The sequence below is a fragment of the Leptodactylus fuscus genome, chromosome 2, assembly GCF_031893055.1.
Source record: "Leptodactylus fuscus isolate aLepFus1 chromosome 2, aLepFus1.hap2, whole genome shotgun sequence".
NCBI classification, from domain to species: domain Eukaryota; kingdom Metazoa; phylum Chordata; class Amphibia; order Anura; family Leptodactylidae; genus Leptodactylus; species Leptodactylus fuscus.
The window spans coordinates 50722628-50866806 of NC_134266.1; the positions used below are offsets into that span (position 1 = coordinate 50722628).

At 44.2% G+C, this 144179-nt stretch overlaps 2 protein-coding genes across 2 annotated transcripts; one reads left to right on the top strand and one right to left on the bottom strand.

Annotated features, from left to right (window-relative positions):
* Window positions 1-3136: 3136 nt before the first annotated feature.
* ABHD15 (abhydrolase domain containing 15) lies at window positions 3137-6694 on the top strand. Its single transcript, XM_075262630.1, has 2 exons — window positions 3137-3990; window positions 6169-6694. Exons 1-2 carry the CDS (start codon window positions 3137-3139, stop codon window positions 6692-6694), a joined length of 1380 nt encoding a protein of 459 aa, XP_075118731.1.
* Window positions 6695-12503: 5809 nt separating this feature from the next.
* Window positions 12504-87491, bottom strand: TAOK1 (TAO kinase 1). The gene is made up of 21 exons (XM_075263753.1): window positions 87294-87491; window positions 57010-57101; window positions 50456-50683; window positions 45795-45866; window positions 43681-43782; window positions 42868-42913; window positions 41240-41336; window positions 38691-38804; window positions 37967-38058; window positions 37622-37715; window positions 34858-34939; window positions 33947-34114; window positions 32777-32980; window positions 31910-32044; window positions 30633-30869; window positions 29245-29373; window positions 28445-28648; window positions 27755-27994; window positions 26063-26275; window positions 24748-24930; window positions 12504-22681 (listed from the first exon to the last, which is right to left on the bottom strand). The coding sequence occupies exons 3-21, from the start codon at window positions 50585-50587 to the stop codon at window positions 22220-22222; spliced, it is 3006 nt and encodes a 1001-aa protein (XP_075119854.1). The 5' UTR covers window positions 50588-50683; window positions 57010-57101; window positions 87294-87491; the 3' UTR covers window positions 12504-22219.
* Between the last annotated feature and the right edge of the window lie 56688 nt (window positions 87492-144179).

The following is a 144179-nucleotide window of genomic DNA, read 5'->3' on the forward strand; positions in this document are numbered from 1 at the left end:
GAACGTGTTTTATGTTCAGAATCAGCTCAGCGTATACTTAGTGTGAATGCACCCTTAGGCTGCATTCACACGGAGTAATGCGCCGCTCATTCTGACACACAAACTAAACACGTGTCACAGTGAGCGCTGTAAAACAGAATCCCATTGACTTCAATAGGTGTCGTATTACGCGCGCTACACATTGAAATCAATGGGTTAAAAAGCCTCCCATTGATCAATGTGATCAATGTGATTCAATGTGTAGCGCGCGTAAGACGGCACCCATTGAAGTCAATGGGATTCTGTTTTACAGCGCTCACTGTGACACGTGTTTACATGTCAGAATGAGCGGTGCTCCGTGTGAATGCAGCCTAATTCTGCAGTGACATTGCCTGCCATTTCTCCCCTAATTCTTACTAACATACAATTACTTGGGCAGCAAGAAGTAGGAGACTGACTACCCTGAATTTGTTGTCTGTTGCCATGGAAACAGATTAACCATTTAGGAACTGTAGCAACAAAATGATTATTATTTTTTATAATTTGCCTCATTTTACATCCAATAGAACAATTAAAAAAAAAATAGCTTCAGCAAGTAGACGCAGCCTCCGAGATGAGTTTTCACATCACGTTTTGTTCTATAGTGATTTATAGCATTAGTTTTAATTGTGATGTGTAAATTCATCTACTGCCCACTAGAGGGCACTCCAGACTCAGTAAAACAAATGTACATTAATGTGGCCTGCAGAAGTGAGAGAGAATAAGCGAATGTGAAATATGCAGAGAGTAAGGGCTCGTTCACACGGGGGTTGTGACCATGTATTTTGATACGGATTTTGACACAGGAAGCCGCGTCAGAATAGGACCAAAATGTGCCTGGCCGCTCGGATCCCGACCCGCGGGGGATTAAAAGTGACCAGTATCCAGGTGACTGTGGTGTGCTGAAGTAGTGTCAGTCTGAGGGGGGATCAGAGCCCAGAAGCGTCCGATACTCTCCAGATTGCTGAAAGGCGAACCAGTAAAACCAGGTTTTGGTATGCGCTTCAGTTGTGCCATGCAGGAAGGAGGTGAGGTTCTCCATGCGCATTATCTCGTTAACCTTTGAAATCCAAAGGGAGAGAGGGGGAGGTTCAACTCGGTTCCAGAAAAGCGGGATACATGCCCGGGCAAGGGCTAGTTCACACGGGGGTTGTGACCGCGTATTTTGGTCCTGATTTTGACGCAGGAAGCCGCGTCAGAATAGGACCAAAATGCGCCTGCTGCGACTGTCGCGGCTTCCTGCTCCGGAGTAGTCCAAAATGAATGGGCCTAGTTCGGAGGGTGCTGTCACGAGGCAGATGCTGTGGCTGAATCAGCCGCGGAATCCGCCTGAGGAAAGGACAGCTTGCTTCTTTTTTTCCGTGACTGGGAACAAACCGCTCATGGAAAAAAGGACGCTAGCGGTCTACACGGACCTCTATTGTGAGGGGATGGATTTTGAGGTGGATTCAACATCAAAATCCGCCCCCTCTTGCCCCATGTTAACGAGCCCTTACACAAACTCCATCTTTAATAGTAAGAAGTAGAATATTCACTGCACTATAGAAGTTGTTTTCTGTGGCATCAAGTCTTTACTTCCATTTTGGCGGATTATTATGGGTTGTCAAGTTTCCGCAGGGAATGGCTGGGAAGAAAATGGGTACAAGCATGAGTGTGTTACCTGAGGCTAGGCTAGATGTTCATGACTAGTCTCACATATTGGACTTTGAAAAGCAAAACACACAGCATACAGATAGTGTCCATGTGCCATGACTGTGTATCCGATGTATGTGGGGCCAAGTTTGCAGCAGAATGCACATCTGAGGGGATAGTATTTACAGTAAGACAACTCCTTTAAAGAAGTATTCCTAGCTTCAACCTTTATGACATATCCACAGAATGACCCCCACAATTGCCTTCATGGGCCTTCATAGGTCCAACTTGTTTTTTATTTTGAACACATCCCACAGATCCTCGATCAGATTAAGATCTGGGGAATTTGGAGTCAACACCTTGTTGTGTTCATCAAACCACTCCTGGCAGGATAGCTTATCCTCTGATAGACACCACTGCCATCAGGGAATCCTTTGCCATGAAGGGGTGTAAATGGTCTGGAAAGGTTTTTAGCAGGGGCATAGCTATAGTAGGTGCAGTGGTAGCAGTTGCAACTGGGCCCTAAACTCTAAGGGGACACCAAAGGTTCCTCAGCCACATAAAATATACCACTATTCTAAATGGCATAACGTAAGTAGGGGCCCCATACCAGATTATGCCTTTGGCTACCTGCCAAAGTAACATCCACTTGAATGCCAGGATTTAAGGTTTTCTAGCAGGACATTGCCTAGCTCACGCTGTATTTCACTGGCTTGTCTTCTTCCCATAATGGATCCTGGTGCTAGATCTTCCTCAGGTAGGCAATGTACACGTATCTGGTCATCTATATGATGTAAGGGATTATGCGATTTATCAGACTAGGCCTCCTTCTTCCATTGTTCCATGGTCCAGTTTGAAGGTGCTTTCAGTAGTGGACAGGGATCCGCATGGACACCCTGACCAGTCTGCAGCTACTCAGCAGTCTTCTGACATCTATCAGACAGCATTAACTTTTTTATTTTTTTTTAAGCAGTTTGGGGGATTGGCGCAGATGGGCTAGACTTCACTCCCCGTAAACATCAGTGAACCTTGGACTCAGAAGAAAGTGTGTTTGCTAAATCTCATACAAAAAGTCAACTAGAACATTGTCCAGCTGAAACAAATATCTGAATCAAGCAGTGAGGAAAACTGAGCACCCAAGTCATACGACCCGAGAGATAAGTGGACTGAATACAGAATTTTCAGCATAACCACAATCTTATTATACTTCTCCATGTGAACACTACCAGTCCTGGGAGGTCACAGCCCAGCATGAAGGATCATACACTAGCTACAGGCGTCACAAACACAAACATGAACTGCTGTTCAAACACTTTGGCACAAGAACAGCTCAACCTTTACTAAACCTCAAAGCCAATGGAGTGCTGAGGACTTAAATAAATAAAACATTTGCAAAGAGATAGAAACATGTTTGTATTGATGTAAGGTTCAAGGACAACAAATCACAAAGAGACAGCTCAGAAGTCTCTCCAGAAGTGGCATCGACATGTCCTCAATACAAATCTTGTGGATAATCTGGTCCCGGACCTGTGCTGTTATAGGCTTTATTTCCAAGGCGAAGTCTTGGTGTACAAAACAGAAACAAGACTGTACTCGGGAAACTGAAGAGGAAGATTGCTTAGGAGATGATTTTGGAGACTCCTGGGAATCTCTTCCACAAGGATACCAGTTGATATGCAAACCATCAGCTCTTGCCCACTGGTTGCTTAAAGATATTCAACGCTTAGTCCTTGACCCAACACGTTGGTGGTGGAGCCATTGGCCCAACCTTCAGACTCTTATTCAACACTTCCTTCCACCTGATAATCCATTGGAGTTATCCAGGGAAAATCTACAGCTCACAGATGGTGGCATTGTTGCTTTGGATTGGGTGGTGGGACCAAGACAAAGTCCAAAAACAAGAAGGGGGACGAATGTCACAGACAACCCACCATTACTATTGGTTATTCCCAACCCTTTTGGAAAGGTGACCAGAAACCTTCAGCATCTTTGCCTGCTTGCATTAGGAAAAGGTTACTATCCGGTCATTTTTAACAGACGTGGCCAAAATGATTGTCCACTAAGTACACTTAGACTACAGGATTTTGGAGAACCTGGAGATCTAAAAGAAGCTGTGAATTATATTCTCTATAGGCATCCAAGTTCCATGCTATTTGCTGTAAGTGAAGGACTCGGGTCTGGACTGTTGCTTTCTTATCTTGGAGAATGTGGCTCATCCAGTTACATGACGGCTGTGTCCTGCATTTCACCCGTCTTCCGCTGCCAGGACTGGTTTGAAACCAGACTTCCATGGTTTTACAAGTGGCCTCTGCTGCTTTATCAAAAAGTCATTCTTAGCAGGTAATGCAAAACTCAGAAATGTTATAAGAATGAAATGGATTTATAATGTAAGTGGGATGTCTCATGAAGACAGCCAATGCCCATGAGCCTTGTTAGGACATACGGATGTCAACAGGGGGGAGGTCTCCTACCAGGGACTCCACTCTATCAGCTGTTTGCTTATGGTATTGTGAGATGATGAGTCAACCCCCTAAGGTCTAGTTCACACGTGGGGCGTCCGCGCGGATTTTGACAGAGAGAGAGACGCGGCGAGCCGTGTCTCTCTCTGGTCAACACCCACGTGCCGCGACCATCGCGGCTTTCCCCTCCTATGTCGGCTCAAATGAATGAGCCGACACAGGAGGGTGCTGCCGCTAGGCGGAAGCCGCGGTCCAGCGCGCCGCGGCTTCCGCCTGAAGAAAGGACATGTCGCTTCTTTTCTCCGCTAGCAGCAGCCCGCCGCTAGTGGAAAAAAGAAGCCCGGCGGTCTGCATAGACCACCATTTTAAAGGGGTGGATTTTGAAGCGAAATCCGCTGTCAAAATCCGCCCCTTTGTTCACGTGTGAACGAGCGGTATGTGCACACAGTGTAATTTGTACAAGCTGAAAAATTCAGCCTCAGGAATTTGAAGCTGAATTTTTTTCTGCTTGACCAAGTTCTGCCATGGGATTTGCAAATTTGGCACCAGCCAGGCAGAATATTTTGGCTCCCATTCACTTCAATGGTAGTTATCAGGTAGAATATGCCTAAAAGCGAGCATGACGCTTATTTTTTCTGCTATACCATTCATTTCAACAAGGGGCAGAATCCGCATCAAATTCAGCTGTGTGAACATACCCTTAAGATGAAACTAGAAGAGAAATTGTCCTCAAAAGTGTTTTGATGCGCATCTTCCTCATGGACTCTAGATGAAGCTACTCTTAAGAGTCCTTGTTCACACTTTGCAGTTGATATTTTGAAACAATCCTCTTTATGGCTAGAAGAAAAAAAAATACATAATATAATTTTCACCTTTATAGATTTTCATCAGTATTTTTTTTTATATTGTCATTCACATGCAAGTAAAACTTGTGTGCTGTAGAATTTTTGGTAGTGATATAGTTATACAACACAATTTTTCTTTGTTTCATTGCGTTGCAAGCGAGGGCATACTGGATAACAATACAAAATATTCATGACTGGCAAAGAAACATGCAATTATTAAAATACTGTTTTAGGATTGGACTACATGGTGACATTGGATGTGATTCCCATCGCGTGACCAAAGATTGCCAGGTCGCCCAGAGATTCTTTCACAAACTTTAGAGAATGGATTCGCAATCCCCTTCTTATTGCAGAAAGATTGAACGCAGTTCGATTTTTGTGTCATGGTCGCAGTACACTATGTGATTCTGTTCACTAACATTAGTGAAGGTATCGCAGGGCAACCCCATGATCTTTGGTGGCGGCCAAAGCCCTTGGGTAGCCATAGCCTTATTGTTTACATAAATCACTATTGTGTGCAAATGTAATAAATTTTGCACAGTAAGGGCCCGTTCAGACGGAGTAAACGTGCGTGTATTTTGACAAAATACACATTGAAAAAAAAAAAAAAAAACAAGTGTAAAAATAAGACTCCCATTGACTTCAATGACATTTTACACGTGTATTTTGACGTATTTTTTTACACATGTAAAAAAAATGTCATTGAAGTCAATGGGAGTCTTATTTTTACAGGTGTATTTTGCCAAAATACACACGCGTTTACTCAGTGTGAACGAGCCCTAAAAGAAGTTTTCCCTTTTACACTTAAAGGGGTTGTTCCTAATGTATCCCAGTGCGGTCTGGTCCTACTGCTTCGATGTTTTCTTCCACTGGAAGTCTCCGCTGAGGTCGATCAGTGGCCTAAGGAAAGGACATGGGATGTCACTACCGGGCTTTGCCTGAGGCTGCTCAATGGCGCAGTGGTTATGTACGGCAAAGACTTCCATTGGGGGAAAAAAACGGAACAATAGGATCGGACCGCACTGGGTTACACTGGAGAATGGTGGACAGATATGTTTTGTGCTTTTTTTCTTCCCCAGCCTCATATTAAAAAAAAAAAAAAAGTTATCCTGGGGAACCCCTTTAACATTTCAGGAACTCTGAAAAGCTATGGCCATTTTCATATACACCTACCTTTTAACAAATACCGACATCTCTCTTGTTCTACGTTGCAGATACTTCACGGCTCTAGGAGAAGTTGTATCCACTGAGAAACTATTTGGAAGTAATTCTCTGCAAGAACTTCATGAAACCTTACATTGTCAGTGTGAGAATAGGACGGTAACCTGGGACAGTTATTGGGAACGCAATGAGCCCCTACGTGATGTGGATGAGGTTGCAGTCCCTGTGCTATGTATCTGTAGCATGGATGACCCTATCCGAGGGTCACCACAAACTACACTCCCCATTGAACTTTTCAGAACCAATCCTTACTTTTTACTTCTGTTAACACATTATGGGGGTCACTGCGGCTTCCTTACAGAATCACCTGTAGCGTGGAGTCATGAAGTTACGTTAGACTATTTTAGATCCATAACCGAATTCTTCCGTACAGAAGAGAAGAAAAAGTGGTTCACAAGACGAAGGAGTTCAAACCTGCTAACCCGACGGAGAAGGCCGACACTACAAAGGCAAGAAACTGCTATTTATAAAGATCTTGAGGAAGAAATTTTCAACTGGAAACGGTCATACACCCGATAAAAGAGCCATACAGGACATAATGTGAAAGGTGTAGTATGGAATTCAGACAGTATAGGAGATAAGTTGCTCCAAGAAATGAAACTGCTAACTATATTATTTACTAACATCACTTTAAGACGTTAAAAGGGAGTCTGTCACCAGATCCCAGAATGTCATCCCAGCCCTGCAGATAGATAGGTTAGAGCAGGGATAGGGAACCTTCGGCTCGACAGCTGCTGTGAAACTACAACTCCCATCATGCTCCATTCACTTTCATTGGAGTTCCAAGAACAGCAGAGCAAGTATGCATGCTGGGAGTTGTAGTTTTGCAACAGCTGGAGAGCCGTACGTTCCCTACCCCTGGGTTAGAGCCTCCCGACTCAAAGTGTGTTCTCCCCTTGTGGATTGCTGCCTTTGTTGCCAAAAAACACCATTTGATGTTCAGGTGACCTTAACCTATCTATCTGCAGGCCCGGGGATAATATGCTGGTGACAGATTCCCTTTAACCTCTAAGGCACATCATCCGCACACACACTGAAGGGTTTGAGCCTTGCACCACGTTTCTTAAGCATTTTATACACTTTTTAACAATATGCTTGACAAGAGGTGGAGCTTTGACAGAGTGGCGGGTTTAATAGGCACCAAAAATTTCACAATTTTGGCAAATTTCAAACTAAACAAACAGATAGATAAATAGATAGATCTGTCCAATCATATTGATTTACATTGGTATGTGTAAATGGCCATGTAAAGTGGCAGATATCAGTCTCATCTGCCAGAAAACTGATCTGTCCTACGTAAAAACAATTCTGCACATCACAATTGTTGCATATAACCAGCTTCTGAAAGAAATCTGCTTAGAATGTTTTGAGGAAGAGGAGAATTGGATCAATTTTAACAAAATATTTTTGTACAGAACAACTCAGATTTCTATATTTGTAAGATCATTTGGAAATCTGTGTGAAAATCCAGATTAAGGTTTCTTTATAATGTGTTAAACTTTTTCAATTTAAATACAGAAAAAACCAACCAAAATATTCGAGTAACATATGGGCAGGATTGGTCGCAGTTTGTGCCAAATATAACCCTCGCTTTTACTAAGCACAGTCCCAAAATCAACAGAATAAGGTTGGATTCACATCTGTGCTCATTCCGCACTTGGGGTTTCCGTCCATCATCCCACCTAAAAAAAATGTGGAAACATGGCGGTCCCCATAATAGTCTATGGGGTCTGTGGGTAAGCTCTTTTGTAAAGAGGATTAGGTTTCTGCTCATAGGGTCTCCAAGCGGACCCCACAAACGGAAACCTGAACAAAAGTGTGAACGTTGCATCACAAAATCCAAGGCTCACAAAATAAAATAGCAATCACACTCCCAATGTGGTTGTGGAGAAAGTAATCCTTCAGTCTGCATCTCCTCAAATATTGAAGCCAGATTATGTCTAGGGTCCAGAATCATCAATAAAAGATCATCTGCACGAGGTGGCCACACGCAATTCCCATGCAATCGATGTTCCTCTGAATGTGGGCAAAGATGTGATCTAATACCAGAGGGAATTCAGGGACAAATTTAATTATATAGGGGAATGGAGGAACCTGGTTTTGTGTCTTGGAAGAGATCAATGGTCAGGGTGCGGTCACCATTAACCAACAGAGGAATAGCAACCTGCATCTGCATAAAGTGGAAGGTGGCCAGGAAGACGGATCCATAGTTGGCCCCACGCAGAGTTACTGAAAGAAGGGGCCAGTAGACCTTATCGAAGGCCTTTGCGGCATCTAAGCTTATCAGCACGGATGAAAGTCAGGCCCCATCACTACCACTGCAGATCGGATGGTTTTAGTCAAATATCTGTTGGCTACAAAGCCTAAATGAAAGGGGTGGGTAATAGAGGGGAAGGTCTCTAACTCGTATTTGTCAAAATCTTTGACAGAAATGTGTAATCTTGGTTAAGCAAAGAGATCGGCCTATAGGATTAGGGGATACATGAAGTCTCCACTAGGTTTGGGAAGCAGAATTATTCTTGAGCCATAGAAGGAATCTACAATAAGGTTAGGAAGATAAATGACATTAAGAAGACAGGTGAGGTAAGAAAGTATCTCTTGAGACAAGAGGTTATGATATTCATTGAGAAATCCGTCTAGGCCAGGTGATTTGTAGTTCGGAGAACAGGAGAGCTGGATCTTCTGATTCTAATGCAGTCATATCTGTGGGGTCCACTGTAAGATTTTCTTAATACTCAATGATGGTTATTTATCAAATGCGCCTCTTTTGGCGCAGATGCGCCTTTTGTGTGCCCTTTCAATTTCTGGCATGATTCGCTCATTGGGCGCAAGAAGTTGATAAATTCCATTCACATGTCCTCACCACGTGTCTTACACCTACATAATATATAAGGCGCAGACACAGATCAGATTGTATTTTAAGAGGGCAGCACGGTGGCTCAGTGGTTAGTCTTGCAGCACTGGAGTCCTGGGTTTGAATCCTGTCAAGGACAACATCTGCAAGGAGCTTGTATGTTCTCCCTGTGTTTGCGTGGGTTTCCTTCCACACTCCAAAGACATACTGATAGGGGGAAAAAAAAATTTATTTTAAGAAACAGAAACAAAAGGACTTCCATTGGTCTGCAAAGAATGAAGAGAGCTCCTCTGATTTTTCTTTCTTTGAGGAAACTTTGGCCACCAAATCCAAAATGAAAAAGAATTTCGGAAAAGAAGAGTGTGGCCTGGTCTAGCGTCCCCTCTAGCTACACCTCTGCATTCTTGATGCAACCTGCAGCCATGCACTTGAGTTACGCTGGGTTCACACCTGCGTCTGGGGTCTCCGTTCTGTGGTTTCCGTCTTCTGCATGCCAGAAGACGGAAACCACAGACCGGGTCCGGCCGTGCGCGGCGGTGAGCGTTTTGCACTCTCCGCCGCGAAACCGGATTTTTTTATCCGGACACAGAGTAGTGCATGTCCGACTCTGTGTCCGGATTATAAAACCCGGTTTCGCGGCGGAGAGCGCAAAACGCTCACTGCCGCGCACGGCCGGACAGCTTTCTCACCCATTCAAATGAATGGGTGAGAAAGTCTCCTGCAGGCTTCCGTCTCCTGCATCTGTTTTACGCAGGAAACGGAAACCTGCAATAAGGACCGACGACGCAGATGTGAACGAGCCCTTAGCAATGCATTTTAGGATTTGACACTAATTATTTAATTTATAAAATTGATGTAAATGTTAAGTTTCCTCTCTGCATAGTTTTTTTTAAAATGTAGATTGTGAGCCCTATATAGGGATCACAATGTACATTTTTCCCCCCTATCTTTGAAGTGTGAGAGAAATCCACGCAAACATGGAGAGAACAAACTCCTTGCAGATGTTGTTCCTGGCGGGATTCGAACCCAGGACTCCAGCGCAGCAAGGGTGCAGTGCTAACCACTGAGCCACCGCATTGCCCGCTTCTACCTAGTTTTCTATGTGTCTTATACTTTTGCAATTGTGTCCTGTAGACTGCACTGTTCTGTACATGTCTCCCAGAGTGGAATGATTTTGTGCCTAAAAAGGTGCAAATAATAAATCCGGCAAATCACAAAGTGGCAGATAGGGAATTCTCACAAAAGAAAAAAAAAAGGTGCAAATGCTTTGTAAATCAAGCATAATGGCGAAAAATGCGCAGATCACAGCAAAATCAGGCGCATACATATTGATAAATGTGCCCAATGAATACGGCTTCTATCCGTTGTAGGCAACACATGCATGATTTGTAAGTAGGTCCATCTCCAAGAGTATTGGTGCAGGACTATGGAGGAAGTGGGCAAGCCGGTAAGGATCCCACCCTCTACACCCAGCAGTAGAACTTATTCTGTGAGGCACTTATTTGCCAGATGGCCTGACCCTGTAGAAAAGTATTCAGCAAAGCCTGAGCCTCCTGGAATTTGTCTCTAGAGTCTGTTGGTGGGGTCCAAGTGTGGCCCGCTTGAGCCCTCAGAAGCTCCAGGAATTGATCTCTCAGCCGCCTACGCTTCATATTCACGTAACTGATTATGTGACCCCCTCATGACCACCGTGGGGGCAGAGCTATGTAAGGGCTGTATCATCCAATTGCTTTAGATGATCACAACAAAAATTGGCCCAGTGGATTTTCAGATAGTCTTGAAAGTTAGACTCATACAAATAAGACAGAAGCTGCCAGAGTCTATAGCAAGGAGTCTAAATGGCATCCCCTCTAAAGTCAATGATATCAGGGCACGATCCAATACAGTTAGCGGTAGGATCTCTGCACCTACTACTTTGCAAAACATCTGTGATGTCCCTTTGAAGCTTTAAAAAGGGGTTTCCATTAACATAATCAAATTTGTAGACAATCACAGAAACATGTTTGCAAATATAAAGAGTTAAAAAGACTTTCTCCAACCATCTTAGAGGTGACAGTCTTATGTCTTGATCACTTGCCAATGGTTATGACTAGAGATGAGCGAGTACTGTTCGGATCAGCCGATCCGAACAGCACGCTCCATAGAAATGAATGGATGCACCTGGTACTTCCGCTTTGACGGCGGCCGGCCGCTTAACCCCCCGCGTGCCGGCTATGTCCATTCATTTCTATGCGAGCGTGCTGTTCGGATCGGCTGATCCGAACAGTACTCGCTCATCTCTAGTTATGACCCTGAATGCAGGAACTTCCTAAGGTCAGAAACCCAGCCATGATTTCCTTATTGTGGTCAGGTCATCAGGGACACTACATGTATGAGAAGATAACCCGGACACAATAACGGAGTTTCTCTCCCATAGACTACAATGAAGTTGTATTATAAAAATTAGAGGTTCATGTCCCCTAAAGGGGATCCAACCATAAGTCATACTCCCCTCACCATGGCATTCAGTGCGGGGTCCTCATCCTCCAGAACAAGAGTCCTGAGAGGACTAATAAGACCCATGAGAGGAATTTCACGAGGTTCACCCAACACTACGAAGTATTCCTTCCAGCGGCTGAACAATTACATGACAAGTGTTAGATCTACTGTTCTATATTAGGCCGTATTCACACAGCAGTATTCTGCCCAGTATATTGAATTAGGATTTAAAAGCCAAAACCAGAAACGGATCCAAAACAAAGAAAAGGTGCAAGTCTTTCCATTATACTTTCTCTATAGATTCCATTTCGAGCAGAATATTGCTGTGTGAACTTACCCTTAGAAACCAAACTAATTCTTGGCATGGTTTGTAGCAGCAAACTAAAGCCAAGGCACGCTGCTTTACCCTGCAAAGGTCTGAATGCAGGCTAGGCTCTATTCACATTACGTTTTTAACATACATTGAGAACATCCGTTTAGCAGATACAAAAACGCAGACGGAAACTGCTGCTCATCTGCTTACATAGACATCAAAGCTAAAACATAGAAATGCAATATACCATACTGTTATTTCTGTTCAAGAAAACAGGTAGACACTTATCAGTTATCTTGTAACATTGACACAGATGACCAGCAGTTTACATCCATTAAAGGGATGTATAAAAAAACAAAAAAACAAACAAACCTATGATAGAGTCTTAAAGGGTTACAAGCTTAAAGCTTTATAACTTACCCGTACATTCCCTGCACTGGTTACTAAAATCCAACCCATTCAGCTGGAGCCCCAAAGTTACCTGAACAGGGGGCAGAAATCTGGTCCCTTTGCTGACGCTCCAACTCTCAGTCACATGACCGACTCCTCACTACCGATCGATGATGTCAGAGCGGGTGTGAGAAAGAAGCGGAACGACATTTGGTGTCGAATGAGATAAACAGGATATAATAAACCAAAACTGCAACGACGTAGCAAAGAGCCAGACTCCATGTGTACTAAAATTACTTTATTACAGTTGATTTTTAAACATTTCCTTTGCTATGATACAAAGGATAATTACAAACAAAATATTACATAGGATTTAATTTTCTTTCCTTTTCTGACAACTTGGTAACAGCTTTAAATGCACAATCTATACAATTAATACAGGTTATATAATATATTGTGAAACCAGAGGAATACCAGAATACTGACATTACACTGTACAAGAGACCTCACTGTACAAGACCCCAAGAGGCAGTGGTGTGGGAACACGACACTGCAGAGAAAATGCACACCCGCAGGAACGGAGACCAGTAGAAAATGGAAATGTGTGTGGGATTTGTGCTGATCTCTTACAGGAAGTTCCAGCTAGTGCTAAACAAACATAAAGCTGCGGAAAACAATATTCTCAATCATGGAGGGGGACGGGGGGTGTAGATGCGCGTAACTCCGATCTATTCATACTGGTAGAATGACAAATGTATAAAATGAGGAGTTAAAGGAGTGCTAAAATATGAGCATTGTTCAGCAGGGGTGTCTCTGCTATCACATAAAAGGAACCCCGAACGCTAAAGTGCTACCCACATGCAACAACCTTAGCGGTGCCAATGGCTTGGCTTACACCATTCTGGTAAATATAAAAATAAAACTGTATTTATACCCTGAAGGGAGACTCTTGTGACATGTCTGGTGGTTACAATCGTGGCCTTGAAAGAACTTTTTGCTATGCAGAGAGGCAATAAGGCACGGCATTGGGGGATTCTGATTATCAACGTGAATCATGCAGTGAGCAAGCTCAATTTGTGAGGTTAGTGGGATACGACCCAGGCTGGATATAGTATACAATATACCCTCAATTCTACACAGCATCTACCATTCAGGACCTAGGCAGCATGCAATAGTGACTGCTGCTCATTTCTATATACAGGCACCAGCATCTTCCATTACTAACTGGCTTCCCTACAGGAGGATGTGCAATGCCAACTACTGATGAGGCTTTGTATACATGCCACCTGTGCCCACCCTAGGCAACGGCTGTGTGGGCTGAATAAATATGCATGCAAATACATCAACTCACTCCGTGCCCTCGTCCCCACAGTGGCTGTGACATGGCAAAAGAAGCCGCTTGTTCTAGTGTTTTACAGCAGATACAATATAGACTGAAATGTAGTTATGACTGCAGCGGTCATAAGCACTGGCATATGTAGGACTACAATCGGTATCACCAGCACGCCACAGCGACAGCACATAACAATCTCGTGAATTCAGCACTTTAGTGAAAGTCAGTTTTACAAATGCCCGTAAGGCATCTCTTGGCAGCATCTTGCCCGGGTATCTGCGGGTGTGCATTCATATTCTCCCTAATAAAAGACATTCTCAGCCATGTTCTGTCTTCACTAAAATAGGGGGCGGAGGGGAGGGAAGAACATTTTTTTGCCTTTTTTTCTTTGTCCAGATGTTGCAAACAGTGGGAGTGTACAGAGTAAAGTGAATAAAGATTTCAACTTAAATATATATTCTTGTAACTACAAATAAATGTGCAAATAAAAAAAAAAAAAAATTCAGAAACATGCCAGGAGCGGGAAATGCAACAAGAATATATCATTATCATGACCAACAGAACGCAGCTGAATGGTTTATTGTCTTCAGTGGCTGCTGACAGACGTATCGGGCATACATTGCAATGTGGTACCAGAGCAGAACAAATGGGACACAGCACTATATAACCACCATTAGGTCTACCTTTGGGATTGGGCACCCCAAACACCAGATATGAATGAATCCAGTTATTAAAAGGGACTGTTACATATTAAAGGCAACCTGTCATGTTGAGCATACAGTCTGATATATATTTTACAGGAAGAACTAAGCAGCTTGATATATGGAGCGGTCTAACTTTTAGGCTAAGGCCCCACATTGCTGAAAAGCAGCTTTTTGGGTTGCAGATTTTGCTGCAGTTTTTTCTGCCGAAGCCAGGATTGGATTTAGCAAAAGGGATAACTATATATTTCTTATTCCTTTGAAAGCTACTCTTGGTTTCGTCTCAAAACCAACGCAAAATCTGCAACAAAAAAAAAAACAACAACATCTTTTCCACAATGCGAAGCCTTAGCCATGTAAAGTACAAGACCGTATTAGAGTAGACAGTCAAACCTCACCAGATTTCCCAAACTGTTTAATGCTGTGTGTTTTCAGACGCTCTACTCTAAAATGACATGACTTATTAGGTGGCTTATCTTTCCAAAACATTTTGGTGCACTGTACAGAATTTTGGCGCTTTTTTGGGTGCACTGTTTGGCACATTAAGCCCCGCCCACCTGATGGACAAGGTGCAGAAACTGTTAAACATAAAAAACGAAGTGTAAACCAAGTACACCATAACTTTGAGCAAATTTTTTTGGAGCATTTTTATTAGTTTATGTGCCCCATAGAGTAGTGGAAAGAGATTCAATAGAACTTATTGACCTAAATCCCTGCAATGCTTATGAGTCCAGCGGGAGGACTCTTAAGACTGTCAGCCTTTCCTATTTGACCATGTACACAGAGATAGCCGTTAGTCACTGACCAGGAACACCCACTGGACTCCTAAAACCACAATGAGCAGGGATCACTTCTAAGAAAACTACACACCATTCTGCTCTAAAACACACTTGCCTGCAGATCGGACATCATGATCAACATGGAAAGGTTCACCTTTAAAAAGCCCCATCCATAAAATACAATATTTTCTTAAATTTGTCAAAAGTGCATCTCAATCTGGAACCTGATGAATTGGTAAACCCAATGTATCTCATGGCTGGGGAGGTTATCCCATCATTAAAAATAATAATGCAAACACTAAATTAATACAAAGGGTTAAGTGGTTGGAAAAAAAACCTGTTAAAAACTTTTTGGCTCATGACAAAATAAAGTGATCCATATGGCGGATTCATGTGGCCAATGGTCAACTTAAACTCCACACTCTGGACCAGCAAAATGAATGGAAATCCCATTGGGATATATAAAAGTAGTCAAGGGGATTTATCTTCAGCACGTGGAATAAGGATGACATGGTCCCAATGCTTTACTGCCCCATAAAATCCTGCAATGCATGCCCCAGGCATCGGTCAGCAGTCTGGATTTCTATACCCCCGATCACATGAAGGATATAAGAAGGTACGGGAGGGAAGGTTTCATTCAGTAGAGTGTTACATTATGTGTTAATAGAATTGTTAGACAACCCAAAGTCCTTCGTCCTCTCAGCCAACCTTTTTCGTTGCCCTACACAATACAAGCAAGCGATTAGAAAATGTACAATATACACAAACCTACCCCTTCCCCACCTCAGCTTCTAATAAGAAAGTCTCCATAAGCTTGGTAACACACAGCACGGACTTAACAAGTCCAAGAAGTTTTTTTGTCTTTTCTCTTAGTTACTCGGCTGGCTGAAATGGGCGCTGGGATCTCATAAATAGAACTTTTTTTTTTTTTGTTTAGCAACCTAAGTGTTAATAAAAATGCTCTAGCATTTACAATTTATTAAGTCAATATATCTTTGTGTAATATGCACTAAATATTTTTTAATGTAGATTATTTACACCAGTGTCTTTTCTGCCCTATCACCTTCCTCATATCCAACAGGAAGAACCAGTCCCTGCTGCGAAACTGGTGATAGACAAGGGGAAAAAAAATAAAAAAAAAAGTGTGGTACTAAAAACAACACAAAAAAAGGACTTTCAAATACAATCCAAGTCTCCTAAAATCCTCATTTCTGAATCACTCTCTTCATCACCAAAGCACATAGTCATACTTTGTGGTCCTCACTAGATATAGGACAGCTACTATTCTCCGAATGGGGGCGTTCAAGAGGAGCTGTCGCTTGTACTTGGATTCCTTAAAGCTGTCGCACGGTTTATAATTTCTGCATTGCACCGTTACTCTGTTATTCCTCCTGGAATATTGTCACCCGAGTGTTACCACTTCCCTACATACACCGACACACTCTGTAGTGACAAGTCTTGATCGACAAGGGGAATAGTAACACCCAGGTGTATAGTTATATGTACATTTCCAGGAGGAATAACAGAAGAACGGCACAATTCAAGAGCATCTTTCTTATTTCCTGGCACGTCAGAACGGAGGACAGATCCTCTTAAACAGTATTCTATGGCCACTAGATGGTAGGGAAGAACTAGAAGATGGAAGGGAGGCGAATGGACAATTATCCAAAAATATACTAAGTCAACTGATTACTTAAGACTGTCTGGCAATAAACCGGACTGCCCGTATGAGGTTGGCAAGTGTAGAATGGCATCCAGAGAATAGGAATGTTTCTCATTTTGTTTCACGAACATTCGCAGGTGTACAATGCTTTCAACGCGTACAAACCGGTTTGTAACCAAATGAAAACTAGATGTCTGTACCGTCATACATGGCTTGGATAGAAGCATTAAATGTAAGTGAAATACCACCTCTTATCAAATGATTATAGCAGTAAAAAGTGCATCATCATCATGTCACGCAAGACCTGCATGCAACTTGTTCTCCCTCCAACCCCGAGCACATCCGCAAGCACAGGCTGGATCTAAATTGGCACGTCATCTATCATAGGTAGCATGATATGGGGCAATGCCGTCTGTTGGTGGGACGGATTTTGGACTATTGGCACATGATTGGTTTCCACCCCCTGCAGTAACATTAAGAAGATATGGTTTCCAATGAGAAAAGGTGCTAAAGACTCCACAGCTTACAATTCACAATCCATTCTCCTCATCTGCGCCTGTAAATGCTGCCATACAAGCCAAAAGGAAGCAGAGGTAAAGAAAGCCGTAAGAATTGAGAATGTGATAGGACATTGGACAAAAAGGTCCTCAATATAAAAGGGAAGAGCCAAAACTCATCGCTACATGTGGTGCAGACAGCAGGGGCCATCAAGGCTCAGTATCCTTAATAGGCTCATAAGCGGGAAGTGGTAAAACCGATACAAGTATATTGTAACATGATATATAATCACTTAAAGGTGGGGATCAGATTCTGAAGTGTGGTGTACCTTCTCAAAGAAAGTGTAGGCCACATGCTCAAAGGAGCTGAAGAGGCACAGGGCTGAGCTAAGCACCCCTGCCCCTTCATTTTAGTGATCTGCAGGGGTCTTAAGCCTGACCCCCACAGCCAAACTTTCCGACATATCATTTTGACGTGTCAGAAGTTTATGAAACAATAGGTACAAGTCAGTGACCTATAGAGGAGCCGTTCTGTTATCCACTGACGGCATCGACTGCAGCCACACAGCCTATAAAAAGCAGCAAATGGTAACAGAAGCAAAATAAAAATATAAAATACTAGAAATAAACTAAAGATCTTGAGAAATCTTGTATTTTTTAACACTCTAATACCGTTTGGTATTAAAAATTTATGGGGAACTTGTCATGTTATACATATAGTCCTATGTATAGAAGCTGAACAGACTGATGCATAATCTGGTGAGAAAATATTCAGTATCATTTTATTTGATTCATATAAAACCATTTTAGGTGTCCAGTAGGCAGCCCTGCTTCTATTCAAGTGAATGAGAGCAGAGCTGCAGTTCCAGGCTCCACCACTAGAGTGTATGGAGCTACAGCTCCCGATCCATACAGTGTAGTGGTGGCACCTGGAACTGCAGCCTTGCTCCTACTGAAGTGAATAGGGACAGGGCTCCTTCCTTCCGTGTACCTAGTATATGGCTTCTGGAGGCCTAAATACCTGATCAGGACGGGGTTCTGGTGTTGGTCGGCGTCCAATTTGATTTACTGTGGACAGATCATCACTGTCAGTTTTAGGTCCTGGACAACCCCTTTAAGGTAATAAAATACAATAAAATTTTCCCACAAAACTATACTTCAGCCTGCTCAGCTCTGCATGAACGGGGTCCCTTAAAAACCAAAATAAATTGGCAGCACATTGTGATTTCTTATTGTTGGTAACAGGAGTAAGATTGGTAACTGTAACAGGAGTAAGAAAGTAAGAAGAGGAGAGCCCGTCTTATTCGGCATAAGGAGAAGTATCTGGTTATCGGGTAATGTGGACATAAACTTGGGCACTTAAGTAATTTTACTAGTATGGAACGTAAGTTTCCATAGGGATTGCTACGCCAAAATAATTGTAAAGTTATGGAAGTGAAATAAAAACAAATGTAACAATCTAATATATGTTCCATGTATACAAGCTGTTCGGTTCACTCCCATTAAGTTTCTAGAGGTCGTCAGACTGGAGAAATATGATAAAGTAATAGTCTGGCAACTTCCCGGGTATCAAACATAAACCTCTTCCATAGGCTGAATAGGACACCGCTCGATAAAAAGGGGATATTCAATTTATGTTACTTTTGTCCCTTACTCTTCTGCAGTTTTAAAGCAAGGCTGTCACCAGAACCAAGCCCTCAGATAGACAGGTAAGGGTCACCTAAATCCAAAGGTACAATACAATGCCCTTGTAATTCGATGACTGTTGCAGGGGGGGGAAGGGGGGAATCACCTTCGTGACCTATGTCACTATGCAAATGAGCTGTTTGGAGCAACAAGGAACCAGTCACTTAGCTATTTGGAGCAATGACAATACCCTCAATGCTTCAAAGAACATTTGCATATTGACAAAAACAGTGATTCTGATTCAGGTGATGGTCTGGCTTCTAACTATCCACATGCACAGCCCTGTCCCTTCCATCAGCCTGTCCAATGATTATTCGGATATTTTCTTTGACTCCCCACGACTCAGGATGGCGGAGCCGATAATGAATAACTAACAACAATCCTTTATAAGATCAAAGAGAGGATGGAGAGGAAACCAAGTCTCTACGGTGATGACATTTATAATGCGGATCAACCATAGGTTTGCAGGCTTGGACTGCAAGGACAACCTCTCTACCCTATAGAGAATCCCTGTGAGGTCAGTAATTCATCTATACCCTTGTATAAGGGTCAGGCACCTACATAGAACATTAACTAGGTTACCGCTGACCTTACAATTTTGGAGTAAATATTGACTTTTCAAACGTTAAGGGTAAAGTACAGCGATGTACAGCGTGGGGGGAAAACTGTTCCGATAAGGGAATTTTCCCTAAGAGTATCATGCGCGCTAAAGATAAAATCTTTACTTATTAATGATCAATTGACTAGTAGAGAATCTTATAAAAGCAAATACTAAAAGATGATACTGGCTTGTATGACAAGACAAACCATTGGCTATATAGAGGGGAAAGCAGCGATCACGTATATCCCACTACAGGTAAACCTCCATCCTATGAGTAAAGAGCACCCATCGCTCTCCTGACACGTCTCTTAGTAAATACCTGCTATATATAACAATGGTAAGTGTTCAGTTCTTAATTTATTCCTACATTTCCATGAGTAATAACAGAGGAACAGCATATTGCAGCGTTCTCAGAAATGAAACGTCAGCGCGGTGACTGCAGAAAGCCGACTGGTCCTCTTTAAACATACATAAAGGGTGAAATATTTGACTTGTCATTCTCCCAATATTACAAATGGTCTCCCAAATAGCAAGGACATAAATGCTATGGTTTATGTAGTGAGGATTAGAAAAACAAACAAATAAAATATATCGACATACCAAAAGTAAGTAGAACGATACGTTCCGAACCTTGATGTCGCCAATATTCCACCAAGAAGCAGGAATACCGAGAAGATGAAATACTTGATGTAAATGCTGTGTTTATATTGAGGAGTTGTACAAGAGGTGCCGCAGCAGCAGGTACAAGGCTCAACACACACTGCCTACACACCAGGAGCCAAGACTGGGGCTTGTTCACACCGCAGAATATCAAGTCAGTCATTGTTTTTGGAGGAGGATTTGCTTTGTAATTACCAGAATTGGATCTTAACAGATGAGCTATTACATAATGAAAAGGGCCTGAAATATAAGTGGGTGAACAAGCCCAAAGTTATAGGGGGCTCATCTCTGCCCTCACAGCCCAACAAACATACCCTATCTACACACCAAACCTCTTTTCACTTTCTGTGCTGTCCATACACATTACATCGGTCACCCTAATTTCTCCCGATGACCCCATACACATCTGGAGTCGGCTAAGTGTGCATGTGTTCTATATGGGGAGAAGGCTGCTGCCAGGTAGCTCTGGTTAGAGCTCCTCTCCCCAAGTACAAAGGAAACATGCCAGACCTGTCACTCTCCAGATATCTGCCATTGAGGTTGAATCGGGAGGCCTCCCCATACACATTAGATGAATGGCCAGTCCACCGAAATTGGCGGGTTCAACTGTTATACATGTAACGTGTATGGCCAGCCACTATATACCCTCCAAAGATCAGCAGGACTTAATTCCATACCACTGCTACCAATGATAGCACCTGGATAGACAAAATGGAACAGGGTTCACATTGATTTTTTTTTACTTAAAAAAACAAAAATCCATTTGGCTGACATACAGCAGTGCGGGAGACATGTGCTCAGCTACTATTGTGGTAGCCCAGAGTTTGCTAATCAGCGTATGCCTGATATAGCTATGGCATAATGGCACAACTAAAAGTACTGTGACTAGAGCAGGATATGCATACAGAAAGAATATAGCCTACTGCTACACTGGACGCCATGTTTCCTATGATGATGCTTTCACAGCTACTCCTAGACCACTGCCCCAAAATGAATATTGCTGAGATGTATCGTACTAATTAGCTATTATGTTCCAACCACAAACAGCACATACTAACCAGGCATCTCCATGCTTAACGGCGACCTGTCACACATGGAGGCCTACCTATAGTGTGCATGGTGCTATACAGTAGGAGGAGCTTAGCAGACTGGTACATAGTATTGCAGGAAAAATTCTGTATTTAAGTGAATAAAACACAGGTTATACAGATTTTTTCCCACATAACTATATACGGATATGTTTGCCTCCTCCTACTTTATAACATACAGGCGCCATTGTTCCAAGTGACAGGTTCCCTTTAAGTGCCATTTCATAGCAGACTGGTCTGCCTGAACCCTATGATATACATCACAGACGTGCCTTAGACCAGTGTAGTGTAACAGGTGAGGATAAGGGCACTCTGCAAAAGAATGGATATGCTGTGAATAAGCTAGTGCTGTAAGAATCTGTGATTCAAGAATATTCTAGAAGCAGCGACAATCCCTAAATAACCTGATTAAACTTTTTTTTGGCCAAGATAAAGCGAATTCGTTTGACACGTTGGCAGAAACATAAAAGAAATGTTTAGGAAGCCTCAAAGTAGTAACTGCTATGCTCCTTGTAATCCTCCCACCAGATAGGATCACTCCCTCAGATAAGAGCGAGGACTGACAATGCCCTACTGGAGTGTAGTGATGAATATGGAGAGCCAGGGAATGTTCCGAGTGCTCAAAGTGCCCATCGAGTTTGCAAAAGTGAATCTGTGTAGTCTGTGAAAGCGTCTCACTTCTGTTCGGTAAGGTAGCCATATTAGATCTAGGTCCACTTTCAGCACAACCCAACATGCTTTACTTTACTTTTCCTTCAGACAATTCCCTGAATAAAAATAAAAAAAAATAAAATAAAAAAAACAAAACCCAGCAGCCAATGCAATCATACTGTAGATTACACACATACAAGTAACCCTGTACAAACGGATTAAAATACAGCATGTGTAGGAAGCCTTATTGTGGCAGCTGCTCAGTACCATTGAGAAAGCTGCTGTGAGGACATCTTTAGGCAGTTTGTGTTGAATGATCAAAAGGAATGGCCGTTAAGTTTTTCTTGCAGTTATGTATAAGACATGTGTGAACCATTGGATATCTGTGAAGTAACACTTGTGCTCCTGCTCATTCCCTGCTCTGTCCGTCCCCCAGAAGCTGTCCGCCTCAGAGCCTGGGGGCTGTTGCGGACCCCCATTGTACTACCACGTGAGACACCTTGGACCGACCCTGAAGGATGACCCCATGGTTGAGGCCCACCTTGCATTGGGTGTCCCCAAGCTTGAGGTGGGCCTCCCATGGGATGTCCCCAATGAGGTCCAGGGCCTCCAGTGGGATTGTGGGACCAGCCAGAAGCTCCCGGGTAGCTGTGGCTGAACGCCTCGGGGGAGAGATTAGAAAGAATCATGTTACTAAAGCCTAGCCTCATGCTTTCAGAGTCAAAAGCCTCAATCTCTCGAGCTTGGCGTTCCAACAGACTCCGTATTCGCTCTGTTCTTTCATTCTGAAGGGCCAGCATTTCCTCTTCAATCTAAAATAAAAGAATAAAATGTTAGTTTGGGCATAGACCGATAACACACTACAAGGTTGTGCATATCAGCGGTGACACTTGTATGCAATATGTCACTGCACAAGCCAATCAATCACATGCCATATACTAACTGAGGCAAGGAATTGGCAGCATAGTGTGTATATGGGCCTGTCGCTACTGCGGCCTAGAAGATGACACTGCTGCTAAACTGGAGAGGAAGGGGAGAAAACTAGGATCCTATTTACTAGTACTGGGCCATTCTTTGACTTCAGAAAAGGGCCACAACACTTGCAGCTGTCTGGATGCAAATCAGGCCCCAGCCCTAATTTACATATTCATATAAAGACGATTTCATCGGTTTGTGGATTCAGCTCCAGTTAAAGGCCTTTACCCTGCATTATTATTGGTTTGGGGGCATTGTGGACTCCCATCAGTTCCCATCCCACCTGTTAATAAATGTTGTAATATAAAATTCTGGCTCCTTTCTGAGAGATCCTGCACTGAAATCCACTTTGTCCCTTATTTATTCATTCTCCTGTTTCTCTGTTGCTATATGAAATCTGTACATGAGTGGGCCTACTGTATAATACAGGGGAGTCGAGTGGTTCTGCTGTCATATAAGATTCTCATAGAGCCGTATGGGGGGGGGGGGCGCCTAAATTTTGTGGCCCAAGTTGGACTTAATAGCAATATCATTTTAATATTCAGCACAATGCACTGAGAAGCTGGACAATATTCAAGAATGGGGTGGAATTGGAGAAAAGGTGGGTTTGCGATACTTTGTTATGGGATTTGTTTTTATGGCATTCACTGTGTAGCCAAAATGACACATCGCCTGTATTGTATGGGTCAGTACGATTGTAAGAATACCAAATTTCTATAAGTTTTATTTACATTTAAAACCATTTTCTTGGCGTTTTTTTTTTTTTTTTAACTTCTTTTTGTACTGTAGTTTTTAGACCCCTGATGGGGTCTGCTCACTAATACAAAGCATTCCAAATACCAGGACTTCTATTACAGGTGGCATATAATAGTCGCTGCTCAGCACCAACCATGTTTAAATACCAGGCATTCTCAGTACTATTACGGCAGATATAACACATATAGAAATATGAGATTCTCATGTTTCATATGAAACCAGAACCACTATTCTAGGCTGTGCCTGAGATGCATCTGTGTGAAGTGACCTCCTCTAGCCTAAGCTTCTATGTATTATACAAGAGCCCGACCACATGTACTTGTAGTGAAACGCATAGATTTCTGCTGGCAATACAGAAACTCGGGAAGGATAAATAAGCATCAGAAAGGGAATTTCAGTGCAGGATTTCATGGAAAGAAGCCAAAATTAGTTAATAAAATATATTACAAAATGTAATGTCACTATTGTGAGAAACTCAAAAGTTGTTTAAATGTATAGGTACGGCTTTACCTGTACCTATGTACTGAAAAAAGCACAATGTGGTGAAAAGGTATGTAGTGATGCCAATAGAAGATACTGATTGGATGGACAAAGAAACTAATATAAGACTGCAACCACAACATAATGTGAAATAGCATACAGCTTTCTGGTAATATATTATGGCATATACACTGCAATCTGCAATGCTATTACTACTGCTAAATATTCTTGCTATTCCCAATGGACCGCATTAATGTCAAGGAAGCCGGCCGGGATCCATTGTAAATGGAAACAATAATAGTGTGAACACAATCTAAACAGTACAAAGGCAGATACAAGTCACATGGCAAAAAACAAAAAATATAATGAGGCAAGTTTATTAAGACTGACTTTCAATATGTCAGTCTTAATAAAGGCTTGGAAAGGTGCATAGCACGGCTGATGCAGATTTCCATGAGAACTCCGGCCCAAACACTGGTGCGAGCTATAATGAATGTTGGGTTGAGGCGTCCCTGCACAACATGGCAAGCGAGGAACAGAACGGACATTATGGTGCACATTTGGAAAGGACCTTAAGCCAAAATGTGCGCCACAATTTCAACTGCCGCAGATAGATCAATAAATTCAGCCCATTGTATACAACTTAATGTATTAGTAAATCACGTACCTTCTGTTCAAGAAGGGCTCTACGGAGGGAAACCCTTTGTTCCAGTTCACGTAATTCACGCTCATGTTGGGCCTCCGCTTGCATCTTAATTTTACTCTGATAGGCATTAAGAAGCTCCAGTTCTTGCTGCAGCTGCATCTTCAAAACCTGGCACTCTGCTTCTTGTGCCTCATCCAGGCGCAGCTACAAGAAAAAGTGAATTAGTTACCTCTATTCTGTTCTATGGGTAAAGGAACACCATGGCCACTGTACTTTCAGTATCTGCCCCTAGCCGGTTAAGATTTACTAGTTTGACAACAATACAGAATCCGCTGATGCCAATATATATAAGACAATGCAGTACAGGCAAGCGACTAAAGACAAAGTGGAGAAAGTAACTTTTCTTTTTACTGGCCATATCAAGCGAAAATCAACTCTTTTTATGTTGCCTAGGGTAGTAGACCCTGACATACCCTCAGACTAAAGTCATGTCTTCCAAGCGGCAACTAAACACAAGGTGAAGAAACATTCTGTTCCATGTTCGCTAATAAACTAGATTTCCTCTCCACACAAGTTAATCCGTCATCCACTTATTAAACAGACCTCAAAACCGCATGTCCACTTGTAGCTCTAGGACATTAGAAATGTTGCGTTTTGCTGCAAAGACTTGGATATAAGCTAAGGATACACAGCAAGTAGTGGCTTTAAAAGGGTTTCTGGGACTTACATGTTAATGGCCTAACCTTTGGATAGATCATGACTATTTGATCAATCCAAGTCTGACACCCGGGAACCCTATAGTTCCCTGTGCCAACAGGCATTGCATTCATCAGTCCCACGGTACAGCAGAAGTGACTCAGTATTGCACCTGAATGAGACTAAGAACAACCCCTATGCAACGTACTGCACTGTGCTTGCTATGCAATGAAAGGCAACTGTGCTCACTATATTTTAGCATAAGTAAAGACCTGTCAAGCAAGAGCCGCCCAGTTGACACTTGCTACCATGACCGGCACTTCTTAAAAAAGACTCTCTGATTCGTAGCAGTGTGTCAGATGACCTAGATTTTTGTAACCTGCGAGAATGCTTGGATATCAAGCTGCACACGGTCAGGGCAGTATGAATCTACTGACAGGTTTCCTTAAAAACTATACAAAGCTGTACTTCCTTACTTCTGAAAAATGGACATACAGCACTTCAAGGGGACAACTCTAAGCCAGGGTGCTAAGCATTCCTAAAGCAGAAGATGCCACTAGTTCAGTTCTTTAGCCTTTCAGAGAAGCTGCCATCTGATCCTAGAAGACACCTCTGCCTCCTACAGACTGTATGCACTTACTGCTTGTGTAGATAACATCTCATTAATGCTATGGTCATACTGCTCGGCTAATATTGCCAGTTTACGGGTTTGCTCTTCTTTCAGCCGCTTGAGAACAGCTTTGTGTTCATTCTTTGGTGTGGTCTCCAAAAGGTGATTTCGCAAAGCTTTATACTGCCGCGTCTGAATCTTGCACGTATCCTGGAACTGCTTCTTGATCTGGAGCTCTTTAGACTGAGCAAAAAGTGGCACAAAAGAAAAAACAAACATTGAAACAAAAATGGCAGTGACTTCACATATAATGATGACATACTAAGTCATATCAACTACTACATGCCCACTGCAGCCTCTTCAAATAGCCGATTGGTCGGGGGTATGGGTCTTGGAAAACCCTTTTAATGTGTAAAGCCAAGTTTTGGGATTATTTTAAAACAAAGAACTGCACTCCTTAACCAGCTAATGGAAAAGCTAGTTTCTAGTTTTGCAGTCTAGCCTTGCAGAGACGGGGTTTCGAACCAGCCAAGGACAACATCTGCAAGAAGTTTGTATGTTCTCCCTGTGTTTGTGTGGGTTTCCTCCAGATACTCCATTTTCCTCCTACACTCCAAAGACGTTACTGATAGGGAATTTAGATTGTGAGCCCTATATGGTACAGCGAGAACAATGTGTAAAACGCTGCAGAATATGATGGTTCTGTATACGTTAAATAAATACAATATAGAGGCTGTCTCCTGAATTCAGTAATGAATCCAAAACTGCAGAATTTAATGCGATTCTCCAGCATTGGCTCCACTACTGGATACAGGAACTTGGATGCTCAGTCTACAAATATAAGAAGTCTGCAGCATTGTCTACGCTGAGATTTAGAAGCAGAATCTGCAAGTTAACCTATTCTTGTTCTTTCCTACAAAACTTTAAAAGGGTTGTCCTATCTCAATGATCCTATTTATACTGCTAGCTTATATGGATTTAAGACTCTTCCTAAATACATTGCTTTGTTTGGTCGCTATCTGAGATTATTCACTTCATTGTTTACACCGTGTTTCCATAACCACAGACCTGGGGATGGTCTTATCTCTCCACCCAGGACAAGTGGCGTAGCTACCTGCTCTCAGGAGGGAGGGGGAGCCAAGTGCTCGGGAGCAACTTTTATTTCTGAGCTGTTTATCTCTGGCTCTTCCAGTTATCAGGTCGGCTAATTGAATTTTGCTGATAAGGGCTGAGACTATTAGACTATAGAGGGAGTCTATTACCTCTGTATGTAAACACAGATCTAAAACGGAGTTTATTGCAAGCTGACTCTTGGTCCTGTAGCATGTAAATTTGGGATTCTCATCACCTATCAAATTCAGCTCTGCTACATCAGCTTCAGATTGTGCATCTTCCAGTGATACTGTTCTAATTTATTTACAACGATCCATCATTACTGACTGCAAACATGTACAGCTATGAAGAGAGCTAAGCAGAGCTGGCTTTGTCTGGGAGACAGCAAGTGAAACCCCGCCCACCAATTTACTGAGAAAACCAGGAAGTGAACAGACCATACAGCCTGCAAGTTGGTGAACAGGAGAGTTGGGAATACCCCTTTAAAAATTTGCAAATACTACAAGCAGACGATGAGAGGATACGTTTTGGGTCTCTTCATTTTGTCTGTGAGACTGTCTTTCTTTACAAAAGTTCAATGTAAGTAGATTAAAAAGTGACAGTCAGTACCTTGAGGCTCTTGGGTTGCTGTCGGACCTCCATGACATGTTTACGTCTTAACTCTCGTTCTCTTCGCTTATTGTACTCGAGCTGGTTTGTGAGTTCAGTCTGGTGTTGTAGCTTTATAAGCTCACATCTCATCCGCTGTATAGTATTGAGATGGCGAAACTCTAATTCTTGCATTGACTCATGCTGCCTAAGGAGCATGGCATGTTCCAGATCTTTTTGTGTCTGTCTCTTATTTAGCTCCTAGCAAAGAAAAGGATTTGTATGAGTAAATTAAATGCAATATGTGCATTACATAGGAAAACCTTCTATTAACATCACAAGTTTAAGTAACAATTAATTCTGATTAAAAAAATCTTTAGTTGTACCAAAAGTTGCTGCGACATGTCTGTTCCGTGAAGCTCAAAATGGCCTGGCCATAAAGAAGCTGAGGACGAATGTATAATGTTTTTTAGTAGTATCTCATAGGTCAGCAAAAGAAACAGGACAAGATATAACAGCACATGTACCAACAAAATATGGATTGCGTTATTGTGGGAATTATGAAGATTCCATTCACACCATGTCTGAGGCACACAGGTGAAACGTATGGCATATTACTGTTAAGGTCCTGAATGGTTTGGGGTAAATTGACTTGTGTACTACTAGATTCTTTGTAGTGTATTAAGCCACACAATGTGGCAGACAACATACCTCTCTGACCAAATCTTGCTCAAGGTTATGTCTACTGAGTAGCATTCGCCTCTTGAAACGGCGGCACTCCAGCTCTAGGTATTGCCTTTGTCGGCGCAGGAGATTGGCTTCTTCTTCAGCCTGGTAATGCTGGAAATTCTCCTTTTGCTTTGACAACCACTCTTGTTTCTCTTTCTTTGGAGTACTCTGGTTTTCATTTAATTCCTAAGGTGGAACAAAAGAGACATGTCACTTCTTATGATTAGTGGAAACCAAGAACTTCTACAGCAAATATGAAATCGTATATTGCAGGTTGTTGGTCACCATTTCAGCATAGGCTTGAGGACATCATTCTTTAGGAAAAAATGGCTGCATGTTACACTATTTTTCTTCCATTCAAGTGTAAGGAAAGAGGCAAAAGTACCCTGAACTGACGCTACAAAGTAGATGGTGTGCACAATGAACATCGGCTTAACACCACAGCCTTGTCTAGTTGGACTCCCCCTAATCTGATACTGATGAACTATCTAAATGACAGGCCGTCAAATTTCTAATCCTAAAAATTCCCTTTATGGCCCCATGTTGCAAAAAACAGCTTTTTTGTTGCAGATTTTACTGCGGCTTTTTTGAGCCAAAGTCAGGAATGGATTGAGCAGAAAAGAGATGTATAAAAGATTCCTGGATATTTGGATATTTCCCACTTCCTCTGTAACTACTACTAGGTTTGGCTAAGAAAAAAAAAACCCAAGAAAAATATGGATAAAAAAAAGCAACTTTTCCGCAATGTGGAGCTTAGCCTAAGTAAAACACACGTATTGTACCTCTTTTAACTGCTCCTTTCGTAACTTGTATTCCCTCTTCTGTGACTCCAAAAAGCTATTCAGTTCCTTCTTTTGCTGCGCCTGGATGTGTTGCTGAAATTTCTTCTCTTCATTAGCCATCAGTTTCAGCTGTTGGACAAAAACACAAAGTTTACAAAAATTATATTTAACTCTTTCCATGGCCAATAGCATTTTATATATCCAACCAAAGAAAAAGATTATTTCTACAATTGGCTTTGCTTAGCTTTCTCATTTACAAATGTAAAGGCATTCCCTTAAAGGGGCTCTATCACTGGGAAAAAGTTATTTTTAACTAATCACATCCTTGCATAGTCTTTAGAAAGTCTATTCCACACCTACCTTTAGTATGTAGATTGCCTCAGTGGTTTCTGAATAAGTCCATTTTTATTCATATGCTAATTAGACTGGTGCACGATGCATCGTGCACTCCTCTCCTGTTATTTCCTATGAGCACAGCACAGGCTGCTGCTGATGACTCAGCTTCCTGTTTGCACACACATAGGATATAATAGGAGAGAAGAGTGCTGCTGTGAACTTCCTGTGCTTCCTGGAAGCTCATTAGCATATGAATAAAAATGGACTTATTCAAAAACCACTGAGACAATTTACATACTAAAGGTAGGTGTGGAATAGCCTTTCTAAAGGCTGTGCAAGGATGTGATTAGTTAAAAATTACTTTTCCCAGTGATAGAGCCCCTTTAAAGCAATAGCGATGTACACTATTAAAGGGTGATGAGCTCATTTAGGTAATCCCTTATCTGCATTAAAGGGGTTCTTCTGAAATTTCCTACTGATTCTTAGGATAGATCATTTATATATTTTATATTAAATATATATTTATGGCATCAGCAATAGATCAGTAGGGGAGTAAATCTCAGCACCCCGACCATTCAGCTGATTTCAAGGTAGGCTGCACACTAGAACCAGGCACAGCGCAGAACACAGAGCACTGGCAGGGAGCACACCGCCATACACCGCATAGAGGCAATGTTTGGTTACTGCAGTTCTTTCCGATTCACTTTAGCCCATTGCAAATTTTCAGAAAACTCAATTTTTATCATAATACAGTTTACATTTTTTCTATATTCTACATCGAAAATAATCTGCTGTGCATTCCTCAGGACATGGGGGGGCAGTAATTTTGTCATTTTTTTTCTGCTTTTTATATTTCACCCCATTGACTGTACAGTATAAACATGTGTAAATTTTACTCTGGCAGCGTGGCACAGAGTAGCCACTGTCTTATCACAGTCAATAGTGGCATACTGCAGAATTTACAACCAATGTGATCCCTTGGATTGGCAGCAGAAGTGGGAACATGTCACTGTCACTTTGTTATAGTAAGGTAGTTCAGGTAGCCCCCTCACCTCTTTATCCATGGCTGCTTGGTGCTTCTTTATAAGTTTTTCCATTTCTGCGGCAAAGTTGTTGCGCTGAGTCTCAAGATCTTTGTCTAGTCGAAGTCGATGCTCATCCATCTCTGCCTTTAACTTGTTCTCTAGTGCCATCAGTTGTTTTTGATGTTGCCGCCTCATGCGCTTATAGCCAGACATCTGCTCCCGCAGCTCGGAGTCTTGCTCATGTTCCTGGATTTGCCTCGTCACCTGTAAAGATTGATTGATTTATTGGCTGACTTCTATTCAGAGTGCAGCTTAAAAGGGATTACAGTAACAGATAACTTATTTACTGTATAATTGATAACTATGACATCAGTGAAGGTATAGTTGCTGGTTTGCCCACCGAGCTCCAAAACCGGAACAGTCCACCAGTTTCTACTGGCCGCAAGTTTAGGGCAAGAGTCAAACGAAGAAACAGCTGAACATGCGCACTGCTGATGCATTGCATCTCTATGAGACTGACAGAGGTAGCTGACTCTTAAGTCAATGCCCAAGACTTGACTGGCAGTGTACATGCTCAACAAATGCTCCATTAAACACCTCCTGGACACGGCCTTGCAGCCGATAGGAGAGACAGACCCTCCATTCAGGTGAGCATCCAAGGAGTAGGGCCCCACTAACCCAGCAGTTATCACATTCCCAGTGGAAAAATCCTAACTTATGGGATACTCCAGTAATAACATGGTAACAGCTACTCCTGAAACCCAGACAGGAAACTGATAAGGGCTCGTTCATTTCTGCGCCCGGTCTCCGTTCTGCAGGTTTCCGTTTCCTGCACAAAACAGAGGCAAGAGACGGAAACCTGCAGGACTCTCTTTCTCACCCATTCATTTGAATGGGTGAGAAAGCTGTCCGGCCGTGAGCGGCGGTGAGCGTTTTAAGCTCTCCACCGTGAAACCGGGTTTTTTAATCCGGACACAGAGTCGGACATGCAGTACTCTGTGTCCGTATTTTAAAAAAAAAAAAACGGTTTCGTGGCGGAGAGCATAAAACACTCACCGCCGCTTACAGCCGGACCCGGTCTGTGGTTTCCGTCTTCTGCATGCAGAAGACGGAAACCACAGAAAGGAGACCAGAACACAGGTGTGAACCTAGTGTAAGACTGACAGCACTTATAATCCCAAAAACTATTGCAAGGCTTTTTAGTGAAATAGCAATATAAATTGCACAAATCACAATACTAATGCTTTTTATCAGGTAAGTTGGACTATTCCTCTACTACCAATAAGAAAAAAAAAGAAAATTACCAGCGAGGCAGTGCGTATAGTGGCAAAGTGCTCTCGGTTTCGATAGTGGGATTTGTGGCGGGAAACCTGGGGTGGCGACTGTGGTTCTGATGGCCGCGTTCTAGATTCAGATTCCTCTGGGAAATTTTCTTCCTCCTGTTGATTTAAAAAGAAAGAAAGAAAAATTACAGAAAACGTAAGACAACCAAAAAACATTACAGCTCAAGTGTAAAGCCTACATGCTGTATTGGGAGTCATATTATGAAGGCATCCTCATTTAATGTCACTACCTCCGGAGCAGAATCTAAAATATAGCGCTGGCACCATATGGCGGCAAGCAGTAAAGCTCAGGGTTGCCGTTCTGTAATGTCTATGGTTATGTACACATGTGCAAGGTATCTAAAATGTTTACAATGTAGAAAAAAAAAAAATCCCTGAAAAACAGAGACATTAAATAGCAACGAATGAGATATTCAAGAAGTCTCAATTCATAACGTGCGGATAAGAACTACAGTCTGTGGGTTTTAGGATATGCTGACATATATTTTTATTTAATTGAATAAACCGCATTAAAAAAAAAAAAAAACTGCAAATAAATGTATTCCAGGAACATTTCCTAGAATTCACGCTCCATGCAGAAGAAATGAGGTCAGCTTAATACACTCGGCTCATAAGAGACAGAACAGGCTCAGACAAATATAACCTGAAATCTGGGTATTCAGAATTGGGTAAAAAAAAAAAAAAAAAAAAAAAAAAGTAACCAGATGGCAAAGTTTACAAACCTGTATCTTGGAGAATAACAACAAAGTTCAATACTATTACCAGCTCTCTACGGACACGTTCATGAAAAAAATCTGAATGATGAACTGAACATAAAAAACAACGTACCGGTTTTAAATGAATGACAGAGCTGTTTGACATTACGGTGTGATCTCCTTCCATCATGTCCAATTCACTCTTGTCATCTGAGGCATCTGGAAGACTATTCACACTACTACTTTGGCTACTGGCACTAATAGACATGCTTGGGATAGACTGGTTACTACCGATGCTGTTTACAGTTCCTGTTCTGCCAACTCCATGCTCTTGCTCCTAAAAGGAAGAAAGGGAGAGAACCTTGCGTTAAGAATCATTTATAGTTCCTTGAAACTGACGAAAGTGAGTGTAACAGCAGCAAATCACTAAGGATGTCGCTTCTATTAGTCTACCTAAAAAGCAGAACAGGAAATAGCAGGGGATACAGCGCTACATTCGTGTATCAATCTCATCATCATCTCATAGTAAGCTATGGCATATCCTTGCAATGTGTCATCCGTTTTTAAAAATATATCATAAAAGATAGTGAAGGGGGCTACCGAATGACCAGGTACCAATAGACTAAATGGCAGATGGTGTTGGATTCAATAGAATATATGGATGACCACCTTTAGTTAGTGTGACTGGTACCTGGTCATTCATTCAAACAAACATTATGGACCCCAGGGTATAATAATCGGAGACGGCGAGTGGATACCAACATAAAAAACACTGTTACTTACCTATCCCTGGCTCCGCTGCACTCCTTGGTGGTGTTGGCCAACTTCAAAGACGTCCAGGACGTCACATGAACCGGGATGCAGGCCGCGGTCATGTGATGTCAGGGACGTCACAAACCTAGGCCCGAAGCCTGCCTGGAGCCCAAAGAGGTAAGTAACAGTGTTTTTTTTAAGTTCCCTTACCTCTCCTGGGCCTGCGATTATACTCGCGGGTGCGAAAAGACCCCCCCTCCAGTATGATAATAGTGTTTGTGGAGTCTGCGGTGTCACTTACCGATCCCAGCCCCTGCTAGGATCGGTAAGTAAATAGGGTCCGTTACAAGCCTATTAAGAAAAATACCAAAAAAAAAAATGCAGTGGTAGCGACTGTCGCCGGGCCCCTAATGTCCCAGGCCCTGTGGCAGCGGCTACCCCGGTAGTTACGTCCCTGCATCACGGTATCCATTGCCTGTATTATGAAAGTGTATTGTCCTTTATTATGCAATACTAGTATGACAATGTATACACCATTGAAGGACCATACCTCCTCCTCTTCCTGGGTTTCCACAGCGGGACCATTATGGGCCTCCTGGAAAAGCAGCTTCTTCATTTTACGGTACTGTAGGTTGTCCAGCTCTCTGACTGCGTCCTTTGTCCTCTGGATCAGGTCAATTAACACTGTTTCTGGTCGCTCACGCAAGACAAACATGTGCTGCAATGTTATAAGCATATTAAGTCACTCAAGTAATGACCGAGACAAAGAACATTTACGTAACAATAAACCAAAGGTAAACGCTAATAAACCCGCTGCTGACCCTTTTACACTAGGGAATAATAACCCAACTAAACTGATTTCATAGCATCAATCTGTCTCGGGTCATGGCAAATACTACAAGCAACAAGGAAAGATCAGCTTATCTCTGACATTCTTCAGGATTTAAAGGGGTTGTCCAGGAATTCTTATTTATGTTATATTCTTAGGATAGGCTATGAATATCTGACCAGAGGGCGACAGACTGACCATCCCTGGCATGTATCAGCTGCTCACTTCCGCCACCCACACTATACAGTGCACAGAGCCGGAAGCAATTGGCTTCATCTCTGAGCTGTGCAACTTGCAGTTTTGAGAAATGTCGAAGTAGATGAAATATTGAAAAAAACAAAAACAGGGATAGGGCCATGTTGAGATTTACTAGTGTACTGCAGTATATTGTAAAATCCCTGCTCTAGTGTACGATTACGACAGATGCCAGAAAGGAGTTAAAGGGTAAATGAGGGAAACTATGAGTTAACCCAATGGATCCCACTGGGCTCCAGTGCTAGCTGGTACACAATGGATCAGGCAGAGTATTGCAGCTTGGGTTATAAACAGAAGCCAAAATGCTAGTGTGAGTTCAGCAATAAAGAACATTTGGACAGTATCTGCTGATTTCTGGGACACCTCTTTGTACAGACCTTAAGCAGCTCATCAGATGTAGGTCGATCTTGAGGGATTTTCTGGAGACATGAATCTACAAAGTTTCGAAAGTAGTCAGACCTGTGGTAGGAATAAGAAAACAGACGGTCACAGATGCCTTTGTATTTTCACAGAATTAAAATCCTGATCCTTGGCATGAATTGGATTCTCAAAATTCAGCTTAGAGGGATTTTTCCATGAAACAAGTTCCATATTGAATAGGATAGGGGTAACTTGCAGATGACAGAGAATCTGTCCACTCATTATCCCCAATGATCAGGAGAACGGGGACTTTGTCCTGTACGTCATCTATCTCTAACAATCCTATTGAAACAAATACAGCAGTGCACGTACTGCCCGACCAGCGTTCCAGTCAGAACAGGGTACACCATACTGCAGAACAGTGGGGGTCTAGGCGGTCACACCCCCAAACTGATCTGCAAGTTATTCCCTATCCTATAGATAGGAGAGAACTTATTTTATATGACGTCACATATATGTAGACCTCTATAGACCAGCACCTATGCACTCCAAACGCGCGTAATTTTGCACACGCAATTTTGCGGCTGCAAATTTACACGCGTTATACGCCAGTAACGACCCATTGAAATGAATGGGATCTGTTTTGAGGGCTCACATTCTGACACGTGTATACATGCCAGAATGCGAGCGCGTTAACGCCGTGTGAACTGGCCCTTATTGTTCCTGTCAAAATTACTGACATCATAGCAGAACCAAGCGGACTGCATTATAAATCAATGGTGTCCATTGGACAGCACTGGTGTCTGTAAAATGATGATGGATTTTATATGCCTTTATTTTAGTTTTTTTGGCTCCTACGAAAAGAAAATCCAATCAAAATTGTGAAGAGAGGCGAGATGCTCAGAAAGTAGTTCTGGTAAAAGTCAGATTGTAAACATAGATTCCTTTAAAAGGGGATATGCAGGGAACTAAGAAGCTGGTCAGTGCATTCATTGCATTGTATGAGCTTATTCACTAATATATATGCAGGTCCTGCCTCACCATTATTCTTAGTTAGCAGAAAGCAATGGGGTGCCAGATGTCTCTGTACTCGGCCTCTTCTGCTGGCACCCTGGTTCCCTCTTTTGTCACTGATGCTATACTCGTGCTGCTTGTACATAGCATAGAGTAGGATTGGTCCAGGGGATCAGCAGAGGAACAAGACTTCTGCCCCCCATTGCGCTCTGCATAACCTAGCAGGGAATGCATTGGTAAGCTTTAGTTTTCCCTGCATAACCCCTTTAATATGCAATATTCAATAGCATTCAGCACCGCTGACTTCCAGGCTTGGACAAAAACCTATATAATTGTAATAGCATGTGATAAAAACTAAAGCTAATCCTTCCTTGCAGCAATGTCTAATATCAATGCTTAGCGAATGCAGAATAGTGTATATATATATATATATATATATATATATATATATATATTATATATATAATATATATATACACACACATATACATACATACACACACACACTTTACTTGTACTATGAGATGCAGTATCTGGTTGCACTGGGGTCAGCAGGCATTTAGTATATACACAAGTCACAATTCTGAGATGACATCCTCCTGACAATATGAGGATTGTGACACTTCCAGGAAAAGGCTTGGTTTGCTGGCGGCTCCCACCTCACATTACTGAGCATTAGTTACTGGGTGGTAGTCACTGTTAGGACCAAGATAAATAACATGCCATGCATGTCCTCTGCCTGAGGTTGTATACAAGGTATCATATGCTCAGCCTAAATTTGGATCCTGACAGATTCCAAAAATGATCTGTGCAGTTTGTAGCTAGGACTAGACCAGAGACTGGGATGTACTCCGGATTATTTGCAGAGCCCCAGTAAAACATTTACAGAGGGTTTCCACTAAAATAGTTTTAGGACACGTCAAGGAAACCAGTCAGAGACCACACCACTAGGTGGTCTCACAGCCATAAATTCTCCTAAAGCAGACGCCCGGTCCATCATGCTAATGCCAGCGAGCACGTTACACTGACGGATGCCCACATGCAATTTCTTATCTAACCATTATATTTTGCAGAAGAGTGTCATACTGTCATGGCTGTACTGTGTTCTGATGCCTTGCATATCTCTAGCGGCATCTATGGGACTCATTGCCTTATATCTGCTTTGTTTGCTCAGCCTGAGGGGAGAATTTTGGGGGTATTTTGTCTAGAATGTTATAAAAATACAAAAAGATTGAACTTCAGATATAGATCATAAATGCGGAGAGTTACAATGTCACATTATATGACCGGATTCACATTTTACTAGCACTTAAAAGGGCGTCTGTGAACAGATCTTATTCCACAAAACTGCTGACACTTCAGATGGGGAGAGAAGCTGTAACTGCAAGTGCCCAGGCTATGGCCTCCCTGATCTGTGACAACTATTGCAGTACCCAGACTGGATGCTAAAATGTCCCTTACAGCAGATAGAAGGCGCTGTGGAGCATTCAGTGCAGACAGCTCTGCCTAGGCCTGTACAATAGTGGCATCAGGTGCATAAAATGTGACTCTTGGTTATACCACCTACAACACCATCACCCGCCAGGTATCTACACACCGTTGTCCTTATCCTCTAGCAAAATTAGCCTTTTGAGAAGAGTGGAACTGCAGACTCTAACACATAAAATATTCCAAGAAACTATAGCTTAGAAAGAGACCTTTAGATAAAAGCCATTGAGATCATTTGTAAGGTATACAATGCCATTGATGGTCATGTGTAATACTCACCATTCACTAGACTGAAGTGTGGGAGAGTCATTCTGCGCTATGTGGTATAAGGCACTCATTGCATTCATGTTAAACAAAGGAGGTTTCCTTTCAGCTGTGAAGAACAAACACGGACTGATAAATCCTGACAACCCCATTACCCGTCTTCCTACAATTATAATCATTGCCTTTATTTAATTCCTTTTACCACCAAGTGAGGAAAAGGTCAGACGCATGGTGTCATGGCATGTGATCGCTCTCATGTGAATGACAATTGCTTTATACAATAAGTAACTTTAAGGAGAGTAACAAGGTCAATTCCAAACAATAATCAACATTCTTAGCCGGTCTCAATGTGGATTTTACCTAATTCAATACAAGTGATCCCAAGAGACCAAACATCCACTTTCCCATCATACTGTCCTTCATCCATGGCTAAGATTACTTCCGGGGCCATCCTATAAAAGAAAAGGGACACCACTACTTTAGTATATGATATTGCAGCAAATACATAAAAGCAACTCGAGCTCCAGTTAATATCCTATTATGCACGGCTCATTGATGCTACTGATACCTGAACACTAAAAGAAGGCACAAGTCAATGATACATTGAGAAAAATCACTGAGGAATCTTTTATAACCCATTTCCCACATTGCAGAACAAATATAGAGCAGGTTACTTGGACCACCAGCAGCCACATTACGCCACTTTCCACATTGCATTGATATATGGGCCAAATTACGGTATGTGGAAATAGGTTATATGTAATAGTGCTAATAGAGGAGACTTTGGCGTTTCATGAAATGCATCTGACATGACGCCGTAATCAAACAATGAGAATTTACTGTCACATAAACAGGATAAAACGTATAACGTGCAGAGAATAGCATCGCTATACAAATAAAGATTATTGTACAAAAATAACTAGTAAGATTCCCCTAGGATCGTCACTGGTCCAGTGAAAAGGAATCGTACAATAGTGAGCAATAGCCCGAAATATCAGACAATTAGGATTCTAACATTACTGTTTCTATGACAACACAAAGTCCTAAGGACAGAGCTATTATATCAGTGTCATCAATGTCTTACCAATATGGTGTCCCCACAAATGAATTGGCAGGAGAGGCTATAGATGCAGACCCGAAGTCAGCAAGTTTCACCTGGCCTGGCTCCGTGAGAAGGATGTTGCCTGCCTTTATATCTCTATGGAAAGCAAATAGATACATGGGTGAGAAGACGGTCACGTGTCACGGATAATAAAAATAATTCACGTTTCTCCAGCAGGTATTTCCCAGAATTATTCATGGAATTATTGCAATCCACAGGAATAACACTATGGAAAGCCTGAGGAAGGATTATACAGCAAGTACTAAAAGCTACAACACTACATGGTTCTCAATGGATAGGAGACAGAGTAACAAGACATATCGTGACTGCAGACAGTCCTGAGAGCGGTTCCTACTTCTTAGTTCATGTCATAATGCTTGTTTGTAAATCATAAGGTGGTCCTTATGATAGGTGATCAATATCGGATCAATTGGAGTCACTTGGTGAATGGCTGCAGTACCAAATACAGCTGATCCTAAATGTATGACACTGTGACTGAATAAAGGAGGCTGTAGCTAATCTGTTTGGATGAGAGGTATCGGACCCCACTGACTCAAAAATAATGACCTACCCTAAAGGTAGGCAATCAATATTACAGGCTGGAAAACCTTTGTAAAGGGGTTGTCTGGCCCTAATTCAAGTACCACAAGATAGGTCATCAGTATGTGATCTGTGTGGGGTTTGGGTACCGGACCCCACAGATCAGCCATTATGGCAGTGTCTGGGTGCCGGACCCCATAGATCAGCTGTACCGACAGTGTCTGGGTGTCGGACCCCATAGATCAGCTGTACCGACAGTGTTTGGGTGTCGGACCCCCATAGATCAGCTGTACCGACAGTGTCTGGGTGTCGGACCCCCATAGATCAGCTGTACCGACAGTGTTTGGGTGTCGGACCCCCATAAATCAGCCGTTCTGACAGTGTCTGGGTGCCGGAAGCTATGACACTGGCAAAGCACATTTCTTTAAAGGTGGTTCTACTTCCTATTTTGGAAGAACCTTTGTTTCCCAGGCTGGTTCCAACCTTGGGTCATGAGATCGGAGAACCACCCCCTGGCACCTGAAGCACCTCACCCCTCCTCCTCTCCTGGATTATCTGCTGGTTACCTGTAGTATTGTGCTGGCAGACTAAACCATTAGAATAGTAAAGCCAGCCTCATAGTACAGGTAACTTACCTATATGCAGTGGATTAGAGAATAGGTGACACAATACATGACCCAGGGTCAGAACCAGTCCGGAAACAGAGGTTGGTCTCCCATAGGACCATGCACTAAGTGGTTAAACATTCCCTGGAGAACCCCTTTAATAAAGATAGGTTACAAAGTTCTTATACTGACTTATATAATTCATTACTGAAAAGTTCTTTTGTGACTGACGGTAATCCTCGACAACTGCACAAATATCCGAAAAAGGAATGCGGTCCTAAGGGTGTCTCAGCAGCGCAGCCTCAACCTTAAGACCTGTAACCAATACTCTTAGTTCTAAAACATTCTCTAACAATTATCACTTTATGACCACTTGACATTTATTAAATGTAGTTCTCTGTTCTAGAGTAATATGAATAATACATCACTAAGTGTATACATTAATTCTGGGGAAGAACATTGTTAAAAAGCAGGAAAATTTGGTATCAAACTAAAGACAGTACTTTGTAGGACGGCTTCTACACTTTCCAAATATGTCTTTCTTATTTGGCATTGCAGCTCCATTTTCGTAAAAGTCTGCGTTTTATTCTTATACAAATTAGCTGAAAAGACTTTATGGGCATTTTCCTGCTGGGCTTTACTCTCTGCTCTGGATAATCGCCAATAACTGCAGATTAAGGCTCGGTTCACAACTGTGCCGGTCTCCATAAAGGCAACCCGTTCGCCTCTCCAAATTTTTGGCCCTTTTCAGGCAGAAGCCACGCGGACCCCATTATAGTCTATGGCAGAGGTAGGGAACCTTCGGCTCTCCAGCTGCTGTGAAACTACATCATACTCCATTCACTTCCATGGGAGTTCCAAGAACAGCAGAGACAGTATGCATGCTGGGAGTTGTATTTTTCCAACAGCAGGAGAGCCGTACGTTCCCTACCCCTGGTCTATGGGGTCCGCGGGTTTCCTAAAGTAATTGCTTTTTTATGCAGATTAGGTTTCCATACAGGAAGTCCCCAAGCGGACCCCCGAAGGGAAACCCGTGCGCAGATGTGAACCAAGCCTAAGTGTGACAAATTGAGAGATGTCATTAAAGCAATGGGGGGCAGATCTGGGTGGTTATCTAGAACACAGAGTAAAGCTCCAGCAGAAGAAGGAACACCCTGAAAACCCTATTCAACTCAGTTGTATTAAAATAAAATCCTGATTTTCATGAAAATGGAGCTGCAAAGCAGAATAAGAAAGGCATCTGGATAATGTAGAGGCCGCCCTACAAGCTCTTGTCATTAGTCCGATACTGATTTTTCTCCAGAGACCCCATTTAACAAACGTAAACTGGAATTGAGGAAGACTTCTAGGAACATTACTATAAAATAGAGTCAATTATGTACTTACCTATGGATTAAATTATGAGAATGCAAATAAGCTAATCCCTGCAGTGCCCCATGTGTGATTGCCGCAATTTCATTTTCTTGCAATGGCTTTTTGTGTACTAGAATACAAAAAAACCACAAAATATATAAATGTGTGATTCTGTCACCTCTCTATACAGAAAGTGAAGCAGCAATACTGGATGGATGATGCCAGACACATGTCATCTTGGAGTAGGTTCACCCATTGCATTTTGAGGCGGGATCAGCCACGCAAAATCCGTCATGGAAGTCTAGCTGCTATCAGCAGAAAGATCTGTACTCCTATTAACTTCATATTTGGCAGTAATTGTTTGGTTTTTTTCTGTCCCAAAATCAGTGACAGATTCTGCCCGATTGAATGTAATGTGAGTCAGAGATCACAGCAGGAAAAAAAAAAAAAAAAAAAAGTCTAATAATTGATCTTGCCACTCGTGACTTCCAGACCCATTTAATTGGGCATAACCTGTGGAGAAAAGCGAATGTTCCACATTTGGCATTTTACCTTGATTGCCATTAATGACAATTATTTAGATGGTGCCCCTTTTACTCTAAGAGTATGTGCTGGGAGAAACTCACAAGATTTGTCTTGCGAGATTCACCCGGCAGTTTTGTTTGGACCAAACATGACTGAACCAAAAACCTCTATTACACAGTGGGGTCCAGGGAAGGTGAGCAAACATAAATAGTGTTACTCACCTCGCCTGGGCTACAGCGTCACTCTCTGCTGTCTTCAGAGCTTCTGACGAATGTCAGGGACTGCTGAGACCTGTGATTGGACCTCAGAGATCCATAGTGATGCGTCCATGCATCACTATGCCATGTGACCAGCTGAAACCCAATTGCAGTCCTCAGTGATCCCTAACATCTGTCAAAAGCACAGAAGACAACAGGAAGCCAAGCTGGAGAACAGAAGAGGTGAGTAATACTGTATTTTTAGGTTTTCTCACCTCCCCTGAAGAGATCCCATAGTATCCTAATAGCAGTTCTGTTTCTGACATGTTTGGTCTAAAAGAAACTGCAGGTAAAAACTCACGAATAATGTAATAACTGAAAAAAAATGGATTGATGTTTGATTTTGGCTATTTTTCAATTAATCGTCCAGCCCTATTATGTAGTACTAGTTACTGGACATAAAGCGCTCGCTCAGCTACTGCACCAATACAAACTCTGCAGCTGATGTGGAAACCAAGATCAGGCCATGGGCCCACATTGCTAATAGTAGCTGGATGAACAGTCTGAAAATGCCCCAGATATAACACAACGGCTGATGCTGGATAATGCATCTGGTGCAGCTTTAGTCTATAGTTTATGATAATAAATACACATACAAGTACAGTATTATATACACTATATTATATAGTGTTTAAAATTTTGATGCAACCTGTCACATTTAACCCACTTGCCAAGCAGGTCTAAAACTGTGATTTCAAGCTAGATAAGTCGCAATGTACCACTTTTTGGCATATTTTATGTCAAGGTGTAGTCATGATATTAATCTACCCATTGTGTATAGTTAAAACTGCACCTGATACCAACTACCTACCAAAGAGCAGCATATCTAGGAAAGTGCAGTACCCCTCTATATCCATCTATACAAGGAACAAGAATTACCTTCTAATAAGTCTGATGCAGATCCTAAACAATATTCCATGACCAGCTGGAGAGAGAGAGAACAAAACATTATTACACACATCAACGGCATAGAAATATTATATGAACGGTTACTAAGGCTCCGCAACGACATCAACTTGGGTTATTATAGGTTTTGGAACATCTTTTGGGCGTGACTGCGATTATTAGACATTTTTATTTTTTTTTTAAATAAGCCAAGATACCATAAGTCTATGGTCGTGAAGGCTGAACGGTTATCTCCTCTGTGTGACAGGAGTATATCTAGTTATCTGCAGTAACATGTAGCAGTCTATGCCCCTTCAATAAGCCAACGTGTCCATAGAATTTCACCATACAGGAAATTCTGATGGCTAAGTAAGTGACCCAAAGATCTCCAAAGGCTGTAGCAGAGTCTAACTTGTACTGTTACTATGCAATGGCCCTTGTGTGATATGGACACATGACATATGGAAAGCCTTACCATAGGAAACTTGTACTAATTCATTGTGAATGTAAGTGTATGCCCGACATGTCAGAAGAGCCGACCAGTCCTCTTTAATGCATATAATAATAATTAAAATTTTTATTGCTTCTTACACAACTTATCCATTTTCTTTCCCTGTTTTAAGGATTTTTTTAATACACAAAATAAACATCCCAAAGACAGCAGGAGTGTATTGTACATTATTACTAACAGCTTCCACAACAGTATGGGCAGAGTTACATTGTCTAATAGAAAAGACTGAACGTATTGCCGAGCAAGAAACTGGAGAATGTGCACTAAAAGCAGCATTTGGATGAAAGACGTCTTACCCATGCCGTGTGCTCCCTCAGATAGCAGCCTTTATATTCTATACTGTTCGGATGTTTTATCCTTTGAAGGAATTTCACTTCTTTGATGATATCCTGCCATTTCTGTTGAAGGGGGTATAAAAAAAATGTTCTATATGATTTGGTATAATGAATAAGCAATAAAAGACCTAAGGATATAATGGAAAATATAAAGAAATGGTCTGTGGGCTTTCTCCAACTACTAAAGCTGACCTCTGTGATAATCCAGACACAAAGGACATCTAGAATAGTCAGGGATGCATTCAGTCCTTACAGGCTCCACAATATAGGACAGGGGGCATTTATTTTATCAGAGCTTATTAAGACGGAAAAAGGCTGTCCACCTAATAACGCAAGGAGTAAAAACGTAAGGCCATTCTCCCCATCTGCAAGGAGTTTGTATGTTCTCCCCGTGTTTGCATGGATTTCCATCCCATATTCCAAAAAAAGACATACTGATAGGGAAAAATGTACATTGTGAGCTCTATGTGGGGCTCACAATCTACATTTAAAAAAAAAAAAAACGTAAGGCCATATCTGGCTAGAACCAAAGAGAACATGGAGCCAGCGCATCACTGACATGAAAGCTGACCAATGGACCCCACCAAGAATGCGGTGTGTTGGGTTTCCAGACAAAGTAACAGTAGGCTGTGCTATTTTATCTGGGCCTAAGAAAGGAGATCCTAACAGAGCTCTACAATGTAGATATGACGAGTCTTACTCTGTAAACCTAGTTACTAGTCTCATTATACTGATCACAGGATCAAAGGCAACACTTCTGCTGGGGATACCCTAAAACTTGAAAGCATTAACCATCTTCTGCGCTAGGTTCACACTAGCGCCGACTCTGTTCTTTCTCTTGTTTCTGTATTGAAAGCTGTTTCTCCCTCTCACTGATGTTACTGTATATGGAGTACGAGCCTGGACTACGGAGCTGTGTAAAATGTAGAGAAAATAAGGGGGGGGGGGGGGGTCACTTCAAACAGTTCCATCTCAGACACTGTAAAATGTACAAACTTTTGGTGTCATAAGAAAGAGGAGATTCTATTCTTTCATATGACCCTACGGTTGCAGAGATTTCTATATTAATTCAGGCGATATCACTGGTTGAAGACACAGCCAGGATTGGGATTTTTCTATTAAATATATATTATACAGCTGCATATAAATAACCCAATCCCGACTTTGTTATCAACCAGTGATATCTCTGGAAGTAACATAGATGGCACAGACTTAGTGTCATATGAAAGAAGAGAATCTCCTCTTTTATAGGACACCAAAAGGAAGTTTGTACATTTAATAATGTCGGAGATATGACTGTTTACAGTGAACCCCCCTCCCCTTATTCTCTACCTCTTATACAGCCCTGTACTCCATACACAGTAACATTCAGTGAACGTCAGGAACCGCTCTCAATACAGAAACAAGGGGAAGAATAAAGAGATGCATGGCTTCACAGAAAGGAGACAAAATCTGTGAATGAAATACATGAGAAAATGGTTTAATGACACAAACACTGCCATAAAACCAAAAGATGTCTGAACATTTAGTTACGCTTTAAGCTAGGGGACAAACAGCAAGTTAGCCATAGTGAAATTGCTGGCAGCTAAGTGGATTTAAACAATTCCCATAAACACCCTGCAGGTAATAATGTCTTGTGCTGTGGGTTTTGGACCTGCAGCATTTCACTTATGTCTACAGGTTCAGCCACAGTTTTCAACACACGTAATGCAAACCAGGCCAGCCAGAAGGAGATTGCACCTGAAAATCAGATAGTATCAGACTATTTTTTTTGCTGTGGCCTCCACTGGAGAGTGTCCTCAATCGACACCCTGCAGGACACACACTCTATGAGTCCCTATTCTTAGTATGTTTTTTGAGTGCTTGTCTCATAGATTTGAATGGGACAACCTCTGCAGTAGTCACAATTATCAGTGAACGCCACATCTCACGGCACCACAGAAAACACCAGATCTGTGGTGGTCCTGGCAGTCAGACCCCACCTGACCTAAAACTGATGTCCTTTCCTGGGTAACACCTTTAGGAGCTGCTAAAGGAGAATGAATACAGGATTTGCTGACTGTATAAGAACTTACCTCATTGGACTGCTTTCCACTATAGGACATTTTCTTGATGGCCACCACTTCATTGGTGCGCACATCATGTGCCTAGGGTAAGACATAAAATAAAATGTAAAACAGGCCTACTGTGAAAACAAAACATAAAACAGTATACTAACAGTACAATACACATCCACACCATACCCTCCAACGTGAAAATGGTTGAATATATAAAAGAGAATAGGAAAAATATGAAAATCTGTTTTCCAAAATGTAAATAGGAAATTGTGATAGGAACAGTGCCTCTGCTTCTTGTTGAAGAAGTCGGGCATGGTGTTTAAGGGGGCTGCCCCTAGAGGGCAGCAAGCAGAGGCACTGTTTTCCTATTTACAACTTGGAAAACAGATTTGCATATTTTTCCCATAATCCCCCACTGCAGAAAAAAAGGCTTTTGTAAGACTCCATACGACTGGGAAGGTGATCGATATTATCCCCATAACCATATAAAAGAGCAAAATATAGCAATATAACCAGTGGCCAATGGCCTAAACTCTGCACAGTATACAAGCATATCCATCGTTATACACTGAGCTATACTTCTGAGCAAAGTATACAAAACTGTAAATAGAGTCTGCGCCATATTGTTTTCTAGGAGAGACCAATCATAGCCATCATAGAAGTAACAGAAAGGAGGTCGTGGTGCAAAGGCACATTCAGCAGAAACGTATTATTGCCATATGAGTAAGTACAGGCCGATGCGCACTATGGATGCAGTATGTAATGATTTTCTGCTGAAAAATTATTATGAGAAGAGACAAGTCTTTCTGCATACTAGAAAGAACCTCTGTGTGTTCATATAAACATGGTGAAGAATGTATCTGCTTCTTAATCTGGCTGTTATTCTAGGGTTATGTTCACACGTCCTGGACTTGTTTACTATAGGATCCTTACAGAAATAGAGGCTGACACTCCGATATCTTACACGGCTGAATAGATGGATGTGCCGCAAGTCCAAACAAGGGTCATCCTCATCCAAGGGAGTTACTCTGTCTGCCATTCTGAGCAGACTAAAGCCTTATTCACACACATACATATTTTGTGGACATGTGATGCCTGTAATAATCACAGATATCACTTCACCCTGCTCATATTCGGATCACGTGCTGTCCTTGGTTGATCAGTTTTTTCAGATACGGATGACATCCATGCGCTGTCTGACAGACCCATAGACTTTAATGGAGCTTGTGACCCACAAAATGGACCAATATGTAGGAGGTCTCCCTTTATTTTGTCAGTGGAAAAGAATGGACATGTACATGCGCCCATTAAAATAAGCAGCTCACATAAGGTCCATGATTTGTATGGCCATCACAGATCTGTAAAATGCAGACATGTGAATAACGTCCAAGTAGCCCGCTGCGATACAGAACGGGATTATTGCTACAAGATATTTCGGCCGGTGTTCTCAAATCTCTAAACTAATGCTAAAGGATCTGCAGCCAGCACAAGTTATGCAACCGAAATCTTACTAAAAGCAGCTGTCAAGTGTTTCAGTCCTGACTATTAAAAGCACCAATTATCCTCCTCGGATTCTTCCAGAATCTCATCACATAAACCATCTAACCGAGATGAAGAAAGTGACTCCCTGCTAAAAGATACAGGTTTAGGTTTAGACACAAAATGTATCTTGTTACAAAGAACACCATAATTGTATGATCTGGCAGTAAATGAATACAATACGGCCACTAGGGGGGGCCATACAGTTAGCCTTTCAGTCACCGGCACCTAAAGCTGAATTCAGACATATGTCATTTATCACTTGTTTGTTTTTTCCCCTTTTTAATGTGGTGTTTTACAAGGTCATAAAGGTGGTGGCAGAGACAGGCGGGAGGGGGTGATCACTGAACAGCCTCAAAAAGTACAGGCAGAAAACACTAGAACTAGACGATATCTGGGGTAAAAGTTTAGACAAGCAAATTAAGGGGACACCTTACGAGACTGATGGCTATCCTTAGGAGAATGGAGATGCAATATCTGGCACTCCCACTAATCACTGAGCTGTAGTAACCAGGCATGGCCACTAAATAATGGATGGCGCTGTCTACTTCTGTGTCGTTCTGGAAGCTGCTTTCAGTCGGGTGTCAGAACCTAATTGATCCAATATTATCAATCAAGATCCCCCTTTACCACAGAACACTACTGGTCATAAAGACACTGAACAAAAACTTTTTAGCGAGTAGGATAATTTTTTTATGAAGGGGTAATTTCATTATACTGATGGTTGGAGGGGTGCTGGGATGTGGCCGCTTCAACGCTCGACACTAATAAGCTATTAGAAGGGGCCGAGCATTGCGTCTCTCCATTTTTCTCTCACTGATCCACCTACTTAGTTGCAGCAGAGCACGGTACTACAACACTGACCCAGTCACTTGAATGGGACTGAGCTACACAGTGAAGGTAGTTGTGCTAGTTTTGGTGCATTATATAGAAGGTGCTGCACAATGGATCCTTACTTATGTGATATCGATGATGTATCTTAAAGGAAAGTCCATCAGTACTGAAACTTTGGAGCACTCCTTTAAGAGGCCACACATTAAAGAGGACCTTTCATGGTTTGGGGCACAGGCAGTTCTATATACTGCTGGAAAGCCGACAGTGCACTGAATTAAGTCCCGGTACCGTAGCTCTTCACAGTCAGAAGGGCGTTTCTGACAGTCTGTCAGGACTGTCCTTCTGTACAAGCAGCGCCAATATCGCTGTGCTCGGAGACTGGGGAGGAACACCCCCTCCCCTCCTGATAATACTCGTCTATGAACGAGCACTGTGAGCAGAGGGAGGGGGCGTTCCTCTCCGCTCACACTGTACAGGCTATTGGCGCTGTTTGTACAGAAGGACGATCCTGACTGACTGTCAGGAACGCCCTTCTGACTGTAAAAGGCTACGGTACCGGGACCGCTAGCTCTTCACCCGGGGCACAGATCGGGAAAGCTGACAGTGCACTGAATTCAGCGCACTGTCGGCTTTCCAGTGGTATATAGAACTCCCTGTGCCCCAAACCATGAAAGGTCCTCTTTAAGGAAAAGCTGTGTTATTCCGATGCAGATTTTGCTGAGGTTTTTCAAGGTAAAGTCAAAAATAGTTTCAAAAGGGAAGTGCTTGTTTACTTCTCCCTTCTGCTAAATCTATTCCTGACTTTGGCTCAAAAAGCCACAGCAAGATCTACAACAATGAAAGCTGCTTTTTCCGCAACGTGTGGCCTCGGTCTTAAGGTTTCTGAGCTTCACCACATTACAACCTGAGCACTTAATACATCTAGAAACATTATCAGGGATACATTTTCATCTAGAGGATTTTTTGGGTAAAGTTAGGGGAGATATTTTACTAGTGAAGCTCCTAATCTTCCTACATGGTGGGTTTAGGATGAATTCTCTCCGCTGAATAACAGCCACTCCCACCCATGTCATGTTGGACAATTATTCACCCTGAACAAAGCAACAGAGAATGAGTCACTGCCTGTCCAGGCTCTACTAGTCAGCGGCCAAAATCTTTCTTATATGACAAACATTCCATTGGTTTGCAGAACAAGTGCTCTCTGGACGCCCCGATCCTACATCTTACTTTGGCTTGCTGCGTTTTCCATTTAGAGAGGATCTGTCATCTCTCTCGACAGGTCTGTTTTACTAAAAACTTGTATTCCCCAGAAAACAGCGATTCGGGATCATCCTCTTCTTAATACTGTATTGTGCTGCTACTCTGCTGTTATTTCTCCTGAATCTTTCTAATAAAAATCCGACAACTGGGCGTTACTATTAACTTTGTCCTACGGGTTGTACTGTCCAATCTGGGTTGCCAATATCAGACAACACCCCATTGACAAGGAGCATGGTAACACCCAGTTGTCAGTTATTTTCATAAATAGGCAGGAGTAGTAACAGAGGAACAGCACATCAAGTGCTAAAGAAAAAAGAAGGAATGGAACGGAAGTATTTACTAAAACAGACATGGCAGGAGAGGTGACAGGTTTAGACCGATGGCAAAGACATCCAATTATATAGTCAAAAGGTCTAAAGTTTGGTCCCATAGAACCTGAAAACACCAAGTGTTAGTCAGACTAGATTTCCCAAACCAATGTAGGTACCCCTTAGTCAGATGACTTTGGCAGCCTTTTACCATTACTGGGTCTGACTTGGGATGGCCGCTACGGTCAGCCCGCTGCAAAATCCCCAGCATGTGGCCATTACCTTAGGCTGGTTACATACACAGCAGGTGTTCACGACTGGCATATCATACGCTGGTCTTTATGGCCCCTGTGCCAGCAGAGAGTGCACATAAGTCACGATCATGAGAATAAGGCTCAGCCTCCTGGTGTCTAAGCACAAATCTACTGGAGCTAGTTGCCTGCGTAAATTTTGCTGTCATGTACGCCTCTTGTTGTATAAATGATGATAAATGAGCACTGGTGATGATCCCGCCCACTTTCAGAAAAGTGTCAAGGTGGGCACAAAAAAAAAAAAAACTAGCCACCTATGACCATTTTAATTCCAAGTAGTGTTAACTACTTGAAAACCAAAATGTTGACTATTTTAACCAAAAACGGTGTCCGAATAATTAATTTATGTAATAAAAACAAAAAAAAAAACCTACGCCTTTTATTTTTCACTCCACTAGTCTTGAAAAAACAAAAAGAAAATACTTACAAAATAGACAGCTCCGAAACTCCCATGACCAATCTCTCGGAGGTCGGTGAAAAGCTTCTCCGGGTCATCTCTAAAGAAGAGCTCCGCAATCTCTGGGTCTTTCAGGCTTCCAGCTCGACTTGTTGACGGCATCCTGCTTGAGCAGTCTGCCGTCTGACTATCTAGGATGACACTGCTGCCACTGCTCTTGGCTCATCTGTGTGAACGTGGCCTCTTTAGCATGGGGAACTAGAAGAGAAAACGTGGACAACATACTATTACTATACACAAGAATATGTACTGCGTGCACAAAGTGGTCAGAGGGCGCTTGAAGCATCACCAAAGGCAAACAATGACTATAGAGTCAGCAAACATAAACTATTGCTTACATGGCTTGACTGCTTATCTGCTCAGAACAACCCCCCGTCTATATGCTCTCACTTTATAAATAGGTGGGGTGGGTTAGTGCCATTTCCCCTGGTTAGCAGCACTCCATGCAAAGTGGCTGGACAGAGAATTGCATTTGCTGTCGCTCTCTGCACACCAGGTGGCTGGGGATCCAGTGTTCAGTGAAGGGGACGCAACACAATCCGCGCTATGCCCTGTTCATTCTCAGGATCAGTCAGAGCCCTGTCAATCAAAGTGATGCCAAATCAATATATCAAGACCCATATACAAGTACACGAGCTAGCGGCTTTCCGTCGTGCTGTCAGCTAATCTCTCCAGAAATTTCAGTCATTGAGACAGCTGTCCTCTCAAATAATCTCCATACCTTCTGATTAACACAAAAATACCCCAAGATAGCAGAGACACTTATGGGTTAATGAGAATGGCCGCAGGGGACGTAAAAAAGTGTTAAAGGGGTTGTCTCATTATAAATAACCCATTTAGAGCTGCTGTGGCAAAAAGCTGATGGCTGTGGGTCTGGCAGCTGCATGGAAACTGAATTAAGGTCTGTTCACATCTCAATTATTACTACGTTGTGAGGACGCCCCAATATATACCGCCAACAGAACCGTCTGACGTGCCTTTATATAGGCATGCTGCAGCACGTTTCAGCCATAGGCTCCCACAGTTTAAAAAAAAAATTAAAAAAAATTAAAAAAAAAAAAAAAAACACATTGTGTCCCTTTGCATAGGAGAAGGCAGCAGGTGATATATGGGGATCTATGGACATACAGACACATCAAAGGCAATCTCCTGACAGGGTCAGCAAGGAGATGTGAACAGAGCCTTACAGAACCAAACTCTATCTACTCTCCCTCTTTGCAATCTGTCTATTCTGACTTTACAACACTTATTAGTTAACTTAGTTTATTAAAAAAAAAAAATTGGCACAATGGCTGTAATTTTGGATCAACTTCCAAAATGTTGATGCAATTTCTGGCCACACCCCTTTTCAACAAGCCCCGCCCGAATATTGTATGAAGTGCACAAACGGTTAGAAAGTGTCTAAAATGTATTAGTTTCTCTGCCCCGATCTCTGTAAAACGCTGTGTGATATCTTGATGCCATATAAATATTATATCTATGCTTTACTATTTTATTTTACACCGTTCTCATCCAGTTCTGCATTTTAGTGGCTGGATAATCCCTCTAAATAAATAAAGTCTGAAAAATAAAAGATTTGACAACATCGGCTTGTTGACACCTCTTAGGGAGCTGAACACGGAAATGTAGGTAAAGAAGTAGTGCTATGCAACTCCCCATTTCTAAAAACGGGGATTCGGATTTTGACCAGAATCATAAAATGGATGTTCGCCCCGCTGCAGGGTCTGATATCTTCCATGCAGGCTTAGGGCTAGTTCACACGGGGCTAGGGACCACGTATTTTGGTCCTGATTTTGATGCGGGAAGCCACGTTAGAATAAGAGCCAAATGCGCCTGCCACAGCTTCGAATAGTTGCGGCTTTCCGCTCTGGAGTAGGCCCAAACGAATGGGCCTAGTCCGGAGGGTGCTATCGCGAGGCGGACACTGGGGCTGAATCAGCCGCGGAAACCGCCTGAAGAAAAGGCAGCTCGCTTCTTTTTTCTGTGAGCGGTAACTTACCGTTCACAGAAAAAAGTAAGTTAGCGATTTACATAGACCTCTATTGTGAGGGGGCGGATTTTGAAGTGGATTCGGCTTCAAAATCCGCCCTCTCTTACCCCCTGTGAACGAGTCCTTATTTCTCCAGCGGCAAGCTATGAAACAGGTTCTGTAGTCAGCGATTGGGTAGTAGGGCAAAGAAGCCCCCTGAATCAGATAGATTTGAACCCTCCTTCCCTACCTCTTGTGTCACCCCCCCTACCTCATAGATTGTAAGCTCTTGCGAGCAGGGCCCTCAGTACCATTGTGTGAAATGCCTTTCTTTGTAATGCATCTTTCTGTCTGTACTTGAACCCTACAAATTGTACAGCGCTGCGGAATATGTTGGCGCTATATAAATAAAATGTATTATTATTATCTCTCCCTTTGCCAGATCACTGAACTTTTTTTGTTACATTAAGTAAAAATATGAAAATCTAGATTACAATTAAGAATCAACTTTAAGCATGGGGGGAAAAAAAAAAAGAAAAAAGAAAAAGTAAAAAATTAGATTTTTTTTTCTTTAGGCAAAACAGGCCCAGCCCTATAACTAAGATATGAAGAGACGGCAGATTTTACAACTCGCAGCTGGGAATACACTTTCATAGCATCGAGAAACAAGCCGTATAAAAAAGACAGTAACTAGTACAAAAGAAAACAATACAATTCTAAGGACAAAGATTAGCTAACAGGCAAGCAAGAAAGGAGCCGAGGGGAACTCGCCATGCTACTGAAGGAATGTTTCTTGGATGGCCTGTGACGGTGATGTCATGCTGTTCCATCTTTTGAGGAGCATCGGAGTCTTACAAAAAGAACATTGTTGGAAATCAACTGTTCGATCCCACAATGCATCACACCCTACATCTGCTGATGAGATGGTGGCGGAGGCTTCGTCCCCCTAATGAGGCACATATTCATATCATGCTCCGGCACAGGGGGTATTCATCTGGACACTGGCGGCACGCATCTACTACTGTATATATGGAAAACGCTGTATAGACACTGGCTAGTGAACAGAAACCTCTAGGTGACCTCGTACAAGCAGGAAAAGAAGAGCATGAGAACGAGGCAGAAGAAAAGGGGGAAGAAATTCTACAGATCTCTAGCAAAGAACCTTGTTCACACAAGGAATATTTGGAGCTATGGGAGTGGAAAGAGGGAAGAAGAAGAAAAAAACAAAAAAAACAAACAGGATTTCCATTTCAAGTTTTTCCTATTTCAACCGAACATCCATTTTTTCATAAGTATTTATGGGTATGTTCACAAGAGCCATAAATCCAACCCATACTGTCAGAATGTACCAAAGCCAACCCCTGGATTTCTGCCATACATGTAAAGTTTGCACGATCCACACAGGGATTAGTCCTATTCAACACGGCTAATCTGGCTGCTTTACAAAGTGAAATGCAGATAAATAAATACTGTGCCATTTATTCTTATAGATTTTCTTTCTTTCTTCAGCATGCGCATGTGAGAAAGGTTTCAAAAATCCATCTAAAATAGACTAAATGCAGATGGCCAGAAGATTGAGGCTAGGCCTCACGTGGTGTCCCGCAGCAAAAGAAACGCTCGGGGCAGCAACACATCGCGGTTCTTCCTGCAGCGCTTTGCTCAGAAAGATCGCAGAAATTTCCTCTGTGGACTTTCTGTTTCAATTATACCTATAGGGAAACCACCAGCGTTTCTGGAGGTATAACTGACATGCTGCCATTTCCAAAAATGCGATGGTTTTGGAAATTGCAGCGTCCCCGCTGCATGTATTTTACCACAAAGTGGGGATGGGAATCGCTAGAATCCCATCCATTTTACTGTGACCATAAAACGCCAGTGTTTTCCACTGCGGGACAGACTTCGGGGATGAATCCAAGCCAAAATTCATGTCAAATGCTGTACATGTCTGCGAACCCTAAGGGTATGTTCACACGGCTGAATTTGGAGCTGAATTTGAGGCAGATTCCACCTGAAAAATCAGCTCCAAATTCTGAATGAAATCTGCTTCTCAGTCAATGTAAATCAGACAATGAATTTTTCATCTAGCAAAAAAAAAAAATAAGCCTCATGCTCGATCTTCAGGTGGCTTCTCATTCCCAATGGTAACTCCCATTGACGTGAATGAGAGGCAGAAAAAGTCTGCTTGGCTGGTGCAGAAATTGCAAATGCCGTGGCGAATTCCACAGCGGAATTTCATCAAAAATTCAATAGAATTTTTGAACTAGGAAATACTCTACTGTGTAAACATACCTTAAGAGTTCAATCACATTGCTTTGTTACAGAATCTTGTTTGCAGCCATAATCTATGGGACCCATACTGTACGCCTCTATGTTCCTTCAAAGGTGTCACTACGGCTCCACAGGTTGTGACTGTCACCATGTTTTGTTTTTTGTGGTGCACAAATACAACTGCACACACAACTGTTATTTCTGTTGATAAATCCCAACTGCTAGTATAGTTTTTAGCAATGAATCCAGGTTAAAGGGATCCTATCAGTCAGACACAATTTTTTGTAGGTACCACGTCAGAATAGCCTTAAGAAAGGCTATTCGTCTCCTACCTTTCGTCATCTTCTCCACGCCGCCATTCGCCTACAATCCAGGTTCTTGTCAGTATTTAAATGAGTTCTTTCACAGCACTGGGGGCGTCCCCAATGCTGCGAGAGAACTCTCTCCTGCGCCGCCTCCTCTTCTTCAGAAGAAGAATCATCTTCAGCCTCTTGTTCCGGCGGTGGCTTGTAACTTCTAAGACCTCGGGCAGAGCAGACTGCGCATGCATACAGGCCACGAGAAATTGGCCGCTTACACAGTATTGTAAGCAGCCATTTTCTCGTGGCCTGTGAGCGTGCGCAGACTGCTCTGCCCAAGGCCTTAGAAGTTACAAACCATGGCTGGAAGAAGAGGCTGAAGATGACGCTGTTGAAGAAGAGGAGGCGGCGCTGGAGAGAGTTCTCTCACAGCATTGGGGACGCCCCCAGTGCTGCGAAAGAACTCATTTACATACCGACAAGAACCGGGATTGTAGGCAAACGGCTGGACGGAGAAGACGACGAAAGGTAGGAGACGAATAGCCTTAAGGGTATTCCGATGTGGTACCTACAAAAAATTGTGTCTGACTGAGAGGATCCCTTTAGGTTTGGGATCTGACAACACCCAAGATTAAGTTTAGAGGTCTCATGCTAAGTGCCATAACCCTACCTTTATTGTGGGGCGACACACTGCCCCAAATGCTGTGTATTCACAAAGGAAGCCATTGCATACAACAGTCAGTCACCCCTAATAGTTATATGAGGGACACCAAAAGCTCAGCAATATGTGCGGGACATCCTGCGGCCACATGTGTTGCCTTTCAAGGCAAGATTACCAGCTGCCATTTTTCAGCAGGATAATGCTCCCCCGCACACAGCAAAGGGTTTCGAAGGAAAGTCTCCACCAGATTGTGACATTTCCTTGGCCTACCAGGTTGCCACTTTTATTTCATATTGAGCATTTATGGGACCAGCTGGGACGCAAGCTTCGGGCAACATGCTTAGGTACAACATGTGTGGCTGGATACCATACAGAACATGCATACCTCCATGCCCAACTATATACCATTCAGACTAGACGTGGCTCAAATAGGACCACCTTTCAATTGTGCAGTACAAGTGTGAGTATATATATATATATATATATATATATATATATATATACACACACACACACATTATATATATATATATATATATATATTATATATATATATATACACATACACATATATATTTATTAGCCCTGCATTTAGATCCCATAGGGAAGAAAAACAAAACGGAGCTATTTTTACCATTTTCAAAACAATTAGATACTCCGAGCTTATACAACCCAGAGGTGTCCCAAGGAGAATTTTCACCTCTAAACAAAAGCATTTCTTAAGTGTGTATTGTATTCCCCAGCAGGGTGTAGAGAAAGGGTTTAATGTGACTCACATTTTCTGTGTATGAGGAAAGGATCAAAAGTGTATAGATTTATTGGTGGTAGATACAATTAGAAAACCATAATGTACATCACAGAATGACGTACATTAGCGTGGTGTATCCATAAAGTTATAGAACACTGCTAGTCTATACTGTCACTTTAGTATTGTGGGAGTCTGACCTCTGGGCCCTCACGGATTCACAGAATAAATCATCATACTGGCCCCTTCAAGTTCACCTACAGTACAGGGATCAAGTCAATGGAGTTGGCTGCCGTTGCCTGCATATTGTTCTCAGCTATAGGATGGTAGAATTGACTTCCGTTCGGAAGTGATTTTGACCTGTCCCCGTAGGTCTTAGCTGGCTAGTGTCTGACCCCACAAAAATCAGGTGTATGCCAGTGGTTTAGGGAGCAGGTCAGGGACATCGGATAATAAGTCTCTGATGGGACAACCTCTTTGGGATGCAGAAAAAAAAACTACTGCTATAACGTATAGCTTGTATAAAGGGACATGAATAAAATTGTCTTGTACAATGTTAGTTAAGATAGTAGTGAAACTCACCGACGAGAGGCATCAGCTTTACTGTAACCAGTCAGACCGAATCAGGAATAATCCAGGTTAGATCTTTCTTGAAGCCACTTCCCGCAGTATAACTGTAGAGAGAAGTAGAAACAATATTAGAAACAAGGTATAGATTTATATCCAAGTCAAACTAAGGTTATGTTCACATGGCTCTGATTTTGAGACACAGAGAATGCTAGGATATGGGAGCTCTGAACTATTTTGCAGCTTGGGATCCAGATGCGTGTGTCCACTATATACACTTTATGGTATGAAGCAGTATAGAATATCAGTATATCAGACGCTAAACATAACTGGTTTTCCAGCTCATCAGGATTCCAACATGTCAAAACTGTCTTACTTTCTGTGACAGGAGGAAACAATTGGGTAGATCTATTAATACTTCGGTAAGGAAAGCTACAGGTCTCTACAAAAACAGCGAGGAATGTAAAAGACATCGGAGACATCTTTAAGGTGGCTCTGCCAGGTCTATACTGCCCTGAGACATCATAAGACAGAGGCCGGGGCTGAGCTCTGGATTACACAGTTTTCTAAGATATTTTTTTGTATTTTTATGTAATAAGCTGTTCCAGACTACAGTCACACGTGGTGGTCTAGTGTGAGATATCCCCCTGCCGGCAGAGGGTACACCTCATTTATAAGGAGGTGCGCCCTCTGCTGGCTCAGAGGTCAGCTGGAGATCTACTTAATTGCAAGGACTTGATCTCTCTGTCCTACTGCAGACAAGACACAGCAGGGAGGCTCCTGCTCTAACCAGTTGTCTTACAGCTAGGCACAGAATAGGGAAGAAAGGAAAGGGGACATGGCTGTTCTTCTGGGATGCACAGATTTCTTTAGAAATGTTTCAGGATTAATTGTAAATGAGACAATAAAACCACTGGAAAGGAGGTGACAGAAGGATCAGCTAGACTTGTGTGTCCATCTTCTGTATTTAGGGCTCTTCCTGCTAGGACTTCCCCTGCCGAAGGTGATTGATAACACCCTCTGCCCCCAGATAAGAGCGTACAGAAGGTGCTATAAAAATTATACATAACCTATAATAATGATAAAGATGTCTCATGTTAACAGCAGCTATAAAACCAACACACGGTCTGACCTGATGTACATGTGCTCACAATCTATAATACAATACATCTTCTCTACTTAGACATTAATAAACATATTGCACAACTGCGAATAAATAAACCATGCCCAGCGTCTCCACTATACGCCCTCTGCCATAGAACACACCTTGTAAAACACATACTGGGAGATGGACAGATGCGCCTTCTCTTCACTAGAGATACCCTGAAATGAGTGATCCAACATGACCACTGACAAAGTGTGCAAGGCAATTTTTTTTTTTTTTGCACTCATCTTACACAAGAATCCTGAATGCCCTGAACCCTGAACCTAGCGTAAGGGTATCTTGAGACAAGCGAAAAGGTAAGGAAGGACATTTCTGTATAAAACCAGTAGCAGCTCCATATAGTAATCCTATCAATGGTGTATCCAGCATTGGAACAATGGGGAATGAAATCCTATTGGTTACAACATCCCAAGTTTTCCTGTGCACCATTTTCTGAGAACCATGAACAGGCTTAGGCCTACAGTACAATTGGTTCTAATGGGGCACATGCAAATGTTAGGGAGTGCTCCCTGCTTGGGATACCCCTCTCTGAGATCTTGCAGACTTAGAATACTTATATAATACATGGACAGTCATTCACATGGAAATGTCAAGCCAGCCTCGGCTCTTTGCCCGGACCTCAAGACGTTAAACCAGAGGCCATCGGCTGTATCTTATGTGGCTTACAAATTAAAATGGTAGTCCGTGATAAGACCTCACTTTTAGGCTATGGCCCCACGTTGCAGAAATGCAGCTTTTTTGTTGCAGATTTTGTTGTGTTTTTTTTTTTTTGAGCCAAAGCTAAGAATGGCTAGAAAAGGAATAGGAAATATATAGGAAGTTCTTATACTTCTACCTTCTGCTCAATCCACTCCTGGCTTTGGATAAAAAAAAAAAAAAAAAAAAAAACTGTGGCAAAATCTTCAACAAAATAAAAAAAGCCGTAACATCGGGCCTCAGCCTTAAAATGGTTGTCCAACCTTTTGAAAACATGTCCAGCTTTGGAGTCCTTTATATAAGAACATGAAACGGAGGCATTTCCTGCATCCTCGCTTGTATTCGTACTCCAATTACTAGTAACTTAATAACTGTATAATAAAAATAATTCATCTTCTTATTTAGAAGCCGGAACTTTTGTTTTGACTCTACCCAAAGCTGCTCTCAACTCCATGACTCCGACTCCACAGCTCTTGTCATGACAGTCACATGCTGAAGTACTGTCACCCCTGGAGGCCTCGCCACACAAAACCAGCAGAGGAGAGGGGGCTGGAAGTTGAAGTAACACCCCATTATTTTATTTATTTTTTATTTACACCATTGTAAGCTTTAGGTAAAAACTTCAAGGGGCCGGTCAACCTCTTTGCCGATAAATCTCATACAAAACTGAGTGTCAACTCCACTAAAAAAAATTACCACATACGAAAATCGAAGGAAAAAAAAAAAAAATCAAACAAGTATTTGTTGCAGCCAAAATGTAGCTAACAATCCTCCTGTGTGAACATACTCTTATGGTGCGGGCCCAAAAGAAAGCAGCGTGAATTTCGGGCCAGGGCGTAAGAATATCACTCAAGTCTTGTGACAGAATTTTGTCATGTGTACAATATACGTCAAACTTTAACCTAAAGTCATAGTTTAACCCCCATTACTGTGAATAGCAGAGGGTTGGTCACAAAGGTCACTTGGAACATTCACGGTCTCTGGTTGTCTGAAATCTAGGTTCTTTGAAATGATCCTACACTTGAGAGATGGTCAGTGTATGCTTATATAGACTCCATGGATTTTATTCTATAGGGTGTAGTGAACAGACTCTGACAGAGGGCTTGGACTGTGGCATATCTCCTATAGGAACAGAGGGGTGGGGAGTGTTGACGTGCGTCATGTGTGATCCTTTGTTTCCTTGATAAATGGTGTTGGGGGATAGTCAGATAATAGGATAAATTGGCGAATGACTGTCTGACTATTGGTCAGTGTAAACTAAACATGATCAAATGAGAAAACGTTGTGATCGCATGTTCTTTTGCGCAGGAATATAAAATGGCCATTATCTGCCTTCGAATGTGCCTGCCTAAATATTTTCTTCTATAAAATTCATGTAAAATATTTAAAAAAAAAAGAAAAAAAAAAAAAATGGCCACTTGTCAACAACACTTTTCCCCACGCCATGTAACCAGGGAATGTGCTGGTGAAAATACTGCAAGGTGTATGAAAGAGGAGAGAGGAACATGAGCAACATAAAAGGGCCCCAAATTCCTTTTGCCTTAGGCCCAGTTCAGTTCTGTTAGAAACAGCCATTGCAGAATCTGTTAAAAATAAAAAAAAATTAAAAAAAAAGTACTGAGTGCAGGACCGTTCTGTCCAGCGAAATACCAGAATGGAAGCCCAATGTACAACCATCATAGTCAATGGGAACTTTTGTGTTGTGTCCCATCATGTAGGGGAAAAAAAAAAAAAAAAAAAAAAACATCTGTCTCTTCGCACGCACGCCGCAGATCTGAACGTCATCTGAAAAATTTAATTGAAAAATCTGGTTTTTCTTTTTTGGTTTTGCCCATTTTTGATTTTCTTTTTGTAAACATTAATCCATTTCTGTTCTCAAAGGATGAGCGAAGGTGGCGGCGTCCAGCAGATGGCAGACTGTTACCGCACCGACTGCCGTGGAAATGATATGCTAATGGTCAACCTGAAATGGTAATGGCAAGATCGAACGTGATCACTACTGGCAAGACAAGTTTTGGATGCCTAGGGCCACAATCTTGTTCTTTGGCATGTAACACAGTAGGGTGAAGAGAAGAAAAAAACTGTAATAATCCTTCGACAATTAGCTGCCATGGACACCATACAATGAGTTGTTAACCCTAAACTGGCTGTATGTGCATCAGCTGAACTCGCCAATTTCAATGGGACCGGTTTACCAACAAATCTATATTACAGTAAAGGGGGCAATCTAGACCTACAGCTAAACAGCATTTTAGGGGTTAAACCACTAGAGTCAGAATACGTTCCAACTCTGGCAACTAGTCCCAGGTGCCCGATGAGACCCGGAAGTCTTTCTGCAGAGCATGAAAGTGCTGCACTATTCTAAGATCCGACTGTCCCCATTTTAGTCCCACTTTTATTGCTTAATCTGTTCTTCTGGTCCTACGATGGAACAGAAATATGGATGAGAAGACGCAGATGTGAATACGCCCCAATTCAGTAATCCATACTGCCATATCATACATGTACACCGCCCTACCACTGATCAAACAAAAACATTTGTTTAAAGGCAGTCTGTCCCAACATTGTGTATACACAGGACTCAATACATATAGAAGATATAGATATATCACATAAATGATCTCCTAATATTAAAAAAAAAAAAAAAAGCTATGCACCCGATATTTACAATTTAGAAACCAAAATAGGAGTACAATACATGATGGGCTAATAAACGAAATCTACACAACCAAAAAAAGTCAAATAATCCGCAGGAGGATGAAGAATAGTAAATGGTCCGGTAATGATAATACTAGGAGCACGGTAGGTGTGATGTATTCTGGATTATTTCTGCATCTGTGATTGCTCGTATGATCAGATTTCCTTCCAAAATGAGTAAGAGTTGTGTCGCAATGGCCGCCACACCCTGTATTAATGAATAACCTTGCATGAAATGCTTCTGCCTTCCAAAATCTATTTTAGTGCAGTGGCTAGTCCTGAAGAAGCAAAGCTTACATATGCTTAGTAGAGAAAGCAGAGGAGGGGAGGGGGCTACAGAGACTTCACTAATACATAGCAAACAAGGTCAGGGAAGTTCAACATCAATCAGAAAGCCACATTGTCAATGTCCAAAGGGTAAGACCCCACATGATGGAGACAACACTAAGAACAAACACTGTACAGGCACGAGCGGGGTATAAGGATTGGACAGTATATAGCTCTCCATCCATAAGGCCTATTAGCAGGCTCTCCAGGACTTGCTCTGGTAGTATGACAGGTCACTGAGTATGGGGGGTGCATTGTGGTCCCCCGCACATCTGTCACTTGGCTGAAAACAGGTAACTGTGCAGACTGCCGAAATCTTCTAATAGACATTAAAGAGGACCTTTCAGCGCACTGTCGGCTTTCCAGCGGTATATAGAACTGCCTGTGCCCCAAACCATGAAAGGTCCTCTTTAAAAACCCATTGCCAATTGATGATTTCGGGTTTATTCAAACAACAATGAAAAACCATGAAAGTCTGGTTCTATTCGGTTTTTTGAAATACAGTTTTCACAGCTTCCAAAAACTGATAAATGACAAACATGGAGCCTTTTATGGACACATGTAGGACCATGTGAATAGACCCGTAGACATTCATGAGTTTTAAAGCAGGTATACGAAAACCAGACATCTCACAACCGTTAAAGGGCATGTCCTGGACATTTAACCCCTCTCCATAGGACAGGGGATAAAATGTCAGATTGCAGGGGGCCTAGTCACTGGGTCGTCCAATGATTAGAAGGATGAGGGACCGAAAGTCCCCATAAGCCTCCATGTGAATCGAGCGGTAGTGCACTTGCATGACCAGCACTCCATCGACTTCTATGGGGCTCCCTGTGATGGGGACTGTGAACTCCAGCAGGGCCTGCAGCCAGCCCCATAGAAGTGAATAGAGTACTGGTTACACAAGTGCACTGGTGCTCCATTAACGAGTAGACCTTACGGGGACTTTCGGCCATTTTTAAGACCCACTAAAACCTTTTGTATTTTTTAATTTCAATACAGTGATGTCCATATACGTGTGACTGTGTGTGATACAACTGCTCAGTCTATTCATGTGATGGGGACTGAGGTGCAGTACCTGTCCTACTGTCAGCAATACCCATCTCATTGGCACTACTACAGGGAAGGGGTTACAAGACTCCAGTGAAGGCTCCCGTCCCCTTTCTGCTTAACAGTAAGTTCCAAAATGTGGGATATTAGCATACTAAAAAGGTGTTCCCGGGTAAATAATATGGCTGACCTCTTTTTTTCCCAGGATATACGGCTATTCTCAGGCGCTGCTAAGTAGATAGCGCTGTTCTCCATATAGTGGCCGTGCTGAGATACTGCAGCTCAGGTCCTATACAAGGGAACGACAGCCAAGCTGCAGTAACAGAGCACGGCCACAACACAGAGAACAGTGCTATCTGCTTCCAGTTCCGTTCTCCATATAGTGGCTTCTAAGACTAGCTGAATGACAAGCGTCCCAGGTGTTGCCCCCCCTCCCCCCTGACCAGATGTCATCAAAAGAATTTGCCCAGAAAACCCCTTTAAGTGAATATCCTAAATACAGGCTATCAATGTAAGATCTCAGGAAACCAATTTAACCCCATTTTTCACCTGTATGTGCAGCACAGTCAAAATAATGACTAATACATAACAGTAAGATCAGACTATACACTGGGTTTGCTTTTTAACAAGAAACCAAATCCGCGAGCGCCTATTTGAAGATGTATAACTGTGTGGGTGGCAGAGAGCGCGCCATCTCCTGTAATGAGCGAATGGTTAAAAACAATAATACTCCGTCACCGCACTACAACACAAGCAATGATCCCACTTTCTAATACAAGGGTTACCATCTGCAAATTGGAATACGTATAGCTACCTGCTAAGGATTCCCACCGAGTGCAGTCCATCCTACACGTAAGCTGCGTTCAGACAATTTTTTATAGTCCGCCTTTGTGCCTCTGGGAAGCACAGAGTATAAAAAAATTAAATAAAAATAAAAATAATGCATTGTGTATAGTCTGAGGAAACCTAAAAGTAAAATCCTGCAATTTTCACTCTGGTCAGAGCCCAGTACTGTACAATTTTTCTTTGCAGTAGTCATCTCATTTACATTACAGACTGGATTACAATAGAAGATAACACCCATCATCACATTCACTATTGTCAACAGATGATGTCACAAATTATCTATTTCCCCTCCCTGCACAAAGCAGGTCCAGAAAACCCTCCCATAGGCCTCAAAGAGTTGGCGCCAGTCTATTGCTGCCAATGGCCATGGCCAAAATAACATATCAGGCACCAGAAATAACAGCACTGATTTCTCAGGAAAGGTGGGGGCCAGAGAAAAAATTCCAACTATACTGGGATCAGCGACTATTAAAGGATGCAAAAATCTGCAGTACAAGGTGGAAGTGAAAGAATGGTGTTGGGCCACAGATACCAATCTAATGCACACGGAGCAGGTACCACATTGCTGCTAGGACTCTCGGACAAGCCCTTTAAAGGCTATTGCCATTTGTGTATTTTCTTACAACAGCACTGACTTAAAGCCAACACTTAGCAGACGTCAGCATCTTATTATAAGAGGGAAAAAAAATTAAAAAAAAAGCGGGATTGTTCTTCCAGGGAGAAGCATGACCATTTCATCAGATTCTCAGATTAGCATCCACATAATACATACTCTGAACCCTTATCATTCCAGAGAAGCTTATACAAATGCCACCGCTAAGAGCGCTGCTCCGGAGAGCCAATAACACGCAACGTCACAGAGTCTGATTAGTCTGGAAAGGAATGGAAATACAAACAGGAAAGTCTATCGAGTCAATGAGACCTGACAGACACTGTGAGACAGAAGCCATTGTACAATATAGAGTTGGAAACTTTAAAATAGTTGATAGAGCTACACGAGGAGGACGGTATACAGTATATGAAGATGGCACTTAGTTTGCTGTAAACCACCTGAGTGTTTTAAGATACACGGGAGGAATTTGTCATTCATTTTACACGGTGTGGCTACATTCTGATAGTGGGGGCCTTACTGGGCAGTAATGCAGCAGCCTAGCCCATTTATTAAAGGGGTTGTCCACTTCCTGACCAATAATGAGAGACCAATATTATTGTTTGCATAAAAAGTTCTACAATTTTCCAGTACACTTTCTGTATCAAATCTTCAGTTTTCCAGATCTCTGCTTGCTGTCATTCATTGTGTTTACTTCCAGTGGATAAAAATCAATCCATGGTCATGTGAGGTACAGGCCATGGTCATGTGAGGTACAGGCCATGGTCATGTGAGGTACAGGCCATGGTCATGTGAGGTACAGGCCATGGTCATGTGAGGTACAGGCCATGGTCATGTGAGGTACAGGCCATGGTCATGTGATGGATACACAGGTGCACAGCTCATTACCAGGCAGATGTCTGATTACTGTGCAGTGACTATATGAGCCGTGTACCTGTGTGTGTATATCACATGACCATGGACCGTATATCACAAGACCACGGATAACTGAACATGTGAAATCAATGTAGCATAGAAGGCAGTCAGACGACACTCACATATCATTTCAGGGTATCTGCTGTTAAAACATGGGAAACCAGGGGGCAACAAGGTGGCTCAGTGGTTAGCACAGTAGCCTTGCAGCGCTGGGGTCCTGGGTTCGAATCCTGCCAGGAAAAACATTGGCAAGGAGTTTGAATGTTCTCCCCGTGTTTGCGTGGATTTCCTCCCTTTCTACAAAGACATACTTAAATGGAAAAGAAGAAGAAACATGTACATTGTGATCCCTATATGGGGCTCACAATCTACATAAAAAAACATGGGAACCCCCACAGCACAGGGTTGCATGTATGAGGCCTATGTCCTATCCTTTCCTTAGGGTAGGTCAATCATTTGAGATTGCTTGGGGCCAAACTTCGGAGCCCTGCAGCCAACAACTACACTTCATCTATAAATTTCATGGGAGGCAGGGACTGGAGGAGGGATGCTGAAGAAATGAGTTTCCTTCTCGATCTTGCTGCGGACTCCATGGCAGATGAAGCCAATCCACTGATCAGGTTCATTCACGAGAGCCAAGGGGCAGAAACAGAAGAGGAATTTGAGACAGAAGTCTGCCTCAAATGCCTCTTTAATTTTACTACAGTCTACATGTACAACCATGACACCAGTTTATTGGGGCAGAAGACCCCTGCTTGTTCTTGTTGGGGTCCTCGGCGATCAGTCACTTCACCTATCCTGTGGTAAGTTGCTATTATGGGGCAACCCCTTTAGCTAGGCAGAACACCCAACACTTCCAGTCTCGCCCAACTCAATAAAACTTTTACATGCACATGTGTTGTATAAAATGGGCGAGGTTTTAATGAAAAATAAACGTCAGTAAGAGACATGTGAGGGATGGAAGTGGAGCACGTTTGCCGTCCCTGTACCTAGGAGGCTATACACCTGAAAATTGTTTAACCAGGATGTGCAAAATACTTAATAACAGTAATGTAGATGGGGAAGTAGATAAAGAAGACCATCTATATGGTAGTCATAAAATTCACGCACGTCTTTAGTGTCGGGCTGAGTCATAGTGATGGGCTCCTATGTAATTATCCGCTCGGAGATCTGCAGACAATTCATCCCTTCCCACTGCTTATAGGTTGGTAAAAATAACCATCTCTGGTAATGTCCTTCCTACACATCTGCAATCCAGCTAATGCACAGAACTTTTCACTGCATGCTGTGTAACAATATACAATACAAGCAACAAGCACTGCCTCCATGGGGTGCGGTATGTTGATGCTCATTTCCGAAAAGTACAGTCTGTGTATCGGCAACACTTACTGGCGCAATTCTGACTTAGCCGAACCAAAGTCAGCAAGTTAAATAAGCCCAGCAATGGTAAATGTAGCCAAAAGGCATACTGTGGCCTTAGAGGCATTCTGGATACAGAGTAGGCCCAGTTCACATCTGCGTTTGGGCCATTCCGTTCCCCTATCCGCATGCGGAGAGAAAAGTCCTGCAAGCAGCGCTTTTTTCTCCACATTTTTCGTGCGGAACGTACATAGACCCCATTATAGTCTATGGGGTCCAGGGGTTTCCTTAGGTAACCGCTTTTTTATGTGGCTAGGTTTCCATTCGGAGGGTACCCAAGCGGACTCCTCGAATGCAGATGTGAACGGGGCCTAAGGTGTTGCATCACTTTGTTTCCTCATTTATGGCCATGTAAAGAAACACAGCTGTATGTAGGAGACTTCCCAAAGCCGCGTCACAACACTTCTGCAATAGTAAGGGCTGAGGACAACTTTTACATATGTTATTGGTTACTCAGAGTCAACAAGTTGCGCTAAGTTTCAGCTGCAAGCTTCATTTCTCCCAGTAATACAAGCGGTGCGTTGCGAGTGTCCAGGATGTTTCTGCCTTCAATAGCTGTCATGTAAGTAACCTTGACAGTCCATGAGAATGCTCTTTCCAGCCCCAAATCGAATTTTCATACTGATAGGTTATCGGTATGTGATCTTTTGGGGTCTGACACCCGGACCACACAGATTTTCTGTTCTAGCAGTTGCTAGTAGACAAGTAGCACAGGGGGTTGTTCAGGAGAATCCAGGGGAGGTTTAAAGGAGAAAAACCTACTAAGCGTAATCCTCTATCTCTGTCGCTCTGTTGTCTGGTCCCGGTCCCCTTTCCTATATACCAGGGTTTGCAGTGGTCTCTGGTAAGGGACTATATCATATGTTAGTGGTGTCACCAGTCCCTCTCCAGCAACTGCTGAGGCTGCGGACTGACCTCAGTGGTCAGACAAGTCTTGCCACTTCTGGTGCGACAAGTTGCAGCACGTGAGGGAAAATGTCACCGGGAATAGGTGACTTTTTTTTTTCTACCCTGGTCGCCCCTGAGGTTGCCTTAAATCCTGGACAACCCTGTTAAGCCTATAACGAAACTACAGGCGGTTTTGTTCCCACCTTCAGACATTTATTCTGCAGGGGGCGCTAGTGAGCACTTCTGGCAAGTAAATGACATATGCTGTGCTTTGTAAATCTCTGTGCAATGAGAAAAATAGGAAAGTTTCATAATATTGCCTCTTGTGAGAGGATCAGAACATTAAAGATGACATATAGACAAATACAGATAGAACGCATTGTACATGTCATGCCTGTTATAGTGAAGGGTAAAATTTGTAACGAAATTCATGTGGACAAAGCCCCTGCAGCGCACAAGTGATCACTGGGCTTGGTAATTACAGCAAGACGACATCTATCTGTCCATTTTTTTTTAAACAATTCCAGGAAGAACAACAGAGGGACAGAATACAGTTCTAAGAAAAGGTGCCCCAGTATTGTTATTATATAGAGAGTTACAGGTATTTACTAAAACAGACGTGTCATGAAAGCAGACGAGTCAACATTAAGGGCAGGACGGGGGCTCAGTGGTTAGCGCTGTTGCCTTGCCGAGATGGAGTCCTGGGTTCGGATCCAGGACAACATCTGCAAGGAAATTGTATGTTCTCCCAGTGTTGGTGTTGTTTCCCTACAGTTTCCTCCCATACTCCAAAAACATATTGGTAAAGAATTTAGTTAATGCAGCCTACTGGGGACAATGATTGACAACATCTATATAACGCGCTGTAGTATAGGATGGCGCTAGAATAGTAAATAATATTGGTCTAACAAAGGCTAAAGAAATTGACAATGTTTGATAAAGTTTGATCCCAGCGCCCAACTAGGAAAGATTTTAAAGAGTTTTACGGAACATAAAGAGTGATAACCGAATTATATATAATATATATACTTACATATATGTGTGATTGGTGATGATCTGACACTTGGAGCCTCCACTCGAGGAGGCCGCACCTTTAGGGTGAACGCTGCAACCTTTTCACTCAATACCAAGCACAGCGATGTACATATTGTAGGGGCTGTGCTTGGTATTGCAGCTCAGTCCCATTCTTGCACCTGTACGGCTGACTAGTGGGGATCTAATCACATAATGATGACCAATCCTAAGGATAGACTAACAATATGCCTGTCCCAGAAACCCCTTTAATGTCAGGTAAAGTCCAGTAGGTCAATGTGTGGGTCTAATCGGCTTCTATAGTAACTTGCTCAACCATCCTGATCCAATGAAACAATCATGGCAGATCATTACATACATGTAGCAGCAGAATCTGGTGGCAAGTTTTCTTCACAAGCTTACAAGACATCCAAAAACAAATAAAAGACTACTTGTGACTACTCGAGCACAGCAGATCCAACAAGGAACATAGCATTTTCCTTGTTAAATCACTCAGTATTAAGTTACTGGGGAATGACAGCTTCAGCCTGACAGGGAATCTGATAAAACACTAGGAGAATGACTAATGGGTTCAGCTAAGGTTATATCGCTGCCCTTAACCAGTTCCACAGGCTACAGCGATACAGGGCCCTGCCAAGGAGCAAACTTTATAAGTCTGCAGAGAACTTCATGCACTATATAGAAAACAGGAAATTAAAGGGGTTTTATGGTTTAAAAATACTGATGAGCAATCCTAAAGGTCAGTCACTAATATCCGATCTGTAAGGGTCCGATACCCACAGCGCTGATCTCTGTGTAGTGGCAGAACTGAGTCATAGCATCTTAGATCCCATATAAAAGAATTGGAGCTGATCTGCAGTACCTAACCTGGCCACTACACTGCGAACAGCACCACCTGCTTCCTGCACTGTTCTTTCTGTATCAGCTGCTGAGAACAGCTGATCGATGGGGAGGGAGTCACAGATGTCAGACCCCACCAATTTTTGGCCCAGAAACCCCCCCTTCAAAGATGTTTCTCCAAGATAACTTATTACCTAGCCACTGGACCACAAGAACAGTTCACATGGAGAGGTGGTCGAGTATGCACCATGACAATCAGGCACGTATCTAGTTTAAGGATAAGTTGCTATCTTTAATGGGGTATAGCCGATTCCAGGATAATATTTAAAGATGTGGCTTAAAGGGGTTGGCCACTTTCAGACCAATATTGAGAGTCAAATATTATTGTTTGTATAATAAAAAGTTGTACAATTTTCCAATATACTTTCTGTATCAGTTCCCCTAGATCTCTACTTGTTGTCATTCATTCTGCTTACCTCTAGTGGATGAAATTCTGAGCATGGTCATGTGATGTACAGTCCATGGTCATGTGATGTACAGTCCATGGTCATGTGATGAGCACACGTGCACTGCTCGTTACCAGGTAGATGCCTGATTAATGTGCTGTGACTAACGAGCTGTGCATCTGTGTGTCCATCACATGACCATGGATTGTACATCACATGACCACAGTCAGAATTTCATCCACTAGAGAGAATGAATGACAGCAAGCAGAGATCTAGAAAACTGAGGAATAGATATGGAAAGTATATGGGAAAATTGTATATATGTTTTTTTTTTTTATTATTATACAAACAATAACATTTGTCTCAATATTGGTCTGAAAGTGGCCACTCCTTTAAGCTTTATCTTTCTCTGTTTGTTAGATACAGCTGAACAAGTCTCCTCATTGTTTATAGTTCGTTACCTAGGTTACAGACCACCTCTATTATCTAGCCGAAGTGGCTGGGTTGGTGAGCTGTAAATCTGTTCCTAGCTACCGCTCACTTTTCACTGCGACAAAAAGCTGAGACAGCCTTTTGTCAGCTCTGGAAAGTGCACTTAGCTGCTGAGCCCTGATAAGTGTAAAAACTAATTTGTGAAATCGTGTAAATCCAGAGATAACACTCTGCCGCAAGCCAGTCCACTAACTTCACATAAATGAAACCAGAAAGTGGAGGAAACAGAGGAGAAGCAGTAAAACCCTTAGATGGGAGAACATCTTTAGACTGAGGCCCCACGTTGCGGAAATGCAGCTTTTTTTTTGTTGCAGATTTTGTTGCTTTTTTGAGCCATAGCCAGGAGTGGATTGAGCAGACGGTAAACGTATAAGAACTTTCTAATATCTCCCATTACTCTTGTAGCCATTCTTGGCTTTGGCTCAAAAAAAACACAACAAAATCTGCAACAAAAAAAAGCTGCATTTCCGTAACGTGGGGCCTCAGCCAGAAAGCGGTTATCCAGGAACTGGGCAAATCCCGGAGAAAGCCAGAGAAAATGTAATTAAAAAAAAAAAACAAAACATATGCACCTGTCCCCGGGGTTCATGTACAGATCTCCTCTAGGATTTATCCAGTTCCTAGACAACCCCTTTAACTTCCATTACAGTTACCTAATCACAAAAATCCACCTCAGCCAGTCATAAATGTCTTGAGAGAGTAGGACGAAGAAATCAGCGAGGAACCATGTAACCCATGGATAGACAACCCACAGGAGACCAGAGAACAAAGCCCCTAGACACCTGCAACTGGCATCCAACTTTTTGGGTTGTTTTCTAGGTAGGATTAGATTTATTGATGACCGATACAAAGATCTAACTGACTGCTAAAGGCTACAGGCATTTATCCGCCCTCCATTCAATACCTTGCATTTATCAATGGAATGGCCCATTGTTAGACAAAGAACAGGCTAGACCTGTCATGGCCCCTCCACATAGAAGAAACGGTTTGATAGCAATACAATGAGAGCAACAACTAAAGTGACAGTGTGAAATATTAACCCAATACCGATACCCTCACGCCCTCAACTACTAAGTCACAAGCCAAACCACAGTCTCAAACCCCTCCATTTTTCCACAGCCCAGCTCGAACTCCGTCATAAATGGCTGACAGTCAGGGTCAGACAGAAGCAGTAAAGATAATCTAATACACACCAAAAAAAAAAAAAAAATCTAGTGACTGACCTCCTATGTAACAAACCATACATCTAATTAGAATACAATATTAATCATGGTAAAATATAATTAAAAATAATCATTTTATTTTGAAGCCGGAGTCGGTAACTTTTTTTCCACCCTGACTCCACCCAAAGCAGGTCCTGACTCCGACTCCACAGCCCTGGGGCACCTAATAATCAACTAGTCATATAATGTTCCAAGCTATAAGAAGCTTACTTACACGGATCAGCCATAACAATATCTTGTGAGCCCCTGTACACCATCAAAACTGGCGACAATGGGCACATGAGCATTAGACCAGGACCATGGAGCAATATAAGAAGGAGGTCTCTTCTACACCCTGTACAAGGCCGGGTGCAGGCGCATCACTTACCCAAAGATCCATACACGTGAGAGTAGTTGTGGCCAGTGTGCAACCCATTACTACACATCTGTAATAATAGATAGCATACATACACATTTATTTCTATGGCCCCTACACACCCACAGTTGTTATGGATCCATGTGGGGGTCACAGGACAAAGTTGCAAAATATGGAGCAGGTGCTATTCCTGTCTGTTTTTGCGCCTCAGTCTGTATATTCTAATAATAGGGTCAGTGAAAAACACAGATGGCAAACAGATGTCATCCATGTGCCATCCAGATGGTCACATGAACAGACCCTCAAGGAAGAGATGGCAGCCGGATACACTATAGGAAGAAGGCAAGTTGGTGGAGGCAGTGTGATGATGGGTTTTTTTTTGGTATTGATGTTAATTTGACATACACCCAAACTTTTTCCAGAGAGACGGAGATCGAGGTATTGATGTGCCCTTCAAATTCCCAAGATCTCAATAATATCAACCATGCTGAAGACCCCACCTTGCAACGGACTTCTAAGATCTGCTGTTAACGTCTTGGACCTACAGAGGTGTTGAGGAGTCCATGTCTGAACAGGTTATAGCCGTCATGTTATAATAAAGGCAACGTCCAATATTATTAGGCTGGCAGGTTCATGGTTATGTCTATAGGTGTAAGCTCCACCAGCACATGCAGCAAGCTTATAGGACAAGAGAAAAGGTTTTAATGCCATAGGATGCTCAGGAATGTAAAGGGAGTGTGTCACCAGAATTTAGCATGTCAACCCCATCCCGCAGATAGATAGTTTAGGGTCACCTGTGTTTTCCTCTTGTGAATCGCTGTCTCGGAGATATCCCTGTTTTTATCAATACACAAATAACCACTTCAGAGCAACAATGACATTGTCACTTACCTCTTTGGAGCAATAGCAACACCCTCAGTGGTCCAAAAAAGCTAGCTTGCAAAAACAGCGATATATCGCCACTGGAGGCAGCGATTCACAGGTGGAAACCACTTGATTCAGGTGACACTAACCTATCTATCTGCAGGGCTGGGGTGATATGCTGGGTCCGGTGACACTAACCTATCTATCTGCAGGGCTGGGTTGATATGTCGGGGTCTGATGATAGACTTACTTAAAAAGGTAACTTTTATTTTGCTGAAATTTGTCATAAACTTCTAATCATGTCACAAACTCCATTGTAAAAGACAATTGCTGCTGCTAGAAGTCAGGGCTAACCTGTCCAGTTTCTAGTCTGTTGCCAAGGACAATTTGACAATGTACTTTCAGTAGGTAGAGAGGGAATATGCTACTACCAGATACCCCTGGTGGTGCGTTCTCTCTGTGAAGAACGGATTGTTCATAATACAAATCAATGGCGCATATTTATGAATGCTAATTAACATATGAATGAAAAGGGGCTCATCCAAAAGTCACTGAGGCAAATTACATACAAAAGGTATGTGTGGAATAGACTTTCTAAAGACTATGCAAGGATGTGATTAGTTAAATATGACTTTTGGGGGGATAGAGCCCCTTTAACGCCAGTCTTCATAACCTCGGAGTCAGCAGAACGTGTCCCCCCACTTATGATGAGACGCATGCTTCCGGATGACACAAACCCTCTGCCGGGCATCTGTGAGGGGAAATGTACCGCAGCTCATAGGTGGTGTACATTCCCAGAACATTTATGCCTCTGGACCCTTTTTGGGGAAGCAGTGAAGGTGACACAGTATTAAAAAGCTTCAATTTTTATTTGCAAATTCAATTGTACAGCAGAAAATCTGCCCCATTATGCTCTCTGTCTCTCGACATCATCTGTCAGGGTAAAGGCCAAAGGACCCCCCCACACTCCCCTACAGTTGGACAGTCCCACCAAAAATAGCTGCATAGGTCAGACTTTTCTCTTACCTATGTGGCCCTTAGGTGTAGTTTACACATACGCATGGGAATAGGCATTGGATGGTGAAACACTGTGGGTCATAAAGTAAAATACCCCAAAGTACAAAGTATTAACTTTACATACACAATAAAAGTAACATTCCATATAGAGGAAGTGAATAGTCAATAGCAGTGAGATCACCGCAAATCTTGTGATTTCAACCATGTCCTTCAGAATCTCATGGGGGAAAAAGGAGGAGGGGGAGAGGTAAGACCACCACAACAAAAAAGGGACTATACTGGAAAGGCTTAGCACTAAGGTGAGCAACAGGTTACAGCCTAAAATTACAGGATTAACGAGTTTCCAGACAGCCCAAGACAAAGGCCTGACAGCAAAGGAAGTGAAAGAAGAAACACAAAATGATAACAATCACAAGGGATTTATTCTGCTTAGAAACTGCACTGGGACAGAGTACAAATGCGAATACGTACATAGCCAGCCGAGACCGTGGACACTATCTGAAACAAGGGAAAACATTTCAGAGGTGCAAAATCTTTACATTCACCTTTGGATACACCATATCGGGCAATGTCATGGGAGTGTACCACCTCCAAAACCTAAACCTCGTCTGAACCCCCAAACATGTTGTAGGGTCGGTTAGTAACAAAATGAACACATCTTTGGGTGTCAAAACACAATCTTGCTGCTTATAGAATCCATATTCAAATCCATGTTCAGCGGCCATATCTGTTGTGGTCACTGGGACCTGTCCGTCTTTATGTTAGGGGGCATCAGTGACGCGCTAGGTTCACACTCCTTGTTGTGGGACACCATAAAAACTATGGGGAAGTGGGCCGCAAAAATAGCGGTAACACACAGACTGACCCAGTTATAGTCAATGTGGTCTGTCATTTTAAAATGGAAACAGGCGGAGGAGACGGTCCTTTCCCTCTACCAATTTTCAGGCGGACACTGCAACAAAGTCTGGCACAGATGTGAACTGACGCTAGGTTCACACCGGCGTTCGTCTTCCGTACGGACCCCCTGAAAGGAAACTTAATCCACTTAAAAGAGTGGTTACCTGTGGATCCCATAGACTATATTAGGGTTCCTCTGGTTTCCGTCCGAAAAGGGCAGACAAACGCGGAGAGCAAGGTACTACTTGCAGGACTTCTCTCTCCACATTATTAAAGCGGAATGGGGAGCGAAATCCCTCAGCGAAGACCCAGCGCAGGTGTGAACCTAGTCCGAGACGGAATGGTAACAGTCATGAGCATTCATTGTCTTGGCAAGAAGTTTTGGTGGTGAAACAAGGCCTTTAAATGTCTTGTCCCTATTGGACAACACTGCCATATATAAAAGTAAGACATCAAGATGTCCTGTGTTCTGGCCAGAGACACGTGCGCGCCTTACAGCTACCCATAGGGACATCGGTTCGCTTTAGCGACAGTGTCTAGTTGGGACAAGTTTTGTAAAGTTATTTATTGTGTTTCTATGTATTCATCTGACAGTGCAAGATATTCTTAGACTTTACGAGATTTCTATAAAGGTAGTTTCACCAGCTCAAGGAAATTTTCTAAAATTCCACTATTACTTTCCTTTTCCACGTATGCATCTTTTTACTGCCGTATGGACAAGGGGCAACCTAAAAAGAAACAGGTGGTTGTTCAACTATTAAGACAGAATTTAAAATGGGTTTAACATTTGGAAAAACTTCTGATAGGTCAAAGCGACATGTCAGTTTTGAATGGTGGTGGGCCGGGCGCAGAGAACCCCTTGAGGACTAAAATGAAGGCGCAGAAGAGCTTAGGGTATGTTCACAAAGTTTTTTGTTGGCTGATAGTGTGGTTTTTACAAAAACTATGTAAAGGCCCCACGTAGCAAGGCGCAGTATATATATTAAAAAAAAAAAAAAAAAAAAAAAAAAATCGCTGCTGGAAAAACCACCGCGGCAATGCAGTTTTACCCACAAGTCCTTTCTGCTTCCATTATACCTAAAGGGAAACCTTTACGGTTTTGGAATTCGAAACGTTTCTGCTGCACATATTTGTCTGGAAAGTGTGAATGGGATTCACACCAAACTGTGCGGTTTATGCCATTTCAGGCACGGCCTTAAAAACGTTGTTGCTTTTTTCCTCCTCCCATTTATTTTTATGGGTTTTTCAAGGCGGAATCAGCCTGAAGACAGGGAATTTTTTTTTTCTAGCTGAAAAAAGTAATTTTATATACAAAGTACAAAAAAAAAAAAAAAGACAGCTAGAGGACCGAGTTCCATTTAAATGAATCTTTTGAATGAGTCTTTTTTTATGCCAATTCCATCGCAAAATCCTTCTGCAAAAAACTCTTGTAACTCACCCCTAGCTGTCCCCCTTGACCTGTGATAGGCTCTCCTTTATGACATAAGCAGAGCAGCGCATACATGGACGTACAGTATGAATACATCCAACAATCTGCTTGTGTCCCTGAGCACAGGACATCTCAACCAAAAGTGCCCTTGGCTTAGCTGAGAGTACCAGCAATTGTGGGGGCCTCAAGATCTGCCCCATATCCATCAAAACGGACGTTTCAGTAGAACATGTGAAAAGTTTACACCAATGTTAGTTACTCTTTGTAGGAGCTTGTTCAAAATGCTTGTAAAGGGAATACACTTTCAGTTGCAACAAATAAATGATATTGTTTGTATAACAAATAAAGTTATACGTGTTCAATGTCCATTCTTCACCATTTCTAGATCTCTGCTTCATGGGATTCTTTGTTTACTTCTAGTGGATATATAAGAATCAGTCCAGGGTCATGTGATGTACGGGCCATGGTCATGTGATGTACGGGCCATGGTCATACAGGTGCACAGCTCGTTATAGTCACAGCACAGTAATCAGACATCTGCCTTGTAACGGGCTGTGCACCGGTGTGTACATCACATGACCATGGACTAAAAACAGAATAAATGACAACAAGCAGAGATCAAGAAAACTGTGAGGAATTGATACAGAAAGTATACTGGAAAATTGTATAACTTTTCATTAAACAAGCATAACCCTTATTTGGTGAAATTGGACTTTAATGCTCACATACTATCAGGGATAACAGGGACATGGCTGAGATTGTAATACTGCAGCCCACTGTCCTATATACCTAGGTGCTGATTCTGACAGATACACGTCTGCCTGCAGACAATAAAATACACCACAACGTTGTTGTATATTTACCATGGAGATCCTCCCTTCATTGTGACGCCTCTGTCTCACAAGTGGTTAAGGGCTTCCGGTACAGGTGACCACATGGGTTATACACATAATGATGACAATATTTGTGGCCACTGGGAGCTTAGTGCAGCATAATGGACAAGCATGAGGAGTGCCGAGACACTGCACAAACTGGGCCAAGCAGCAAAGATGCGGAGCACGGCCTGATAGACATGGCAGAACGGCATACAGGAGACCGGACATTGTACTCAGCGCTCTGTATAACTTCATACAAGGCAGTCATAGGCACTCCACATACATTGCTATGGTGTCACAATACAACCATGTGCATGAGACATATACAATAGCCATAGGCAAGAAAACCTCAAATTTGCCGTTTATTCTCCACGGTCCATGACCCCCCTCTAAAGCCCTATGTAAATGACCGTATTTTTGCTCCACATGCTACACCTTATTACAATTACCAGATAGACCAGCCATATTTTCCTTGGATTGGAGTCAACCAAGCCGCAAAATATGGAGCAAGCACTATTCCTCGCCGTTTTTAAGACTCTGTCTTACCTACTCCATTGATAGGGTCTGTGGAAAACATGGACTGCACACATAGGTCATCCGTGTGCAATCTGTTCTGTCCCACCGACCAGAACATGACTACGGTCATGTGCATGGGCCTAACACCAGGTAGCTGGGTTACAAAGAAGATGGATTTTATACCACAGTGAGAAACCTGATATTTATAGGCAGCTTTATCCTCTAGAGATGTCAATTTCTACATTTTTACCATTGCGACCATGACATTATTAATCCTAGAACATATTGATATTCCTGCACCTTTCATGACCATAGCAGTACGCTACACATACACTACATAGCAGTACGCTACACAAAACAGAAGGATAATGTACAAAACCAAAGAACATTCTAGCTACAACATGGTATATATATATATATATATATATATATATATATATATATATATATAATATATTCATTCACCTAACAGAAGCTCTATGCTGAATAAAACTGGGATAATACAGGTCTAAAAATGTTCTCATGGTTATTAACGGAGGAAGCCATCGTGATGATTGGCCATTGTTATAGACACGTCTAAAAATGTTCTTATGGTTATTAATTGAGGAAGCCATCATGATGATCAGCCATTGTTCTATGAGACAAGGCTTCGCTGCGGTCATGTCTAAAATTACTATTCACATGAACAAAAAATGTAGACTGGCAGCTTTCACCCACATCAACAAATGTAGTTAATATGGCAAGATGAGCAGAAACTCCAGACCTGTGAAGGCTCTGAAATACAATGTGTAGGGTGCGGAGTATAAAACTATAGAAATGAGAAAAGATTTGTATCATTGAGATTATTAATATCATTGTTTTATAGAAATGCACCAGCAAAACAGGTTGTTACACCCCAAAGCAGTAAAGAGAATCTACAAGTGGTGAACTGTCCTCAGATTACAGACTGCTCCTTTGAGGGGGGAAAAAAAAGCGGTTTACTTTTTAAGCTGTGTTCAGGCCGGGGTTTTTAGTGCGGATTTTGACGCAGAATCTGCGTCAAAATATGGCTCAAAAAAAACTGTCTCCCATTCACATCAATGGGAGCCGGTCATTTCTTTTTTCCGTGAGTGGTTTGTTCCCGCTCGCAGAAAGAAAGAAGCCAAATTCCCTTTCTTCAGGCAAATTCTGCTACGGACGTCGGCCTCGCAACACTCCCTCCCGACTAGGCCCATTCATTTGGGCCTAATCCGGAGCCAAATGCTGTGACTGGATGCCAGTGCAATGTATGCACCGCACTGGCATCCAGTCACAGCGAGCCATTTTTTTGGACCGGATTCTGAGGCAGCCACCGCGTCAAAACCCAGTCCAAAAACTTCCGTGTGAACTTACCCTTAGATCCCTCTTATACTAAAGCTCAGAAATACAGGAACTTCTACACTGTTCAGGACGACTTGTGTAAGACACCAGAAAAGTTATCCAGGCCTTTACAATTCATGGCCATCAATAGGCAGGGGCTTTTGGCACCTGCTGATCAGCTGGTAGGTGGGACCACACCTCTCCATTCTTTTTACTTATTTGTATAGACGGTAATTTCAGTAGAGACTGTTGCGAGTACTGTGATACCCTGCACCGCTACTACTGACACTACAAACTTGTGTTATACAAGTCAGTGTCCTGACTAATGTTAAACCTTAAAAGGCTATAGCAGTAGTCAGCGAGGCGCAATCCCTCCAAATAGCAATAGTGCCAAGAGATGTCCCATCACCAATATAATATTCAAAGCCTACCATGAGTAAGGGTAAGGACCGGTTCACAAGGGTCCCCAAGCGGACTCCCTGTATGGAAACCCATGTGCAGATGTGAACCGGGCCTAAGTAGTGTAAAAATGTTTGCAAAATTTGCAACTTTTTGACAGCAGAATTCCAAAGTGCAGGGATTAATAAATTCCCTCAGAGTCTCATCCCTTACCCGCCATTGTAGCTGTAGCACTTTGCAATATCCCACATGTAGTTCTCAGACATGCTTCAAGCTACTGCCACAAAAAATTACTGAAAACTCAGCCATATAGCACTGTCTAGAAGTGAAATACTTTAGTCCATAGAGAACCATTCATACCCACAAGCTCTATTAGGACATATGGACATCACAAGAGGTTATCTACTATTACACACAACAGAACCCTGCTGACACTGAAGCCATAGGTTACACAAAAGCTGTGTTTTTTTGCTGCAGATTTTGCTGCAATTTTTTGAGCCAAAGGCAAGAATGACTTCATAAGGAACTGGAAATATAGAAACCTAGAAGACTGCTAGGAGTAAAAGAGCACCTGGCCCATCTAGTCTGCCCTTATATTATTTCCATGTTTTCATGTGTGTATCCCAGACATGCTTATATTCCCTTTCTCCAGACATATATAGGAAGCTCTTATACTTCTCCCTTGTTCTTAATCCACGCCTAGCTTTAACAAAAAAAAAAAAAAAAAAAAAAAAACAGCAGCAAAATCTGCAACCCAAAAAAAAAACAAAAAAAAAAAAAAACACAGCTTTCCCACAATGTGTGGCCTCCTTCTCTTCAGATGTCAGCACACCCATTTATGTATTACATTTCAGTTGGGACTATGCAATACTACATTTTCCCTCCAGAAATGTGTAGGCGCTATCAATTTCCCACAGTCAGCAGTCAGACCCCCGGGGATCGTAAATAGGAAACGTCTCGTACTGTTAGGTGCACCATTTTAAAGACTGCAGTAATAGAACTTAAAAACTACAAATCTGAATAATGTAAATGTCTGTAGTCTCAAAGATATAGCCCTTGGGTCACTGACTTTCTTTGCTGGCCCAATAATTTAGGAGATTCTCCGTGGGAGATTCCGTTACATTATGATCAATAGGGTCCATTGGGCCTGTTTTAGAAGTGGGCCTGACTGTTATTCTGGTCCTACGATGGACAAGAACAACGGACGGGCGATGCTACTGTCAACCTAATGTAAATTACAGTGAGTCCGTTTTTAGAGCATTGTACTCAGTCCAGGAAAGATGGTCTAGACTTCATTCACTCACATCCCTGCTAACAGTCGACTTAAGAGTCCAGGGGCAGTCCCAAACCTTGACTGACAGCCCTCTAGTTGTCAATCATTGAGAGTAGGACCTCCCACCAGACTCTTCAGCCCATAGTAAGAATTTTTTTCACTGATGCAGACGCATCACAGTAACGAAAGACTACGGATTCCTGGAAGCAAAGAAAATGAATCAAAAAATTATCAGATGTGAAAAGTGGATCAACCACGGACAACACATCCTCCACAAATAAGGTGGGGTGCCGTCTGTGAAAAATGTGGACCACAGAAGTGGACATGTGGGTATGTTCACATGTAGGAATTTGGCACAGTTTCTAAGGCAGATTCCACCTCAAAATCAGTGTCAAACTTTGCCCTGAAACTGCAAAGAATAATAACAACCGTCCTGCGGATGTCCCAACCCAGAGAGACTCATTTGATCCATCTCATCAGCAAAGAAAGACATGCTGAAAAGTCGGAGGGTCGGCAAACGGAGAGGAATCTGGGGCAGAAGTCCGCCTCAATAGCTCTTCATTTTCTGCTGTGTGAACAAGTCCTCTCTAATATAGAGAGCATCTCTTGCTTGGAGAACACGGCTGCCTGTCTATTACATCTCATCTGTTTGGATAAGTACCATTTAACGCTCTGTAGCAATCCTGTAAGACAAGTGGGGCTGCAAAGCGGTTCCCTTGCCAACAACAGCTAAATATAGGGGGTCCCATCAAACATCCGTTGCTCAAAGAGGGACAAGCACAACAGATCCCAACCAGATTTGGTACAGAAATTTCTGCAAATGAAATCAATTGCAAACATCTGAATGGGATTCTCTCTGCAGGATGGCCATAGATTTTTACAAAACTCACTCAGAAGGATTTAACAAATGCAGTTTGCCATGTGTGAACATACCCTTATGCCCGCTTCACACATGCTGGTGTGTTCCGTCCGTAAAGGTCCACATGAGGACCCCTACGGACGGAACACACGCGCAACTGCAAACTCTGTGCAGTTCAAGCACACGGGCCCCATAGACTATAATGGAGTCCGTGTGCTTGCCGCGGACTGCCCGCACGAACGGGCATGCGGACCCTTACGGACAGAACACATCAGCATATGTGAACCAAGCCTTAAAGGTTTAGAAGAAGTTCTTTGAAAGCATGACATTAAGTTCTTTCTGTTCACATCGGCGATATTGATTTTGTTGTTCTGCTCCATTACAGGCACAGAACAATGACAATGGTGGACGCACCAGATCAGACACATCATAGGCCCGAATATCACCTCGTGGCCCCATTGTCTATAATGTAATATAATGGGCTTCTGTCACATCTCTCTGGCATGTGCCATATTGTTTAGCATTCTGGACAGAGGTTACAGAAGAAACCTTTTTACCTTAATTAAAATTAATGGCAATTATTTAGACCACACCCCTTTTAATAAGCCACGCCAAAAGCAGGATCATAATAAAGGAGAAATGGGTTGCAGCCCGGGGCCCATTTCCCCCATTAACTTCTTAAACAACTGCATCTGCATCCACCGATACACTGGATTACCGCTGTGGGGCAAAGGAGTCTACAAAGAGGTGAGTATGTGTTGGATTTACCCGCGGCTTTTGTTTGGAGCAAACACATCCGAACCAGAACTGCAGTGTTACTCACCTCTCCTGGGCTCTGGCGCTGCTCCTACTCCTCTCCGCTCCTTCTGGATGATGTCACGGACCCTGATCTCATTCAAGAGGAGAAAGACCAGCACTGACACCAATGGGAGGTGAGTAACAAGAAAAAAAAGAGTAATCCACAGCCCAAATGAATTTACCAATATGGATCAATAAATGGGAGAATGCAGACTGTGCAAGGAAAAACAGTAACCTCCCGGTCCAGGCAATAGTCATGTTGGAGGTGAGTAACGCTGATTTTTATGCTTGCGGACCTCCATTTATTATACCACGGAGCCTGGCGAGACCCCAAAGTATAACAGTAGTTCTGGTTCGGACGGTTTCGGTATGATCGAAAAGCTCGGCAATATTGTAATAACTGATGTGCACAACATCACTGAGTTATCCGGCTTGCTTGTCAGGCCAAGCATCTACTTGCATATATAGGATGCAATCTCAAGTCTTCATTTCTTCAGTCCAAGCTTTATGGAGCACAACACATAATAGAATACCAGATTAGTTACTACACACTTTACATTTCTATGGCCATACATCATATGCAGCTTCTGACATTCCTGTCATTCATTGACTCTTCTATTTCTCTCTATAATTCACAAGACTAAAAGGAAAGACATCTGGAAGGTGCACAGGTGGCCATTCTTTTCTCTGGAAGAAGCCTTCACATAGTGTACTAAGATTATGAGATTTGAGTAGTCAATAAGTCCATACAGTCCTCACTAGTGTCTGGTATTCTTAAGTAGTCCTCTTTCCATGTATATCTAGAAGTTAGCCATACACATTAAGTTAAAGGGGTTTTCATACTCATACCTGTCCTCAGGGTAGGTCATCAAATTGAAGATCAGTGCAAATCAGACACCCGGGACCTCTATGGATCTACACAAGTCATGTGACATCACATTCATTGGTCAATGGCCTGTTCGGAGCTCAGTCCCTGGCCAATCTTCAATTGAAGGCCTATACAGGTGTCCATACACAGTCAATACTGATAGCAAGAAACAGTCAACTTATCCAGAGATTTCTAAGAGGAATAAGGCTGGATTCACACTTGTGATCACTGCCCATTCGGGCAATCTGTCCATCACTCCAATTAAAGAATGAAAAGAGAGCATCTACATGGGAAAGAACGATTATGATTCCTTGCTCTTGACGGGGAAGATTAATTAAAACTGGTCTAAGAATTGTCAGTTTTAATAAATTCCCCAAAGTGTTCTAAGAAAAGAGGCTACAGAATTGTCATTTCATTGGGAATACCATATGTACTAAACAAACCTGTCAGGAGACAACATAATAGTACCCAAATAGTACACAGGCTGCCTGGCTCCAGCTATGGTATAGATCTGCAGTTCAGGAGACTTGGAAAGCTGGGTATATAGTTATGGTCATCAAAAACAAATGTAACTAAGAGATGTCCAAAAAGTTTTTACAAGCGTGAAGAACTGAAGGGCCTCCTGTAATCCCTTATAGGTCAGCACTGTACACTGATACATAACATATATCAGTCTCATACTCCGCAATCTGATAGTCACCCCAAACACGTCCCTGTCATATAAAGGACAAGTCAAGAAGAAGGTGACTTTGGCAGCGGGGACATTCTCAGCTTTTGTTTTTCTTGGTTTTATCATTACATAATACATTACCGCATCACTGCCCCTAATGTGACCAGACTAGATAAAGTTTTTGTCCACCCTACTAAAGGCGGTGATGTCATCAGAGAAAAATCAGACCCAAGCATCTCCCTGCAAAGCGTCACAACCAAGTAAACAAGTTTAACTCCAACCCCCACCAAATCTACAGACCGAAAATACCCCACCGACCACAACGGTCACCTAAAAATTGCCCTGCGGGAAGGAAAATGTCTTAGCTATGCGGCCTCACAGGACACAACCGTACCCAAGATGTTTACAGAGGTTGTTGGTGAAGCTGACAATGGAGCTGAACGCACAGAAACATGACATGTGGATAGCAAACTGAATCCACCTATGTAGCATGCAAAACGTCCACAATGCAAACAGCACACACTTACTGGCAAGCAGAGCCATGAGATTTCTGTAAGCCCTGCACAAGATCCATGCATGCGTTAGGTGGGGCTGCAAAGCAACTAAGGATAAAGACAATGAGAATGATTTTCTTTGTTATTTAATATAAGTATGTGGTGCCACCAACCTTCCTCTAAGCTCCTTCCGCTGCCTTCCCAGGCCTCCCCTCCTCCCTCCAATAACATTTACAGTAACAAACACATCCAGGCTGTGTTTGTCAGGAGAGGATAGTGGAGATCTGCAGCATTGCAGCACTCAAGATACAAACATAGAAAGAGATAGAAAGCAGGAAACATTCCTAGCCGTGGCTCAGAGCTGTTAACCTTGGCACTGCCACCGACATTACTAAGCAGTGACAAAGGCGAGAAGTCAGCTGCAACACCGAGCCTTTATTATAAGGACTGTAGCAGTCACATCATGTCACAGAATGAGGACGGACTCGGATGACGAGTCCCTGTGTGATGCAATTCATACCTCCTGGCATCTCAAGAGTGCATTAATACATCAGGCCTTCTGTAATTTATACAATGTAACAAGCAATGTACAAACGTGACATCTAGCCCTGGAGGTTCACACACAAACGTGTTGGCAATAGACGTGCCATCAAATACTTTAGGCCAGAGCCCTCATAGCACCATTGAACGTGCATGATAATCAGAAGTATTGGGCATGTAGGACACCTGTGCCCATGAGATAGAGTCCGGATACGGGCGGCAATTCAGCAGCCAGGCCAGGAAGTGTACACTCACTCCAATGGAACCCGCACTAGTCCATATAGTTGTTGATGAGGTTATTAGCTGTCCTGCCAGGCATGCAAAGAAACCATCACGCAACCTCCGGTGCCCACTGACATGTCAACTGTAAAGTGACCCATCACCCAATCACTGGTGCTCACTGCCCTGACAATTATAAAGAAACCATCAGACACTGACCAGTACCCACTGACCTGTCAATTATAAAATAACCAATCACTAGTGTCTGCTGTCCTGTCATTTATAAAGTGACCCATCACCCGATCACTGGTACCCGCTGTCCTGTTATTATAAAGTGACCCATCACCCGATCACTGGTGCCCGCTGTCCTGTCATTTATAAAGTGACCCATCACCCGATCACTGGTGCCCGCTGTCCTGTCATTTATAAAGTGATCCATTAACTGCTCACTGGTGCCCGCTGTCCTGTCATTTATAAAGTGACCCACCATCCAATCACTGGTGCCCGCTGTCCTGTCATTTATAAAGTGACCCATCACCCAATCACTGGTGCCCGCTGTCCTGTCATTTATAAAGTGACCCATCACCCAATCACTGGTGCCCGCTGTCCTGTCATTTATAAAGTGACCTATCACCCAATCACTGGTGCCCGCTGTCCTGTCATTTATAAAGTGACCCATCACCCAATCACTGGTGCCCGCTGTCCTGTCATTTATAAAGTGACCCATTATCCAATCACTGGTGCCCGCTGTCCTGTCATTTATAAAGTAACCATCACCCGATCACTGGTGCCCGCTGTCCTGTCATTTATAAAGTGACCCATTATCCAATCACTGGTGCCCGCTGTCCTGTCATTTATAAAGTGACCCATTATCCAATCACTGGTGCCCGCTGTCCTGTCATTATCCAATCACTGGTGCCCGCTGTCCTGTCATTTATAAAGTGACCCATTAACTGCTCACTGGTGCCCGCTGTCCTGTCATTTATAAAGTGACCCATCACCCGATCACTGGTGCCCGCTGTCCTGTCATTTATAAAGTGATCCATTAACTGCTCACTGGTGCCCGCTGTCCTGTCATTTATAAAGTGACCCACCATCCAATCACTGGTGCCCGCTGTCCTGTCATTTATAAAGTGACCCATCACCCAATCACTGGTGCCCGCTGTCCTGTCATTTATAAAGTGACCCATCACCCAATCACTGGTGCCCGCTGTCCTGTCATTTATAAAGTGACCCATTATCCAATCACTGGTGCCCGCTGTCCTGTCATTTATAAAGTAACCATCACCCGATCACTGGTGCCCGCTGTCCTGTCATTTATAAAGTGACCCATTATCCAATCACTGGTGCCCGCTGTCCTGTCATTATCCAATCACTGGTGCCCGCTGTCCTGTCATTTATAAAGTGACCCATTAACTGCTCACTGGTGCCCGCTGTCCTGTCATTTATAAAGTGACCCATCATCCAATCACTGGTACCCGCTGTCCTGTCATTTATAAAGTGACCCATCACCTGATCACTGGTGCCCGCTGTCCTGTCATTTATAAAGTGACCCATCATCTGACCACTGGTGCCCGCTGTCCTGTCATTTATAAAGTGACCCATCACCTGATCACTGGTGCCCGCTGTCCTGTCATTTATAAAGTGAGCCATCACCCGATCACTGGTGCCCGCTGTCCTGTCATTTATAAAGTGACCCATCACCCGATCACTGGTGCCCGCTGTCCTGTCATTTATAAAGTGACCCATCATCCAATCACTGGTGCCCGCTGTCCTGTCCATGGTCACTTTACCTTAGTGTGTGAGATTACATGATCTGACCCATGATCACAAGATGTAGCAGAGCTGACTGTGTAGGGCTGCCCAGCTTTAACAACAATCATAAAAGACAGCAGGATGTCTAGTGCCTAATGTCAAACCCAGCTCTGCTACATCTGAGGGGTTCACACGGGGCAGAGCTGCTTTGACACTGCCATGTAGAGCAGGAGCTGCTGTCACTGACCAGCTATGACTAGACACATACATGTGAGGCCTTGGGGAGTGTCCCCTGCCGAATAAATGGCCCCGAGCCCTGTGCTCTGCCCCCCGCCTCATGTTTACCCCAGCAGCAGAGGAAGGGCAAGGCCTGATCTTCTCCCTTCCCCACAGCCGGGCCTGGGAGCAGTCAGTGCTGGGCCCCCCGCTCTCCTCTCACGGCGCCCGCTAGCTGTGGCTACAAGTCCCGGACAAGAAGCTCATTTACCTTCCTCACAACGACGCTCCGGACGGCCTCGGACTGATCCCAAAAACGAGCTGGGGAGGGGCAGCAAGAGGGCGCTGCGAGCACCGGAAACAAAGGCCGGCCCGGGGTGGTGTGGGCGGGACCAGGGGAGGAGCGGCTCCTGCTGCTGGGACTGGGATCGGTGTGACCGGGGCTCCCGGCCTCCTTCTCCGCCTCCGGGAGGGCGGGCAGGGAGAGCGCGCAAAGATGGCGCTGTGCGGGCACTGAGGAGGTGAATGTGCGGCGTACTCACTTCACAGGCCTGGCACAGGAAGGTGGCTGCCCCGGTCACCCTGTGTACACTACAGTCTCAGCGCCCGCTCTCGCGTTACTACAGCTGTCCTGTCCCGCAGCCTTAGGGGGGGCACAAACTTTAGGAGCTGTCATGTGGAGACGTGTCCTGTGTGAACTTATACCAAGGGCAGGGAACAAGTGCAGCGGACACTCAGTAACCAATCAGATTGCAGCTTCTATGTAATCTAGCGTGTGAAAAATGAAAGCAGCGATCTTATTGGTTACCATGAGAAACCATTTTAAAGGAGCAGGCAGAGACATAGAAAGGACAGAAAAATTAAAATAATTAAAAAAAACCCAAACAAACCTGTTCCTCTTTAAATACCCCCCCCCCAGCCAGTGCCACCCCTGTCATCACAACCAGACCACAAGTGATGACATCCCTGTTGCAATGTGACCACTGAGGCCAGTGATTGGCTACTGCAGTCATGTGATCACTTCTGCTCTGACCAGTGTCGGTGTGAGACTCCTTGGACCCACCTGATAAAATGATTCTGGGGCTCGACCTCCAACAGCCCCTAGGAGATGGCCACAGTAACCTTGAAGATTTGGGTTTATTTTTGTGGACCACTATTATATTAGAGCCTGGGCCCGGCCGAGGATCCTCTAAAACTGTGCTGGGCCTGTGTGACACTGGGTGTGACCGTGCCCAGAAACAACAGCGCTGAATGGTGGGGGTGGGGGGGGCGACATTAAGGCTCCATATAGCAGGCCGCAGCGAAAAAGGCCTGCGGGAAAAACTGCGGCAGAAACGCATTGTGGTGTTTCTGGCAGCGCTTTTCACAGAAAGGAAAATTGCAGACTTTCAGCGTTTCCGTATAGGTATATTTGACAAGTTGCGTTTTCTGTGTAGGGGGCCATGCGCCCAGCGCAAAACTCAGGACAGGTCAGTGAATGGGTCCGTGGAGGCATGTGCGGTACACAGACAACATACATGTACCATTCAACCAGTCATGTGCTTGTCTCTGACAAGTTTTTATCATATTTTTTTCTACCCAAATTCTCAGCTGTTCTTTACTTTTTATTAAGGGTATGTTCACATGTTGCGGATCTGCCTGTGTGTCCCCAATGTGTGTTTTTCAAAGACTCTGCAGTGTCTGCTTCCCTGCCAGGCATGTGTCGGTGGATTCGCATGTGGATTAGCTCCATTGATCTTCCAGTGGGGCTTCATTGGTATTTCATGGAAGAATCAGTAGAAACAATGAACATATAGAGTGTTACAAGGTTTCCTATGTTTAGTATAGGTCCATCCATATCAGATGTGAGATTGTGGTGTTCAGAGAATCACTGCAGCCTCATCACTGTAGACCAAGCACAGCGCCACACATTGGATAGTGGCCATTCTTGGTTTTACAGCTCAGTCTCTTTCATTGAATCTGAGCTGTAGCGAGGCCTGTGAATGTGACATCACTGGCCTGAGCAGAGAAAGCTGTGTTCACACAAGTGCCATACCCTGGTCCAAGGGTTGATCCGAAGGGGTGTCGGACTTAAACTGATCATACAACTTAGATTTTCATAGCCAATAAATAGCCGACTATCAAACCTGTAGATGTCGTGAATGGTCGTTCATGGCTGACCAATAAAAGACTTTAATCTGCCAAAAACAGATTGGTCATGTTGGATAATTGTAGCCGATTGTTAGCCAAAAATATCAGTATTTGGCATGAGTGTTCATCTTAAACTGATCATCAGCCAATCAACTTGTGCAGACTCTTGGGGCATCTTTTTGATCAAATGGTTGAGTTGATATTCATGGTGTGGTCATCAATTGGATAGTCCAATGACAGCTGTCCAAAATCTAAAGTGTATGGACAGCCAAAGCTAGCACTACCTTTCCTGGCCTGCTACACAGTGTACAGAGCACTGCTAGCTCCGGATCACTATAAACAGCCACCTGTCAACATTAGCCAATCTGCTATTAATGACCTCTTCTAAGAATCAATAATTAATCAATAAATATTATTCAAATGACTGTAGTGGAATATCATTATGTTTATTATATCAATATAATGAAATCACTTTTTATTATTTATTATCCCTGTACTGCGACATCACTGTGTATATTATCCCTGTACTGTGACATCACTGTGAGTATTATCCCTGTACTGTGACATCACTGTGAGTATTATCCCTGTACTGTGACATCACTGTGTGTATTATCTCTGTACTGTGACATCACTGTGTGTATTATCTCTGTACTGTGACATCACTGTGTGTATTACCCCTGTACTGTGACATCACTGTGTGTATTATCCCTGTACTGTGACATCACTGTATTTATAAATTTATTTATTTAGAGAATACTGTGTATTATTATTATCCTGTACTATGACACTAGCGTGTTCATTATGTGTGTATTGTGACATTACTGTGTATATTATTTCTGTACCATGACATCACTATGTTTATTATCCCTGTACTGTGACATCACATTTATGTATGTAATATGACATGACTGTTTATTTATTTTGATTGACATTTCTGGGTTTATTATCACTGTACTGTGACATAATTATGTTTATTATGTCGGTATTGTGACCACAATGTTTACTATTCCTGTGTTGTGACATCAGTGTTTTTAATATGGCTATAATATCATATTAGATAAACAATGTTACTTCACTGTGACATCACTGTGTATATTATCCCTACATTGAGACATCCTACATTGAGACATCACTGTGTATATCCCTTCACTGTGACATCACTGTGTGTGTATTATCCCTGTACTGTGACATCACTGTGTATATTATCCCTGCACTGTGACATCACTGTGTGTATTATCTCTGTACTGTGACATCACTGTATATTATCTCTGTACTGTGACATCACTGTGTATATTATCTCTGTACTGTGACATCACTGTGTATATTATCCCTGCACTGTGATAAAGCTGTGTTTATTGGTTCTTTATTGTGACATCATTGTATCCCTGTACTGTGACATTACTTTGTGCATTATAAACACTATATTCAAAAGAAACAAGAAGCTCTCCAAGAAATAAAGTTAACTTGTGCATATATTCACCCGGTCTTACAAGACAAGGTTGCAGATTTCCCATGAAGCTATTTTTGAGGTTTGGTTTTAGACCTCACAGTCTTAGATCACATTATTGCTGACTGTCAGATGGATACATTTTTTTTTTGAACATAGTAACTATAAAAATGTATCCATCTGTGGACCTATAATAATAAAAAAAAGTATTTTTGGAGATCCATCTGGTTGTTCTTCTAGGGGACAATAGCACTAAAAACTTGCAGATCACTGCTACCTGCTCTAGAGCCCTCTATCCAGGAGTTCACTGATTCCAACATCCTTGTTAAAAGCATATAGGGGCCTCATTCATCTTATAACTGCCTGTCTCTGAAGTTTCACTGTGTCAGGCTACTTTCACACTTGCTCAACTAGGCCAATGTTTTGCATCAGCTATATCATAGTAAATGTCTCACTAGATGACCCCTGTGCCATGTTAATGGGGTTATCTATCTCATAACCCCTGTATCATATTTAATGAGCTATCTTACACTGAGTGGCCAAAAGTCATGGGTAGGTAGCGCATGCGCCATTAAAGGGGCTCTATCAGCAAAATCATGCCATCAAGGCGTGGAAGAGCGAGGACAGGAGGACGTCGCTGGAAGAGGAAGGCATGACAGCAAGATGACGTCCACAGTGCACGAACCGCCCACCGTGCACGGATAAGTATGATTTTATAATCGTTTTTAGGGTATTATTTAAAAACGGGGGGAGCTTTTAAAATAAGATTAGCGGTGCCTGAATAGCCTTTTTAAAGGCTATTCAGGCATATGTGGGGCTCATACGGCATACTTTTGCTGATAGAGCCCCTTTAATAGCGGTTTGTGCCTTCATGAGCCCTGATAACTGCAGCAAGATGACGAGGCATGGACTCCACGAGGTATTGGAAGAGTTCTAGAATGATCCACGAAGTCTGCACTGCGGCCCACAATTAGTCCTGTGTAGTTGGGGCTGGGTCCATGGAGCGGACACTGGTATCCACAGCATCCCATAAATGCTCTATGTGGTTGAGGTCGGGCAATTGGGCAGGTCAGTCAAGGGTCATGAGGTCACTGGTGTGTTCATTAAGCCAGGCCCGTGCCACCAACAAGCATTGTCCTGTTGGTACACAGCATCTCCATCAGGGAACTCCAACACCAGAAAGGGGTGCATATGGTCTGCCATAAGTTGCATGTATCGAGCACCAGTCATTGATCCCTGCACCCGGACAATGGGGCCCAATAGCGACCATGTGAACACAGCCCAGACCATGACGAAGTCACCTTCCACCTGTACACGTCCCTGTTGGCAGGCATGATCCGTGGCTTCATGTGGCATACACCACACTCTCACACGCCCATCAGCTCTGTACAACTGGAACCGTGATTCATCAGACCGTGCCACATGCCGCCACTGTTCTATGGTTCAATGATGGTCGAGGGCCCATGCCAGTCTTCGAGCTCTTTGTAGCGGCGTCAGCAAAGGGACACGGGTCAAGCATTGGCGGTTGAAGCCTTAGCGGTACAGTTCACAGCGTACAGTCCTGGAGGAAATGGGGTCCTGGCGCCCCACATTCAAATCTGTGTCGATTTGACCCACAGTAGACTGGTGCACCCGAGACACTGTTGACCGCGGAAACACAAATTCCTGGGTAATCACCAAAATGCTATGTCCTATGCGTCTTGCAACGATTATAATCCCATGTTCAAAGTCACTTAACTCGCGACGTGCTGCCATGTTCACGAGACACGTGTCTGCATCAGACTGCTCAGATATCCTGGTGAAACTAGCGCTATAAGCCGCATCGTGTCACACTGTTTGAGCATCATATCCGACACAACCGGCACTGGGACATGCCGTCCCGTGACTTTTGGCCACTCAGTGTATAAAGTAATGAACTATTCAACCTTTGGGACCCTAAGTACAAAGGTGGTGCAGCACTTTGTTCCTATCACTGTCTCAATGGTTCCCTGCAATGGGCAATCATGGTACAACAGTGCGGGGAACTGTAACATGGTCTCATTCAAGTGAATGAATTCCCTGTATGTGAAAATTAGTGGATGCTGCACCAAGTCAGCACATTCACCCCCCTTTCTTCAAGATCTGTGATCATGTTTGAGATTGGACACCTACTGATCATAAAGTGATGGTATATTCTCTCACCCCTGAAACTACTAAGATGCTCGTCCAGGCCCTCATAATCTCCCGCCTAGATTACTGCAACACCCTTCTCCATGGACTCCCAGCTAACACCCTCGCCCCCTCCATTCCACCTTAAACTGCGCTGCTCGTTTAATTCACCTCTCCCCCTGATCTTCATCAACTGCTCCCCTCTGCCAGTCCCTCCACTGGCTACCCGTTGCCCATCGAATTGAGTTCAAGCTATTAACGTTAACATACAAAGCGATCCAAAACCTGTCCCCTCCATATATCTTCAGCCTAATCTCCCGCTACCTGCCCACACGTAACCTCAGATCCTCCAATGACCTCCTACTCCGCTCTGCTCTCATCCGCTCCTCACACAACCGTCTCCAAGATTTCTCCCGTGCATCCCCCATACTCTGGAACTCCTTACCAAGACACATAAGACTGACCCCCACAATCACAGGCTTCAAGAAGGCCCTGAAGACTCACCTATTCAGGAAGGTCTACAATCTCCAATAACACTATCACCGCACTGCCATCTGCACAGTCTCCCCCTCTCCTTCTGTCTCTACCCCCCTTCCCTCATAGATTGTAAGCCCTCGCGGGCAGGGCCCTCTATCCCACTGTGCCAGCCGGTCATTGTTAGTTTTATATCTGCCTGTATATTCTGTGTATTGTATGTAACCCCCAAATGTAAAGCACCATGGAATTAATGGTGCTATATAAATAAACAATAATAATAATATCAATATGGCATGACTTTATAGAGTGAGAATACACCTTTAGGCTAAGGCCCCACGTTGTGGTAACGCAGATTTTTTGTTGCAGATTTTGATGTGTTGTTTTATTTAGCTAAAGCCAAGTGTGGCTACAAAAGGAATGGAAAATGTATAGGAAGTTCTTATACTTCTCTCTTCTGCTCAATCCACTGCTTTGACTCAAAAAAAACACAACAAAAGCTGCATTTCCGCAATGTGGGCCTTAGGTTAAGGCTCCATGGAGTGTCCCGCAGCAAAAAAGCGCTGGGGGAAAAAATGCGGCAGCAACGCATTGCGGTTCTTCCCGCAGCACTTTAGACAGAAAGTTCGTAGAGGTTTCCTCTGCGGACTCTCTGTTTCAATTATACGTATGGAGAAACCGCCGGCATTTCCATAGGTATAATCGACATGCTACAATTTCCAAAACCTCGCCGGTTTTGGAAATCGCGGCATGTCTGCAGCGTAGTTTTTACTGCAAAGTGGACAAGGGATTTGCTAGAATCCCATCCAATTTGCCCTGACTTTAAAACTCCACAATTTTTCTTGCGGCATTTCTGCCACTGCCAAATCACAGCATTTACGTCCCGTGGGGCCCCGGCCTTAAAGTATATTTCTCATTACATACACTCAACGGCCACTTTATTAGGTACACCTGTCCAACTGCTCGTTAACACTTAATTTCTAATCAGCCAATCACATGGCGGCAACTCAGTGCATTTAGGCATGTAGACATGGTCAAGACAATCTCCTGCAGTTCAAACCGAGCATCAGTATGGGGAAGAAAGGTGATTTGAGTGCCTTTGAACGTGGCATGGCTGTTGGTGCCAGAAGGGCTGGTCTGAGTATTTCAGAAACTGCTGATCTACTGGGATTTTCACGCACAACCATCTCTAGGGTTTACAGAGAATGGTCCGAAAAAGAAAAAACATCCAGTGAGCGGCAGTTCTGTGGGCGGAAATGCGTTGTTGATGCCAGAGGTCAGAGGAGAATGGCCAGACTGGTTCGAGCTGATAGAAAGGCAACAGTGACTCAAATAGCCACCCGTTACAACCAAGGTAGCCAGAAGAGCATCTCTGAACGCACAGTACGTCGAACTTTGAGGCAGATGGGCTACAGCAGCAGAAGACCACACCGGGTGCCACTCCTTTCAGCTAAGAACAGGAAACTGAGGCTACAATTTGCACAAGCTCATCGAAATTGGACAATTGAAGATTGGAAAAACGTTGCCTGGTCTGATGAGTCTCGATTTCTGCTGCGACATTCGGATGGTAGGGTCAGAATTTGGCGTCAACAACATGAAAGCATGGATCCATCCTGCCTTGTATCAACGGTTCAGGCTGGTGGTGGTGGTGTCATGGTGTGGGGAATATTTTCTTGGCACTCTTTGGGCCCCTTGGTACCAATTGAGCATCGTTGCAACGCCAAAGCCTACCTGAGTATTGTTGCTGACCATGTCCATCCCTTTATGACCACAATGTACCCAACATCTGATGGCTACTTTCAGCAGGATAATGCGCCATGTCATAAAGCTGGAATCATCTCAGACTGGTTTCTTGAACATGACAATGAGTTCACTGTACTCCAATGGCCTCCACAGTCACCAGATCTCAATCCAATAGAGCATCTTTGGGATGTGGTGGAACGGGAGATTCGCATCATGGATGTGCAGCCGACAAATCTGCGGCAACTGTGTGATGCCATCATGTCAATATGGACCAAAATCTCTGAGGAATGCTTCCAGCACCTTGTTGAATCTATGCCATGAAGAATTGAGGCAGTTCTGAAGGCAAAAGGGGGTCCAACCCGTTACTAGCATGGTGTACCTAATAAAGTGGCCGGTGAGTGTATATAAACTAAACAGTGAACTTCTATTTCTATACATTGTGCGGTTTCTTGATAAATGACTCTGTCCAGTAGCCTCTAAATACTATACATGGTACTTTAATATGATTTAATCTTTAGAACTTTTGCCAATAATTCCCTGTAATGTCACAAAAAAGCGTATTGTTCATTTTGGAGGCTTTGCTAATTGACAAATACAAATGTGCAGGTTATGCCCTGACCGTCAAGTCACTTGTCTCTGCAGGAAAGTCCTGCACAAATGCTCCTCTGTGTCAGTGTCACTGGTGTTGACAACTGTGCTAAGAAACTAATTGTCCATATAGTAAATTAGCACAGACACAATGCAGCTCTCACAGCATTCTTCTGCAGGCCGATATCCTGCCCTCTGTGCAATGGGAACATAATGGCATGTCTCTCCCACACTGCTTTGTGACTTTACTACAACTATTTTCAGTTTTATCTCCACTCTACCATGGTAAATAAAATATGTTGGGGACCTCTTATACAGTGTATGTTGCCTCTGCATAAGGCCAAAGAGAAAAATGTATTTGCATGTGACCATATTACAGGTTAAGTCCATGAGTCATAGACATTAGGGTATGTTCTCTGTTCGCATATATTTTTTTCCTGCCTCCCATTCATTTCAACAGGTTGTGTGAGGCCGAATCCGACTGAAGATTGGGCATGCCACTTTCTTTTTTTCCTGTAGCTGAAAAATCAGCTTCTGACTCCCATTGAAATGAATGGGAGAACAGGACACACCCTTGCTCTCACTTTTACTATGAGGCTGGAGCCCCACTTAAACCCACAGAATAAACTGCAGCATTTTACCTTCCCTGCAAAGTGGTAGAGATTCTGGTGAATCCCATCCACACATTGCGGGAAAATACAAGTAGCGGACATGCTGTGGTTTTGGAAATCGTAGCATGTCCATTATACCTGTGTAAACGCTGGTGGTTTCCCTATAGGTATAATTGAAGCTGAAAGACCTTTTGTGAACAGCAATGTGGGAAAAACAGCAATGCGTTACCGCGGTGGTTTTTCCTGCAGCACTTTTTTGCAGCAGAGCGATTTTTCCTGCAACGTTTCCACTGTAGTGAAATTGTAGCATTTCTGGCCCGTAGGGCCCCGGCCTCAAGGAGCCCATATACGCTTCATCCTCGACAGCTATTCCACCTTAGGGTGAGTTCACACGGAGTAACGTGCCGCGTGATGTGGCACGTATACGGCGTGTGAGCTTTTGCAGACCGTATACGCTCCCATTGATTTCAATGGGAGTGTGGATCATATACGCGGCGCTATTTTGCGGCCGTGATTAGCCGCGTATACGATCCACGCTCCCACTGAAATCAATGGGAGCGTGAAGGGCCGCAAAAGCTCACGCGACATCTACGTGCCACATCACGCGGCACTTTACTCCGTATGAACTCACCCTTACTGTTCCTATATAAATGCATGGTTAGTTCACTCGAGCATGCATGTGTTATCAATGGGGAGAGTAAAAGGATCGGATGTTGACAGTCAACATGTCCTATCCTTTTCTCCAACATCCTCTGTTAGGGGAGAGGCGGGATGCTAATATACACATAAGGCTCAATACAGATCACGTTTTTTACATCCATTTAACAGATGTAAAGAAAAGACACAAACAGATCCGTTGACATAAACATCAATGTCAAAAAAAAAAAAATCTGTTTCTGTCCAGTTTTTTTTTTGAAGGACGCAAAAACATAGTATAATATACTTTTGTGTCTGTCCAAGAAAACTCATAAACGGATCTTTTTTTTTAACATGGATGTCTGTGTAAACAGATCCATCCATTGGGGTTTGTTTATTGCATTTGTTAAATAGATGGAAAGAAGCATGACCTGAATAGAGCTTAAGGCTAGGTTCAGACCTGTGCTGGGCTCTACGTCTTTCAAGTCCGCCAGAGGACCCCTATGATAGAGATCTGGGCCGCTAAAACAGCAGTTGCCTGCGGACACCCGCAGATCCCATATTCTATAATGGTGTCCGCCGTGCAGGACTTTTCTCTCCTCTGAATTTCGGCGGTTTCTGCAGTGCAGTCTCCAACAGAAGCTCTGGCCTGGGCCTGCAACTACAGTGCGCGCCCGCGTATCTTTTTCCCTAATATGTAGTGTATTGATACAATTTCTCCATTATGTCCTTTCAAGGTTTTTATATGTAGGAGTATAGAGATGCCTCTGTAGTTGTGTTTTTATGCCGTCTCATTCATCTTTTTCAGTTTATAAAACAGCTAAATTTTGCTTTTAAGCTAAGTCGCCTCCGAAAGTCATTGAGCTGTATCACGGCAGAACAATGCAAAAACATGTTGCTAAGCGAGCCTGTGTTTGCTAGGAAGAGTCACTGCCCTACAGTGCTATTTGAACATCATGGTCAGTAATGTAACCCATACCTCTAGGTATTTGGGAGATGAGTAACTTGCAGAATATGTACAGTGTGGCCAGTCGAGAAAATTACGTGTTCAGAAAGGGTGACGTAATGAGAGTTCAGTAACACAACAGTGTGGGTGTTGGGATTCTTAAAATGCATGAAGCATCTGTTAAACAAAAACACACCCAGAATGTAAAGATGGGGCTCTTTAACTTCAAGTATGTCTTCATGGTTTAGATCAAACAGTATGTTGTCTGAGTCTGTCAGAAACTCACCTACAATATATAGCTGAACTACAGTCATGTACCTGGATATAAAGGCCAGAGGGGACCTGGCAACGTCTTATGCAACATATTCCACAGAACTTCACAAATCATAGGGGATAATGTACAGACAAAATTAGATATTCAATAGAAGTCAGGGCTCTGCACTCTACAATCTATGAGTAAATGGATGACACAAGGTTGTATAAAGGTTATACAAGACAGCGCAACATACACTTGCATGAGCCAGCCACCAGTCAGTATCTGTGTATGTACAGATACAAAGGGCGTTTTAGAGTGGGGTTAATGTAAGAGGAAGGGGAGGGGGCAGAGAAGAGTTTACTGAGAGTAAATGTAGAAGAGTTAGATTAGAGAATGTCATAAACCTATCTAAAGAGATGTCTTTTTTGAGGGCGTGTTTTAAAGTGTGGACGTTTAGTAGTAATCTGATAGTCTGGGGTAGCGCATTCCAGAGATTTTGTGCAACTCTGGAGAAGTCTTGAACATGGGCATGTGAGTTAAAAAAGTTACTATGCACAAAAAGCTGTTTTTTGTTCCTTTTTCTTACAATTGAAGACAATACCAGATTATGATAATATACAGATACATGTATCATTCGAGCCCATTCACACTGCGTCTAAAGTGTAAATTTACTGCATGTGTCATTGTATATTTTACACAGTCCCACAAGTCCGTATTATTGTTAGGAGTATTTAGATTCTTTAATTTCTATTTTTCTTACCTGGGGAGTTTTTGGCTGCGCAGTGTCTGGGGTGGCATCCTGGCGCTGCGGGGTTGTCCTGTCGTGAGTATTGGTGCACACCTTCTGACTTGCATTCGCGCACTGCTGGTAGGCAGCTTTATCTCCTGGTTGATTAGTCTGTCCTCCCATTTGCACCTGGGAGGAGTGGTCTCTACTCTGTATTTAAACCCATGCCTCCCATGGTTCTGTGCTGAGTGTCGCTTTTACAGAGCTAGGCCTTAGCAGGAGGAGTAGGTGGTGTTCCGGGATAGAGGAAGTTCCGTGGTTGATTTTTGGGAGGTTTGGGTGAACGAGTTGGTTTGTGTGTTTTCCCTTCTGTGTTCACCAATCCTCCCTCTGTGTATAATTGACTGTGTGAGTGAATTGCCTTATCCTTTGATTTCTACTCAGTTTCCCTGTGTTAGTTTCCTAGTGTAAGGTACCTTCCCATATTGGTTTGGGGGAATCCTTTCCCACATTTTTCCTGTGTGCTGCTTGTGTTGTTAGTCAGCGCACACCCTTGTCAGTCCCTGTCAGTAGCAGCTTCACTTGTTCGTTAGGGGTGACCCCCTTTAGTCTCCAGTCCCTAGAGGTCTTATAGGGCATTCCTTCTCCCACTTCCCTCTAGGCCTACGGAATCAGTGAGAGGAGCTGTCGGGGTCAGGCTTAGCCTGAGTACAGCCGACCCACACCCGTGAGGCAGGGACCGGGATAGCTAGTGGGAGTAGTGCAGGGCGAGATTCCCTACTGCTATCCCTTAGCCCCGTTGCAGCTACCTGGACTGACATAACAGTACACTCAGCCGGTAAAAAAAAAAAAAAAAAAAAGGTTCGTTTGCATTATGACGGACCTGAAACAGTTGTACCAGGCGGTACAGCAGATTTCCACTGAGATGGAGGGGATTAAGCTACGAATGGATGCCATCCAAGCTTCTGGCGTATCTCAAGTACAGCAGTTGGCTCAACACACAGCCTCTCAGGTGGAGGGCATACAGAGGCAGGTGAGTAGCGCCCCTGTGGGTCGGCCTCTGGAGCCAAAAGTCAGCTTACCTGAACCCTTCCGAGGTAAGAGGTCAGATTTTTTCCAATTTCAAAAGGACTGTCTTTTGTATTTCCGGCTACGGCCGTTTTCCTCCGGTTCTGAGGTACAGAGAGTTGGGATTATTATTACTTTATTGAGAGATGATCCCCTCATCTGGGCACATTCGTTACCAGCCGACTCAGCTGGCTTACTAACTGTAGAGGCGTTTTTCTCCACAATGGGGTTACTGTATGACGACCCAGACAGGGTACGCACGGCTGAGTATAACCTACGACGTGTGGTGCAAGGGGATCACGCTATAGAGAAATATTGCACAGAGTTTCGTAGGTGGGCAGCAGAAGTACATTGGAATGACCCCGCTCTACTTAGTCAGTTTGAGACAGGGCTCTCGGACCAGGTTAAAGACCATCTAGTTTCTCACCCTGTTCCGGGAGATCTAGATGAGGCCATGCAGCTGGCAATTAGAGTTGGACGGCGCCTCCGGGAGCGTGGAGACAAGAGTCCTGGGGGGTTTAGCCCTCCTCAATTCTCTGTTTTTAGAGAGGACCCGGGGGACCAACCCATGCAGATTGGGGCCACTGTGCGAAGTGCAAGACCCAAGAGTGAAGGGTCCCGCACAGTACGCTGTTTTGTGTGTGGAGGGATGGGACATTTAGCAAGGGTATGCCCCTCCAGAGAATGGTTCGCCAAGGAGAGTAATAACCCCAGGTCTATTGAGGGTAAAGGGAGAAAACCTACTAAGGAGGGAGGTGTGCATATTTCCTGTACTCAGACTGCCGGGTTGACCCTTGAAGGATGGGTAAATGGGCAGAAGTGCCGGATTTTGGTTGATTGTGGTTCGGCAGTCAACCTTATTGACTCAGAGTTTTGTGAGCAATTAAGGGTGAGTCCTTTGGTCTTGGAGTCTCAGATCCCGGTGTGGGCTATTGATAAGACCCCTCTACAGCAAGCTGTCATCTCCAAACAGGTGGAGGGTTTGGAGTTTATTGTGGGTGGCCACAGGGAAGAGATTGACTTGTTCTTGTTGTCTAAGTTACCAGCACAAGTAGTTTTGGGGTGGCCCTGGCTGAAGCAGCATAACCCTATTATCAACTGGGAGACCGAGTCAGTAGTTTCTTGGGGGCAGGGGTGTAATGGTCGATGTCTGCCCATATCCGTTATGTCTTTGTCTATAGACAATTTGCCTCAAGAAATATGTGAGTTCAGGGAGGTCTTTGAGGAAAGGGCAGCCAAGACATTACCACCACATCGCACCTATGATTGCTCGATTAAATTTATACCAAATGCAGTGTTACCCAAGACAAGGTTGTACAATCTCACTATTCCGGAGAGGGAGGCGCTCAAAGAGTATATTGAGGGGAGTCTAGAGGTGGGGCATATTCGCCCATCTAAGTCCCCAGTAGCAGTGGGGTTTTTCTTTGTAAAGAAGAAAGATGGAGGGTTGCGCCCTTGTTTGGATTTTAGGGAGATTAACAAAATCACGATGCGGAATCCCTATCCCATTCCGTTGATCTCGGATCTATTCAGCCAGATTACAGGAGCCCGCTGGTTTAGTAAAATAGATTTACGTGGGGCGTATAACTTGCTGAGAATCAAGAAGGGGGATGAGTGGAAAACAGCGTTTAACACACCCCTAGGACACTTTGAGAATCTTGTGATGCCTTTCGGTCTAACCAATGCGCCTGCGTTTTTTCAGAATTTTATTAATGATGTACTAAGTGCCGTCATAGGGAGGGGGGTTGTGGTCTATCTGGACGATATACTCATTTACACCCCGGATTTGGAGACTCATTGGGAGAGAGTAAGAGAGGTTTTAGATCTCCTGAGGGTTAACCAATTAAGTGCTAAGCTGGAGAAATGTGTGTTCGCGGTCAATAAATTATGTTTCCTTGGCTATATCCTATCAGACAAGGGGTTCGAGATGGACCCTGAGAAGGTCAGGGCAGTCTTGGAGTGGCCGCGACCCGAGAACCTAAAGGCGGTCCAACGGTTCTTGGGGTTCTCCAACTATTATCGCCAGTTTATCAAGGGATTTTCTGAGGTTGTGAAACCTATCTCGGACTTGACTAAGAAGGGGGCTGACTGTGCTAAGTGGTCGCCAGAGGCGCTAGCTGCGTTTGAAGAACTGAAGAAGCGATTCTCGTCCGCTCCCATTTTGAGACAGCCGGATGAGAGGTTGGCCTTCCGAGTGGAGGTGGATGCCTCCTCGGTGGGGGTGGGAGCAGTACTTTCTCAGGAGTTCGAGGAGGGTACGCATCCCTGTGCCTTCTTTTCTAAGAAATTCTCTGCCTCTGAACGGAATTATGACATCGGAGATAGGGAACTACTAGCAATAAAACTAGCGTTCGAACATTGGCGTCATTTCCTGGAGGGGGCCAGAAGGCCAGTCCAGGTATTTACTGACCACAAGAATTTGATTTATCTTGGGTCGGCGAAGAGATTAAATGCACGGCAGGCCAGATGGGCTCTATTTTTTGCGCGGTTCCATTTTAACGTGACTTATGTGCCGGGTTCAAAGAATGTTAAGGCTGATGCTTTATCCCGGTATATGTCGACTGAGGAGGAACGAGAGGCGCCTGCCACTATTCTTGGGGATGGAGTGGTGGTAGCAGTATTGGGCGCGAAATTGGAGAAGGCCTTGATCGAAGCGCAACACGCTGCACCTTCCAAGATACCTAGAAACAAGCTTTTTGTCCCAACTACTCTCCGACAAAGTCTCCTGAGGGAGTGTCATGAGTCGGTTCTTGCTGGTCACCCGGGGGTTTCAGAGACCATGAGATTGGTGTCTAGGAATTTTTGGTGGCCAGGGTGGAGTAAGGAGGTCTTGCAGTTTGTTCAAAATTGTTCGGTCTGTGCAAGAGCCAAGGCGTCGCATACCCGTCCCCACGGTCTTCTACATCCATTGGAACCTCCTAAGGCACCTTGGACTCATCTGTCTATGGATTTCATCACGGGCCTTCCGGTGTCTAAGGGTTTCACGGTCATTTGGGTAGTCGTTGACCGCTTCACGAAAATGTGCCATTTGATCCCGTTTTCCAGGCTGCCATGTGCCAAGACACTATCTGAGGCGTTTATTAAAGAGATTGTAAGGTTGCATGGTCTTTCTGAGGAGATCGTTTCGGACAGGGGACCGCAATTTGTGGCTAAATTCTGGCGGGCTTTTTGCAGCAGGTTGGGAGTTACACTGTCGTTTTCCTCCGGGTTTCACCCAGAGTCTAACGGACAAACAGAGAGGAAGAATCAGGATGTGGAACAGTTTTTGAGGTGTTTTGTTCGAGAGAACCAGAATAATTGGGCTGCCTTTCTCCCCCTGGCAGAATTTTCCCTAAACAACCATGATTCCAATGCCACAGGTACCACACCTTTTTTTTGCTCCGGTGGTAGACATCCTGTTTTCGGAGTATTTTCTTCCATTTCTTCCCCAGTTCCGGAGGAGGAGCTATTTTCTAAAAAGCTGCAAGGGGTATGGTCCCGTATCCGAGAGAATCTGGTGCGGGCGTCGCACCAGGCTAAGGTCCAGGCGGATCGGAAGAGAGGAGAGTTGCAGTTCTTCCCTGGTGAGATGGTTTGGTTGTCCACCAAGAATATCAGGTTGAAGGTTCCTAGCAAGAAGCTGGGTCCCAGGTTTGTGGGTCCTTTTAAGATCATCAAGATGGTAAATGAAGTGGCGGCGCAGCTGCAACTACCTAAAAGGTGGAAGATAAACCGGGTGTTCCATGTCTCCTTGTTAAAGAAGGCCAAGAAGGGAACGTCTCCAGTTAAGGTTCCACCAGTTTCTGAGTCCGGGGAGTATGAGATATCCCGAGTTCTGGATAGCAAATATGTTCGGGGGAAGCTATGGTATCTGGTGGCATGGAAGGGATACGGTCCTGAGGATAATTCTTGGGTCCTGGAGTCGGATGTGTCAGCTCCCAGACTCGTGGAGAAATTCCACAAGGAGTTCCCGAAGAAGGATGCTCCTAGAGAATCCGGAGTCTTCTCCTTGAGGGGAGGATCCTGTTAGGAGTATTTAGATTCTTTAATTTCTATTTTTCTTACCTGGGGAGTTTTTGGCTGCGCAGTGTCTGGGGTGGCATCCTGGCGCTGCGGGGTTGTCCTGTCGTGAGTATTGGTGCACACCTTCTGACTTGCATGCACGCACTTCTGGTAGGCAGCTTTATCTCCTGGTTGATTAGTCTGTCCTCCCATTTGCACCTGGGAGGAGTGGTCTCTACTCTGTATTTAAACCCATGCCTCCCATGGTTCTGTGCTGAGTGTCGCTTTTACAGAGCTAGGCCTTAGCAGGAGGAGTAGGTGGTGTTCCGGGATAGAGGAAGTTCCGTGGTTGATTTTTGGGAGGTTTGGGTGAACGAGTTGGTTTGTGTGTTTTCCCTTCTGTGTTCACCAATCCTCCCTCTGTGTATAATTGACTGTGTGAGTGAATTGCCTTATCCTTTGATTTCTACTCAGTTTCCCTGTGTTAGTTTCCTAGTGTAAGGTACCTTCCCATATTGGTTTGGGGGAATCCTTTCCCACATTTTTCCTGTGTGCTGCTTGTGTTGTTAGTCAGCGCACACCCTTGTCAGTCCCTGTCAGTAGCAGCTTCACTTGTTCGTTAGGGGTGACCCCCTTTAGTCTCCAGTCCCTAGAGGTCTTATAGGGCATTCCTTCTCCCACTTCCCTCTAGGCCTACGGAATCAGTGAGAGAGGAGCTGTCGGGGTCAGGCTTAGCCTGAGTACAGCCGACCCACACCCGTGAGGCAGGGACCGGGATAGCTAGTGGGAGTAGTGCAGGGCGAGATTCCCTACTGCTATCCCTTAGCCCCGTTGCAGCTACCTGGACTGACATAACAATTATGGGGGTGTATATGTTGAGGTGTCTGTTATAATAGGCTACACAATTCCATACAGAGACATCCAGTAAAAAGACATATGACAGTGACATCCATTAAACACATACATCCAAGGTTTCTATTAGGAAATACTACTCACAGTCTGAAAAGAGCCTTAGATGCCATACTTCAAACATACATGCCAATGGCGGCCCCCAAACAAAAGACCCTAAGGGGATGTGCGCATAATATCACAGACAGGGATGAATCTGCCCTTTTCGCCGCCCGAGGCGGACGACAGAAAGCCGCCCCCCCCATCCCCCCCCCCCCCCCCCCCGCCCCAGGGAGGGCTGCATTTTTGACAAGCTGTCCTGGACTGGCTTAGCAGCAAGCAGTGGATTGGGGAGGAGGGGGCGGAGCGGAGGGGCGTGGTGGAGCGAAGGGGGCAGGTAAAGCGATGCGATGCGGTCGCTTCAGGTCGCCTCATGGGAGGTGCGGCGCTGATCACAGATTTATGCCTGTATGCCGCATAGTAATCCATATAAAAATTTACATCTCTTTGTAGTTTATACAGTGTAGATTGTTTTCCATGTACAAAGGATCATAGCTATAGGGAGTGCAGAGGTAGAAATATCTACTGGGCCCTTGGGGCCCAAAGGCCTCTCTATAACATAAGACAGCACATGATAACTGAGGGCCCTATTAGATATTTTGCATTGCGGCCCCAGATTTTCGTGTTACACCTTTGAATGTAGATGTAATTTCCAGTTTAATAAGTGACAGGTTATATATTGAATCAGAAATGGCTGCTGTTTACCACGCATGGATTAGTCTCAGTGAATTGGAGGCCAATCCACGTGTGAATCGGTAACATATCAAACTGCAGATCCACTCCAGATATCCATTGGTCAGTCTAGGATATTTGCTGCATATTCTACGTCAGATTTTTTTGCTTTCAAAACCAACCAAACAGTGGTTTGTACATAGCCTAAGGAGTTCACTCTTATCCTGGACACATTTTTTTTCTTTTGCTTTCTTTCTAGTTCATGTCAAATGGGCTACCGAATATTGTTATTGTCACAGTCTATTCTTTCCTGACCAAAAATAACCTTTTCTAGTCTGTTCACTGAAGTCCTGTCAATCACCATGAACCCAACAACTTGGCCCTAAGTATGAGAGACAGGGCAGGAGACGCAAAAACAGATACTCAAACCTAGTTTCATAGGGGTAAGTCTACAACGTTGAGAATTATTTCAAAGGACTCTCCTGTCCACTGTCAGACCACAAAATACACACGCTCATCTGCAAACGGGTTAAGGCTGAGGTCCCATGTTGCAGAAATGCAGCTTTTTTTGTTTCAGATTTTGTGCCGTTATTTCGAGCCAAAGCCAAGAATGGCAATAAAAGGAATGGGAAATATATAGGAAGTTCTTATACTTCTACTTTCTGTTCAATTCACTCTGGGCTTTGGTTAAAGAAAAATGGAGCAAAATTGTTTCCCCAATTGTTTCCTGGAATCTACTGGCTGGAATAATATGGTCCCCATTCTGATGATCGATTCACTTACATTGGTAAAGGAGTCACAGGGCGATATGAAGATCTTTGCTTGCACAACAGGACTCGCCACCAAGTCGCCATGTATCCCTACCCTAACCTTAGTATGCAGTTTCTACTTAGGGGATTACTACCGCCACTGTCTGCCCTGGGGTTTCCGTCCTAAACCCCAGGACACTGGACAGGGGACGACTTGCCGGGGGTCAGCTTTAAAACCAATTAATTTGAATGGGCTTTTAAAGGTAACCACTGGCATCTGTATGCAGCCTCTCCGCCTGGAAACGTTTTCTTTTTGCATGGACACAAACTTGTACATGCAGGACTTTGTGTCCATGCAAAAAGGCTGCATATGGACACCGGCGGCTACCTTTAAAAATTCATTCAAATGAATGGGTTTTGAAAGCTGACCACCGGCAAGATTCCCCTGTCCATTTTCCCAGGGTTTAGGACGGAAACCCCGGGGTGAACAGCGGGGGTAGTGTGAATGCCCCCTTACCCATATTCCTCCCAATGCTCACCCCAATTATAAAGGCTTTGGATTTGTATTATTGCACAGCGATGTAGTCCGATCACTATCGCGCCATTTTAAGGTGTCCGTACACTTTAGATGTTGCTGCAGTTGTTGGTTGTACACCTGTATGAATAGATACCTCTCTACCTGCACACATTAGACATGGAGGCTCAGCTTGGAAAAATGTACTTCTTTCTACAGGAATAGGTTATATTAAGATGAAAGAAATAACACGTCATTTGAGTTTTTTGCTTGTGAAATTGACATGTTCAGATAATTTACTGGAATTTCCAGTTTTTTGTTGTAGTTTCCTTGTTTCGAGACTGTTCTCTTAGTAATGATCATAAATTCTGTCTGTACAGTATCGAGTAACCCTTATTTATCACACAGTGATCCAGAGACAGCAACAGTCCTGTACGCTGAGTGCAGCCAATCCAGTCGTGAGCACTGTCAGCAGCCAATGGTGCAGGCACACAAGCACTTGCTTGCTCACTACTGGCTCAGCTGTGTTAATCCCTGAGTGTCTGAGTATCTAGGAGATTACACAGCTTGTTTTTAGTTTTCACTTAGAAACAGTGATGTTTTCATGTATCCTCCTAGCTTTGCGGGTCTATTTATATGGTCGTTTACATCATTATTTCTATGCAAACTGTGTGATGTGATATTATCTCAATGTCACATCAGACACGTGAACCAAATTCCACCTGTGCGGTTTTCTCAGAAATTCGCTGCTTAAGGCTAAGGCCCCACGTCGCGAGCCGCAGCGAAAAAGCTTTTCTCAGAAAGTCCACCAAGGTTTCCTAACCCTGTTAATGAAATTTCCCTTTAAACCTCTTCTTAAAATCCTCAAGAAACGGTGAAAGTCTCCGGGCAAAGCATGCAAATAAGCAACTATAAGTCAATGTTTTACTTTCTAGGTATTAAAAGCGTTTCTGTTGGTTCATGCCCTAGGGAAGTTGCGGTGTCTATACCTGAACACAGCAAGGGTCACGCAAAAAACTGAATCACAATAGATCCGCCAAATGCTATACTTCATTTCTATAAAGTGTAAACTGAGGCAAAGTGCAGGAGTCTTTATTATCTGTATCCATCATCAGTTTTGTGTTTGTTTTTTACATTATTCAGATCGTCGCGTGATGGATTGAAAAACTTATGCAAACCTATGCAAATTTGTGGCAAGGCAAACTACATGTCATACAGGTTCTTAAAAAAATAGAAAAACTAAATTCAGCATAAAAAGGTATGCAAACTGCGGTCATTCTAACTACATGTGTACATCTATAGTAGGCCTTGATGGCACTTTATAGAGAGGCCACACGTTGCTGTAAAGAGATGCTGGCTCCTCTTTTTAGGTGACCGCATTCTCCTTCAGCATATGACTTTTCTCCTATTTCGCACCGCACTGTTCATGAGTCTCATACACAGGCCCATCCCCCGCTTCTGAAAGGGACAATGAGTGTATAATGGTCTTGACCCCACCTCTGAAGAATATCACTTTGCCAAGCTGCTCAGCACACCTGCGATCACTCTTCTTATTTATTAACCCAAGTGGGTCAGTACTATCCGCTAACATATACAGAAATACATATCAGTGGATGACAAGCAAATACAGATAAAAGCGCAATACAATACATAAAATAAAATGGGAATAAAAGAAAAAAAATGAATACCGGAACATATCTGTAATCTGGTTCACTGAGGCCTGATTCCTAGGCTCCAGGGTGCTGTCTTTTAGTCAAACGTTTTCCTGGATTAGAACAGGTGTAGAGGGTCTTCTTGTGCAGAAGGGACACCCAGCTAACCCCAAGCTGCCTCATTCCTGAATGACCCAGAGTCTAGGTTTGCCTCTCAGTAAAAGGGTATGGTCTAGCCACACACCCCTTCTAGGTAGCAACCCCTCCCTTTTCCCACACTGCAGAATCTTGGGAAAGAGGGATACCTTCCTTGTTGTTGGGAAAGATGTGTGTCTGGGCTTCAACTGGGGTCATTAGCCCTCCCTCCCTCTGTCGACATCTCCTGGCTAGAGGCAATAAACTGGCTGGCCAGAAAGGGCAATCTCTCATGGTATACACATAAAACCACTGAAGCGAATTGACCACCAATGTAAACACAGCTTAAGCACAACATTCCTAAAGGTAGATAAGACTAATTTGAATAAGGAACAATACATTTCAAAGAAAGATACATAACTGAGGGTCTCTCCTCATCACGCCACCCAATGTGTGTCCCTTTATTAGGGTTTTCCACATATCCCTCTGAATCTGAGTAAGTATATTTGGTTCCTAGGATGATACCTATTTTATATGGAGGAGTCAGGAAGAATAGCTGCCGGATGAATGAGCCAGCAGCTATTGTTGGTATATCTGCACCTTCAAGCTGGCCATACGCTAGATACACAAGATGGGTGTCTTCTCTCAATAAGAGCAGACCAGTATTATAAGCCATACAATATAGTTGTGGAGTCTGGCACAGTTTTTTTTTTTTTTACTAAGGCCTAGGGACTTCATGTTATGGCTCGGTAACTGATCCCATTGATCGATCGTTAACATCATGTCCAGGAATTAAATTCATGCATTTGGCCAGCTTTACTCACTCCTGTCTAACCTATGATTCTTGCCAACTTACAGACAGTAGACTTGGGAGCAGGAACACATCATAGGGTTTTAATAAAAGGCCACTGGATATTCCACCACTAACAGGTAAAGCATCTTCCTATGGAAATGGTATATATGGGTAGGTTTCACATAGGTAAATTATATTATGTCTTCATTTGGGACAAAGACTGATGTGAGTGAATATAGTCTGTGTGAACAGCAGCAGAGAAGTCTGTTGGCTCAATATCCACCCAGGAAGTAAAGTGACAGGTCTTCTATCTAAACAATATTACAACAGCCAGAAGTCTTCTCCTCTACTACCTGTGATCTCCAGTCTGCTGCTATACTGCCATCGTGTGGTTCAACAGGGATACTGCACTCTGATGACAAACTACACAGCACAATAGCAGTCTAACAAAATAGCGGACAATTATACTAATACTTAGAATAATTTTATATATATATATATATATATATATATTAAAAATTTATACTGTTATATATCATTACAATAATAATTATACTTATATTCCTTTACTTGATTAAAAAATAGACATAGAACTAGTTAAAAAGCTATGTTGTAAGACAATATATATATCTCAGGAAAAAGTATATACATCCTATAGTATGAGTAGATGACTTCACTGTTATAAATGTTAACTAAAATCTAACTATGGTTGGATGGATACTAGCCTTTCAATTATAAGGTTTTACTGGGATCCTCAAATCCTGTAAAATCCGTTTTGCGCTCCATAACATTAGGTTTTGTTCACATTGCCACTAGTCTCTGTTCTATTGGGCTTACAGAGCTTTTTCTAAGTAAGAATAATGCAATATATAGGGCTCTTCTAGTTGTCAACAAATGGAAACCTGATGGAGAATGGTAAACCCATTGTAACCCAACAGGATCCTTCAGAATAGGATCAAGTTAAAAATGTATCCATCATAGATCTCAAGATGGATTCCCATTGATCCTGGGAATAAGAGGACCGCGATACTGGTACAGGCTGTGCCACTGTGTCCATGCACACCAGGCAGAATTTACTATCCTATTCACACCAGTTTTGTGATGTAAAAGGCACACATTTTGTGCTGCACGGCAGGTTGTTTAAAAAAATACACCTTGTTGTCCATTTCCCAAATTGCCTGCCACTTATCTAACAAGAGGGTGGAGAGAGGCCGCAGCCTGGCAGATTTACTATAGTTTGTACTAGAAGATTGAGTGAAACCTGAAATCTGTTTATCCATTTTAAATCTATTGATATCTATATAAATCTCTTTATACTCAAAATCTATCTAACTCAGTAGATTTCTATTGTAGTCCATGGAACCTCTTACGATGTGACACAATTATTAAGAGGGTGGAGGCAGCGCTCACTATATTAAGACTGGCGTACAATGCTCCAGTCTTAAAGTGGGTTTTCCAGGATAAAGCATATTGATGACCTGTGTTAAGGATTGTTCATCAGATCAGCGAGGGTCTAGGAGCAGGCATGCTCAGTGATCAGCTGTACTCAGCAGATGATATACAGAGAATGGCACAGGAAGCAGACAGCTCTGTTCTTTATGTAGTGGCCAAACCAGGTACTGCAGATTAGGTTCCATTTACTTGAGTGTGAACTTAGCTGCAATTACTTGGTTCAGCCACTACAGACAGAATGGAGCTGTCTGCTTCCTGCTCTATTCTCTGTGTATTGTCCACAGAGAACAGCTGATCATTTTGGGTTCTTCGTGTCAAATATTCAGCAATCTGATACTGATGACTTATCATTAGGATAGATCATCGATATTTTTAGCCTGGAAAACCCTATAGTAAATCCACGCCAATTGTGTTGTACCTATATAGCGGCACTCCCAATTTGCATTTCCTTTTGCATAGCGAGTGGTCGCATCACTGCTGTGCAAGGAACAACATTCTTAGGATTGGTACGTTCCCAGAGGTTGATCATAAAATAATGACATAGTCTACCAATATGCCACCATTTTCTAAGATGAGACTATCCCTCTAAAGGTTTTTTAATGGGAATTTTATACTGATAATCTGTCTTTAGTAAAGGCCATCAATATCAGAGAGAGGGTTTTGACTCCTGACATCTGTGTCAATCAGCTGACTGAAAGTCCAGTAATACTTTACTGAGCACTGTGACCCTATTATTGGGGGCTGGAGCTGTAATACTAAAAAAAAATAAAGGGAACACTTAAACAACAAATGTAACTCCAAGTCAATGACACTTCTGTGAAATCCACCTGTCCAGTTATGAAGTAACACTGGGGGTGTTTTGCTTACAACCCAACACCATGCGGGGCGATTGGTATTTGTCAGAGAACACCAAGATTGGCAGATTCAACATTAGCGCCCTGTGCCATTCACGGATAAGATGAACCCATGGGACAGATGTGGCAGAGTCTAGAGATGCTGTGGAGAACTTCAGCTGTCTGCAACATCCTCCAGCATGACTGGTTTGGCAGTGGGTCAGTAATGGTGTGGGGAGGCATTTCTGAATTTTTGAATACTATTAGGTACCGAGATGAGATACTCAGACCCCTCGTGAGACCATATGCAGTATCGGTTCCTTCTGATACATGTCAATGGTCAGCCTCATATGGCTGAAGTGTGTCAGCAGTTCCTGCATGATGAAGGTATTGATGCTATTGACTGGCCCGCCCGCTCCCCAGACCTGAATCCAATAGAGCACATGTGAGATATCATGTCTCATCCTATCCGCCAATGCCACATTACAATGTCCAGGAGTTGGCTGATACTTTAATCCATGTCAGGGTGGAGATCCCTCAGGAGAATATCCGCCACCTCATCAGGAGAATGCTGAGATGTTGTAGGGAGGTCATACAGGCACGTGGAGGCCATACACTATTGAGCCTCATTTCCTTGTCTTGAGGCATTTCCACTGAAGTTGGATCTGCCTGTAATCTGATTTTCCTCTTTGATTTTGAGCATCAATCCAAACCCCTCAACCTCCATAGGATATTCATTTAGATTTACATTGATTATTTTTTTATGTTTTATTGTTATCAACACATTACACTATGTAATGAATAAAGATTTTTCAACTGGAATATTTAATTAATTGATATCTAGGATGTGGTATTGTAGTGTTTGTTTTGTTAGCAGTGTCTATCTATCTATCTATCTATCTATCTATCTATCTATCTATCTATCTATCTATCTATCTATCTATCTATCTATCTATCTCTCTATCTATCATCTATTCATGTTATGTAGTAAACCCGATTGTTGCCAAAAAATAATAGCTGCAGCCACCAGGGGGCAACATTTATTGCTTCTGGTACAGTTCTCTCCAGGACCTGTGCTTTTCTGTAAGTGTTCTTTTCCTATAGTGATACACAGATAATGGAAGCGTTCTCCATACTTCCCAAAGTTTTCATGGTGGTAAGAAGCCAGCTTAGGCCATATTCACATTGATATTTCTTTCGTAAGTAAGAAGCAATATTCTTGTCAATAAAAGGACTGAAACCATAAAAACGTTTATTTTTTCCACGCCCGGCAGTGATCTCTGTCTCTCATTGAAAACAATAAGAGGCAGAATCTTGATAGAATTCCTATATGTAAATGGCCCCAAAGTCAGCTTTAAATTCCCATGTGAACGCCTCCATATGTAAAATGCGACTGAATCAATATGGCAGACCATCTCAGACCTGTATCCCATTGTTTTCAATTGGAGCTAGTGAATGAGAGTTGCCAAAATAAAGAAGCTTCCTGCCCTCGTGCCTTGGGTTCAGCACTATAAACATGGAATAGGACTGATCATGAACCCGACCTGTGCCAGTAAACATGGCAGAAACTTGATCCTCAGACTGAGCTTTCTTGTGCTGGCTCCGAACCAAAATGCGCCGCAGATTTTTCCGAGTATATTTTTTGCCGTGTGAACATGCCCTTAATAAACACCAGCATAAGCTTGACATTACTTTCAGTGGATGGATAACTGTTCTTCCCAGCAATGGGACTTCCCCAGCAGTGACTAGGTGACATTCTTTGCAGTCATGTTGTGAGTCACAGACACCTCATCACCCACACCGCTGACTGCCATGATCGGCTGATCAGGTCACAGCCCTTGTAGTTCTTCCTGACTGAACCTTTTCGGGAGTGACCAAGCAATGTATGATAAATATGCCTGCAGCATGAGGCTTGTAGACACAAATAAACTGGGAGTGCTGGTCAGACGTGTGGCATTTATGAAAGGTGTCGCTGTAGTCATAGTCCATGAACCATGGAAGTAACTACCAGGCTGGCAGACATAGCAGCTATGGGAACCAACAACTAAGGGGGCCATTTACATTGACAACTAGGGTGACGGAAGGGGATAGAAAACTGAATATACCATCATTAATTTACTACAACATCACAATGGCTTTCTTCATATGCTGTGATGTCAGTGTACACAGTAATATTTTTGTGCATGCGTTAACCTTGTGCTATGATTTCATACTGAGTATTGTCCCTGTATTGTGACATCATTGTGTAATATCCTTCCCCGACCTTCTAGTCAAAAAGTTTATATTCTGAACCTCCACTTTAGGCTAAGTCCCCAGGTAGTGAACCGCAGCCAAAAAACACTGCAGAAAAGACTGTGGCGGAAACATTTTTTTTCCAGAGTTTTCCCCTGTGGAATTTCTGCCCCTATTATATCTATATAGAAAATGCCAGCGTTTCCATAGGTGTAAGTGACATGCTGCAATTTTCATAAAAGTGACTTTCTGAAATCTTAGCTTTTCTGCTGCAGATTTTTTTCTGCAATGTGTGAATAGGATAATTCAAAATCCCATCCACTTTGCAGGTAATGTAAAACACAGAGGGTTTTTTTTTGCCACAGCCAAAAGTGATGTCACAACGTGGGCCCCAGCCTTAAGGTGGTCATGGTAGGTTGTGGCGGCCATGTTCTGAATAAGAATATGCCAATATTGATGCTAATACGAACACCAAAAAGCTGCATGAGGTGTTATCAAGTAAAAAATATAGTAGTTACCAATGCATTGCAATGCTCAGGAGAAAAACTTTAAAGGGATTCTCTCATTAGAATACTATTTTTAACTAAGCCCACATTGGAATACCCTTAAGAAAGGCTATTCTTCTCCAGCCACAGTTTGGTAGATATCCCGTTTTTTTGGCGTTATGCTAATGAGTCTCCAGACCGCACATGGGTGTTCCCCCATGCTTGTGCTGCTTGAAAACTCTCCAGCGCCTCCTCCATCTTCTTCTCTGCTTCCGCCTCTTCTCCGTCACAGTCGCATCTTCATCCAAAAGCACCGACTGCACATGTCTGTCGGCCATTTTCCTGTGGCCTAACAGGAGAGGCCACAGGAAAATGGCTGATGGACATGCGCAATCAGTGCAGTCACACATTTTCCTGTGGCCGAACAGGAGTGGCCACCGAAAAATGGCCGACGGACATGCGCAGTCGGTATTTTTGGATGAAGACGTGATGGTGATGCGGGAGAATAGGCGGAGGCAGAGAAGAAAATGGAGGCGACGTTGTGTGATTAAAGATGGCCGTCTAGGGGCCACATGGTGGCTCAGGGGTTGGCACTGCGGCCTTGCAGTGCTGGAGTCCTGGTGTTCAAATCCTGCCAAGGGTGGAGAAGAATCTGTCGCAACTTTCAGCAGTTCATATTCGGGGTCGGCTGAACATCCTTGCGGATCAGCTAAGCAGAGGCCTGGTCACGTCAGGCGAATGGTCCCTGAATCCGGACGTCTTTCATCATCCCACCGAGATGTGGGGTCTCTCCAAGGTGAATCTGATGGCCACCAAGTACTATGCCAAAGTGAAGAAGTTTTGCTCCCTCTACCGGGAAGACAGTACTTTGGCAGTAGATGCCCTGTCGATACCTTGGAGGTTCAAACTGGCGTACGTTTTTCCTCCGATTCCCATGATCCTGTAGGTATTGGCGAAACCCAGGCAGGACCAGACTTCGGCAATAGTGATCATGCTGTTCTGGCCAAAAAAAGGGCATGGTTCACCCACCTCATTTTGATAAGTCAAGAGACCTACTGAAAGCTTCCACAAGTCCAAAACCTGGTAATTCTAAACAGACAGCTCTGCCAAGACCTGGACAGTTCAACCTCACTGCCTGGAGCTTGACCACGCTGTATGTGGAGCTAGAGGATTGTCCCAGGCCGTCCTAAGGACATTGGCCTTCTCAAGAGCGGATTCCACTAACCGGAGCTACCAGAGGATCTCCCGAATATTCCAGGATTGGTGCACTGATAGGCAGATTAACAACTCTGCTATCGATTCGGTCCTGGAGTTTCTGCAAATTGGCCTGGATAAGGGATTGACTCCAGCTACCCTAAAGGTTCATGTTTCAGAACTTTCCGCTCTTCTGGGGACCCGGTTATCTCAAAATCCTCTGATAAAGCAATTCCATAAAGGGGCCTCTAGGCTCCGCCTCCTGTCCCGCAATGGGACTTGGCCTCGGTCTTACAGGGCCTATATTCTCCTCCCTTTGAACCCTTAATGGGTGTGGATTGGAGATATCTTTCCTACAAGATGATCTTCTTGCTGGCTATTACCTCTGCCAAGAGGATTGGTGAATTACAAGCTTTGGCTGCCTCTGGGCCATACATTACCTTTTTCCCTGACAGAGTTCAGCTCAGGTTTGTCCAGGGGTTTTTACCTAAGGTCCCTACCTTTGGTAATATAAATCAAGTTATATCTTTACCAACCTTTTTTCTCTCTCCCACTTCTGAGATGGAGGAGAGATTGCACAAGTTAGACTTAGTGAAGAACACTGCGTATATACTTGCTCCATACATCCTCATTTCGAAGATAGGAAATCTACTTATCAACACTTCGTCACAACAAAGGTATCAGGTCCTCTAAATCCACATTGTCAAGATGGATCAGGGAGGCCATCGCAGGTTCTCTTCACTCTCAAGATCTGCCAGTCCCTGAATTCTTGCGTGCCCACTCAACTAGGGCAGTGTCAACTTCCTGGGCAGAGAGACGATCACTCTCCTTGGATCAGATCTGTTCTGCCATGTCTTGGAGTTCTCATCTAACTTAAGACACTATAGATTGGACTGGCGTCGTTCTGAGGCTATAGCCTCTGGTCATTCAGTCTTGGCATCTGCTGGCCAAGATCTCAATCCCTAAGGGGATTATACTTGCTAGTTCCCCATTTTGTGCTGCTGTTGGGCGTAGGGGGAATGGAAGATTATATAGATAATCTGTTTTCCCTTAGCCAAAACAGCAGCACATGGCTCCCTCCCATTACTATATTATTTGTTGTAATGATTTTTGTGTAATATTTGTATTGCCTTTTTCATACTTTATGACTAACAGAGGGGGGAGGAGGTCTCTCCGGCCTCTTATAGAGGAAATTGGTTAGTTTAATTAAAAGTTCCACCTGTCCTAACAGCACACAGGGGCAGCAATACCCCCACCTTGTGCTGCTATTTGGGCTAAGGGAAAATAGATCCTACTAATATTATAAGTGTGAAAGTTTGTGTGTTTGGATGTTTGTGAGTTTGGATGTTTGTTCCTCAATCACGCTAAAACGCCTGGACGGATTTGCGTGCAATTTTCCTCAAACATAGTTTTCCCTTAGGATTGAGTCACAGGCTACTTTTGGTGCCACTAAACAACATGGCTTCCTAGCAGGAGACTCACAAAAGCAGGACTCCTAGCCCCAGCTATAGACTCACACACACTGCCTGGCATTTCCTGCCTCAACCTGCCTGCACACTCCTTACTGTCACCTCAGGAGTAGCCCTCACTCTACTCACTCACATTTTACATATAGCTTTCCACTATATAACACATCACATTGTCTGTATCACAACATACACAATACAACACATCACATTGTCTGACACAATACAACACATCACATTGTCTGTATCACGACATACACAATACAACACATCACATTGTCTGTATCACGACATACACAATACAACACATCACATTGTCTGTATCACGACATACACAATACAACACATCACATTGTCTGTATCACGACATACACAATACAACACATCACATCACATTTGCTAGCACTAGCTAGCACTTTTACAGTTTCACACGTCTGTGTCCGCCCAATTCTCAAATCACCGCAGACGAAGTCGCGGGTAAAAGCTAGTTATCTATATAATCTTACATTCTCTTGGCAAAATCTCCAAAGTGAAAAGCGACCTTCTGGCCATTTCCTTACAGCCACCAGATCAGTCATCCGCAGGCATAGGTGCAGCACTGTTTTCCAAATGTCCATGGAACTCTGGTGCTCGTGGGTTCTGTTCCAGGAGTTCACTGAGTTTGTTAGGGTAAGTTCACACTGGGTTTTTTTGGATCAAAACCTGAGGTGGAGGCCGACTCAGGTTCCGATCCAAAAACCGGTTAGCTGCGACTGAAATGGGCCTAGTCCGGAGGAGGGTGTGTCTTCAGGCCAAATCACGAGGTGACTCGGCCTGAAGAATGAGCACCTCGCTTCTTTTTTCTGGAAGCTGAAAGAGACGGCTCTCGGGAAAAAAAAGACCTGAGTGGCTCCCATTGATTTCAATGGGAGCCGTCTTTTTGGTCAAGGTTTTGAGGCGGGTATGGCCTCAAAACCCTTGGATGAGCTTGGATGCCCTTGCTATATTTCTCCACGTGTTTTCTTTTCATACCCATGCCCGGATTTCATCTGTTGTGTTGGGCTTGGCCCATGTTCTCTGCTTTGTTAGGCTCCGTTCCTGTAAACACGTGTCAGAGTGAGCACTGTAAAACAGAATCCCATTCACTTCAATAAGTGCCATCTTACCCGCGCTACACATTGAAATCAATGGGTTAAAAAGCCTCCCATTGATTTCAATGTGTAGCGCGCGTAAGACGGCACCCATTGAAGTCAATGGGATTTTACATCTTGTTTACGTATCAGAATGAGCGGCGCATTACTCCGGGTGAACGGAGCCTTACTTGTATTAAACAAAAATTTTTAATAAACTCAGATTAATCATGAAAAAAATATGGCCTTGAAACTGAATCCTGAAGACTACTGTGAGTGTTAAATAGTTAAAAGTCTATGAGCCTCCAGCCTTGTATTAGTGGCTGTTCCCCATAGATAGAAGCAGCTATACAGACAAACAAGCCCGGAGATGGGATAACCTGCAAATGCTTAAACATTTAATCTCATAAGGTTTCTGTTGTAAATCATTCGCAGGGCAAAGGTATATTTACTTGTCAGCACATGGTCAGTATCTCAGAGAAATGGCTGGGGTCAGCTGAGGTGAAGCTACAGAAAGGTCAGGGCTTGTGAATGTGGTATACAAACCGACAAGGTTACATAAGCAGTGTACCTGGACAGAATAAGTATGTATACAAGACAGACCAAGACTTGGTAGACAAAATAACATAAGACTAGAGGGCACCTGTAATGAACCAGGAAGCGTGATGAAGAAACTAGGTCAAGAAGAGAAAGGATAATAATACAGTAAGCAGTGTGCTGCCAAGGAACACCGAGGAATGCAGCGAAATCACCAAAATATCAGGACAAATCACAGGGTTACACCATAATAATACAGTAAGCAGTGTGCTGCCCAGGAACGACGAGGCATGCAGCGAAATCACCCAAAAAATCAGGACAAATCCCACGGATACACCATCAACCAGAATGTTAATATATCCCCTGCATGTCTGCCAGGATCAGGGTAGGGGCTACTAGGTGGGATATCTGGCTAGTAAGGAGGCAAGGCTGGAACATCAAAATATGGAGAAATTTTCTTCCAGGCGTTCATCTGGTCCATACCACTGTGAACCAAGAACAAGTGGAACAAGATCAGCCCAAAATTAACCTGAGGGCCCAACCTCACAAATATTTGTCAAAACGAATCTCGAGAGGTTTACGCATCTTCAGAAAAGACTATTAGACATCTCCCAAATTGTTATAAGAGGTAGACATTCCTTCATGACCTGAAAAATAGATCCTTAATCAAATGCCCATACAGATACTCACCTGATACTTACCCATAGTGATAGGGTAAATATCTGCATGAGAAGTCCTGGAGCCAATCCTGAACTGGCTGAGTCAGGAGTCTACAAAGATCAGCATTACAGGTACAGCTGGTTCGATTGCACAGGGGCCCATTGTGGGAAGGGGGCCCATTTTATCTGTTGGACGAACCTCACCTCACTGTTCGCCCAGTGGTGTCATTCAGACTGAACAGGTCCAAAACTAAACTGTTATTATACTGTGGGGTCTGAGTATAATAAAAAGTGATACTCTGATACTCACCTCTCCTGAGCTGCAGCACCAGTCTTACGGCCCCTTCTGGTCTGGGGGATGTTATGAATAACATCAGAGACCACTGAAGCCTCTGATTGGGCCTTTGCGGTTACTACAACATCATGATGCAAAATTATGATACCATAACCCAAGCGTCTCTGACATTATTCATAAAGAGGTTTTCCAGGAATTGGAAAATCTCCAAAGGGGGCCGGGGTCGGTGTAACATTAAAAAAAAGATAGCTGTCCCCAGCATTCCTGTTCGGTCACACACCATGTCTCATTTCTCAGAAGTCTTGTTCACTATGTGACTGCTGAGGCCAATTAATCGCTGGAGATTTAGCAATGATGTGACTGCTGCTGATTGGCCTCAGCCGTCACGTGGAATGCCTGGGTTCTGAGGATTGAAGGATGGTGCGTGACTGAATGGAACACCAGAGTGCCAGGGAGTATTTTTTTTTTTTTTTTTATGATCCACCTGCCCCCAGCCTCTCTGCAGTTTGTCCAAATCCTGAATGCCTCTAGATAATGGAGCTTGTGGACTATGAGTGTGGTGGCAGTTGCAGGCTGTGTTAATATAAACATGGCCAATTCTCGGTCATATTTTTCATGGTCAAGAATCAGCCATTTTTTTTATACAGGGAGATACAGTGTTGTGAGCAGGAGGCTGGGGTTCATCCTCTTGCATCTTGCCGGATACAGGGTCAAATGAAGAGATGGATCATATCCCTCCCAAACCGGATGGCTTATGCTTCAGTAGATATAATTGTACAGAGATGTAAAAATATCATTTTATCCTCTCTCCCTGTTATATAATCTTGACATCTATATATTGCTACCTAACATACTATTGGTAAGCTATAATTCACATAGACCTCGCCAGAACACGCCTTAGTGGCTTAAACAAGTTTCCATTGGGTTACTGAAGTTTGGTGGATTCTTGCAATAAGATTTGTGAATGTCTATAATGTAAAATGTAAAACTGATCTATACTTTATTAACCCTTTTCCATTGCAGTCATTTTTCGATTTTAATTTTTTACTACCTACCTTTTATCAGCCGTATGAGGGCTTAATTTATGCGGGACAAATTGTACATCATAATGGTACCATTTAATATTTTGTACGATGTACAGGGAATCTGTAAAAAATCCCAGAATGGGGTGGAATTAGAGAAAAACTGCTTGTTGATATGTGATAAACTGTGAAAGGTGCTTTCTGATATTTATTGATTGATGACCTATCCTTAAAAGTAGGTGCAACTTTTGCCAGGCCATGTCCCTGAACTGATATCTATGCACGAATAGTGTGCAAAATGATGCTCACCTGGCCATGATCAGCGTTACAGTCCTCTGTGAACAACGGACTGCTCATGAAGCTGCAATACCGCCCTTCTTGCAGGTTACCTATCGGATCTCTTTATTGGCATAGGGAGGGAAATACACACTAGAGACACTGGAGTCTTCACTGTAGCATTTTTTTACTAGCTGACAGTTGTAGATACAGCAGAACAGCAACATTTGAGAGCAGTAATAAGTGGCTCCTTAGACACCAAGCAGCACACACTGCACTTCCACTGTCTTGGGGAATACAACACCTGTGTCTTAGAACCTGTGCCACCTCTAAGCAAAATCTGGCCAAGCCTTCCATCCCAGGAACCAGCTACTTCTCGCCTCAAGCTAGCCAGCCATGGGTTTGCTGAGCAACTCCTGACGTCAGTGGGTTGCACCACACCACAGTAGAGCCCTCACGGTATCCGGCTTACGCTAGGTTCACACCTGCGTTCATCTGTCCGTTCTGTGCTTTCCGTCTTCTGCATGCAAGAAGACGGAAAGCACAGACTGGGTCTGGCCGTGAGCGGCGGTGAGCGTTTTATGCTCTCCACCGCGAAACCGTTTTTTTTAATCCAGACACAGAGTACTGCATGTCCGACTCTGTGTCCGGATTAAAAAACCCGGTTTCGCGGTGGAGAGCGTAAAACGCTCACCGCCACTCACAGCCAGACAGCTTTCTCACCCATTCAAATGAATGGGTGAGAAAGACTCCTGCAGGTTTCCGTCTCCTGCTCTGTTTTATGCAGGAAACGGAAACCTGCATAACGGAGTGCCGGGCGCAGAAGTGAACGAGCCCTTAGCAGAGCAACTACAATTCAATGATCTGCACCAGCCAAACTAACTTAAACTATGCATATCACAGTGCAAGTCATATACCAATACAGAACAACATCTAACACAACCTGAGCAATAACAGCCAGTGAGACAAGCCTGTGCCTTGATCAATCTGCACTCACAATGTAGCATACTCATCTACTCAATCCATACTCATCCATACTCATCCACTCATCAACTGGTGTGGACAGGGCCGCCACCAGGAATTTTGGGGCCCCATACACCCTAAGTGTCTGGGCCCCCCCTCCTGCCCCGCCATTTTAACACCACTTTATTTTGTGACATACCAATTATGTATTACCTCCCAACTTTTGAAGAGTAGAAAGAGGCTCTGTGCACCGCAACAAATTTAGCTCCACCCACTTTTCTGTTGACTCCACCCATTCTCATTCATTTTCATGTGCTCCCACACAGTATAATCCTCCTACAGTCACCTGTAAATTATATGCCTCCCCTCCATCTCTCCCCCAGTTTCATATACACCCTTCCTCTGCCCCCAGTTTCATGTCCCCCCTCCATCTCTGTCCCCAGTTTCATGCTGTTCTCCCCCTTTCAACTGCCCACAGTTTCATGTCCCCCCATCTCTGCCCCAGTGTCATGCCATTCTCCCCCCCCTCATCTGCCCCAGTGTAATGTCATCCCCCCCCTTTCATCTGCCCCAGTGTCATGCCGTTCCCCCCCTCCCCTTCATTTGTCCCCCAGTTTCATGGGCCCCCTTCATTATGTTAAACACAAAACAAACACTTATTTACACTCACCCTTCCTTCATCGCTCCCTCGCCGCTCCTCTCTCTGACGCTCCTCTCCACTGACAAGTGTAAACGCGATGTGACGTCATCACATCGCGCCTACACACGCCGAAGCCGGGCGCAGCATTAAAGCAGGAGCTGAGCTGAGCTCCTGCTTTAATCGCCTGTGTATTCAGCTCATCGGCGTCCGACGGACAGGCAAGTGCCAGGGGGCCCCAAGAGGCTCTGTGGGCCCCGGCACTTGCCCCACTATACTATAGTGACGCCGTCCCAGGGCACAATTGCTGCTGCGGCCGCCAGGGGGCCGGCCATTTTTCAATTTGGCTGGGCCCCTGACACCAGTAGCGGTAATACTGCCCTATCGGCGGCCCTGGGTGTGGAGCATAGGCAAAATATTCAGCTATTTAAAGGGATTGTATCATTAGAATCCCTTTTTTTCAGTACTACCACATGGGAATAGCCTTAAGAAAGGCTATTCTTCCCCTACCTTTATAATTCTTCTCTGCACTGCCATTCCAGTAATATTTCCGGTTTTCCCCGTATGCAAATTAGTCTCCAAACAGCACGGAGGGTAGTCCCCATATGCTCAAACAGCACTGGGGGCATCCCCTGTGCTTCCTGAAGACTTTTCAGTGACGCCCTTCTTTTTCTACAGCCTTCCTCCTGCGTCTTCTTCCGGTGAGACTGCATTCACTCGTGTAGTGGCCACAGAAAAATAGCTGACAAGACATGCGCAGTCGGCTCTGCCTGACTGTCTTCCATTTTTCTGTGGCTGCTACATGAGCGTACTGTGTATGCGCAGTACGCTCGTGTAGTTCTATGGAGTACAGAGCATACTGAGCAGGCTGAGTAGCTCTGTACCGGCATCACTTACACAGAAGAAGACACAGGAGGATCCGTGCAGCTGTAGAAGAAGGGCTGGATAGTCTGGATAGTCTTCAGGGAGCACAGGGGACACCCCCTGTGCTGTTTGAGGGTAGGGGGACCACCCTGTGTGCTGTCTGGAGACTCATTTGTATACGGAGAAAAACGAGAATATCTGCGGAATGGCGATGTGGAGAAGAAATCTAAAGGTAGAGGAAGAACAGCCTTTCTTAATGCTATTCCGACATGGTAGTACTAAAAAAAGGGATTCTAATGATACAGTAGAATCCCTTTAAGCTGTGTATCTGCACCACTTTACATTAGCTTATGTTAAACAGATTTGCTAAATGCATGATAAATATATAATATGAATGGCCTCTTATAATGACTACAGTTTTTTTGAGCATGGGATGAACTTTCAGCAACTAGTTCACATTTCTAGTAGGAATGCTGATTATCAAGATTATTTTTACTATCTTCATGTTTGTCAGCAAAACTATGTCATTTACATGATTAAAAATATCAAAGCATATGACATTTTCACTTTGCACGGGGTGAGAATTCGTTCTCTTCCGCTTGTCCCCTCTTGGGTACAAGTATTTCCTACTACTCTTCACAGACTTCCTGAGTGTAAGCCTTTGATACATACTTGCTTCCTATGTAACTACATAAAGGAATGTATCCAGTATCCAGCATACATGATCCAAACAGACACAAACTGCAAGGCAAGTGACAAGCTGAATTCTGTGTTATCTATGATATGTGCCTGCCCTGTACCTTTAGTAGAACTTATACCTTATTATTAACACAACTGACATTGAGCGTTATAGGAGTCCTCAGGGTTGGTTCACACTAGCGCTTGTATTCCGTCTGGAAGGAATCCGTATGGGCACCCCCTGGACGGAACACAAGCACAATTGGAAGCGATGTTCTGTCAAAGCACACGGAGCCCATAGACTATAATGGCCTCCGTGTGCTTGCCGCGCACTGCCCGCACGAATCATTTGTGCAGGCAGTGCGCGTCAAGCACACGGAGCCCATTATAGTCTATGGGCTCCGTGTGCTTTGACAGCAAATCACTTCCAATTGCGCTTGTATTCCGTCCAAGGGGTGTCCATGCGGATTCCTTCCAGACGGAATACAAGCGCTAGTGTGAACCAACCCTCAGTATTCATGAGCTGTTGGTGACGCTTCTCACTTCTCTCCTCCTGATGCTGATTGACAGGTTTCTCCCTATTTTGATGTATTTTGTAGCCAAAGCCAAAAGTAAATCCAACAAGAAGGCTAAATATAAGGTTTTTTTTTTTTTTATCCCACTTCTGGCTTTGACTTTAAGAACTTAATCAAAAACTGCCACAAAAAATTCAGCTTTTTTTTTTATGTTTGAAAGGCCCCACATGTTGATTTGATATTGATAACCAAAATCCAGGAAAACCATTAAAACTGCATGAAAGCAATGGCATTTCTTCTCGCAGCTGTTTAACATCTGACTTGTTTGCACCTTTTTTCCAATGGTGTTCATAAATACCTTTGCATATCACTGCCTGCTACCAGCATGATCAGACATGAACTGAATACACAGGTTTTACTGCATCCGTGAAGAGCTCAAATGAGTCATGAAAACTGGAAATCAACCAGGTGGCAAAGAAAGTGACATGTCATCTGTTGCTGAGAGGAAGTGAAACACTGTAACGAGAAGGATATCTAGTAAATGTCAGCTGTGACCAATCCCAATCCACTGAGCTGTAAAAATAAAGTACGGCAGGACACAAAGTCATACAATGGAGCCTTATTACGAATCTATCCGGAGGAGCTAACAAGAAACACTGCTAGCTGAACCTAGACAGAAGAGGTAGTCCATAGAAAAGGCAAAAGCTCATAGCAAGGCTAAGACCCCACGTGGCATTCCGCAGCAAAGAGGCGCTGCGGGAAAAACCATGGAGGCAATGCGCTGCGATTCTTCCCAGCAGCGCTTTAGACAGAAAGTTTGCAGAAGTCTCCTCTGTAGACTTTCTGTTTCAATTACACCTATGGGGAAACCACCAGCATTTCTGTAGGTATAATTGACATGTTGTGATTTTTTAAAACCACGCCAGTTTTGGAAAATGGCGGCATGTCCGCAGCACGTTTTTTACCGCAAAGTGGGCATGGGATTTGCTAGAATCCCATCCCCTTTACCTTGATTGCAAAAGACAGCAATTTTTTCTGTGCCGGCAATTACACTGTTTACGCCATGTGGGGGCCTGGCCTACAAGCCAAGGAAAATATATGGCACAGCTCTGCTATAACCTATAGCTGGTCATACACTAGTGACTGTAGATGGCCTGGTTGGCATACATCATATTAAAAAAATCAACAATGCATATTGATGCGTTATGTGACATGAGTCACTGCAAAGGACAGCAGGAGCAAGAGCAGTCAAGAGCAAGTTCTCAGTTATGGCGATGCTTGCACCCTAAACATCAGATCCACTTTTCTGCAAATATATGGCCTTGGTGAAAGTCTGCCATGCTTTTTTGTGTCACAAAAGGACTCGAACAGCAGCAAATGGTCTAATTCATCCTATTTAGCCATCTAAAATCACATATATGAAAATACTATGAGTATTACTGTTAGTGAAATTAATGATATTGTAAAGATGACACATTACCTATATTTTGAGGGTCGTATGATGATGATTTGGGTCCATTCACATGGAGGAAAATGGCGCTTTATTTGGCACTGAATTTTCATTTGCTGGAAAAAAAAGCCTCCCATTGACTTCAATGCCGCTAGCTTTTTTTTTCCACTAGTGGAATTTTCCAGTAGCGGAAAATTGCGGTAGTGGAAAAACAAGCTAGCAGAACCCATTGAAATCAATCTGAGGCTTTTTTTTCAGCGCTGTTCAGCGCCAAATAAAGCGCCATTTTCCTCCGTGTGAATGGACACTCACACAACACAGCACTGGGAGATGGAGCTATCATGGGTGTGTGGAAATATAATTTCCAGTTTAAAAATCTGTGTCTCACACATGCATCTAGAGATGAGCGAACACTAAAATGTTCGAGGTTCGAAATTCGATTCGAACAGCCGCTCACTGTTCGAGTGTTCGAATGGGTTTCGAACCCCATTATAGTCTATGGGGAACATAAACTCGTTAAGGGGGAAACCCAAATTCGTGTCTGGAGGGTCACCAAGTCCACTATGACACCCCAGGAAATGATACCAACACCCTGGAATGACACTGGGACAGCAGGGGAAGCATGTCTGGGGGCATAAAAGTCACTTTATTTCATGGAAATCCCTGTCAGTTTGCGATTTTCGCAAGCTAACTTTTCCCCATAGAAATGCATTGGCCAGTGCTGATTGGCCAGAGTACGGAACTCGACCAATCAGCGCTGGCTCTGCTGGAGGAGGCGGAGTCTAAGATAGCTCCACACCAGTCTCCATTCAGGTCCGACCTTAGACTCCGCCTCCTCCGGCAGAGCCAGCGCTGATTGGCCGAAGGCTGGCCAATGCATTCCTATGCGAATGCAGACTTAGCAGTGCTGAGTCAGTTTTGCTCAACTACACATCTGATGCACACTCGGCACTGCTACATCAGATGTAGCAATCTGATGTAGCAGAGCCGAGGGTGCACTAGAACCCCTGTGCAAACTCAGTTCACGCTAATAGAATGCATTGGCCAGCGCTGATTGGCCAATGCATTCTATTAGCCCGATGAAGTAGAGCTGAATGTGTGTGCTAAGCACACACATTCAGCACTGCTTCATCAAGCCAATACAATGCATTAGCCAGTGCTGATTGGCCAGAGTACGGAATTCGGCCAATCAGCGCTGGCCAATGCATTCTATTAGCCCGATGAAGTAGAGCTGAATGTGTGTGCTAAGCACACACATTCAGCACTGCTTCATCAAGCCAATACAATGCATTAGCCAGTGCTGATTGGCCAGAGTACGGAATTCGGCCAATCAGCGCTGGCTCTGCTGGAGGAGGCGGAGTCTAAGATCGCTCCACACCAGTCTCCATTCAGGTCCGACCTTAGACTCCGCCTCCTCCGGCAGAGCCAGCGCTGATTGGCCGAAGGCTGGCCAATGCATTCCTATGCGAATGCAGACTTAGCAGTGCTGAGTCAGTTTTGCTCAACTACACATCTGATGCACACTCGGCACTGCTACATCAGATGTAGCAATCTGATGTAGCAGAGCCGAGGGTGCACTAGAACCCCTGTGCAAACTCAGTTCACGCTAATAGAATGCATTGGCCAGCGCTGATTGGCCAATGCATTCTATTAGCCCGATGAAGTAGAGCTGAATGTGTGTGCTAAGCACACACATTCAGCACTGCTTCATCAAGCCAATACAATGCATTAGCCAGTGCTGATTGGCCAGAGTACGGAATTCGGCCAATCAGCGCTGGCCAATGCATTCTATTAGCCCGATGAAGTAGAGCTGAATGTGTGTGCTAAGCACACACATTCAGCACTGCTTCATCAAGCCAATACAATGCATTAGCCAGTGCTGATTGGCCAGAGTACGGAATTCGGCCAATCAGCGCTGGCTCTGCTGGAGGAGGCGGAGTCTAAGGTCGGACCTGAATGGAGACTGGTGTGGAGCGATCTTAGACTCCGCCTCCTCCAGCAGAGCCAGCGCTGATTGGCCGAATTCCGTACTCTGGCCAATCAGCACTGGCTAATGCATTGTATTGGCGTGATGAAGCAGTGCTGAATGTGTGTGCTTAGCACACACATTCAGCTCTACTTCATCGGGCTAATAGAATGCATTGGCCAGCGCTGATTGGCCGAATTCCGTACTCTGGCCAATCAGTGCTGGCCAATGCATTCTATTAGCTTGATGAAGCAGAGTGTGCACAAGGGTTCAAGCGCACCCTCGGCTCTGATGTAGCAGAGCCGAGGCTGCACAAGGGTTCAAGCGCACCCTCGGCTCTGATGTAGGAGAGCCGAGGGTGCACTTGAACCCTTGTGCAGCCTCGGCTCTGCTACATCAGAGCCGAGGGTGCGCTTGAACCCTTGTGCACACTCTGCTTCATCAAGCTAATAGAATGCATTGGCCAGCGCTGATTGGGCAATGTATTCTATTAGCCTGATGAAGTAGAGCTGAATGTGTGTGCTAAGCACACACATTCAGCTCTACTTCATCGGGCTAATAGAATGCATTGGCCAGCGCTGATTGGCTAGAGTACGGAACTCGACCAATCAGCGCTGGCTCTGCTGGAGGAGGCGGAGTCTAAGATCGCTCCACACCAGTCTCCATTCAGGTCCGACCTTAGACTCCGCCTCCTCCAGCAGAGCCAGCGCTGATTGGCCGAATTCCGTACTCTGGCCAATCAGCACTGGCTAATGCATTGTATTGGCGTGATGAAGCAGTGCTGAATGTGTGTGCTTAGCACACACATTCAGCTCTACTTCATCGGGCTAATAGAATGCATTGGCCAATCAGCGCTGGCCAATGCATTCTATTAGCGTGAACTGAGTTTGCACAGGGGTTCTAGTGCACCCTCGGCTCTGCTACATCAGATTGCTACATCTGATGTAGCAGTGCCGAGTGTGCATCAGATGTGTAGTTGAGCAAAACTGACTCAGCACTGCTAAGTCTCTGCATTCGCATAGGAATGCATTGGCCAGCCTTCGGCCAATCAGCGCTGGCTCTGCCGGAGGAGGCGGAGTCTAAGGTCGGACCTGAATGGAGACTGGTGTGGAGCGATCTTAGACTCCGCCTCCTCCAGCAGAGCCAGCGCTGATTGGTCGAGTTCCGTACTCTGGCCAATCAGCGCTGGCCAATGCATTCTATTAGCCCGATGAAGTAGAGCTGAATGTGTGTGCTTAGCACACACATTCAGCTCTACTTCATCAGGCTAATAGAATACATTGGCCAATCAGCGCTGGCCAATGCATTCTATTAGCTTGATGAAGCAGAGTGTGCACAAGGGTTCAAGCGCACCCTCGGCTCTGATGTAGCAGAGCTGAGGGTGCACAAGGGTTCAAGTGCACCCTCGGCTCTCCTACATCAGAGCCGAGGGTGCGCTTGAACCCTTGTGCAGCCTCGGCTCTGCTACATCAGAGCCGAGGGTGCGCTTGAACCCTTGTGCACACTCTGCTTCATCAAGCTAATAGAATGCATTGGCCAGCACTGATTGGCCAGAGTACGGAATTCGGCCAATCAGCGCTGGCCAATGCATCCCTATGGGAAAAAGTTTATCTCACAAAAATCACAATTACACACCCGATAGAGCCCCAAAAAGTTATTTTTAATAACATTCCCCCCTAAATAAAGGTTATCCCTAGCTATCCCTGCCTGTACAGCTATCCCTGTCTCATAGTCACAAAGTTCACATTCTCATATGACCCGGATTTGAAATCCACTAATCGTCTAAAATGGAGGTCACCTGATTTCGGCAGCCAATGACTTTTTCCAATTTTTTTCAATGCCCCCAGTGTCGTAGTTCCTGTCCCACCTCCCCTGCGCTGTTATTGGTGCAAAAAAGGCGCCAGGGAAGGTGGGAGGGGAATCGAATTTTGGCGCACTTTACCACGTGGTGTTCGATTCGATTCGAACATGGCGAACACCCTGATATCCGATCGAACATGTGTTCGATAGAACACTGTTCGCTCATCTCTACATGCATCTTATTGAGATGCAGTGCAGATCTTTTGACACTGCTATTTACCAAGCCAGCCAACGTTCTTGTCATGCAAGAGTTTAACCATGTTGCTCTTCACACAGCGTCTTTATAATGGCTCTTTCTTCATTCCTTCATGTGTTTTTTCCAAACTCTGAAGACATCATTGAAACTTGAGGGCTGTAGTGGGTCGTCTTCTGCCAGGAGTTCCAGAGGACAGTTAGCTTAGATAACTATGGAGCAGGTCTTTCACCGAAGGTTTTAAAGTTCACAAAGGAAAACCCTCTGAATATGACCTGATTCTTTGATGGGACTTTGTCACTTCTGCTGCTTCCATGGTGTCAAGATTGAATGTTTTGGGTTGACAACAAGGTTTAGTTGACTGCAAGGAAAAGATAGTAGAGTATTGTTACATGAAAATGTTTGTGTTTATCAGAAATGCTCATACCATTTGCTGATTTTACAATACATTGAGTTACATATTATTAAATAAAGATTACTACAATAATTTACTTACTACAGGGATGTGTGGTGGGGGCTTCCACTGAGACCCTTTTAATACGCTGTAAAAACTGGTGCTGCCTGATGTTTCTGTTTACTCCAAAGCGCTTAGCTGGATCTTTATGGAGGAGCTGAAATGATAAATGTATTTAATATTATCTGTAACCCTGTCGTGTGTTCTTTGATTGAATTCTCTCTGCCCATCTTTGAATTTCCTATTTCCCCCTACGCCCAAACAGCAGCACAAGATGGGGTATTCCTGCCCCTGTGTACTGTTAGGACAGGTGGAACTTTTAATAAACTAACTAGTTACCCTCCCATAAAAGGTCCAGGAGACCTCCCCCTCCCTGTGTTTTTTTCTGTCCTGTTACCAGGACAGGTGGAGGGAGAGGTCTCCTCCTCTCCCACACATTCCTTTCTTTTTTGTGGAGGAAATCTCCCTTTTCTGGCCCCCCCCCCCCTCCCCCCATCTTGTGCTGCTGCTGTCGGGGCTTACCTGGGGTTTGGGGCTTTCTGTGTTTTCCAGACGGCGCCTCCTCCCTTCCCTGGTCTAGCGCGGCCCCCGGGGGGGGGGGGGAGGTGGTGAGAGGCAGCATCTCTGTTCTCGGCGCTGCGGCGCCACACGCTCCCGGCTTCCCCGCTGCCTGAGGAGGTTTTTTCCGGCGGCCGGGGGAGGAACTGTATGTGCAGTTCCTTGTTTCGCCGCGGGCACTACTAGCGGTGCTCCGCGGACTTCCGCTCTTCCCGCGCATGCGCGGGAATCCGGTTCGCGCATGCGCGGACCGTCCTCCCCGCTCGGCCGGACTTTGGGAGCGCTTGAGCAGCGTTCCCACCCCGCTTTTGGGCTAAATTTAAGGAGATAGTGTTCCCCCTTCTCTCCTTCCTCCTAGCCAGCTTAGGCTAGGAGTAGAATGGTGCCCCCTATCCTGGCTCTGGCCGAGGGGATGGAAGGGGCGGAGCTAAGGTCCGCCCCGCCCCCGTTTTTTCCCTATTTAATCCTGGTCTGCCCAGAGTAGGTTGCCTGTCTGCTTAGCTTGCAGGTTCCTACTCTCCCTGGGCAACCAGAAGGTAGAAGAAATTTTCCTGACACTACAGGTGCTCTGAATTCCTTCAAAGATGTCATCCTCCTCTTCAGTGGCGGATAACCCTAAAAGGAAGGCTTCCAGTAAGCGTCGCCACCTTGCCTGCGCCAAATGCGAAGTCCCCTTACCTGATGGCTACGCTTATCAATGTTGTCGCGGGTGTCGGGGTCCCCCCTCAGAAGACACTTCGGTCCGTGACGTGGTCGGTTGGGTAAGGGAATTCGTCGAGGAGTCGATGAAAGAGATGAAACTCTCAATCTCTCAATTGTCCAAGAGACCACGCCTGGATTCGCCTCCTTCTCTCCCACCGATGGAGGGTCTCCAGATCTTGGACGAGGTATCCTCGGAAGAGGACAACCTGGACCCATCTAAGCCGGTATTCTCGGTGGATAGGATGCCCAAACTGCTAAGAGTGGTTCGGGCTAAGGAGTTGGAGGAGGCGGCTGAGGAGGCTCCATCTACCTCTCTCAGAGCCTTCAGGGCGGACCCAGACTTGGTAAGAAGGCTGGAGGCTGAATGGCGGTTCCCTGAACGCCCATTCATTGCGTCTAGACGCTTTAGGTCTCTTTTTCCCCTATCCGAGGCACAATCCAGCTCCTGGGGCCCTCCGCCCAAGGTTGACATAGCCGTCTCCAAACTGTCAAAGCGCACGGTAGTACCAGCGGAGGATGGCTCTAACCTCCAAGATGTGATGGATTGCAGGGCGGAGGGGTCCCTGAGGCGTATATACGCCTCTTCCTCGGCACAGGCCTCAGTGGGCATTGCGGCTAGCGAGGTAGTCGCTAAACTGCGGTCAGACATCTCTAAGCTGGAGAGAGATATTGACTCCGGGGTCCATCGGGACGACTTGCTGTCGGCCATGACAAATATTTCCCTCATGTCTGACTATCTCTCGGAGGCGGCCTTCTACCAGGTCAAGCTGGCCGCAAGATCCATGGCATTGTCCACCGCCGCAAGGCGCCCCCTTTGGCTTAAGCCCTGGAGGGCAGATAATGCCTCCAAGTTTAATCTATGCGCCTTACCATTCGAGCCCGGCAGGCTATTTGGCAGCGAACTCGACCGGATAATGGAGGGTCTGGCCGATTCAAAGGGTAAGAACCTGCCCCAGTCCACAGGATCCAGGCAACGATCCTTTCGGGGCTACGCCCCCTCCAGAGGCATGTCTAGAGGCCAGTTCCGTAGGCGCCCCTCGGGCCCAAGAGGCGGTCGAGGTTCCTCCCGTGGTGGTGAGAAGAGATCCACCTTCTGACTGTCATGATCCCCTTGCCTGCAGGGCCAAGGTGGGGGGTCGTCTCTCCTTACATTTAACCGCCTGGCACCATCATATCCAGGATTCTTGGGTTCTCCAACTTATACGGGAAGGCTACAAGATAAGCTTCCTTTCCCTTCCTCCAGACAGATGCAGGAGGACCCGCCCTCTTCAGGGCACCAGACAACTTCATCTGCAAAGATCTGTGTTGGAGTATATCGACAAGGCTGCATTGGAACCCGTCCCTCTAAACGAACAAGGGCAAGGCGTTTACTCACCCGTGTTTCTAGTGCCAAAATCGACCGGAGGGTGGCGCATGATTATCGACCTAAGGTATGTAAATCAATTTATCCGCAAGGTCCGGTTCCGGATGGAGACCATAAGGTCGGTTCTCCCTTTCCTGCAGCCAGGAGATCTATTCGTCACCTTGGATTTGAGGGACGCATACCTCCATATTCCTATCTATCCTCCACACAGAAAATATTTACGGATTGCCACATATCTAAATGGAAGATTACATCACTTCCAGTTTACAGCTCTCCCGTTCGGTATAACTTCAGCCCCCCACACCTTTACAAAGGTAGTGGCCCCGGTCATAGCCGCCCTGCGCCTCCAGGGGATATTTATGGTCCCATATCTAGACGATTGGCTAATAAAAGCTCAGTCAAGGGAGCTCCTCGCCACGCAGTTGAGCATCACAGTGGCATTTATAAGCGAACTGGGCTGGCTAGTAAACTGGCAAAAGTCAGTAGTGGTTCCATCTACCCGGATTCAATTCCTAGGGTTCAACCTGGATTCTCTCAGTATGATGATCTCCCTGCCCTCTCCTCGAAAGGAGAAGATTGGTCGAGCGGTTCACTACCTATCCCGAACCAGGAAGGTTACAATCAGGACAGCGATGAAGGTCCTAGGTCTCATGTCCGCGACCATCGAGGCAGTTCCCTGGGCTCTATGGCATATGCGCCCGTTACAACTCGAGATCCTGAGAGTATGGAACCACAGTCCCATGGGACTTCAGAAGCCTATCCAGCTTTCCATCAGTGCCTGTCGATCACTACAATGGTGGTCCCAACTCAAAGACGGGAGGTCCACGGTCCAGACCTCCTGGACCCTGTTGACCACAGATGCCTCCCTAACAGGCTGGGGAGCGCATCTGGGGGAGACCCTAATACGGGGAACATGGAACCCGCAGGAGAGAACTCGCTCCTCCAATTGGCGAGAACTTACGACAGTTTTTCTGGCACTACGGACTCTGACTCCCCATCTCCAAAGGAAGGCTGTCAGAGTAAGAACAGACAATTCTACAGCCGTCCAATATATCAACAAACAAGGGGGCACCAGGTCCCCCTCCTTGATGCGGGTGACCGACCTGATATTTTCATGGGCGGAGAAGAATTTGTCCCGGCTGTCAGCGGTACATATCAAAGGCCACCTCAACGTCCTGGCAGATCAACTAAGCAGGGGACTAGTGACAACAGCCGAATGGTCCCTGTCCCCGGAAATTTTCCAACAGCTTACCAGGATATGGGGTCTCCCCGAGGTGGATCTGATGGCCACCCAACACAACGCCAAGGTGGGACGGTTTTGCTCCCTGTACCGGGACGGCAATCCCTTGGCGATCGATGCCCTGTCAATACCCGGGAGCTTCAAACTAGTATACGTTTTTCCTCCCATTCCAATGATTCCCAGGGTGTTGGCAAAACTCAGGCAGGACCAGACATCGGCCATTGTCATCATGCCGTTCTGGCCGAAAAGGGCATGGTTTACCCACCTCATGTTAATGAGTCGAGGGACCTACTGGAGGCTTCCGTGTGTCCAAAACCTGGTAACTCTAAACAGTCAGCTCTGCCAGGATCTGGACAGGTTCAACCTCACTGCCTGGAGGTTGACCGCACCGTACGTGGAGACAGAGGATTGTCCCAGGCCGTTTTAAGAACACTGGCCCACTCTAGAGCGGACTCAACCAATCGTAGTTACCAGAGGATCGCCCAAGTATTTAACGATTGGGGAGCCAGGAGGCAGTGCGATACAACATCCATCGAATCAGTCCTGGAGTTTTTACAAGAAGGGTTGGACAAGGGATTGTCCCCAGCCACCTTGAGAGTACATGTCTCGGCGTTATCCGCTCTATTGGGGACTAGACTGTCTCAGAATCCTCTTATAAGGCAATTCCAGAAAGGGGCCTTCAGGCTCCGACCCCCGGTTCGGCCCCCGGCTCCCCAATTAGCTGCGGTCCTGCAAGGGCTATGTGGCCCTCCATTTGAACCTTTAGCTGAAGTGGACTTCAAGTACCTCTCTTGGAAGGTGACCTTTTTGCTGGCAATCACATCTGCCAATCGAGTGGGTGAGCTCCAGGCCTTGGCGGCATCAGAGCCATACACAGTCTTTTTTCCAGACAGAGTCCAGCTTAGGGTTGTTCAAGGTTTTCTGCCCAAGGTTCCGTCAGTGGAAAATATAAACCAGACTATAACCTTGCCCACCTTTTTCCCCTCTCCTTCCTCGGAGTGGGAGGAGAAGATGCACAGTCTGGATCTTGTGCGAACATTGCAAATATACCTGGACCGAACAGGCCCATTCCGTAAGTCAGAAAACCTGCTCATCAATTTTTTTGGTCACAACAGAGGGGTTAAGGCGTCCAAACCTACTCTGTCAAGGTGGATCAGAGAAGCCATCTCAGTGGCCTTGCAGACACAAGGGCTGCAGGTTCCGGAATTTTTGCGAGCCCACGCTACCAGGTCGGTGGCTGCATCATGGGCAGAGAGGCAGTCCCTCTCAGTAGACCAAATCTGTGCGGCTGCATCTTGGTCTTCCCACTTGACGTTCGCCAGACACTATAGGTTAGACTGGCATGTTTCCAAGGCAAAATCTTTTGGTTATTCTATCCTGACCTCTGCTTGTCAGGATCGCCCTCCCTAGAAGGGGTATTACTTGTTAAATCCCCATCTTGTGCTGCTGTTTGGGCGTAGGGGGAATGGAAGATTATGTAGATAATCTGTTTTCCCTTAGCCCAAACAGCAGCACAAAGCTCCCTCCCTTTCTTGTTAAAGGATAAATTATTATAGTCGGTATGGTACTTGGAGACTAACACAGGGAGGGGGAGGTCTCCTGGACCTTTTATGGGAGGGTAACTAGTTAGTTTATTAAAAGTTCCACCTGTCCTAACAGTACACAGGGGCAGGAATACCCCATCTTGTGCTGCTGTTTGGGCTAAGGGAAAACAGATTATCTACATAATCTTCCATTCTTTTACATAGTAGTAAATAACACTGGTTGCCCGCAGCCACCACTAGGGGGAGCTCAGTATATAGGAATTAATGCAGCTATAATTAACCACAAGGAAAGCTGTAATAGTTGCAAGAAAATACAGTGCATCTATGTCAGGAAGCTACAGGAGAACCTTACTTGTAGGCCTAGTCCTACGGGTCCCATAGTAACTACATGATATGGTAGGTACATCATTGTTGCCTTGGTGGGTTGACCCAGGTCATAGCTGTAACATACTAACCCATGTAATGATGTTCTGGGCGCCAGAGCTTGTCTCAACAAATACTGCTGGATGGTATTCACACTGACTGGTAAGCATCTCATTAAAGGGGCTCTATCACTGGGAAAAGTCATTTTTATCTAATCACATGCTTGCATAGGCTTTAGAAAGTCTATTCCACACTTACCTTTAGTATGTAGATTGCTTCAGTGGTCTCTGAATAAGTCCGTTTTTATTCATATGCTAATGAGCCTCCAGCCAGTACAGGAAGTTCCCAGCAGCCTCCTCTCTCCTATTATCTTCTATGTGTGTGAAGCAAACAGGAAGCTGAGTCATCATCATCAGCAGCAGCAGTCTCCCATAGAAAACAATAGGAGAGGTGTGCATGATCTATCGTGCACCAGTCTAATTAGCATATGAATAAAAACGGACTTATTCAGAAACCACTGAGGCAATCTAAATACTATAGGTAGGTGTGAAATAGACTTTCTAAAGGCTATGCAAGGATGTGATTAGTTAAAAATGACTTTTCCTAGTGATAGAGCCCCTTTAATGATGATATCAAATGAGTACCAGTCCTCTCCAGCATTACACACCTGCACAGCCAGCATCTGCCGAAAAACAGACAACAGTTATTAAGTTCCTGAATAAATTCCTATATCTTATGTATCACCACAATATTCTGTAATTCTTTATATTTTTAAAGACTTGTCACAAATGCCAGAATTTGGACCAAATAATAAATGAGCCCATCAACTCCTTCATAAGCTGTTTCTGATTAGTTCTCAGTAGAGGTTTAGTCTAGGTAGTCCTCTGTAAGCTTTAGGGTGCATTCACACAGAGGAAAATGGTGAGGAATTTGGTGTGGAATTTCAGCGCTGAAAAAAAGGCTTTTTTTTTTCAGCGCTGAATTTCCACACCACTTTCCTCCGTGTGAATCGACCCAAAGGGCTCTGGGCAAGAGGGGGTGGATTTTGATGCCGAATCCACCTCAGAATCCGCCCCCTCACAATAGAGGTCTAGGTAGACAGCTAGCTTCCTTTTTACCATGAGCAGTATGTTCCCGCTAATGGAAAAAAGAAGTGAGCTGCCCTTTCTTCAGGCGGATTCCACGGCTGATTCAGCCCCGGCGTTCGCATTGTGGCAGCAGTCTGCGGACTAGGCCCATTCATTTGGACCTACACCGGAACGGGAAGCTGCGACTGTCGTAAGCCGCGACAGTCGTGGCAGGTGCATTTTGGTCCTATTCAGACGCGGCTTCCCACGTCACAATCAGGACCAAAATATGCCACACTGTGCCCCGTGTGAACTAGCCCAAAGAGTCTAGACCTCAGGCTAACAGCTCTTATCAATACTTTGCAGCAAAGATTCAGTACAGAACAGAGATTTGTGCTGCTGCTACCATGTTTCTCATAAAATAAGACAGGGTCTTATATTATTTTTTTCTCCAAAAAAGGGCTAGGACTTATTTTTGGGGTAGGTATTAATTTTTTCCATGAACAGCAATCACACATTTAATCGCTTTTGATTTAAATTTTTATCAGAGCTGAAACGGCGAAAAAATGGCAGTTTGGCACTTTTGATTTTATTTCCCCATTATGGTATTTACCATACAGGAAAAATCTTTTTATAAGCTTGTAGACCAGGCATTTTCGAACACAGGGATACCTAATTTGTAGGTGTTTCACAGTAATATTTTAGTTTTATATGTACTCTAGTGAAAGTGGGAGGGCTTGAATTTCTATAGTTTTGCTTTTTTTTTTAGATATTTTTAATGTTATAATTTAATTAATTAAATTATTATTTTTTTTTTTTTGTCTATGAACCCCTCCTATGGGGCTTGAACCTGCAATCATCCCATAGACTGTAACACAACATATTGCAGTCTATGGGGAATTATCTATATTACTATTGAGGCTGGTCAATAGTAATATTCCTATGACAGGCCTGGGAACCTTCATAAGGCTATCGGCTGTCTAAGAAACAGGCTGGCTCCCGTGATCTGGCCGAGTGAGAGCCCGCTTGCAGTGTGAAAGGTACGGGGCTGGTGGGGACTTTGATCAGTGGACTCTGATCGTGGACATTAACTCTGGGTCTCTGCTGTAATGTACAGCGGAGACCTGGCGTAGTAGTTATGGTGGTTGTTTTGCTTTGATGGAAAGGAGAGGAAGGGGGTCATGTTCAACATGTAGACACTGATCATGGGCATTAACTCAGTGTCTCTGCTGTACATTACAGTGGAGACCTGATAAGGTAGCTATAGTAGACGCTCTGCAGCAGTGGCCGCTATCTTTAAGGACCCAGCATTCGCTGTAATTGCACAGCAGATGTTGGGAAGGGGTTAAACTAGATAGGGCATACTTTTGGAGTAGGGTTCATATTTCAAGCCTACACCAAAAAACCTGGAAAATATAGCTAGGGCTTAATTTCAGGGTAGGTCTTAGGCCATGTTCACATCTGTGTTTGGGGATTCCGTTCCCCTCTCCACATGAAAAATTCAGAGAGAAAAGCGCTGTTAGCAGCATTTTTCTCTCCGCATTTTTCTTGCGGAAACCATATGGATTCCATTATAGTCTACGGGGTCCATGGGTTTCCTACGATAACCGTTTATTAAGTGGATTAGGTGTCCATTCGGCGAGTCCCCAAGTGGACCCCCATATGGAAACCTATGTGCAGATGTGAACCAGGCCTTATTTTTGGAGAAACATGGCATATTTAGCTTACTAAGGATTGTCTAGATACATTGTATCAGATTGGAATGGGTTAGACTTTGCATGGAAATAAGAATAGTTTAGTTCACTGACAGATAAAAGAGTTCTTTGTAATGGTAATAGATGAAGTATATGAAATTAGAGATGAGCGAACACTAAAATGTTCGAGGTTCGAAATTCGATTCGAACAGCCGCTCAATGTTCGTGTGTTCGAACGGGTTTCGAACCCCATTATAGTCTATGGGGAACAGATACTCGTTAAGGGGGAAACCCAAATCCGTGTCTGGAGGGTCACCAAGTCCACTATGACACCCCAGGAAATGATGCCAACACCTCTGGAATGACACTGGGACAGCAGGGGAAGCATGTCTGGGGGCATCTAACACACCAAAGACCCTCTATTACCCCAACATCACAGCCTAACAACTACACACTTTACACACTCAATACCAACTCTCTGACAGTAGGAAAACACCTTGAAACATGTGTATTTGGCACTTGCAGTGAGGAGAGCTTGTCACCAGCAGTGAATTTGGCCCTTGTAGTAAGTTGAGGTTGGCACCAACATTTGTTTTGAAAATCAGGGTGGATTGAGCCTCTAACCAGCAGAGTTTGGGCAAATTCATGGTGGAGGGAGCCTCTAAACACCCCAGTTTGGGCAAATTCATGGTGGAGGGAGCCTCTAAAAACCCCAGTTTGGACCAATTCATGGTGGAGGGAGCCTCTAACCAGCCCAGTTTGGGCAAATTCATGGTGGAGGGAGCCTCTAAAAAACCCAGTTTGGACCAATTCATGGTGGAGGGAGCCTCTAACCAGCCCAGTTTGGGCAAATTCATGGTGGAGGGAGCCTCTAACCAGCCCAGTTTGGACCAATTAATGGTGGAGGGAGCCTCTAACCAGCCCAGTTTGGACCAATTAATGGTGGAGGGAGCCTCTAACCAGCCCAGTTTGAACCAATTCATGGTGGAGGGAGCCTCTAAACAGCCCAGTTTGGGCAAATTCATGGTGGAGGGAGCCTCTAAAAAACCCAGTTTGGACCAATTCATGGTGGAGGGAGCCTCTAACCAGCCCAGTTTGGACCAATTAATGGTGGAGGGAGCCTCTAACCAGCCCAGTTTGGACCAATTCATGGTGGAGGGAGCCTCTAACCAGCCCAGTTTGGGCAAATTCATGGTGGAGGGAGCCTCTAAAAAACCCAGTTTGGACCAATTCATGGTGGAGGGAGCCTCTAACCAGCCCAGTTTGGGCAAATTCATGGTGGAGGGAGCCTCTAACCAGCCCAGTTTGGACCAATTAATGGTGGAGGGAGCCTCTAACCAGCCCAGTTTGGACCAATTCATGGTGGAGGGAGCCTCTAACCAGCCCAGTTTGGACCAATTAATGGTGGAGGGAGCCTCTAAACAGCCAAGTTTTGGGAAATTCATGGTGGAGGGAGCCTCTAACCAGCCCAGTTTGGACCAATTCATGGTGGAGGGAGCCTCTAAACAGCCCAGTTTGGGCAAATTCATGGTGGAGGGAGCCTCTAAACAGCCCAGTTTGGACCAATTCATGGTGGAGGGAGCCTCTAAACAGCCCAGTTTGGGCAAATTCATGGTGGAGGGAGCCTCTAAAAAACCCAGTTTGGACCAATTCATGGTGGAGGGAGCCTCTAACCAGCCCAGTTTGGACCAATTCATGGTGGAGGGAGCCTCTAAACAGCCCAGTTTGGGCAAATTCATGGTGGAGGGAGCCTCTAAAAAACCCAGTTTGGACCAATTCATGGTGGAGGGAGCCTCTAATTAGCCCAGTTTGGACCAATTAATTGTGGAGGGAGCCTCTAACCAGCCCAGTTTGGACCAATTAATGGTGGAGGGAGCCTCTAAACAGCCCAGTTTGGGCAAATTCATGGTGGAGGGAGCCTCTAACCAGCCCAGTTTGGACCAATTAATGGTGGAGGGAGCCTCTAACCAGCCCAGTTTGGACCAATTAATGGTGGAGGGAGCCTCTAACCACCCCAGTTTGGACCAATTCATGGTGGAGGGAGCCTCTAACCAGCCCAGTTTGGACCAATTCATGGTGGAGGGAGCCTCTAAAAACCCCAGTTTGGACCAATTCATGGTGGAGGGAGCCTCTAACCAGCCCAGTTTGGACCAATTAATGGTGGAGGGAGCCTCTAACCAGCCCAGTTTGGACCAATTAATGGTGGAGGGAGCCTCTAACCACCCCAGTTTGGACCAATTCATGGTGGAGGGAGCCTCTAAACAGCCAAGTTTGGACCAATTCATGGTGAAGGGAGCCTCTAAAAACCCGTTTGGACCAATTCATGGTGGAGGGAGCCTCTAACCAGCCCAGTTTGGGCAAATTCATGGTGGAGGGAGCCTCTAAACAGCCCAGTTTGGGCAAATTCATGGTGGAGGGAGCCTCTAACCAGCCCAGTTTGGACCAATTAATGGTGGAGGGAGCCTCTAACCAGCCCAGTTTGGACCAATTAATGGTGGAGGGAGCCTCTAACCACCCCAGTTTGGACCAATTCATGGTGGAGGGAGCCTCTAAACAGCCAAGTTTGGACCAATTCATGGTGGAGGGAGCCTCTAAAAACCCCAGTTTGGACCAATTCATGGTGGAGGGAGCCTCTAACCAGCCCAGTTTGGACCAATTAATGGTGGAGGGAGCCTCTAAACAGCCAAGTTTTGGGAAATTCATGGTGGAGGGAGCCTCTAACCAGCCCAGTTTGGACCAATTCATGGTGGAGGGAGCCTCTAAAAAACCCAGTTTGGACCAATTCATGGTGGAGGGAGCCTCTAACCAGCCCAGTTTGGACCAATTCATGGTGGAGGGAGCCTCTAAACAGCCCAGTTTGGGCAAATTCATGGTGGAGGGAGCCTCTAAAAAACCCAGTTTGGACCAATTCATGGTGGAGGGAGCCTCTAATTAGCCCAGTTTGGACCAATTCATGGTGGAGGGAGCCTCTAACCAGCCCAGTTTGGACCAATTAATGGTGGAGGGAGCCTCTAAACAGCCAAGTTTTGGGAAATTCATGGTGGAGGGAGCCTCTAACCAGCCCAGTTTGGACCAATTCATGGTGGAGGGAGCCTCTAAACAGCCCAGTTTGGGCAAATTCATGGTGGAGGGAGCCTCTAAAAAACCCAGTTTGGACCAATTCATGGTGGAGGGAGCCTCTAATTAGCCCAGTTTGGACCAATTAATTGTGGAGGGAGCCTCTAACCAGCCCAGTTTGGACCAATTAATGGTGGAGGGAGCCTCTAAACAGCCCAGTTTGGGCAAATTCATGGTGGAGGGAGCCTCTAACCAGCCCAGTTTGGACCAATTAATGGTGGAGGGAGCCTCTAACCAGCCCAGTTTGGACCAATTAATGGTGGAGGGAGCCTCTAACCACCCCAGTTTGGACCAATTCATGGTGGAGGGAGCCTCTAACCAGCCCAGTTTGGACCAATTCATGGTGGAGGGAGCCTCTAAAAAACCCAGTTTGGACCAATTCATGGTGGAGGGAGCCTCTAAACAGCCCAGTTTGGGCAAATTCATGGTGGAGGGAGCCTCTAAAAAACCCAGTTTGGACCAATTCATGGTGGAGGGAGCCTCTAACCAGCCCAGTTTGGACCAATTAATGGTGGAGGGAGCCTCTAAACAGCCAAGTTTGGACCAATTCATGGTGGAGGGAGCCTCTAAAAACCCCAGTTTGGACCAATTCATGGTGGAGGGAGCCTCTAACCAGCCCAGTTTGGACCAATTAATGGTGGAGGGAGCCTCTAACCAGCCCAGTTTGGACCAATTAATGGTGGAGGGAGCCTCTAACCACCCCAGTTTGGACCAATTCATGGTGGAGGGAGCCTCTAAACAGCCAAGTTTGGACCAATTCATGGTGAAGGGAGCCTCTAAAAACCCGTTTGGACCAATTCATGGTGGAGGGAGCCTCTAACCAGCCCAGTTTGGGCAAATTCATGGTGGAGGGAGCCTCTAAACAGCCCAGTTTGGGCAAATTCATGGTGGAGGGAGCCTCTAACCAGCCCAGTTTGGACCAATTAATGGTGGAGGGAGCCTCTAACCAGCCCAGTTTGGACCAATTAATGGTGGAGGGAGCCTCTAACCACCCCAGTTTGGACCAATTCATGGTGGAGGGAGCCTCTAAACAGCCAAGTTTGGACCAATTCATGGTGGAGGGAGCCTCTAAAAACCCCAGTTTGGACCAATTCATGGTGGAGGGAGCCTCTAACCAGCCCAGTTTGGACCAATTAATGGTGGAGGGAGCCTCTAAACAGCCAAGTTTTGGGAAATTCATGGTGGAGGGAGCCTCTAACCAGCCCAGTTTGGACCAATTCATGGTGGAGGGAGCCTCTAAACAGCCCAGTTTGGGCAAATTCATGGTGGAGGGAGCCTCTAAAAAACCCAGTTTGGACCAATTCATGGTGGAGGGAGCCTCTAATTAGCCCAGTTTGGACCAATTAATTGTGGAGGGAGCCTCTAACCAGCCCAGTTTGGACCAATTAATGGTGGAGGGAGCCTCTAAACAGCCCAGTTTGGGCAAATTCATGGTGGAGGGAGCCTCTAACCAGCCCAGTTTGGACCAATTAATGGTGGAGGGAGCCTCTAACCAGCCCAGTTTGGACCAATTAATGGTGGAGGGAGCCTCTAACCACCCCAGTTTGGACCAATTCATGGTGGAGGGAGCCTCTAACCAGCCCAGTTTGGACCAATTCATGGTGGAGGGAGCCTCTAACCAGCCCAGTTTGGACCAATTAATGGTGGAGGGAGCCTCTAACCACCCCAGTTTGGACCAATTCATGGTGGAGGGAGCCTCTAAAAAACCCAGTTTGGACCAATTCATGGTGGAGGGAGCCTCTAAACAGCCCAGTTTGGGCAAATTCATGGTGGAGGGAGCCTCTAAACAGCCCAGTTTGGGCAAATTCATGGTGGAGGGAGCCTCTAACCAGCCCAGTTTGGACCAATTAATGGTGGAGGGAGCCTCTAACCAGCCCAGTTTGGACCAATTCATGGTGGAGGGAGCCTCTAAACAGCCCAGTTTGGGCAAATTCATGGTGGAAGGAGCCTCTAACCAGCAGAGTTGTGGGAAAGCAGGGTGGAGGGAGCCTCTAACCAGCAGAGTTGGTGGAAATCAGGGTGGAGGGAGCCTCTAACCAGCAGAGTTGGGGGAAATCATGTTGGAGGGAGCCTAGTATTAGCAGAATTGTGCAACGCTTATGGTGGATGAGTATGAGGATGCGGAGGAATTGGAGAGGTTGAGTACAGACA

Bases quoted from the DNA above. Each gene is read 5' to 3' on its own strand.
- TAOK1 (XM_075263753.1), bottom strand. From the start codon at position 50,587: ATGCCGTCAACAAGTCGAGCTGGAAGCCTGAAAGACCCAGAGATTGCG. The intron at 38,805-41,239 runs GTAAGTACATAA...TGCTTTCCATAG, and splicing joins TCTCATAATTTAATCCATAG to AGATATAAAGGCAGGCAACA. The intron at 29,374-30,632 runs GTGAGGGGGCTA...TTTGTCCAACAG, and splicing joins AAGCAGCCATGGATAAAGAG to CTGAAACTGATGGCTAATGA.
- ABHD15 (XM_075262630.1), top strand. From the start codon at position 3,137: ATGTCCTCAATACAAATCTTGTGGATAATCTGGTCCCGGACCTGTGCT. The intron at 3,991-6,168 runs GTAATGCAAAAC...TCTACGTTGCAG, and splicing joins CAAAAAGTCATTCTTAGCAG to ATACTTCACGGCTCTAGGAG.